This window comes from Rhinolophus sinicus, linkage group LG01, assembly GCF_036562045.2.
Source record: "Rhinolophus sinicus isolate RSC01 linkage group LG01, ASM3656204v1, whole genome shotgun sequence".
Lineage (NCBI taxonomy): Eukaryota > Metazoa > Chordata > Mammalia > Chiroptera > Rhinolophidae > Rhinolophus > Rhinolophus sinicus.
In genome coordinates, this window is record NC_133751.1 from 195942094 (window position 1) to 196086272 (window position 144179).

Sequence of the window (144179 nt, forward strand, 5' to 3'; positions counted from 1 at the left end):
TTTACCACCTGCTGTTGCCATCATGTGTGCACTGTGGTGGGATGGTTGAGGGTGGGAACTGTACTGAAGCTAAGGCAAGAAGGATGATACGTTACTGAAGCCAGTGGGAACGTGACCGAAAATAGAGTTGCTTACCACAGCAAAATCCCACTTCCGGAAATCCAAGCTATGGAAATAAAAGTGCCAATATGGAAGGATATATAAATTTATACAAGAGGCTTACCCCCAATATATTTACTAACAGTAAAAAAATCCATCCATCAGGAAATGGTGTAATGAATTACGATAGATCCACCCTCTGCGGTATTACGTAGCAAGATGCTCATTATATAAACTGATTCATGAAAAAATATAGCACAGGATAATGTGCTAAAAATGAAACAAAACAAAAACCAGTATATGCAAATATGGTTATAGATAAACATAAGGAGTAAGTGAAAGGATACTGTTAATATTGCGAGACTAGAGGGAGATGTGTAGACTCTTAAATTTGTATTGACATGCCTCTCTCTGGTTTGGTTATAAGAAGCATAGAATCAATCATGATATTGAATGAATCAATTATATATAATATATAGTATTAGACTATGAATGTGAGCAAAGATTCCATTTGGGGAGAATTGAGATGCTGGTCCTGTAAGAAAGGGTGATACATATATATAATCTAAAAAAGAATTATCCAGGAGAAAAACTTAAGTTTTGCCCCCTATCTTTTCTTTTTTCAATTCTTTGTTCTACAATCTAATATTTTGAACCAACCTTCAGTCCTCTGAAGATGACAAAGAAGAATGGGAGGAGAGTCTCCAAGTAGGTAAAGAAAACTAAAGTTGCAGAATAACGGGAGGATGAATGGTTTAAGACGTACCTGACTACCTGCGAGGGGCCACAGGTAACGGGTGCTTGAGGTGTTAAGAAATAGCAAGGAGGCCAAGGTGGTTAGGGCTGAGTAAGCAGGGAGATTAGGACAAAGGAGGTTATAAAAGGACCCAGGGGCCAGATTATAAAAGGTAGGGTTTTCAAAAATTCTTACTGCAATTAAAAGTAAGAAAAACACTTTTACACCATAAGCCAGCCTACATACGTGTACTTACACCCAAACCACACACATATCACAAACCACAGTTTGAAAAATACTGATTGAATGTTATTCTATGTGTGAGAAAAAGTCATTAGAAGCACAGGTGTTACAAGATTTGACCTACATTTTAAAGAGTCACCTTGGCTGCTGTATGGAAAACAGACTTGGGGGTGGGGTAGCAAGAATGGCAGCAAAGATTCCATTTGGGGAGCATTGAGGTGCTGGTCTAGGTAAGAGAGGGTGGTGGCTACACTGGAATCTTAGCAGTAGGAGTAATGGTAGATTGGATTTGAATATGTTTTTATGCAAATCTACTACAAAGCACTGATAATTTGGATGTGCCGCATGAGAAAAAAAAGAAGAGTTAAAAATGACTCCTAATTTGGGGTTATGATCAACTGGCTTAATGGTGATGCCATTTACTTAACTGAGGAGCAATATGATAAAATCAGAACACGACAGAGGGAATAAAGCTTTTTACTTAGGATACATCAAGTTTGAGTTGCGTTCTAGACGTCCATTTGGAAAAGTTGAGTGGCTCCTTTTGAAGTTGAAATGGTTATATGGCTTGCTTTGGCTAATAAAATATAAGAAATGAAGTGTATTATTCTAGTGGAAATAAATTTGGGTGATATCACTGTCTAGATGGCTAGCAGCATGACTAAATGGAAAGTTTTGAGGGCATGATTTTTCCAACTGTGAATCTTGACCATGAAGTAAATGTAGGGGTCTTGATCAGAATTTTTTAATGACATGAAATAAAACAAAATTAACAGAATAGGATAGGATAAAATAGGATAGCACCAAATAGGATAGGACAGGACAGGACAGGACAGGACAGGACAGGACAGGACACGATAGGATAGGATAGGGTAGGGTAGGATAGGATCGATCAAAGGATACCACATGTTCACTTAGCAAGAACTACACTTGGCAAAAAAACTTCAGCCCATGATGAAGTGTAAGAGAGACACTTAGTAAGGAAGATGCAATGAATGCAGGTATTGGCAAACAATATTTGATCTTTAGCTAACCTGCATCTCATTTACCTTCGCAGTAGGCAATGGTTTACCATAACAGGATAGTTCATTTTGTCCATATTGTCAGTTAGGACATTGGAAATGAAAGTAGGTCGATAGAGAAAATCCCCAGCTCACAACCTAATGCTAGACCTTCCCCCACTGACCCTTTTCTGCCTTGTTCTCTTTCTTTATAGCAGTTTATCACTCATCGGAAAGCATAATAGTAACAGGACTGAAGGGCCCAGTCATGAGCACTTCTTCCATGGTTATTTTTGCATGTGCACAAGGATCTTGATGATGGTATCAGTTTTTTTCTTTTCTTTTCTTTCTTTTTTTATTTTTATTTTTTTGCATTTATATCCAAACCTCTGTTAATACAATGACAATAGAAAAAAGAATCTCCATGGTGCCCACACATTTGAACGCTTACTGTTACCTACTATTAAATAAGATTCAATATGAACAAGCCCTTAAATTCAAGTTCAATGACTTGAAACACTCACCCAGCAAATATTTACTGAACAGACATTACGTTGCAGGAAAATGATCTTTTTTACTTCTTGTCACAACCCTGTGAGGGGTGAGTGACTATTTCTATTTTACAGCTAAGAAAACCAAGATTCATGAGGTTTAATGAGTTGCCTATTCAGATAATCAGTGGGATTTGGGATTGCAAACCAGGTCTTTGCGAAGCCAAGCCACGTTGGGTCTTGTTACACTATATCCCAGCAGCTTCATCCAAGTGCACTGTCAGTATTGTTTTCAAAGGAAGAGATTGTAAGCACCTTACTTCTCAGGCAAAAAGGGAGTGGTTAGGTAAATCACAGTACATCTGACAATGACTACTAATGCAGGAGAACTACATGATATATAGGAAGGTTTTCAACATATACGTGTTGTGTAGAAATAAAACAATCCAACAACCAAGAAAAAAAAGACAGAATAGTGTTGTTTGAACATTCGTATTTGAATACCAAACAAGAGATATATACATATATCCATATACCCACCACACATGTCTATGTATCTTGAGCACAATATACCAGAGCCTATTAATAGTGGCTGGTTCTTTAGAGAAGGACTGGTTGTCTAGGGTAAGAAATTAAATTACTTTTCATTGTCGACCAAGTATTCTATTAAACTATGTTGTCAACATGAGTCCTATTGTTAGAATAATGCCAGATCTTGGCACACAGTGGGGATGCATTTCCGCCATCCTTTCTGAGATTAAATCATCTGGCTTGCTTTGGTCAATAAAACGTGAGCAGATACAAAATGTGCCATGTTTGAGCAGAAGTTTTAAGAGCCAAGGCCCAACTCACTCTTCTATCCCAGCCACCCTGAAAGCACGTGCAGAGATAAAACCTCCAACAGCCAGAGTGACCATGAGCAGAGCTCTCCTGCCAACCCACATTGCACATGTCGAGAGAGCAAGAAACAGACTTTCATTATCTTAAGCCACGAAGAGCTAAGGTTGTTTGTTTCGGCAGCATCACTCAGCCTTTCCTGGCTAATAACAACATAAAAAAGAAATGCCACTGTATAGAGAAACAGAAACCTACCAATCACATTCAAACTACTCAGTATTTTTAAATGTTAAGAGGAAAATGTGTTTTAAAATAATACATTGGTTCATTCATTCATTAAGCAAATATTTACTGAGCAATAAATATGTCTCAGGCAGTTACAGCCACAGGGGAAGTTCCAATAAATAAGGCAGACAAAATCCCCACTTATCACAATTCACACAAACAAATAAATAAGCGAGAAGAGATCAGGTAATAATGTGGGCTCTGATGAAAATAAAGCCACATGATGTCCTGGGAGGGACCAGGTGACTAGTTTGGGACATCAGAGAGGCCTCTGGGAAGAAATCATTTCAGCTGATGGTTGCAATTACGATGCTAGTTCTAAAACCAGAAAGACGTTTCTTTAAACTTCTCCAGAGTCTCCAAATATTCTCGAGTAGGCCTATATTTCATTTTACATCAGAATAACACCATAAAGTAAATACATAACAGCAGATAAAGTGATGGGGAAAATAGAGTCCTCAGTTAGAAAACCTAGGAGGTCCAGCTTTCACCCAGAAAGTGAGGGGCCATATTCAGTTACACCTGCAGATGGAACCGATAGAATCCTAAGTGGATACAGAAGCGAACGTTGGCACCTCTCTAAATGGAGGAGGCCACCAATTGAAAATGTATCCCATAAAACATCAATCAAGATAGCAGTAAAAGGGGTGAAATGTGTACACACATAAAAACAATTGAAAACATTTGCCTAATTATACAGACAAAGATATCAAGACCAGTGCTGAAAGGGGACGAAAACTTAGGAGACGCAGAATGTCTGCTCTAATGGAACCCAATCCAGAGCTGGTAACATGGCCTCAGGGACAAATGCCATCAATTACAAAAGCATTAAAGAGTTAATAAAGCCTGTGAAGTGTTTCCAAAGAAAGGAGGATCTGAAAGAAGGAAGCCACAATTCCACTTTTATCAGCAATTACTCTTTCATAGTTTTGTATCAAGCTAACTTTATTAAATCATTCTGCAAAGGTCAAGTGGGATGTGTCTTTCCTGGACTATTTTCCTATTTCATTACACAGACTGAGTAACTGGATAATATACACTGTATTTCCAAAGACTGGAAGACATTTACGCCCAAGTGCTGATTTCCTGTGGTGTGATATTAGTCACTTAGACAATGGGGTCTTATATGATGTTGTGTGTGGGTAGGAACTCAGCCAATTCCTTTTTTGATGCCTGAAAATCTTCCAGCTGTCAGAAACAGTTTAACTACTTATCATTTGAAAAACCAACTAGTTCCAAGTCATCTCTACAGCCATAGGGCATAATAGCCTCAGTTTTCATAATTAACACTTTTGCTTAAATGAAATAAATTATTCAAAAGGTATAAAAGCCATTTAGCGGCTAGGTAATAATTTATGAGGTACCAAGTTTCTTGTAGTCAAGATGTCTTCTTTTCCCCAATATTGGGGCAATGCTTGAAACTCTGAAAGGCTGAACAATACAAAAGAGGACCCCAATATTTAAAATTTGTATAGCAATATTGTTATGATCATTTTGGAAGTGACGACAAAACAACAGTGCATTATATTTATATATTATCTCTTACGCAAACATTTTAAAACTTTTCACAAATATGATCTCATTTTTCTTTCAGCACCTTTAACAAGTAGGCACTGTCTGGTGTCATTATCACCAATGCAGAGGTAAAGAAAACCAAAATATTATCAGCAGTTGTGTTTGTGGGGTTGTGGCTCTTCAGATGAATTTTTTTTCTTCTTTCTATACATTTCTGTGTTTTCTAATTTTTCTTTAATGGACCTCTATTATTTTTACAATGAAAACAAAATTTTTAACATTTTGAAGTAAATACCAGCAGATATTGCTACCCCCATAATAAATTAATGTCCTTTCTCTGTTTGTTTGTTTGTTTGTTTGTTTGTTTGTTTGTTTTTTCCACCAACCCAAAGGCCTCTATGACACACACTCTTCCTCACTAAGAAGCAGAGTAACATGTTCTTTATCTATACCCAGTAGGGAAAGCAAGAGAATTAACATTTGTTGAAAGTTCACTATATGTGCTAGAACTATGCTAGGACACTTAAAATTAACCTAGCTAATCTCACCATCTGAATGAGGTAAGTGTTAATTAATTTTGAAAATGGCAGCTCTGAGAAGCTATGGCCTCAAGGGCATAAGTAGGCTAATAATAGGAGAACCAATAGGAGGATGCAAACCCACATCTGACTGATTCCACAGCCAGTACTCTCAACAGAGTGATACGTTCAGGTTGCGTCTTCTCATCTATCCTCCCAGCATTTCCAGTCCTCCATAGAGGGTGGGAATTAGATAGCATCTGTCATCTGCTTGAAAGCCTTCAGTCACTTGCCACTGCATACAGAATCGAAGCTCCTTACTGTGGCCCACAGGTGGGCCCGGCACGATCCAGCCAGGCCAGGCTCATCTTCCACCACACTCCTCTTCCACATACTGGACTGGAGGACCTAATTTCAGTACCTCAAAGAAGCAAAGCTTTTTCTCAAATCTGGATCATCACATATGCTGTTCCCTTTACTTAGAAAGCACCTCTATTCACTTCCCAAGGCTCATTTCCTCTCATTCCCTTCCAGGCCTTCCCTGATAACTCAGTCTAAGTACTTAGGTCCCATGATTCTTTCTTTGTATCTTATTCATTTCCTTTCCAACACTCAGCACAACTTCCAATTATGTGTTCGTTTCTTTACTCATTTATATCTAACCTCCTACCTGAACTTCTGCAGGGACAAAGTCTGTTCAACAAAACATTGAAGACACTAAAACAATTCCTGGCTGGCAGAAAATTCTGAAAAAGTATTTACCAAATAAATGAATTAAAAAGTTAGATCTCAGGCTTTAATGACTCTCAGTTCCCATTCTAATTGTTAATATAATTTGTAGCATTTATTCAAAAGGTCATTTGGCCTGCCTGGGTCCTGCTGTGCTATCAGTTAACACCGGCCTCCCTCTCATCTTCAAGAGTATGTCAATGGCATTATAGGGACACAATTCTTCTTTCCCTCCCCACCCCTGCCCTGGATTCCACGGAGTCCATCTGACCCAGCTACATGGCTGCCGTGCAACTGAACAAAGCTGGATCTCTTTCAGCAAAGAAGACAGAGGGGAATGACCATCTAGGTAGTCAAACACTAGATGACTTCCTGCCCCGGCCATGAGGTAAAAGCCCACAGACATGTGCCTGAAAAAAATCTACTCACACTTTCCCTCCTGCATGTACAGGTTTCCATAAAACTTAGAAAAGCTTCTTTTCAAGAGATTTCTAATATCCCAAATAAACACTTCCACAGTGCTCTCACACCATTGTTAGGAATCAGATTTCCAGTGAAACATTTCTTCCATGTATAAACTCTGGGGGTGGGGAATTGGAGACCACTGTCTCAGACTGGTCCTTACTGCACTTTCTTCGGGTCTTAGAAATATACCTATTTTTATGACAAAAGTTGCTATGATAAATAAGCTACCGCCATTAAAGAGTCTCTAGAGCAGAGGTCAGCTTATTATTTTCTTGTTTGTAACTTCTGTCCCATTATTTTTGGAACTCAGAGTGGTAAGAGAGAGTCATTTAAAAACTGTGACCATATATGGCAAAAAAAAAGAAACTATGAATACATCTTCTCAATATATTCTATTCACATAAAAGAGCTATTCGGTGACTTCTCCATTCATGGTCATTAAAAACAATCCCTCCATGTCTGTCAACTATAATTAAAAATAAATTTTAAAAAATAATCCCACCATTATTTTAGTAACTTGGATAGTTTAACGTGCAAGTTTAAAAGCCCAGAAACACGTTTGATAATCTGTACGTTGTGATTAATGTGACTAATAATATTAATAGCCAACTTTTATTGATTGTTCACCATTGGCCAAGCATATTGCAAGCTCACATTTAACCCTCAACAGAGTTCAATAAAGAAACCATCACCATTTTTCTTTACAGAATTTTAAATTAGTTTAGAAATATTAGATAACTTATCCAAAATCACACAGCTAGTACAAATTTTTAAATTTCTGACCCAGAATTTAAGACCTAGGTCTGCAGTCCCTAAAGACTATAGCACTTCTCTCCAACTTAGGCATGGACTTTACCCTTAATGCTTTAGGACAACAGCTAAGGCCTGACTTTTCTAAAGGGTTGGGTATAACAGAAAGCGACTGCAAAACAGAAAACTTAAACCTTGGTACACTCTGTAGGCCCTCTCAGATCCCTCTCCACCCTTATCCACCCTGCTCGTTCTGTAGGGAACTGCTGTATGGACCTAAATGCTTGGCTCCTGTGCCCACTGGATTCTGAGTGGGTTCAGACAATGGGATCCCCAGCAGGAGTTAGGAGAGAGGAGGAAAGTGAGGCCAGGACAGTTTTCCCTACCCTAGCTTCCCTCGCAATTACCTCTGGTTTCTCTGTCCCTTCATCAGAGGCCACTCTCTGAGCCAACTACTCTCTCTTCTGCCAGTTTCTAGTAATCTCTCCCTCCCCACTTCTTAGCAGCTCTACTACTCTCCTGGGATTTGTGCATAATCCCTTGGGATTCCCCTATACACTTCCAATTTTGTAAAGAATCTCTTTATTAAAAAAAAACCTTCTCTGTATTTCCAAATTCAAGTGTGGCATCTGTTTCTTGTTGACCCTGACTGACATGACCGATGATCACCTGACTGCGCAGCACCCTCAGACCCAAACGTTCCCACGGGGCCCTCCACCTGCCCCTGTACTTCTGGGAGCCGTTTAGTTCTCTTCAGCAGTCCTCTATTCTTCCAAGCCCAGAAAGAAGAAATTGGTTTCCTATAAGTAAATATAACATGCAAACATAAAACTCCACCTACAAATGTAGCCTTTGACATCCATCTGCAAAGCTCCTTAGTTCTTCATTGTCTGTAGTACAGCTATGTGTTCTTTCCTCTCCAACCCGGAGTAGGATATTTGCTTTCCCTTTACATAATCAAGAGACCCACTAGAGTGTGTTTGGGGAAGGAGAGTGGTACAGTTTTCCCCCAAAAAAAAATTAAACTTGGAGCTTAAAAAACAAAAAGAAAAGAAGGCAGTTCTTCCCATTTTTGGTCATCAAGGCTAAACAAAAAAGCTTTGGGGCCCATCCTCAGAAAAGCACCCAATTACACACATTTGGATAATTAGCAAGAATGATCATCCCAATCAGCTTGTAACAAAGGGCCCTGAAGCTTCCAGACCTTCAACGAAGAGCTCTCCATTGATGAAAATGCAGCTGGACCACTAAGTGCTGGCATTGCATCCTTACCAAGCTTTTGATGGGACAGCTTAGCAAGATGATAATCATGGCAGATATATGTTCCTTCTCCATTGAATTTCCTATTAGGTCCCTGAGATTGAAAGTCTCTCAATCTATTTTTAATGAAGCAAGAATTGTCCCATGTTGCTTAATCTCAGATCCCCTAACCCTATAAACTGGAGATTCCAGTAGCCATGGACCTCTCTTACTGGATAATTTGGGAGTCCCAGCCTCTGTCTGAACACCTTGGCTTCTTTTGTCTGGCAACCACACAGCTGGCATCATATAAAAATGGAGCTGAGAAATGGGCTAGCCCCAAACCTCACTGTGGCAGTTGAGAACTGGGAGGGATAGCTTGGCTGCAGAGGTTCCCCCTGGAGGAGCGAGGGACCCCAACCACACACGAGTCCCTCCAGCCTGGAGTACTGGTGCCAGGAAATGGAGCCCCCACAATATCTGCCTGTGAAAAACAGTGGAGATTCCAACCATCCAGGTGGGATGGAAGGCTGCGGGAAACCCAGATGTCCTCTTAAACGACCCACGCACAGATTCACTCACTTCCACACACTCACCTCGGGCTCCAGGGGAGTGATTTGGGGGGTGTCAGAGGCACTGGAAGAACAGTCACCATTTTTCCTCTGTGGGGTCCTTCCTCCATGCAGCCAGCAAGAGCCACCATTTTTAATGTGTTGAGCCCGCCCCACAGGCCAAATCTGAATCTGATTGGTCTGCTGACTCACTGGGACCCCACCCCATCCAACTTCCCCAACACTGGAGGCATTTAATCTGTGAGCAGCCAGAGCCAAACAAATTGCTCTTGTTCTTGGAAAACTATCAGAGTCCATGGGCCCCAGGTGGGAGGCAACTGGCCTCCGTGTGCTCTGAGACTTTTGCTGAGTAGCTCCAGGGTCTGCACCGGCACCAAACCAGAGTCTACATTAACCTGGTGACCACAACTCTTCCTACTCTACTGACTCCCTGAGACCCAGCCTCACCCAACTCACATACCACACAAGGTTTTATCAGTAGCTGAACTTAAGGGAGCTGGAAGGTGGCAGCAGGCCTCTGTGTCCTGGAATTTTGCCTAGCTACCCCAGGCCCTGTACTGGTGGCGGACATCCTCAGTTTGCAGCATAGCCTCTCCCACCTGCTTCCAGAGTTAGCACAGGCAGTGAACAACTGCAGATCACTTTACTGTTCCTACCAGGTAGTCCCCAGCTGGTCACAGGGAGTGGGTGACCGGGGCCTGCACCAAAGCCCCTCCCAAGAGGTCCCAGAACCAACATACTTGGAGGTTGGCTCAGACCACAGCAGAGCACTGCCCAATTAGCCCTGTAAGCAGCACACAGAAAGGGTGGTCCTAAGAGGCACCAGAGCCCACTGGGGTGAATCCCACTCAGTGGGGTAATCTCCCCACACAGCAGCCTATAAGCTGTGGATGTGGCCAAACCCCACAGCCAATCAGCCTGAGGGTCAATCCCACCTACTGACATGTCAATAGCAATCAAAGCTCAACTATAACAGGAGGGCACACACAACCTACGCAAGAGGCACTCCTGGAGCACCTGGAGCAGGTGACCAGGGAGACAGTGTCAGAGCCCCACAGGGCACCTACTACATAAGGCCACCCGGCCTTGACAGGGACACATAGCAGATCTACCTCATACATAGAAACAAACACAGGGAGGCAGCCAAAATGAGGAAACAAAGAAATATGTCCTAAATGAAAGAACAGGAGAAAACTCCAGAAAAATAACTAAATGAAATGGAGGCAAGCAACCTACCAGATACAGAATTCAAGACAATGGTTGTAAGGTTGCTCAAGGAACTTAGTGAGAACTTCAACAAAGAGATGGCAAGCACGGACAAGGACATAAAAACCATAAAAAAGAACCAGTCAGAAGTGAAAAATTATAATAACTGAAGTGAAGACTGCACTAGAAAGAATCACCAGCAAACTAGATGAGCAGAGGATCAAATCAGCGATTTGGAAGACAAGGTAGCAGAAAACCCAATCGGAACAGCAAAAAGAAAAAAGAATCCAAAAAAATGAGTATAGTTTAAGACACCTCTGGGATAACATCAAGCATAACAATAGTCCCATCATAGGGACACCAGCAGGAGAAGAGAGAAAACAAGGGATTGAGATCCTATTTGAATAATTAATGACCGAAAATGTTCTTAACCTGGCAAAGGAAATAGACATACAAGTCCAGGAAGCACAAAGAATCGCAGACAAGATGAACCCAAACAGGCCCACACCAAGACACATTGTAATTAAAATGCCAAAAGTTAAAGACAAAGACAGAATCTTAAAAGCAGCAAGAAAAAGGCAACTAGGAACGTATAAGGGAGCCCCCAGAAGATTGTCAGCTGTTTCCCAACAGAAGCTTTGCAGGCCAGTAGGGAATGGCACAAAATATTCAATGTGGTAAAAAGCAAGGATCTACAATCAAGGCTACTCTACAGAGCAAGGCCATCATTTAAAATCAAAAGACAGATAAAGACAAGAAAAAGCTAAAGGAGTTCATCACCACCAAACCAATATTATAAGGAATGTTAGAGGGACTTCTTCAAGATGGAAAAATAAAAACATAAAAATTATGAATAATAAAATGGCAATAACTATATATGTATCAATAATTACTTTTAATGTAAGTAAATTAAATGCTCTACTCAGAAGACATAGGGGGACTGAATGGATGAGAAAATAAAACCCTTACATATGCTGCCTATAAGAGACTCACTTCAGATTGAAAGACACACACAGATGGAAAGCAAAGGAATGGAAAAAGATATTTCATGAAAATGGAAAGGAAAAAGAAGGAAAAAAAAGCTGGGGTGGCAATACTTATGCCAGACAAATAGACTTTAAAACAAAGGCTATAACAAGAGGCAAAGAAGGACCTAGTAATCCCACTATGGGGTATTTATTTGAAGAAACCAAATACTACTTCGAAGGGACATATGCATCTATATGTTCATTGCAGCATTGTTTACGATGGCCATGATGTAGAGGAATCCTGGGTGTGTGTTGATGGAAGATTGGATAAAGAGGATGTGATACATATGTACAATGAAATATTGCTTGGAAGAAAATGGGTTCTTGCCATCTTTGGCAGCATGGATGGACCTGGAAGATACTGTGCTGAGTGAAATATGTCAGACAGAGAAAGACAGATGCAATGTGATTTTGCTTATATGTGAAATCTGAAGAACAAAATAAATAAATGAAACAGAAATAAACTCATAGATACTGAGAACATTTTGATGGTTGCCAGACGGAGGGAGGTTGGGGATGAGTGAAAAGGGGAAGGGATTAAGACGTACAAGTTGGTGGTTACACAGTAGACATGGGGACATAGGGTGTAGCATAAGGAATACAGCCAATAATATTGTAATAACTATGTATGGGGTCAGATGGGTACTAGATTTGTTGGGATAATAGATGGGAGGGGATGGGAGCACAGTGAAAAAGATGAAAGGATTAGGAAGTACAACCTGGTAGTTACAAAATAATCATGGGGATGTAAAGTCAAGCATAGGGAATATAGTCAATAATATGGTAATAACTATGTATAGTGCCAGGTGGGTACTAGACTAATCAGGAGGAATCATTTCTTAAATTATATAAATGTCTAACCACTATGCTGTACACCTGAAATTAATATAAAATAATATTGAATGTCAAATATAATTGATAAATTGAAATGGGGGGGAAGGTGAAGGGGAATAAGAGGTCCAAATTGCCAGGTATAAAACAAACAAGTCATGGGGATGTAATGTACAACATAGGGAATATAGTCCATAATATTGTGATAACGTGGTACAGTGTCAGATGTTCGCTGGACTTGTCATGGTGATCACTTCTTTAGGGATATAAATGTTGAAGAACTGTGGTGTACACCTGAAACTAATATAATATTGTATGTTAGCTCTATTTTAATAAAAATCTTTTTTTTAAATGGAGCTGACATGCACTTTGCCACTGCATCTGCCCAGTAACTTACTGTTTATCCCTAGAGATTCAGCTCCAGGGTCACTTTTTCTGAGAAGTGTTCCAATGCTGGGTGGAAGTGTACCCTCTCTTCCTGGGTTCCGGTCCTCACTTTTCCTTGCATGTTACTTGATGTTCCCACTCTTTGTTTACTGTTCCAGCTCATTCAGAGAGAAGCGTCTTCCTCACCATCATCACCTGCTGCCCAACATACAGCAGGAACTCGATAAGTATCAAGAACACGAATTAGTTAGGAAATAACGCTGCCTGTTGCCCTCACTCTACAAGTAGTGAAAAGAGCTGATATTTGTCGAGATGATTTTCAGACTCAGGAGCTCTACAAATGCTCAGCTTCGTGGAGCGGGGGGAGCCAGATGAGCAGGATCAAAAGGCAGTTATGTTTTCAGTTCCCTGATTAAAAGTCTCCTGAATGCCGCAGGATTACAAGAGCTGGGGAACGAGATGTCAACACACCTCTTGGGGAAAAACCTCAGCACTACTGATTTTTGTGTGGTGGGGCTTTGTCGACCTCCAGCTGGGGAGACGGTGGGACCAGAGCTCAGTGCCGACCAAACCATAATTCCACTGCTCACCCTCACACAGTGTCACTGCTTCTCTCTATATCTCTCCCACTGGGTCAAGAGCAGGTGGTGGGGTTTGAGGGCAGATAAGGCTAAAGTGTCTCCACATTTCAAAGTGACTTCCCTCTCTCAGTTCTGCTGTGGTGAGTGACCCTACCCACTGCTTCAGGTCCCCGAAAACTCATCAGTCAGTTTTCTGGTCAAGTGTGGCCAAGGCTTCAATGCAGCCAAAGGCTTCTCTCCCTGAGATCTTGATACATGGACCCCGAATCCATCTCTATGGATTCTAAGTCCATCAGTGTGGATGGACACAAGTTTTACTGCTTTGTTTTTATTTTATAAGTCCTCAGATTATTATATAACCAGGGCTAAGAACCAGTGCTCTAAGCAATAAACCAACTGTCTATCTCCCTTTTCTGTTCTAATCTTCCCAGTGGTGAATCGGGGGGAAAAAAAAAAATCAAAAAGTTGTGCCGTCTGCATTGCTCAGAAACACCAGAAATGTGGCTTTCAAGTGACTTGTTAGGCCCCCAGCCTCCCACTCCTTCCCTAAAGCCTGGCACCAATCCAATCTCTAGACCATTTGCAAGCCTCTGGTCTTTACATGAGCAAAACAGCTGGTCCCTGTACTGCAGGGATTATTGCAATATCACCCTCGTTCCCCCAATTCACACACTCTTGAGGTTGAGCTCCTTCTTCAGAAGATCATGTGGGGACAGGGAGCATAAGAGAGTCACTCTTCATTCATTTGTTTATTTGTTCGTTCCTTCAACAAGCAGGTACTGAGTACCCATCATGGGTCAGCCATGGCGCTGGGCACTTAGGATCCAATGGTCTGCAATACTGAAGAGTGGATCTAGGAAACAAATAGAACTAGCTTACATCAGTGGATTTGGTAAGAAGCATAAGCCTACTTCCATTTCTTCCTTTTCTCATTTCTTCCTTTTCTCGTATAGATCATCTAACACTTAATTCCGGATCTGTGAGGGCTTGTCTATGGCTGAGGTGAGCCGTGTGGCTCTCTTGGCATAAATACTGCCCCTTGTCAAACTTGTTCTGCTCCTCAATGTTCGACATCAGCTCTCTTTATCCATAAGTGATGAAACATCAAAAATCATTTACTCAGAATGGTTGAGGCCTAAGTCTTCGTCTCCAAAATAGATTTCTTTCCTCTAGAGATCTTGGTTCTGGTTCCATGTGGTAATTAGGTAACGTGAGGATTAATTCTTCCGTGGCATCTCCACACACAGAGTATTAATTAATCTATCCTCCTCTCCCACTCAAGGCTCTTTCTAAACTCACACCATGAGCCAGTGACCTTGCTCACTACACTGGTTCTATATGCCAGCACTAATGAAGGTCCCTTCTAACATAGGATGTTCCCCAAATATCCAAGGGTATGTGAAAATACGTTTGTAAATTGGGCTGATTAAAAGCCTAAAACAATATGCTTGTTCCCATTACAGATGTGCAATATGGTATCTATTCCTAGGAAAATTGTTGTCAAGGAATGACTCAGCATCTGACATTAATACATCAATTATTGAATAAGTTCAAGTTTTTATTTTCAGTTTTTACTTTTAACTTTACAAATTAAAGTGTATAACTATGTGGACAAAGGGGAAGCCCTCCATACACAATCAAGTTGAAACTCAGTTGAATGCCAAGGACTCAAAGTCCTTAGGGCTGCTTGTCCCAGGGGATGAAAGTAAGGACTTGGACTGGGGAAGTCAGATCCCTATTCCCTCGGAAATGGATTAAATACAGAAAAGAGAAAAAAAAACCTACGGAGACTTTCAACATGAAAAATATGAGCAGAGGAACAGATCTCAAGAGACATGCAGAAATGAGAGAATGGCATAAAGAAGTATATTAAAAAGAGATATGAGCCATACATGGCAAGTTCTGAGATCAGGAGGGAAGGGAAAGTGATATGTAAGATCAGTTTCATGGTGTAATCCCACATCCTGGTAGCTTTTCTCTCATGTAATGGGAATCAATGCTTTTTTTTTTTTTTTTTAATGCCTATTTTCAAGTTGAGTTTGGCACGAATATAGATTGACATAACAAAGTGAGTATTGCAAGCACCATTTGGGAGGGTAAATAAAAATAGGTTCTGACACTAGGCTGAGCAGAAGTCAAGCCTGTTTCTGCTATGTCTGGCTCTGTGCGACCCTGGGCAAACTGATGAACAACTGCAGACCTCAGTCCACACATCTGTAAATTGGGGCTATAAACATCTGCCTTACAGGATTTTGTGAGTCTCAAACAAGATAACGAAAGTAAGTGTTCAGTAAGGATGACCTCTTCTTATAATATTTTTTGAATAGATAATTGTGAGAAAAAGGGCACTATATTTGACTGAATGGACAAGTGTGTGAGCTAAAGAGATCTAAGGCACTTAAAAGAATTTGGGAAATTTTACCTAGTGCACTTCAAGTCCTTGAGGTTTTGAAAAGATGAACTCACATGCTTTAGAACAGCGCTGCCCAACAGAAATGTCTGCGATAATGGGCATGTTCTCTGTCTATACTGCTCAATACAGTAGCTTTGGGCCTCGTGTGGCTGTTGCACACTCAGAATGTGGCTGGTACAACCGAGGAACTGACTTTTAAATTTTATTTATTTTTAATTACTTTTAATTTAAATGGCCATACATGGCTAGTTGCTACCAAACTGAACAGCAAGCACTCCTGTAGATCTTTGTGACTATAAGATTCTCTCTCACAAGTCTCGACTTGGACAAGCAGGAGAGTGTGAGTTGGAGCACATTGGCTCTGGAATCAGACTGCCAGGATTCAAATCCAAGCTCTGCCACTGAGTGATCTCACTTAAGCTCCTTGTGCCTCAGTTTCCTCATCTATAAAAGAGGGCTGTTAATGCCATCACCAGCTTTATATAAGATGTTGGGAGGGATAAGTTAAGACAAGTAAGAACCTCAGAGGGTATTGTAATTATTTCCCTGCTTAAGAAAAAAGTCCTCTTGCTTTATACTATGTATTTACTCCTCTGCCTTATCCACTAGGTTATAAGCACAGCTATAACCCAGTTCCAAGCACCAGGATTGGCATATTTAGACTCTCATTAAATAAATAAGTGTTTAAATAAGTGTTGAAGGAAGAGAAGGAGAGTAGAAGGGAGGGAGAAAGGAAGGACGACTGAATGAAATAGGTACTAATGTTTTTCATGAGTGAAGAGAGTTTCTAAAACAAAATACGAGGTGTGATCAAACAATGTGGTGAATGCGGCTGCCGAGTGCCATCCAATAGAAAGGCAGGGATCTTCAATACAGGAAGTGGCAAGTTGAACCTTAGTAACAGTGTGTGACAAGTTTCAACTTGTTCGGTGCAGTTAGTCAGGTGTGAGCTACGGTTGAGAGCAGGTGTGTCTTAAAGTGTGCTGTAAATCACCCTCCAGCATGACAACACTCTGTGCTGTCATCGTTTCTGGTATACTGTGATTGCTGTCAAATAAAAACATTACGGTGTGTCCTCATCCACCGTATTCACTGGATCTGACACCATGCAACTTCTGGCTCTTCCCCAAAGTCCAAATGATTCAGGACATCGAGGCAGCCAAGACCTCGCAACTAAAGAGGCTCACGAAAGAGGACTTACAGAACTGCTTCAGAAAGTGGTAAGAACGACGGGATAAATGTGTTCAAAGTGAGGGGGAGCATTTTGAGGGGGATTAATCACAATCCTGTTATAAAAAAATTACTGTTATAATTTTTTTTTATTTAAACAGTCACCGTATTGTTTGATCACACCTCATATGAGATCTTTCAATAAAAATTTCAGTGGTGAAAACCATTGCAGATGAAGATAGAGGTAAGTGTTCTGCAGGAACATATGCTCCCCTGTAACAGTGAAGGGATGTGATAACTCTGAGAGCACCAAGGAAAGAGAAAGCTGGACTTGAGGGTGTTTTCTGGATTCCACATCCACGGAAACACAAAATTAAATCCTTAAAACTGTTCAACTAAGCCTCTTCATGAGAATACAGCTGTGAGCTGTGGAACTTTGTTTGTCCATGTTACAGTCTAATCTAAAAGGCACCATTAGAAGTGAGGTATACATTTTGTTGGCTCCCCATTTCCAAGTTTTTATTAATATGACATTCACCAGTTCCCTCAAAAAAGCAATGTTGGGCAAGTTTTCATAACTGTTTATTCATTATAAATAGTAAATATTTACTGCACTTTTTACATGAAAGACATTTTTACAACACATTGTTGTTGGCTGAGGCTGCAATACAAAGATAGAACTCTTGACCCATCACCCTCTAAGACCAATGTATGAACTAAACTCGGTACTACGTCTAGTCTCACTAACTCACTATGTCATAGTTTGTAGCTCTAAAAGGAATGGATTTGTGCCTACCTCGTTCATGATTCCAAGGATAGAAAGAAATAAATAACACTGGCTTCCACCTTCTTATTCCTCTTAACATCTCAAAAAACAAATTTATTGACATTCTAAAATGTCACCACATAAATGTATGTAAACCTCAGTTCCTATAATCTTTTAATATTGGATATCATTGTATAATTTAAAAGTATGTGAGAGCCATGTGGCCATTTCTGTTCTTGCCCTGCCTTTCATAGAAAAGAGAAGAATGTAAACGTAGTCATCGTAAAAGCATTATTCTCAATCGTGGTCTCTAATCGAAAGGAGTGAGCCAGGTTGTTGACTGTCCAGCAAATAGCAAACATCACTGCATTCTACCACAATGAATCACGGGCTGCGAAAATAAAGCACCTGCAAAAATATAGTTCTGATTCTGTTTATATGGCCCTGGCCTTCGCCAAAGCCTCGGTGAGGTACACAGTATTGCACACTGATAAGCAGCTGTGGGAATGCACATCACTCTTCTCCCCCCCCACCCAGGTTGGCTTCCAAATGGAAATGAATTGGGAAAACATCATGCACCTCTCCCACAATGGGAAAAAAAAACAAGCTCTTCTTCCTCTTATCCCATATCCTGTTAGCAAGACGTGTCCTTCCGGGACATTTATTAACAACTAAATTACAAATGAGGATAAGATAACAAATAATTTATTTGGGAGGTCCTTTACATCTAGTCTAACTTCCTACAAACGGTGGCATTTATTTTCATATCAATTTCCAGTGTGTAAAAGTCAAGGATTCCTGCTTCATTAGGTGAGCAGTTTTAAAGTTGTAGAAGTGTCAGCATTGGACATCAATCATGTTACACCTTAGAGAATTCTCCAACTATATTTTAGAACATTCTGCTTGCCCAAACCAGTCCAGATAAATCACACACACACATGCACTCACACGCACACACACGCGCAGACACACGCACACACACACACACACACACACACACGGAATGTTTTAGCTCCTTGATCATCAGCACTAAAGAGTTGGGATATTTGATACATAGCCATGTTAACTCATTGCCTTAAAATGTTACATTTGTCTTTTATTGTTCCGGGTCTTCCTTTTCTCCACTGCTTTTGTCCAATGTGTTCAAAAGAATTTGAAACCAACTACTGGAGAAAGAAAATCAATCATTCTCCTTTGTCTCCTGTCAAGGCTGCCCCCCACAGGGGTGATTTTTTTTTTTCTGAGAATATTCTTCATGTCTCGGCTGTGAAGACCGAAAACAGGGCCAGGTTTATCTCCAAGTGGACAGTCCACTTATGCGATATCTGGCTTGAGATAATGAAAGGCACCTGTAAGGAAACACACACACAGCTTTTTAGGTCACGCTGGGACAATTCACAGCAAGGGGCAAAATCAGCTACAGGCTGACAATGTCATATTTAATACTGCGGTATCAAAGGATCCAGACTAATATTTTTATTCCTGAGACAAGTCTGACACAACTGTGTGTCCTTGGGATTACACTCCATATGCTCCTTGAACCGACCCCATTAAGAACATGTGTTTCTAATGCCAGGGGTTATTGCATTTTGGCCAACCCTTGTGTTTTATCTCGTGGCAATCAGGTTTCACATCTTCTCAATTAATAACCACAAGACGCTGTTGACATCAGTTAAGAAAATAATTACACAAGCGAGCCCTGGCTGGAACAATCCGCTGGCTTTAGCACAAAATTGACACTGGGATGTAAGGCCTGAATCGTACCAGTGCCTCCCCTTTCTCGAGGAAGAGTGGCAACTGTTCACCCTGGCAGGAGTCACACCCCCAAGAAAGTCCAAGGCTTACTTTGTCCGTACTGTCCGTATTGGTAGCCTGTGACAGGGTCCATGCTGTAGCCTGTGGTGCTGTAGGTGGGTGGACAATAGGACTGAGAGGTTGGCAGACTGTCCAAGCTCTTCATATGGTCTAGTCTCTGACTGCAGCTGGCCGACACCGTGGTGGTGGGCTCCAGGCCCCCCGTGAGAGGGGAGAGAGCATAATCGGTCTGGGGCTGGTGGGGTACCCCACCATGGTTGGTCAGGAGTCCCATTACCTAAAATAAACAGGCAGATTGGGAAGAAGTGAGAATGCAGAGAGGACCAGATCACAGCTGACAGAATACCTGGGAAAGGCCCAGTTTTATTTCTTTAGAAATCTACTGTTGAAGAGCTTTCCAGAAGATGGTGACCTCAATTCAAAGTGGCAAAGATATTACATCATACATCATGCCCAATGATAACATCTGACCGCAGTTTCAGAAAGAAGCAAGGGGAGGGAAAGGGGGGAGGAAGGGAAAAGAAAAGAAGGAAGACGGGAAAGAGATATTACACCCCGCTCCTTATGATAAAATCAGACTAGAATATCAAAGGGGAAAGGAAGGAGGGACAGAGACACGGGGACAGAGGGACAGAGCTAGGGAGAAATTAGATCTGTTCATATAGAAGACTGTCTAACCATATAGTATATCTGGAAGTTTCACATGTGATTTTAAACAGGCATTTGCATATATACATATATTTAAGTTAAATGAATCTAAATCAAATCCTTTTTGTGTATTTTGAGATCCCCATGTCTTTTTTCATAGTGTTCCCTCTCAAGAAACTTCCTCTCCCTATCTTGGCTGTCTCCTTCAGTGATTAGAAATAATTGCTCCCTCCCTGATGCTTCCTTCTACTTTGCTCACCCCTCCCACTGTGTAATTATTACCTTAGTCACCCACATTGAATTGTGACAGCTCTGAGGGGGTAACCTACTCAGCTTCATATCCCTGCACTTAGCAGAGAGCTTTGCACATATGAGGTACTGAATGAATGAATGAATGAATGAATGAATGAATGAATGACGAACAAACTATAAAGTAATTGCCTCCATTATCTATCCTTTCATTTCTTCTCTAAACTAACATTTCATATAAAGAAATGTTACATGGAAAGAAAAGCCTGAAATGCAAAAATGTTGTAAAAAGTCTGTTCAGTTTCGTCAATAACCCCAGAACAAGAGAACTTTCAAACAAAACAGAACTGTGATAACAGAACAACTTGCAGATTAGCACGGTGACATGTTTCACAATCACAAGCTCGCTGACCCTTACAACACCTTGTGACAGAAGTAAGTGGATAATTAATTTTGCAGCTGGAAACCTGTCACAGGAGAGAGAAAGTGATTTTTCTCAACTTCACACAATTCAGTGGCAGGGCTCAAAAACCAGTTGTGGAAATCTACTGCCAGGTGAAGGGTCTCCTTTGCTTTCAAAATATCACCTGTTTACAAAGTATGTACATGCAAGGGCCCGCAGTCACACAATATTGCCATAATAGTCCTGTTGTGTTTTAGGACGTTTGAAGCATATGGAGATTAAAGTGTACAAATAAGAGCGAGAGGAGCCAGCAGCAATGAAACCCGATGCCTGACTCAAGGCCCTGTGCTATCCTCCAAGGAAATTCAGGCCACACAAGCCTGGATCTAGGGGATCCAGCAAGGCAGGAGGGAGAGACAAGTCTTGCATCCCAGAAAGCATCCTAAATTAGATTCCAAAAACAATGAGACCACAATCCCCTTTGGGAAAGGTTTGCATAATCCTCATAGCTAAACAAAATCTTCTTGAAATACAGCTTTAAATGGATCCATCTTCAATTAGCCCCAAGAGATGGAGGAGGATGGGGGGAGAAGGAGAGAGAATCTGTTCACCACCTTCTGTGGAGAGAGAATCTGTTCACCACCACCTTTTCTTACTCCATTTTAATAACCTGCTGATTTCTCTCACCTTTCCCCAGAGGTCCTATTTTCCCTTTCATTTGAGTTACTACCGTGTTTCCCAGAAAATAAGACCTAACCAGAAAATAAGCCCTAGCGTGATTTTTCAGGAGGACATCCCCTGCACATAAACCCTAATGCGTCTTTTGGAGCAAAACTTAATATAAGACCTGGTCTTATTTTCGGGGAAACACGGTATGTGTGGAAGCACATGCGGAGATGGGCCACTGTGGGGAAAGCAATACAGTAACACCCAACTTTTAAAAGATATTCCTAGATTTTCTGGAGCTATGTGGTGAAATATCTTTTTTGAAATCTCTAAAAATTACTTATATTCTAAAAAAAATATCATATTGACAGAGCACTGTTATGTTTTATGGGAGATTGGGAGAAATGAAAATCACAAAATAAAAATCAATAGGACTCACAGCTCCATGAGGCTGGAAAGTCAGTGGAACGCTGGGACCCTCTTGGGGTCCTACCCAACACTGTTTATACTAAGTTAATCACTTCATTTTCTCATTTTAAAAACTTGAACACAACCTAGAATGCATTTATTTCCTGAATGTTCTTTCAACTACATTGGTTTGGTTTGAGAGGGTTTTTTTATTGGTGTTGCTTGGGTTTTGGGTTGTTTTGTTTTTTGTGTTTTTTTGCCTTTCTTTGAGCTTATAGAGATGATTTTATAGTAGTATACTTGGAAAATTCATAAACTTCAATTGATATACTAATTTATTAAATATTTTATTTCAAGCCAAAATTACTTGTGTCTATTAGCAGAAAAGAGTCTTCAAAGTAGAGGTTGCTAAGTGCCAAATACACTCCTTTTTAATCAGGGGTACCTCTTAGTATACTGGCCTAATGGACAAAAATGGATAGAAAAAATAAAAATATGAAAAATGTGACTTTTTAATGAAAGGGGGATAATGACACAGCGTACAAATATTTCACTGTAAATAAGCTGTGCTGTGTAAAAAAAAAACACTTAGAAAAAGCAATGTTGTAACTGTATCAATTCAGAGAAGAAAATTATCCAGCAGTACTAGATTAAAAAAAGAATTTTTTTAAAAAAAAGGAAATATATTTTAAATTAACAGTGTCCTTCATGAAGATATGTACTTGAAACCCAGTTAATGGTATATCACTTTAAGGGAGAAATGGAATACTCCATATGCAGTTAAAGTTGGGGAGTAAGAGCAGAATTTTATTCAAAACATGCATAGTCTTCCATGAACTATATGTACATTGCTGTGATAAACTTAATCCTCTGCCTTCATTTTTTGCTTGCATAACTTTGAAGGCAGCAATAACTGTCCATAGGGGGAAAAAAGCCATTAAGATCCTAAAAGAGAAGACATGAGTCCTTCCTATAAGCAAAATCCAGCTTATGATGGTCATGAAGCAACTTTTGAAGTTGCTGAATGTGAAGAAAACTGTAGGTCAGGATTTAACTCTAACACCTTGACTGTATCTAATGGAGGATAAAGATACCTGCCAGGGCCATATTCAGGGCAACAGAAAGATAGTTCCTCACAGATTCCAGGGCAAAATGTCTTTAAGACATCCAGGAGGATGACTCAATCCGGAGGGATGGATGCTGGGTGAATGGAATAAAGAGATTCTATTGGGTCTTCCTGTCAGTATTGCCACTGTCACACAGGAAGCTAGTGACAGCTTCTGCTTTAGCAATAGCTCTTAGCTCAGCAGCCCAATACTTGCAGTCGCCAATGTGAAGAAATTAAGACGACCAGAGACTAATTATCTTTGGTCCCTTTGACTTCCCTGATAGAGCCCAAAATGCAGACATTGTCCCACAAATTCTTATTTCCACTGTGATTGTCACATACTGTAATTGTGATTTGTTTCCTAAGAATTGTAGAAGGATGGGGAAAGAGGCATTAATATTATCTTATATTTGGTCTGAAATTGAAATTAATAAAAAAATTATAACTAATACAATGTATTTCAATATTTTGCACTCAGATTTGAGAAACATACATCTTTCTAATCACTTCTAATTTAAAAATTAAAAATGAAACCTCTGTTGGAAAAAAATAGTGAATACATAATTACAAAATACATTACTTTCCCCCAACATCATTTAAAACCTCAAATCTCTATGGAAGGGTCCCATTACACTTTTATGTATGTTTCTTTGAAAGCTATTTTGTGTTTCATATGGTTCAAGGGAAGCTATGGAAATTTCTTTTTGCTACACAAAGAAGTTGGTAAACGAACTTCTTGGAATTCCCCCAATATGGTTATGGAATGTCTTTCAGTCATATTTTCTCTTTAAGAATATCCTCAGGATTTCTTTTATACATGCTTTTCCTATAGCAATTTGTAATTCAGAGATAAAATAAAATCATTTGTTGCAAAACGTGTGGTGTTTTTTTTCCCTCAGAAACCATTAGCAAGCTATTTCTACTATAGGCTTGGCATTTTTGTCTGATTTTTTTTTTCTTTAAATTTGGGGTAGAGGAAAGCACAATTGCATGTCTTTCACAAACAATTTCAAAGGAAAAGAAATAAACTCAGGGTTACTCAGATCTGTCTACTGAACATTAACCACGTTCTTATTAAACGCCAGATAAATCCAGTAGATGCAATGACCAGGAAGCGAGTTGTCCTTCAATAAAAATCTGTTCTGTCCTATAGGGAAGGGACATGGGGGAAGAACTTAGTTTTTACTTTTAGTTGAGTACAACTCTTAAGTGTGGTACCTGAAAAATATCTATTAAGTATATTTCTAAATTTTTACCTCCAAAAACATTTCCTAGACACCATTTCTTAACTGTTTTATGGATTACTTTTAAAAACAAATGCAAAGCCTCAGAATTACGAGCTGACACTTCTCCAGCCATCCGCATTAGAGACATTTTCTGAAGATCTCTTTAAGCTCATTATCAAATTTCAGAATTCCAAATAGGTTGTTTATATCTTGATTGGAAGATTATATGGTTCAGGAAAAACTAACTCTTTACAATTGCTTCATGCCATATTTCTCTTGAATTAATTTTCCTATTGTAAGATTAAATATAAAAGATAAAAACTATGGCCCAAATTAAGATTTACATTTAAACAATGTGTCTGGAAAATATTTGTCTTGGCATAAGCATTAGCGTTTTGCCTTCATTTGAAAGTGCTCAGAGCTTATCAGAAATCTAAAATGATTTAGCAAATTATGAGGTACATCTAGATGCTTCTTTTTTCGTTAGTAGAAGTCCTGGTTCCTGTCTTTATTTTCTTTTTTGTTCTTAAGTAACCAGATGTTCTTCTGATTTAACATTTAATAACATACATTTAGTTGCTTTTTTAGAAAACCGCTGTGAATTACAGTTTTGTATAAAAGTTTTTGTTTTTAACTTTCTACTTTTCCATCCAAGTCCACTGACTATATATATTTTTTTTTAATTTGGATATCATTTATTTCCAGAACCAAAACAAAAATATTCAAATGTTTGTCCAAATGATTTTTGCCCATACAGATGGAGTCATCTAATGGTTAATTTTCAGTGACTATATCTTGGAGACTGAAAAGCCTAAGAGACTTTCCTGAACATGTTGTTTTCAGATTCAAATGCCTTAGGAATTATCCTGCAGTTGATTAGCATCTAAATAATTAGATTTTTTGGCCCTGTCTGTTTGAAAGCTGTAAGAGGGAAGTTGCCTGAAGGCAGAAGTTTCTCTTAAGGTAGGTATGGTGACCTTCTCACCCAGACCTAGAGAGTTATGGGAAGGGCATGGCTGACCTTTACCAAACCAGAGAGAAAAACAGTAGATTTAAATGTCCAGCTAAATACATCCTTATTGTTTATTTTAATCCTTAGCTAACATTTTACAAGTAGCTATGTTTAATGCATAATGAAACAGTACTAGTACCAGACATATGTGCATATATTTTCCAGTTTTATTTGTGAAGAGCACAGTAAATACTGTCTCTATTAAACTCTAAGTAACACATATACTTTAATCTCCAGCTCTGTGACAAATTACAGAATGACTTTTATTTTATCAATCCTTTAGAGTACCTATTTCTCAATACAGCTAAGCTGTTAAATTGATAGCAATGTTTTTTAGGGACTAATGACTAAAATATAAATCTAGGTAAAGCATTAACAGAAAATGGCTTGCAAGATGCATATATACATACCTTATATGTTATATATAGTGTATACGCATATACAGTATATACACATTTTAAGAAAGGAAAAAACTGTATTAAAATTGTAATGCTCAATATATACCAATAACAAAAGATGAATACAAGTCGTGTGTATACATTTTTGGCACCCCTGGTATATGCATATATACACATATGGGGGGGCAAAAAAATGTATACAAGTGGACACTTTGGTCAACGTTGCTCAAGCAGTAGTTCACCATAATCAGAAGTGTCTGGACACTGATGGTAACCACTTTGAGAACCTCTTGTAATTGCAGAAGTCAAATGTGACTTGTATTCATCTTTTGTTATTGGTATATATTGAGTATTACAATTTTAGTACAGTTTTCCTTTCTTAAAATGTGTAGACATTTTTTTGGCACCCTCTGTAGTTTACTTCTACTTAATGATGAACAATCATATTATGTCCACCTATTATCAATAAAATAATGCCCATTAAGAAAAAGCTTATTTCACCTAAATGAAAAAGTATGCCAGTTAATACATTTGGTATTTGACTGTTAGACCCACCAAGGGCCGTAATAAAATTCTCATATGTTTTAATTCATTTACGCATGCCTGCATTTAATATGCTTTGTGACCATGTCTACAATTAATATGATTTATGAGAAAAGAACATGTGCAATAATAAAGGGGTATAGCATATATATATTTTCTTCTATGAATGAAAAATATAACAAAACGGCTCAAGGAAAATTGTTGGCCGTTAGCATATTAAGATGGACTGACAGAGCCTTGAGTAAACTTGGGGGAGTTAATGATATCCTCTTATCTGACCCTGACACATTTGCAGCATGTAATTTACAGAAGCTCTGTCCAGGGAATCTTGACAAATGCTCCTAAGGATGTCAGGGCAATGCTCCATTCTAATGTAAAACAGATGTGGGTCAGATACCCTCATTCATCACTTAACACAGAGAGTCTCACACTAAACTCTTTCTAGGAGGAATGACATTACCTGCTGTTAACTCTTCTTAGTTCAGGAAATTTCTCACAACCACAGTAGCCCTCTAAAGGGTAAGCACTCAAACCTCTCATCGTTTCAAAAACCTGTCTGAAAACATGACTGTGGAAAATCCAACATATATCTTGGTTTAATTTCATGACTACTTCAGGACACGTTTACTGAATATTAATTGACCCTTTGGGACCTAGGATGCCAAATATAGAAAAGGAAAAGCTCTGTGCTTGGGCATCCCACACTACTTCAATGAGATGGCATTTAAAACTTATCTTTAATTGCCCATAAACTAAACCTGCATTCAAGGAAATGCAGGGGTGGTTCACCCTTGCACGCATTCATAAATGCAAACCTTGCTCAACCTTAACTGCCCAGCTCTGTCATAAAGTCACCAAAACACTCATAATAAACTAGAAATCCACACTGCCTTTTGGAAAGAAGGGACTCAGTTCTGCCCCTCCAATACATAGGGATATTGGGCTCCACTGAATTCCCATTCCACTAAAATTTCCCTTTCACCCAAAACTCTAACAACATGGAGGGCAGACATTCCAGCTCACTAAGAGGAAAACAGTTGCCTAACTCAACAAGGAAATTTCTTCTTTCTTCCAAACTATGTGTGAAGGAGGCAAATATGTTGGTGGCTGCCCAAACTCAATGTCATAACACTCCATCTACTAAACACCTGAAGATTTAGAAGAGAGCCTGCCTTTCCCTTCTCTTCATGTGAAGGAGGGTATGTCCTTAGGATAGGAAAAAAAAGCCAAGTGAACAGACCAAGTGATACTGATTTAATGAGTAGATGTCAAGGATGAACATACCCTTTAGGAAATGTTTTCTGTTCAGTTTCATGGGCTTTGTGTAAGGCAGAATAAGCATTCATTTAAGATGCATGGAAACTTGTAGCAACTCAACAAATATGGGAAAACATCTGAGCACACAGTCTTCTAAGAACCAGAAGCTATGACTCCACAAAGCTAAGGTCCTATCTATCTTAATTCCTTCCCTTATCCAATTCCAGGGGCACTGGACCAATCAAAATGTTGTGTTGCTTTTCTGCTTGAAAAAGTGCTTGTGTCTTTGATTAAATTGAGCAGTGGTTATGTCTCCTATTGCACAGGCAACTTTATGTGGGCTGGCACCATACAGGGAAGCCCCTTCCATAGGTCTTGGATCTACAGAAGTGAAATCTGCTCCTACAGATCTTGACAAAAGACAGTCCTCGTGATTTAGTGATTAAAAGAATGCTCCACAATCGGTTAACTCAAAATTACTTAGATTGCTCCTTCCTTCCTAAAACCTTTCTACCATACCTGTTGTTCTATCTACCTTTACCTTTTGCTGGTGACAGAGAAGCACAGATTCGTCAGATTGCCTGCCGCTGAGGTAAGCAGCATGCTTCCAATTTACCTAGTATCCAGTATCCCACAAGATGGATTGCATATTTCTCAAAACGTATGCATTTCGGTACTCTATTTCAATAAATCAAAACAAAAATAAGGAGAGGAAAACAATAAGACAATCCTCTTTCCTCCCCACACTTAGCCTCAGGGAATGAGGAGTCGTTGGTTCTTGTTTCCATTGTAGTGAATTTTCATGAGACTATGATCTGAATTATTGAAACAAAACCCAGTTTTGTACATTGCATTTCTGGGGACTCTCATACCCCAAGCACATTACAAATACTGCAGTCTGAATAGAAACCAACATGAGTCCTCAGTTCTTTAAAACGTCTAAGTGGAATACCTGAAAATACTTCAGTCCACCAATAGAGTGCCTTTTTTTTATATATATAATTTCTCAGTTTCCACATTTGCTTTCTTTGTCGGCAACAATCAAATTACTTTTTTGTCAGAGGTTTGCATGCTATCTCTAAGTAAACAAAAATGAAAGCCATGTTGCAATAGTATTATTACTTTGTCAAAAATATTTGTGTTTCTCAGCATAACTCTATGGGGCAATTCTTTTTTTAATATTTTCCAGTTTACCAAGAAGATGAAATAGAAACTGAGATAGTTTAGACAACTTGTCTGATGACACACAGTGATGGGGCTGATAAGTATTGGAATCTAGTACCTTTGACCTTGGGGCTCTTTCTAGAAATGGACGAGTTTTACCCACATTACAATCAATTCACTAAACAGGAATTCTCTTTCTTTCCTTTACTCCCTTATCTGCCTCATCTAAACATTATTAAGCAGTTTATAGCTTTGTCTTTAAAATTACTCTCTTTCCTGCTAACTTGTTATACTGAGGGTTGACAATATGTTGAAGTAGAAGATAACGTCAGATGTAAAATAGAAAGAAACATTGACTTGTAAAAAAAAAAAAAATCAAGGGAACTATTTTAGAAATGGAAGAATCATGAGTTGGGCCTCCACATGTGTTTTCTCTCATTCAGTACTTCCTAGGAAATGTTCCTCAAAATGTGGTAGTTTGATTACTCAACAAAAGGGTTCCATAGTTAAATTAGAAAACACTAAGTTGTAAAACACGTTTCCACACAAGCCTTGTCAGAGCCTTTAGTAGGCTAATGTGTACTGAGACTCTGAAAGACAAAGGGATATAGTTTGTTAACATTTACCAAATTGCTGATTCAGAATTCTTTTTCCCCAAACCACTCTTCCAAGGAGCCCACTTTGGGGAACAATATTTTATTATGAGGCACTGCTTGGTTTCTGGGTGTTCAAAGATGATTATGACCTAGCACCATTCCTCTACAAGCTCATAGTCAAAGGAGTGAATGGATACTTTATAATATATTACAGCGTGGTATGTGTTTTAACAAGGTATAAACACAGCAGTGTGACATCAGCAGAGGCTAACACAAGAAATTTTGCCTGGAAGAGTTATGGAAGGGTTGACATTGAACTAGAAATTTTCCCATCAAGTCATGAAGATCAGCTCTACAAAGGGCTTTTTAATCTCAGAACAGATGTAATAGTTTAATTCAATTTTTCAAGGCAAGCTGCACACAATGAGACAGCAGCATTTTGTGGGAAAAACAAAAGGTAATGATTTATTTGAATAATGCTTGTCTCTTTCATTAGTTCAAGGCTGAAGACTAGCTGTACCATCATCTCACAGCTAAGAAATATTCCCTTTAAGGTAGAAATACTACCCTGGGATTCTACAAAACGCACCGCCTCAAAGGGTTTCCCAATTTTCCATCTTGCCCATTGATCAACAGGGACAATGCAATCACTAATCTCTGAAATTCTAGTTACTAAACTCTAGCGAAATGTCAAGAGTAATTTTTAAATATTATACTGTACAGTGAAAAATATACACCTCTGATGAAACCCAGACTGTTTTGCAGAGGCAAATTCTTCAGGAAAAAAAAAATAGTACACAACTAATGACTGAATCCAGTTTTTTGTGTCTGCAGTACAAAGCATACATTCAGCCTCTAATTGAATAAATATGCAAGTATTCAGATTTCTGTAGATATTGCCATTTTGCAAATGCAGTAATAAATTAAAAGCTTTACATTGCATTCCAACCACATATAAAGGGTTGATTCAGACCATTGGCCTCACACTAGAATTCAGCGCAGCTTTACCCTATATTACAAACTACAAAGAAAAACTTTTCATTCTAGTAGCTTCGTTGTAGACCAAGTAATCACACTCCTTTTTTCCTCCGCAATGGCTAAAAGAATTCAAATGGGCCTAAAAATGCTGGGATTGTGGCATTTAATTTGTGCAATGTACAACAGAAAGTCACTGATGGAGTTTCTATTTAAACCAATTCAGCAGAAACCAAAAATTTTTAATTCAGCAAGAAAGGTTTCCTTGTGGCTCCTTTCAGTGATATGATGAGATTCAGTCACTGGCTGCTCTTCCCTCCCTTTCTTTAAAACGGAGATTTTGGCCTAGTGGCTGTTTCTCTCACAATTCTCCAAATTTGTAACTAAATTCAAGAGACTGTGGCTAGAGTTGACATAAACCAGGGCTCTCCTCCTATGCTTTAAGGGTAGCAACCACAGCCTTCGGAGAAAAACCAACGGCACCAAGTCAATTGCTGTCTGCATCGATTCAACAAATGAGTTAGCAGCAGTGTTTTTACCACAGAGAGAACATCTCAAAAACCTAATATGGCAGAATGGAAACATGCAAATGGCTAATGGTTATTCTGGTACAGCTGAAATGGGCTCATTTATGATCATAAACATCCTTGAGTCTTCATAAACATCTGAGGCTTCTGTAGCCATGGTTTTGAGCTCATGAACTACTTTAGAAATGAAACAGAAAGAGACTCAAGCTTTGGAGAAGCTGCCACTTTGGTACAGATTGTTTCTCTGTCCAAGCTTTGTTTGACACCCTACCAATCTCTTCCTTCAAAATCACTCCTTTTTCTTCCACAAATGAACTTCTGGGAAGTGTAAATGGAAGGAAGTAGTTCTCTTGGGAAACGGGCTAGTGGCAGGCCACCTGGTTGCCTGGTTTTGCACGAGGATAAAAGTAGGCTGTGGGCACAGGATCCACAACCCATGTGAAATGCACAGAACAACTGACCGGGCATCTGGATGTGTGCTTACAAATGTCCAGAAAATCAGCTGTCTTGAAACAGAAGCTGGACCTGCCACCAGGGAAAATTGTACTGCTTTTACATGTACCAAGAGCACAAGTGAAGGTCAAGGAACAATCACGCCACAGTGAAAAACACGGTCTCCTGATATGAAACAGAAAAGCATCCATCACAACCAGTCTTAATAATTGTACCTCATCCACAAAACAAGCTGATCTCTAGTAAGCCCTTACACCTACGATGGACCAAGAACCATCATCTGGCCTGGCAGTTAAGGAATTCAAGATAATTGTGAATACTGTGGTCCACAAAATGACAAGCTAAATCAAAAGCAGTCTTGAGTTTTGGGTACACATATTAACACTTAAATGTCCCTCCCTAATAAGTTTCAGGATTAACAAATGTTTGTCAAAAGAAACTGTGCTGAGCAATTGAAATCGAATTTGAACTGGAACCTCGACAGTCTAATACATATATGCATGAAATGGAGAAACTGCCTAATAAGCGTAGCTGACACCAAATATGCAATTTACATACATTACACACTAATAATCTCGATTTTAATATTATTCTTTAAAAGCAACTGGAGGGGTGGTGAAGTTAAAGGTTTTCTTTTGTGAAATGGGAATCAGAACAAAAGTTCATCCTGACATCGTTTGTCATTAACCACAATCTCGTTAATATAAAGATCTATCTGTTCTTTCTTGAGTTTACTTCTGGGACCGTGTCTCATGCCCACAAAGCTGTGATGATTCAACCAGACTTAAAAGATGAATGGTCGATAAACTTGATGAGATCTGCAGACCTAGTCTTTGTTCCTGAGTTGCTGAGTGGTGAGCAAACATTCAAGCATTTTCAAGCCAGGGACACAAATCTTTATGAGATTTTTTTTTTTCTTTCCTCAGTAGATTATCCATGAAATAGGACAGGTGTACTGGTTACTCAATTACATCTTACCAAGGACCCGGACAAACTTTGAAATGAGGCCTCTGAGCATAGCTCTCACCATGGGGATTTATTAATAACAGTTAAACATTCTCTAAAACAAAACTTTTTTTTGTAATTTAACCCTATTTTCTTATTTTGTCATTCGTTTCACTCGTAAAACAGAAACGAAAATCTGCCCATCTGCTCTAGACACAAAATGTGTTCGTAATAATCCAGATTTATACCAAATGTATTTTTAAGTATTGCTGAATTGAGAGAGTACTCAAAATTTATGGCCTCTGAGGCTGCAAAGAGGACTTCCTCTTTTTAAGGAGGGAAATCTTAAAACAAACGTAAGAAAGGCTCAGAAAGCTTCTTGGATATCAAATGGCTCCATAGGAAAAAAAAAAAATGTCAATGATATAAGAGTAAATGAATTAAAACCATATGGATCAAATTTTCCCTAAAATACAGTTTGAAAAATTAAGAAGGAAAAGTGCTTGGCAAAATGTGTTTTAGGTTTTACCAAACCCAAAACATTTGAAGAATCATTTGCAATGGTTGATGAACACTAAATGCAGCCAAGTTGGCCCATTTCTGTATACTACATCACAATAAAAAAAAAAGCTTCCTAGAAACCATGTAACCCACTGATACTGTATTTCACTCAAGAAATCATTAGAAGCTGTCACCAAAAAGTGCAGAGTTAGTAGAAGTAGGGTGGGGGTAGGCTGTGAAATGATAAGTTTGTTAATTTAACTGGCCTTGTGTGGGGGGTTTGATTGTGTGTGTGTTGGAGGTGGGGGACACAGTGAGGGTAGTGTTTCTCGCAAAGGAAAGTTAATTAGAAGAACATGTTAATCCATCTCATGTCTTGAGCATATGGTGGTATTTCCTTGGTATCCCATATTCCAAGTCAATATTCCTTTTTCTCTCCTGCACATGCAGGAAGGTGTTGGTAACATACCATCTGGGTTCGAAGGGGAAATACATGGTCTCTCTTCACTGTGTTCTTCTGTATTGTTCCACAACAAGGGTATACAACCTTTCGAAAGAAGGCTGCTATGGCAGGAGAAAACCCTCTATGGAGTGAGTTGAATGGTTTTCTTCTCAGAGGGTGTTTTGTCATTCATATATGAGTGTAAGCCCCATTCCCTAAAATGGTCATGTAGTTCAAACAAAATACAATTCAGAGACAACAGAAATTTTTGAGGTCATTAGCCTACCTCCCCACCTACTTATCACTTGAGAATCTTGCCTCAAGTTCCCTGACAGATCTAGTTTTTGAAGGAATAGGAAGCCAAACACGCCAATTTTGAAGACTTTCAACCATGCCTGTAGGAAAATCAGGTTGAATATGAGTGCCAGAGCTCACAAAAAGCTTTCTTGGACACTGTGCTTCTCCAACAAATGAAATGTGCAATTTCTATTTATAGAAGAATTAGTAATAACTGAAAAAGAGATAGATTCAGCTCTTAACTCTGCTGGTAACTCACTCTGTCATCTAGATGATTATGTTGCATTGGCCTCAGTTTTTCGGTAACTAAAATGGGAATGTTCCCCAGATATAGTCACTGATTCCTTCAGAACAAGATAAACTTGCCAATGATTCAGTAGTGCACAAAACCTGTCAGCACCTCGAGGAAAAATATGAATAGTTTCTAAAATTTTTGACAGTATTCTGAGATTTATAATGTCACAAATATATAGCAGTCCATTGCTACTCCAATCTGAGCAGCTGGACAGATGGGGACCTTCCTGAGTCATGCTCCATACCCATCCTTCGCAAAGCTGAGACCTTCCACGAGAGAAGGACTGAGGGCATCTAACACACACCATTTGGCTAATGGCTTTGATGCCAAGTTTTAAAAGAATCTTGGCTTGAGGGGGCAGACATGTCAGAAACCCCAAAAGAAAAGCAACTGAAGTCCACACATACAGAGGCACAATATGCCTATGATGGCGTCTATTAATTCCTTGACAAGAAACTAGAAAGCCCAGTGTACAATAGTTCACACACATTCTCACCCATCATTTTCAAGCTTGAATGGCAAATAATACACCCATCTCAATGACACTAGGAAAAAAGTGAAATAGAATGCACAAATATTTTGACCATGGCAAATAGCCTCCACTGAAGAGATCTACAGTGAATTCATCATAATGACTCAAAAAACTTTTGCTCCAATTCAATTTAAATTAATAGGCGGGAAAGGTCTATGATGAAAGGTGAAGATAGAAAAAAGGCAAGATGCAAAATTGCATGCACTACTACAGCAGTTATAGATATTTTTCAAAGGCCTAAGACCCAAAAAGAAGAGCTAGAAAACAACATTAATAGTGGTTGTCATGGGTAATTTTGTCCTACTCTAAAGACAGTTTTAAAAATATTTCCATTTTATACAATAAGCATATAGATTATTATGGGGGGTGTATTAGAAGATTAATAGAAAAAGTGTGTAAAGCAAAAAAATAAATAAAAAATACGTAGAGGGTATTAGCAAAAAGAATGTAAATTAACCCGAACCCAAAAGTTTAGAAAACCAGTTGCTACTAAATGATTTTAAAATATGACTAAAGCCCCCTGCCTCTATTTTTCAAGAAATCTGTTTCCTCATCATTCAACTGTGAACAGACTAGGATGGATGCGATGTAGAGCAGGAGCCAGGAATCCTAGGTTCTAATCCCAGTTCTCTTACTACGAGTCCTGTGCCTTCAGCAGGTCACAAGCTCTCTGAGCCTCGGGTGATTTGTCTGCATTTCAGATGTCCAGATACAGGCAGAGGAAGTGGAAGAGTAGGCGGAAAAGAAGAGGAGAATGGTCATCATAGGATTAGTTTCACTTTAACATTATATCGTCCAAGAATATATTAATAAGCACTTCCATGTAATAAGAATAAGACTGAAGGGTCACCACCCTTTCTTTACTCTCTGCTTTAGTTAACAGGTAAACAAGGCTGGTAGACGTGAGCTCCTTTCTTCATAATACTTCTAATAAAGCCAAACAATCGGAAGTAGGGTAACCCTGCCCCCTTTGCTTACAGTCCTGAGAAGTGATAAATCCCAAAAGCTACTGAAATCTGAGTTCTAATACCCAATTCTCTTATTCCCTTGTTGTAAGATGTTTATAAAGATACCTATTTCATTCACTGTCTTTCATTCTTCAACTTTGCCTGAGGAAGTAAGGGGGAGCTTCTATTTCTTGTCTCTTTTCTAACTCTTTGGGGATGCTACAAGAACTGAAACAACATGGATTCCCTACTGGTGGTTTGAGGCAGAAATGTATTGTAGAAATGCAAAATATCCTGGAAATTTGCAATGTTTTCAGTAAGGAGTTAACATAATATGTAAGGGCATTGTAAAGAAATACAGGAAAGGCTGCCTGTGGAATTTTCCATTGCTTGATATTGGAAGGATTCCTACCCTACTGCCAACTCTAGACTCATAGCCAGTCTTCTTGAAAAATCAAGAATTAACAGTGTCAAGATCAAGTGCTAATAATTCCACTTATGCAATGCTTATATAATACAATAAAATACATGTATATAAAATACAAGGTGATACACTTATAACACAAAAAATTAAGAGTTTCACTTTTAGAAAACAGATTTGTGCTATTATATTTATTATGATTGAACACTAAGAAACACTGAGGGAATCTGGGTCTCACCTTACAGAACTGGTGAGGGTTGAAGTTCACTATTATTAACACTTTCTACCAAATCACATTCCTAAGAAGCTTTTCTATGGCCCAAAACCACTTACGTTAAAAAAAAACTGAAGGGATAACTACTTCTGATGTTACTTCTAAACTGTGGAAGACACTTAATATGCTATAAATCTGGGCATTTTAAAGATGCAACTATTAATATAAGTCCATGATTTTCATGCAAAATCACATTCACAAGTACCAGCCCTTGGAAATTAAATGTATTAAAGTCCTATAGGAAGCATGTTTATTGTTTTCATGTTGTTATTTTTCGGCTGAGGTTTAAAGCCACCTCTTTTTTTTTTTAATCCCAGGATGTGCTACAGGAATCTGTGAAACTTAATTACATTTACTGTTACAAAAAAGGATTTATGAACTTTTGCCTTCAGGCAGAAATGTTTATTTCATTGCCTTTACTATTCATTCTTTTCAACTCCAATGGCTTTGAACTTTTCAGCTGCTCAGAGTTATCACTGTTGAGCAGAGCCCAGGAACTCCACTCCCAAGACGCAAACCACAAGTTGAAGAAAACGAAGAAGGCAAAGATATATGAGTCGTTATTTTGGCCACCCTTTGTGCCATTAAAATCTCATTTTCTGCCTATTAGAATGCCCTCTTGGTGCTTAGGCAGCGGTGATAGTCAGTGATTAGTGTGTAATTGACTATAATTGTCTTTTCACTTTTCATTTGTGTCATTCTGAGCTCCTCTCTGTTTTTCTAACCACCAAGAAGAAAAAGGGGGTTAAGAAAAGATAAAGCTGTTAAAACTCTCACTCTCAGCCCCGAAGAGATTCTCGATTGCAATTATAGATTGCAACCCCTTTGTGACATTTCTCCAAATTTAGCGGGCAGCTATCCTTGCCACCTGGGCTAAGAGCTCTCTAATAAAATCAAGCGATCTGTATTTAAACAACTGCTAATAATGTCAACCTCAGACAGATGCCACATGTAGGAAATTTAACCAACCCTCTGACATGCAATTATCAAGGCAATTTATTAATATGATCTCTCAAGAAAAGCTCATAGTCCAATGCAAATTAGAAAAACAATTACAACATTCAAATATCTCTATAGTCCCAAAGAGCAGTAATTCTCCTAATTCGTGCATTTATAAATCATTTATACTGTAGTCATCAGCTGGGTCTCTCCCCAAACAACTTGTTTGCATCCTCTTCAATTGTTTTATAAAAGCTGGTTTCTTATTAGTTGGTTTTGCTCACAATCCTATCAGCTGACCAAATACCTTTAAAAAAAAATGTGTGTGAGTTCCTTACCCAAAGGCTGGAACTAGGAGTGGAGATGACAAATGTCTTCACAACTGAGTATAAACATAAAATCTCTGTGATTACATTAAAAATCACTTGAATTTTAAGTCTAAGCTACAACTTTTAGTACAGCCTGTAGGAAGGTTGGAGAGAAAGGAAACTAGGAAACTGAAATCATGTGGCTTGTATAAAGAATACATTATGGTTTAAATTTGGCAATTCATTATACGACTGCCTCAGGGAATTGACTGTTTGGTTCTCGTATACAGCAAATCGTCTGTCTGGAAACACGGGACTGACCTGAGGTGAAAGGCCATTGCCAATGGTGGGGTTCATGGGGTTGGAGGGTCCGGACGGAGGCACAAAGCTGTCTGTATAGCTGGAAAATCCATGCCTGGTGCTGGGGAGACAGTAGGCAGAGCTGCTGTCCGGATTGGAAGGCAGAGTGCTTTGGTGTACAGTGCTTGGAGGGAGCGGCTGAGGTCTGTGGACGGTGCTGCTGGGGTCTGACACGGCTGCAAGGAAGAAGATGGTTAGTCAGAGAGGCCCTGTGCGGGTCAGCGGCATAAGTCCAGGGCCAAAGTTCACCGTCACCAAGCCATCAGCAGTGTCTGTAGGTCAGGCCAAATGCTAATTTCGGGCTTCATTTCTTCCCATGCAGGTATAGAACCACTTGTAACGAATAAAGGCACATCTCTGCACAATTCCAGGTCTGACAATTAAGTTTGCAAACTTGTTGCAACAATGTTGCTAACCATTTTTTGATATCAGAGGAATTATTCATTATGAATTTGTATCAACTGGACAAACAGTTAACCAAGTTTACTACTTGGAAGTGCTGAAAAGGCTGCGTGAAAAAGTTAGACAACCTGAACTTTTGGCCAACAATTCATGGCTCTTGCATCACGACAATGCACCAGCTCACATGGCACTGTCTGTGAGGGAGTTTTTAGCCAGTAAACAAATAACTGTTTTGGAACACCCTCCCTAATCACCTGATCTGGCCCCCAATGACTTCTTTCTTTACCCAAACATAAAGGAAATATTGAAAGGAAGACATTTTGATGACATTCAGGACATCAAGGGTAATACAACAGCTCTGATGGACATTCCAGAAAAAGAGTTCCAAAATTGCTTTGAAGGGTGGACTAGGTGCTGGCATCAGTGCATAGCTTCCCAAGGGGAGTACTTCCAAGGTGACCATAGGGATATTCAGCAATGAGGTATGTAGCACTTTTCCTAGGATGAGTTCACGAACTTAATCGTCAGACCTCGTACGTGCAAGTACATAATTTATTTATATATTAATAATATTTTCATGGCACACTCCCACAGAATGGGAATTCAGAAATCAGACTAACATGCCAACAAACCTATTTTGGTAGTGAGTATTATTAATCAACATAAGAATTAACCACTGTAAGAATTCCAAATCTCAAGTTTCTTTAGCAAATACACATTCGAGTCATGTAAGTATTAATACCACAGTATGGTTTTGAATGCCTGGAACGCTACCTTTCATAATCCAAAATAATTTTGTCTTATCGTTTATCCCATTCACCTCGATGTGTTAACAAATAGTGACTTAGTCAAAGCTTAGCTTCCCTCTATCACTACTGCAGTCAGTAACCATCACAGAACTTCAGTTAACTGCAGACTGGAATACAAATGTAGAGGTAAGATTTTAACCAAAGAAAAGCGAATTGCATATTCATTTAGAAAGGTTGTTTAGTTTCATTGTTTAGTTTTGTTTTCAAATACTGACATCGTATTATATCACAACACAGTTCATCTAGCGAGATTAAGATATGTCCCAGAACAAACTATGTTTCTGGAATGTGACTGTACTATGTTTCTGGTGAATTCAGGACAACCTAGTAGAATGTAATTAACATACAAACAGCAACAATGTCAGCATGACATAAAATAAGCAGCAGGAAAAGTGATGGGAAGTTACACTGTAACCCTGGACTCCCTTCCTCCATACCTTGTGGAATAGCGGTGGGCTGGTAAGAGGTCTCCGACAGCTGGTATGTTGGCAAGGTCGGCATGGCAGTGGGAGGGAATCCCCCCGGAATGAGATGGTTGAAGGCCATCAGTTGATTGGCCCCAGCTTGCTTCCTCCATCTTGCACGGCGGTTGCTAAACCAGACCTATGGATTTAATTTAAAATTTGAGGATTTCACTGATGAAATAATAGTACATTCTTAATGAATTTTTCATGCTAAAACAGATTAAAGACCGCTTACTGACAGGGCAAATAGAAGCAAGAGCTCTCCACCCTCTGTGTTGTATTGTCAGGGGAGAAAGGAGAGTTAAATGTCAGGGGTCACTGAGGGGCTTCAAGGGCTTTCCATGGTCTTGCAGAGGCCCCCACAAATCCAGTGATGGCCTTGGGCAGGGATGGCTGAACAGGAGATGGACAAGAAGAACTTCCTACTGTCACCATCAGCACCCTCCCACTTTCATGTATTCTAGGGAGGATCCATGAGCCTCTGACCTCCACAGGACATTGTCCCAATTTGACCTTGCCTATTACACTAACCCTTGTAGTTTATATTCCTATCAGTCTGTCTCGGTATTTCTATTGTCATTATGGGCATAGCTCCTGGACAGTCATATAAACTGACCAAGAGGATAAATGGAGATGTTTTATGTCCCTTTCAAAATGTGAGGCATTGTACTGATGTTAGTGGAAACACAGGCCAAAGAGGTTAAGTATTTCATTCAAAAAATGAAAGCATTTCCTCTAAGGAGATCCCTTAAATAATTAATTCTTTCTTTCATCAACAGCTTTATGCAGCTAGGCTAATCTGTGCCAGACACTATGATAACCAGGTTCATTCAGGAAAATCGGATGTAATATAAGAAAATGCCTTCAAGGAACGTAACGCCCAAGTGTTTTGTGGGAGTAGCTAGAGAAAAATAGCAGTGACTGGAGCAAGCAATGTAACTGAACGTCTAAAATATTGAGAAATTGTGATGTAAGGTGTTGAATGGGCCTCATGATCTTGCCCAGCTCTGATACCTACAGAATTTAAATGCAGAACTTTGAATGATTTTTCCAGAGTGTATATGTGATGGTGCCCCCTAAATGAGAGAGATGTCTACCAGTTAAAGATATGCCAATTCCTATATCAAAAGTTCATTGAAAACTTTATATGGGGAAAAGCTCTGTGCTTGGGGTCAGAGGGATAAAGGGGTGAATAAGATGATAGAATAAGATAAGATTCCTGCACTTGAGCAGCTTATAGTCTCATCCTCCTAGAATTCACAGAGTCTTCAAAGAATTCAAAATAATTGCTCACTAGAGGTAGAAGCTCCATTCTAGAAATGCAGAGAATCAGGAAAAGTTTAGAGTGGAGACAGAGTTTCAACTCATTTTAACAGACATGATTTCAACAGAAAGTCACTCCACATGGAGGTGATACATGCAGGAGACCAGTATGTCTAAGAAAAGATAAGACTTAATTTCCTCCTAGAACGAAGTTAACAATTATACCACTTATTTGCAATTTTTTACGTCATGAAATTTTTAAAAAGAATGCAGGGTGGAATTTCTCCCTTCTGGAGCAAGAAAGTCCAACTTAGCAAATATTTTGCCAAGGCCTCTGGTTAAATGTTTGCTATTCCCTCAAGCATTTGTCTGCAAAAGAGTTTGGTCTTCTCTAAGCACGTTGCAAGATACTGGTAAGGAAAGCTGTTTCAACGTCTTCAAAATACTAACATTGAATACCCCTTAAGTCTCCAACAGGAAAAGAAGGTAAGTCAATATTTTCCTATGTTGATACATAATTGAATTAGCGTTTTACTTAACTTAATGACTTGCCACCTGGGATAATAGAAGCATGAATGGCACTCAGTTTGAGGTCCACATCAATTGTGTTTTCTCACCGCAAATCTGAGTGTCTGTTACTATGACTCCCAGAGGCATGGGGTAAGAAAACCGTTTTTAGAGATGTGCTTCGAACAAGCTGTGTTAGCCAGAGGAGGCTGAGGATGAAAAATTAGAGCCATACTCATGCCTGAGTGTACTGTGCTATCCTACACACTGTGGTCAGATACTATAAAACTTTGAGATTAACAAGGCCACCTGGCTCAGGTGAAATGGTCCCCTACCTCTATCTAAACCAACCTTCATGCAGCGCATCTCCAGCGTTCTGTGCTAAGCTGGGAGAAGAGTGGAATTTCCAAAAGTTCTCATGTGACTTCATTCATTCAGACATACTGTTTTCAATTGGACCAGTGAGCTCTTTTAAGAAGAGCTCAGGAGCTTGCACTTCTGGCGTTATCAGAACCATGTTGTCAATCTCTCTATGCCACATTCCTTCCGTAACCTTCAGATAAGTAAACCAAGTCTGATTTATCCAGTGGGTGGCTATGCCTGTTCACTCCAATAATCTCAATTTACCTTTCATTCAAGTTCATTCTAATTCCTCTATAACCCAATTATTGAATCAAAAATGTCTTTCTTCAAATAATAAATGAGAAGAAGCATCATAATTTTCTACAAATAGCTTCAAATGATTGAATCCAAAAGACTAGGGGTATAAGGTTTCTGGGGGTTTGTTTATAGTTTTCCAAAACAATACAAAAAATATTGAAGACATTGAGTAAATCCAGCAAGAGTTGGATTTTAAAGTTCTTATATTTATAGTACAATAAAACATGAAGAGAAATAGTTGGGAAGCAAATCTTTACTGAAAAACAAAACTTCAACAGGAAGTTCAAGAGTTTGCCACAGGAAGGAATTTAAATGTTGTTTAAATTTAGGCTACCTAAGTCCAGAGGGCCAGTCCTCTGGGAGAACCAGGGCTTACTAAAGATGGATCTGCCTGTCTCTGGACATTTAACCAAATTTTTTATCATCTTGCCACCGCTAACCTGCATCTCCTAGAACCAGTTGATCTGCCACAAGAAACATTAAAGAAAAAACAGACTGAAGTTGCAAATTGGGAAGTGGTCTTTTCCTTCTTTATTCTTTGAAACACATAAAAGACATATCCTCTATTTTTAATAGACATAAAAGATTGACCTTAAAATAACCTTCATTTAAATACCCAAACTAGCCAAGCACAGTGATCTTGGGATACTGTTACCACCCCATCTTTAACTGAAAGACATTCCCTCGAAGTTTTTACTTCATTTGATGAACTGCAGCCTGGTTCATTTTCATCTGCCCCATGGATCTCTCCTTACTTGTAAATCCCCCTACAGAGCTCTTCTTCAAAGCTATATTCATGCCTTTTGGAAATGATCTTTAGATCCATTTCTGGAGTCATACAATATCCAATGATCTTTATGAGAAAAAAATTTAAATTGACAGAAAGACCCCCATAACATCATAACTAGGGGGAAAAGATATAGAATCACAAAAGAAAAATAAGGGTTTAATAAATTTTTCTCTCCATGAGTAAAAGAAGTAACCAATTTGTTCAGACTCTCAACAATATAAGATGGGATAAACTTAGTACTTTAAAAGATACAGTAATACTTTTTATTAATATGGGTGCAAACGCAGACCATGCAAAAGTTGAATCGCAGCTCCCCATTCCCCCCTTTGTACCTCTATGACCTTGAACAATATCTGTGGAACTCTTGTTTTCTAATCTGCTTAATGGAAGAAATAAAATAAAAAAACTATTTCATAAGACTGTTGTGACAACTAAATGAGACAGTGTAATCAAAGCCCTTAAAAGAATCCCAAAGAGATATTAAGTGTTCAATAAATGTTAGCTATTACGTAAAAATGTCACATTGCCACCTCTGTCTGAGAAACTCAAGAATTAAAGGCTGCTTTGTTTTCTTAGCTCTATGGTCTACAGCCAAAGCCTTTTGTGCCCATGAGCAAACAGGAAAATGCCCAAATAACACCTCAAATAATTGAAAGCCAGTTTGGCTTGAATGGAGACTTAGGTCAAATTTGCTTCCAAGTTTCATGGATTAGTGCTAATTGTCCCACGGTGTAAGCCTAATTTTGTCCATCCATAAATTACTGGTTCACATTTTTGGTGTGGTCCTCAAAGGCAATCTAACCTACATTATTCCAGATGGGTTATTTCAAATGCAATTTGGAAAATAAGGAAAGAATGTAACACTTAATCCTTAGAAAGAGAATTCAAAACAAGATTATAAAATGCTTGATTAAACACTAGATTTGGTGATGTCTAATGCTACAAAGCCAAATACAGTACTTTCCAAGCAGGTAAATTCAGGACAAGCTGCTAGTTCCCCTGGACCTTCTCATTCACTCCAGCCCCTGTCTTTTCAGACCACACTCTCCCAGCTCCCCTATTATTGCTGCCATCCAGCTTTGACCACTGTATGGTGAGAGGCTGGGGACAGGATGAGCAAAGTTGATGAGGAGAAATGCCATGCTCCCTCCCACAAGTGTCAGAGGACCACAGACACACATGACAGCATACTGAACTGCATCCCTGTACATTCCAAGAGCCAAGTCCTGCAATGAATTGCAGGATGACCATATTTTTGCTTCTTTATGGAGTTTAGGCTCAAAGATTCCATACCTATCTCAGCTTCTGAACTTTGAAGATCTGTTAGATGGCTTTCAGTCACCATTGGGTTTCCTTGAGAACCCCAAATTACTGATGCCAGCAGGGTCCTGAGTGACAGATCATGCATCTTAGTAGTTTTTAATTGGGAGACATAACAAGGGGAGGTGGTATTTGACAATATGATAAAAGCCAGAGGCCCTCTCCACAGTTAACACTGTACACACATATACACACATACACACACACACACACACACACACACACACACACACACATACACACAATCTCATTTTGTGTATAAATCTCAATTCTCCTAAAGTCATCCATGATTATCCTGGTCATCCACAGACTCAGACTGACTGAGATCATCTCATCTAACCCACACAAATTTAAAAAAGCAAAACAAAACAAACAAACAAAAAAACAAAAAAACCCGAAGCACAGCAGGATTACAGCAATTATAGCAGAATTAAGTGACTTGCTCAACAAAATGCTTTTGGCAAGATGAGACCAAAACCCACACCTTCTGACTCCTAGTTAAATTTTCTTTCTACAAGCAGAAATTCTGTTTCTATGTCCTGTCTTCCATTATCTTGGCGATGAAAGAGAATGATACTTGCCTGCTTCGTGGAGTTCTTAGATAAAATAGTTACTAAAACTTTCTCCTATCACAAATATTTGCAAGGCATTCCCCACAAAACCTGAATGCTTGCCATTATTTACGAAATAACAGCTACCTAGGAAGTAAACTGGGCAAATTAGTCTTTGGTGTACAACAATTCTTAGATTGTGTACTTAGATTTGGCTATGATAAACATAACAGCTACTGTCCAAACAAATTTTTCTGAAATACTGACAAAAGCCTAATTTATTATAGCTTTAGTCTTATCTCTATTCTGAAGAGTTTTGAAATACGTTTCCTCAGGAAAAAAGGAAAAATGGAATGGAATGTGTTTGGGGTGTTGTTTTCTTTTCTTTCTTTCTTTTTTTTTTTTTTTTTTTTTTTATTTGGTGTTTGGTTTTCCCAGGTGCCCCAAATTAAACTAACTCACACTTTCTGGCTATCACTCAAACTGAGTTGACTTTGCTACTGCTTTCCCAGATCCTTCTAAAAACTAAAGGATTTTGTTCTGGCATTTTAATCAGTGATTAACTACTCCCTTCTTTTTCCTGCTGGGTTAAGTAAAAGATCCATATGCTGGGTGTTGTAGGGAATTTGTTAGGCTGTACATCACAGCCATAGTGCAGGACATGATGTGTCTCAAGGGAACTAATGAAGCCATAAGGAATGTAAAAAGTCACCGGGTTAAAGCCACATTAGGACAGCTGTTAGGTTAATGAGGGCCCTGCTTTGGAGACGAGGTCACTGTATAGAAAAATATGAACCACTCTTTATTGGTTTGATCCCATGTCCTCTGGAAGTTAATGGGCCATTCTCATTCTCCTTTGACATTCATTGAGCCAGATGCAAATGCCAGGCACTGTACAAGCTGCACGGGCTTCAGCTTTATCCCATCCCCCATCCTCGTCTTCACCAAGGCAAGAATGAGACAGAGCAACACTGAACACTCTTTTCAGTGTTCCATCACTCTCTTTGTTTGATTTCTTTAAAATTGGTGTTTATTTTTGGACTCTGAGTTCAGAACTGATAGTTGACCTATCTTAAGGACACACCCAGTAGGTGAACTTGGCCAGTCAAGGAGAATAGGGACCAAATCCTGGACTATAGTGGGTACGCAATAAAGGTTTGCTGAAAGAGTAAAGTGATGAATGAACTTTACTTCACATTGAAACTAGGTAATCATAGAACTGTAATAAAAGCAAAATAGATTTTATATATATATATATATATATATATATATATATATATATATATATACCAGTTGTAACATTGTTATATATATAATATAATATGTATGCTATATATTATTATGTAATAATATAATATTTATGTATATACATGATCATGATGTGTGGTTAGAGGTGGTCATTTCTGGGAAGGAACTCTGTATCCCAATGTAACAGGCAGAGGGATTGAATAGCACCAACAGTAAACATGTACGCTATAAACCTCCATGTATCTTGGACCCTCTCTTCAGTCCCCCCTCCACCCACCTCCAGCTTATACAATCAGTTGCTTACATTCCACTTCTGAATACCGTTCACTGCCATCCTTTCCATTCCCACTGCCACAGACCTATTTCATGCCTACAGCCTCCACTGCTATTGCACCAAGTGTGTGTGTCCTAGCCTGAAACCCAAGCCTTCCACAGACGTCCTCAGCCTTGACTTCCAACCATAGTCCTTCCTGCCACCCACCACTGCTTATCCACCAATCCTATTGAACTATTCACTGTTCCCTCAACATGAGTGAAAACGAAAGATCACCTATATGTAACTGATGTGCTTCCAACTCTCTGTGCTTTTGTTCCTCTTGTTCCCTCTTACTACTGTACTCCCCCCACCCACCCTGTCCAATGAATATCTATTTAGCCTCAAAAGTCCATCTCAAATCTGCCTTCTCCATGAGCTTCTCTTGTTTACTCCAACAAGATCTCACCCTTTCCTCTTCTCAATTCCCACTGCCCTTGGTCTCTTTCTTATGGTACTTATCACATCTGCTTTGTTTTTAAATTATTTGCATGATTACTTTATTACCCATATTAGCTTGTAGCTCCTTGAGAGACTTGTCTTAACTAATCTCAGCATTCCTTGACATCCTCAGCACTATGATGATCCTATGGAAAACAAGATTAAATAAGACAATCTCTCTGACTCAGCTTCGAAACCTGGAAGAGGTTGTTTCTGTAAAATTCTATGATCGGAGAGGAAAATGGCTGCCTATGAGAAGTGTTGATCACTCTAGAGACCGTATCACTCTAGAGACTATATCAATGGACCAGTCCACTGCCGAGTTCTCCTCACTTTGACTATGAAAGTCAAGTATCTGGGAATAACACAACATTGCCAGATAAGGTAACTTAACTTCTGGGGCAGCAAGAAGTTCCAGGCTACACTAAGACATTTGTAATCTTTCAAACAGTGTTTTACTACCTGGACGGGGAAGTTCATCATTTCTGATGAAAACATTATTGTATCACTCACTAGAAACATATTATACCAAAGGTGCCTCTTCCTGAGGGTTCAGAGTACAGGTAAATCTTGAACAACACAGGTGTAAACTGCGTGGGTCCACTTACACGCAGATTTCTGTTTTTTCAGTAAATACCTGTGTTCATTGATCTGCATCATTTTATATAAGGCACTTGAGCATCCTTGGAGTTTCGTGTCCGCCAGGGTTCCTGGAACCAATCCCCCACAGACACCGAGGGACAGCTAAGTTTTCCTGGAGTCAAAAGTTAGATACGGATTTTTGACTGGGCAGGGGTCGGTGCCACTAACCCGCATGTTGTTCTAGGGTCAATTGTACTTCTAAAAATTCTAAAAAAAAGATAATTCAAATGGTTCTGAAATATTATGGTTACTTGAAATGCTTCTGAACAATAAAACCCTTCCAGGAAAAGATTTTTACCTTATATACCTTTGCACAGCTTCATATTTGAAAGGACATGGAGGACAAGTATATGGAATCCAATTACCTCTATCATTTACGAGTGATTTAACTTTGGGTGGTTACTTAAATAGCCTGATAAATAAATTGGAGATGATAATAGTACATACTACCCAGGATTTCAATGAGAAGTAAATGGGTTAATTCAAGCAAGGCACTTAGAACAGTGCCTGACACGGAGGAACCACTCAGATTTGGTTTATCATGATTTGTGCGCCACCCCCAAAGTCTATATAGTGCCCCACACACAATTAGGATTCTTGAAATGAGGAGTGACTACCATGAATTGACACACATCTGTGTGATATATCTGATATAATCATATTCTCCTAGTAATAATAACCAGATTGTAAAATAAGAATGCACATTTTCATAAGTACCTCCCAAATACCAAGAACACAATGAAAGCAAATTCAATAGATCACATTTCAAAATCTATACATATAAAATACTTGTATCAAACAACATGAGAGAAATGAAGCCAAACGTATACATCGTTATCAACCAATTTAATTGGATTTACCAACCTATTAATAAAAAAAATGATTTTCTGACTGGTTAGCAAAGTAAAATACTGCTGTATACAATCTAAAACAAAAGAGATGGCAGGGGTGGGGGGGACGGGGGGTTGAACCAGGCAAATGCAAATAAAAAGAAATAAGAGGTCATCACGTTGTTATTATGACAAGGCAAAATATAAAGAAAAGGCCTTAGAGACAAAAGAACTTTATAATGCTTACAGGCTATAATTCATAGATGTGCCGTTCCTACTGTATCTACTTTCCTGGTTTGAAATAGGCTTTAAACGAGAAGACGCTTTATGTTTTCCTGCCTGGATCGAAGCAGGACGTGGGTGTAGACATCAGTACCTGTACTCGGGCCTCCGTGAGCTTCGCCCTCTGTGCCAGCTCCTCCCTGGTATAAATATCAGGGTAGTGGGTTCTCTCAAAAGCGCGTTCCAGTTCTTCCAGCTGTTCTGCTGTGAAGGTGGTTCGGCTCCTGCGCTGTTTCCTTTTTAGTGGCAAGTCTGGTTCAGAGTCGATGTCAGAGCCTTCATCCGACTGGGGAGCAGAGGCTAAGAGCACAGGAGAAAACGAGTGATAAAATGTGAATCAGAAGCAAGTGTGACCAAGCCATAATGATTCAGACCCAAGTCTAAGGGGCATTTCCAAGGTCTTCCACGGACACCACGCCCCTCTTGGAGGTATTATATTATTAAATGGTATTTATTCTCTTCCCCTACCCTATCTGCAAGCCCCTCAGGGAAAAATAATCACTCTCTGCATCTGTCATTCTAGGCCTCTTATGAGTTCTTAAAAAATAGGGACAGGTCTTATTCCATTTTTAAGACTCTCATCCTTAGCATTTAATAGGTCATTTAATGCATGGCTAATGAATGAGTCATATTTCATTTGGTTCTTCATCAACTTTCACCAATGTTTACACCAAAAAAATCTGTTAACAAAAGGGGCTTTTTAAATAAATATTCCAAAATTGACTTAGCATCTAAAAAAATCAATCATAGTGAACTGTTACAGGATTCCTATAAATTTATGGAGTCTAATGCTCCTAGAAGAAAAATCTAGTTTAAATTTAGTATCTCCTTACCAGATTCTGGGAAATGCTTTAAGGAGAGTTTGGATACCTCTAATGCAAATCTCAAGAACAGACTCAAGAAGAAGCAGGGGTAGTCTGGTAAATTGCCCCTAAAAGGAAGTTCCGAATCTGGGGTCTGCTGACTGCATGGGCAGCTGCCCAGGACCACTGCCTAATTGGAGGAATTCGGCTCGAAATGAAAATACAGGTCCCTATGTTCAAAAATTTCAAGATAGCAACAGAGCATAAAGCTGAGCACAGGACCCTCGGGAGTGTGGGGCCCTGGGCAACGACATAGGTCTCTCCATAGAACCAGACCTGCTGTGGCCCCTCCCCACCAAAGCTTGCATTCACTGGTATTAATATGCATTGGGGAGGGAGACCTTCCAATCTGTGTGTAGGTTCCTAGGAAAGGAGGAAGAGCTGGGAAATTAGATAGGAATTCGAGTTCACGATACAGTATGGTGTCTCTGAGTTGTGAGGACCTGTTTGCTTATAGAGGATTCTGCAGTTTGAGAGTGCACTAGACACAGGGCTCTGGGCAGAAGAGCAGCCCTCCCCCGGAGGCCCTGCACACGGGGGCGGTGGCTGAGGGCCATCAGAAAGCTATCAGGCCACAGGCTGTAAGTATAACCAGGAACCCGAGCAGCCTTGCTCCTCACCACATCCAAACGTGCTCTGAAAACTCCCCAAATAACTGGGATCCTCTGGGAAAGGGGCTGAAATGTGCTCTCAGCAGATGGGGAAGGAAAGCCAGAAAATTGTAGACTATTAACGTCAAAGTCAAGGTCACTCATTGTAACCTCAGACTGGTTGGACCTGGGGAAATGCAGGTGGCACTAGAAGCAATATGAGAATGCAATATGAGAATCTCCTGTGTTACTATTCTCTTACATCTTCAGTTCAAACTTAACTCTGCCCTACAGAAATCTAAACTTTCATTCTACGTCAGTATGAATTATAAGCTGCCCAAAGAGATGCCCATCCAAAATACCCATAAATATAATTTTAAGTTTTCTAATATTTTCATACTCTACATTTTATTCACATCCAAACACTGTGAAATTTAAAGACGACTTAATATATATGACAAATTTTAAAAAATATTTGTGCATAAAAGCAAAAGGGAACTATAATGTACAATGCATCAACTGTATGTTGGCCATCATACTTGGTTTTTCAATTATGTTATCTAATTTAACATAAAATAATGTAGTTTAATATAAATTAATTATTTTAGGACATTTTAGTATTCCTTTAGGATATTTTCATATTAACTTAAAAAAAGAAAATAGTCCTTAAGTATGGGAATATCATAAAGAAGTATTAACATGCTAAGAAATATGTTATGCATTGCATTATAAACTTCAAAAACTCCCAGTGCAACTTATATGTTTATATGTGTGATAAATGTGAGCCAAATTCAAAGAGCAAGAGTTTGTGCCTCATGGTAGGGCAGTGGTTCTCAAACTTTCGGAGTGTCAGAATCACCTGGAAAACTTGTTAAAACACTGTCCATGCTTCCACAGTCTCTGATGTGTAGGTCTAGGGTATACTCTGAGACTTTGCATTTCTAACACAGTCCCAGGTGATTGATGACAATGTTACCGATCCTGGACAACATTTTGAGAACCACCTCTCTAGACTATTCCAGATTCACTACTGTTTACCCTCTCAGAATTCCCATGTATAGAAAATATTTCCTGCCACAATTTATCCAAAAAAAAAATTGCTTTCACTTCTATCTTTTTAAATCAAAAATAATACACACCACAAGAAACAACCTACTTATTTCCCTAAGAGGACAATAAATTTCCTTCCATGTTTTCCTTCCATGCTTTGGTTCTCTGTTGGGTTTTGGGTTTTCTTTCTAATGTGAAATCAGGCAAAAAACTCAACAGCATTGAAGGACTGACCAAAAGCTTCCTCTGCCTGTGAGAACCTTATATCGGTGGTTGCGCTTTCTCTTACTATGATCCCATTAGGATAATAGTATATGGAAATTTTCATGATGCCTTTGGGAGTCTCCGAGGTTATTAAATCCTCCCAAGTAAATATGATGTGCCATGCGCTGTCAGGTCAATTAATCAAAATCGTCTCTGGTTTCTGAAGAAAAAGGGCTGCGCAGAGTTACAAGTAACCAGCAAGAGCTAATTCTGAGAGTCAAGACCACTTTGTTTCACCTTGACAATCAACATCCCCCACCCTGCAAATATAAACTCTGGGAGCTAAAGGCTCTTCTCTGCCTTGCTCACTGTTAGAAGCCTGAGAACATAGTAGGTGCTCAATAAATACATTTTGAATAAATGAAAGTGCAGGTAAAATTTCGGTTTTGAACTAACATTGATTTTTTTGCCACCGTTTTATCTTCTTAAATGGAAATTCTGATTTAATGAGTCTCCCATCTATTTACATGAGCCTTTTTTTTTGGATGGGGGGGTGTGAATCCTCTAAAATTATTTGAAAATTCTTACGTATTTGCATTTTTCTGGAAAGCAATTATAATTGTTTTCAGAGGACATGACTTTAAAAAAAAATGATGAAGCACCAGCAACAGTTGGTGATTAAAGACTCATACTCTCTAAGAGTTCAATAGGATAGCCTTTACCATCAAAAATAAAATTTTCTTTAACAAGCTAACAAATCACTACTGTTATTTCTAGACTTTCATTCAAAAGCAATCCAAAGATTGCATCTAACTAGGAAAATTTCCACATAGCATCAATTCAAAAGACACTGAGGAAATGATTTTTCTGAGGGAAATTATCTGAACCAACTGATCATTTCTGGCAATAAGAAGTCATAATCTTCCAGGCTAGTTCTAACTTTTCCCCATCTGTAAATCCCAAAAGGATGTGGGCCTTTGAAATATGTTAAGTCAACAACCCAAGATTAATCTACCAGCTGAAAAATACTAGCTATTTCTAAAGATGGAAATACTACTATTTCTTATATCATTCAATGGGAATCAAATTCATTATTTACACAGATCATGATTCACAATGTCCTGAATTTGAATTATTCAGTTTTTACCAAAAAAAAATCTAAAACTTAAGACGGTTACCTACATGTGTAATAAATGGCCAGGACAAGGCAACTAGATTAAATGTAATCTCCTCAGTAATATAATCTCTTCAGATGATTTCTACTGTCCAGCCTTAATTTTAAGGAGACATTTTCAATTACATTTAAGTTGCTCGATCATAGTCTACACATATCTTCACAAAGTTTGCTTTATTATTCCTTAAATAAAGATAGCAACCCTCCAATTTCAAATTCCGGAATCACTCTCATAAGAAAATACGTATTAATACATAATACATGGTCTTTTAAGTGGAAATTTTACTGCTTTAAATTGCATAACAATTCTCAGATTCTATCCCAATCCATATTCTTATCAGACTTTGAAAGTTTTGACTCTATTACTAAAACCCCCTCATAATCCATTCTTGACTTACATAGGAGTTTAACTCAATGTCACCAATGAACCTGGAGCAAATCTTACCAAAAGGATGAGGATTTCTGTCCCTTGCCAGGTAACTACACAAAAACCCTGTGAAATAAATACTTATCTCATACAGAAAAAGGAAACTGAGACTCAGAGACTCAGAGAAGTTATTCAAGTCACACAATTAGGGAAACTTACGTATTTACTCAGGATTTAACCCTGGTCTATGAGACCGCTAAGAACATACTCTCTCTTTTGCAGCCTGGTATGTCCTAAATAGGTGTTGATTTCCTTTATATCACACACACACACACACACACACACACACACACACACACACACTGCTTTTGAAGAGGATACCAGAAACAAATCAAAACAGGAATTCCAATGTAAATCATTTAGCTGATTGTCACTGTTGCCCTCATTTGTCCCAAATTTTCAAAACCTTTCTAGAATCAAATGAAATTTTAAGAAATACAACAATTTCATCAGCACTTTATACTAAGTCAAACAACTTTTCTAATTGAATTCAATAAACATATATTGAACTCGTCATATAGACAAGGTATAATTATTAAACATAATAAAGCGCTAAGAAGAATCCATTTGCCAAGGTATTGAGTGGATTTAAGAAGTCAAAATAGTCAGTCTGGCCATTAGCAGTCTCCAATAAGAATCATCACAGACCCTTGATTCTAAGACCCAAGGTTAATCTAGAACATACTATTGTTCACAAGCCGTTGAACTAATCACTCATTTTATATCTTTATTAAGATCTAAGGTCTTCTTTTTTTGATATTAAAGACACCTTAGTGGGTGGCTGGTTGGCTCAGTTGGTTAGAGCTGGTTGGCTCAGTTGGCTCAGTTGGTGCTCATAACACCAAGGTTGCCAGTCCGATCCCCACATGGGCCAGTGAGCTGCGCCCTCTACAACTAGATTGAAAACAATGACTTGACTTGGAGCTGATGGGTCCTGGAAAAACACACTGTTCCCCAATATTCCCCAATAGAAAGAAAGAAAAAGGAAGGAAGGAAGGAAGGAAGGTTTTGTGTTGTTTTTTTTTAAAAGACACCTTAGGAAAGATATCAAGAGCTATAAAGAACCTCAAATTTTTTAAAATATTTTTTTAAATTAATGTAATTTATTTTTATAGCAGTTTTAGGTTAAAAATACTGAGCAGAAAGTGCGGAGCTTGCATATACCCGCCTTCCTCTCCCCTCACTTATTTTTCTCTTGTTATCAATACCTTGCATTAGTGTGGTACTTTTATTACCCTTGATAAACCACTGTTTATACATTATAAACTAAAGTCCATAGTTTACATTAGGATTCTCTCTTTTTTTGGACAGTTTCATGGGTTTTAACTAATTTATAATGATATGGATCCACCATTAGTATCATACAGATCAGTTTCACTGCCCTAAAAATACCCACCTATTCACTCCTCTTTCCCTGGTCACCAGGATGTATTTTTAAAATTTTATAGTAAACACTAAATCAATTTTTATTTAGGGTGTTTACATCCATATTTCAAATTATTTTTAGATAAAAGTACGGCAATAAATCACTTGAAATCTGTTGAATATTCACAAGTTATTCAGCAGAAATCCCAGAGTGATCACAGGGAAATGTCACCTCTCACCAGGTGCCTCAGTGTTTCCACTCTGCACTTGGTAAGCAAGTTCATTTCTTCTTTTTCTATCTTAGGCTAATTTTAGGTCTTAGGAACCACAGCTTTAGTTATCGCAATGGCTTCACATTAACCCCCAAGAATAACCTCAGGAAAATGAATATTGTCAGTGGGGGGGAAAAAAAGGATCAAGCGTAAGCAACAATCACACCCCCACAGGATTACAAATTTTTCCTTCGGAAACAAATCAAACTGGGAGGAGAAGGCAGGAGTATTACCACCAGCGGACCAACCATGAAGTTTAATTAAAGAAGGAATTACAGAATTAGAGAGTATGTCTTTGTCCGTTAACCCCTTGTGACCTCTCCTGTAGCCTCAGGAACTATTTCATCCTAGTTAACGCTATTATACATGCGATCTAACCTCAATTTTATAGAGACTTAGTCATGTGGAATTCTATAATTATTGGTTTCCAGACCAATATAATTCAGAGACGGGAGACAGGCAAAAAATGGAGAAACAAAATAATTCACAAGCATGAATTTGGCACACTACCTTCCTTCTCAGCAAGACCTTTCATTTAAATAATTAAAGAATCAAAACATGACAACCATTTAAACTTGATGTTTGCCCCAGATATAATACAATGTGCTTACAGACTGGGAGGAGGTGGGGGATCTCACTCTGCGAGAATTGGGGCTGAACTTCCTTAGTCATCTGTGCTTTAAGATGGCCTCAGACCAAATCAGATGATCTTTCCATCTGTACCAATCTTTCCAAGCTAGACCGGTCAGCATTTGTAGTCAAAGTTGTGTTTCACGGACTTCAAAAAAAAAAACAGAAGTTGTTCCTGAGAGGTCCATGAGGTCATTTCCTCCTGTGTCTCAATTTAAGAGTACTTCATAGGTATATCCCATAAGGTCTTTACCAGGTCAACTTGAAGTTTGATGCACCTACTTGGCTAATTGCAGAACGTCTCCTGTGTTTGTGAGTTTCTCCATTCCACATAAAGGGGACAATGGGACAACTAACTGTTTTCTGATCTGAAGTAGCCCTTTTACACTGAGAGAGATGTGAATGACCTCTCTCGTGTTTACTCGGGTGAAATCCAGGAGTGAAGCAAGACTGATATTCCCTCACAGACCCAGAGTAAATGACAAATGACATTTTCCCTTTGTGATCTTTGGGATTTTTGTTGACTTATTTGGGGGCTTTTGTTGGATCCCAAGAAATGGCCTGTGGCTGAGGCCTATTCTCCCGATTTCCACGCTCCATCTGTGGAATCCATCAACGGGGCATTTACCCTCATTCAGAGCTCTGACACCTGCCTGGCAGGGAGCAGCAGACACAAAGAAAGCCGGAGTAGATGAGAAAAGGGAGGTTGGTTTTTTGTGGGTTTTTTTGTTTTGTTTTTTTCTCCAGAGGAGGGAGGAGGAGGGGAGGCTGAAATGGATGCACAGTAGGGGTTAATCCAACCCAGTTGAGAAACTTCAGCACCTGGAAGCTTCTCTTCCACATTAATTCACAAGCTAAGAAGTACTTGGTGACATTGTTTTCCTGTTTTAAAATTGTATGTATGTCGAGAAAAGAAAAGAGATACACCTCCAAAAGGAACAAACCCGGGATTTACAACAAAATCCTAAGGTAGATCTAGAAAGTGTGTACAACCGAACAATCTATGAAGTAACAAATGAACAGAATTCCCTAACCCAGAACTAGGATCCGTGTAAGTTTTATTTTGTTAAGTTGGTAAGCTAGGAGAGATCGTTTATAAACGAAGCAGTGGTCTACTTGGGGGTGGAGGAGGGTCTTCTTTCGTTTTTATTACCTCTACACTTTCTCCTGCAAATATGCCAGCACAAGAATCTGTAGCAAATGCAAAAAAAAAGTTGGGACAATGTATGGCAAGGCTATTCTGGGCTTCCTGGAGGCGCAGAAAGGTGCTTTGAAGAACAGTAAATCTAATGAAGACCCTCCAGCCATTGACCCATTCTTACCCTGCCCAGCAGTCCCCATTTCAGGGCTGCCGAAATGTAACGCTATTCCCCTCCCCTCTGACCCAAGTCCTTCCCTCGGAAGCCGCCTTCTCACAGCACGGGGTCATTAGAAGGAAAATAAGCTCCTGCCAGGTTGGTGCTAATCAAAATAGCACAAATAAACCCTGACACTCAACAACTCCCCAAGTGCCTGCTGCCCTGGGAGGAGAGTACAGATTGGTTATGAATATGGCCGGCTGTAGAGGCAGTTCAGGAAGACCCGCCCCTGTGCTCCAACGTCCAGGAGTTATTTTTAAACACAACTTGGACCACTGGGTGTTTATTTAAGATAAGGGCTGACAAGCAGAGGCTGGCAGAACCGCCAAGCTGCCTCCAAGGCACTGAGTTGTGCAGCCCCAACAACCCTGCATCCTAAGGTTCCAAAAACTGAATTTCAGGTGCGAGCTGAATTTCTATCCACGTTACACTGAGAAACCTTTCTCTGGATGGAGTTCTCTCCCAACAGCCACCACTTTACTCTTAGTCGCTTAAAAAAGTAATGAAGGGGGGGGGGGAGGCTTATTTTTCTTTCATTCATGGTAGCCTTGCTAGGGATTATTTTTAGTAGCTGAGTTTAAGTAAAAACATGGTTATATCCTTTCTCTTCCCCTGACACAAGCAACATTTTGCTTAAGGGAGCCACAAAATTCCAACCAAACTGTGTTTCCACATGTCCTTCCAAAGGCGTAAAGTGAAGGAGGAATGCTAGTGGCTTAGGGACCCTGACACTGACCCAAATTAACCCAGTGGCTTCCTAAACCCTTTATTTTGAGACTTACGTGTGTAACAAGAATTCCATTGACAACATGAATCTCTCCCATGGAGTAAAGCTGAAGTCATGCTTCCTTACCCCAACCTTGCAAATAATTTCTATTTGCAAAGTTTTTTAAATGGCTTTTTTAAACTCCATGGTAACCGCCACCAGAGCATTTCAAAGAGAAAAACGAGAGGAAAGCCCCAAGAAAATGTGTTGCTATTCAATTAGGAAAACTGATTAGTTAACTAATTAATCAGCTAACAGCTTTCTAAGAATAGTCTCCCCTGATAAGAACTTTCCCCCTCAAGAGCTTAAAAGTCAGTCATAATTACAATTAAGAGGCAGTGCTCAATCCTTGTGACTTCTCCATGTCTCTAAAAGCAGTAAACCAGGCTCTGGTCCAGTGGGATTGGATTGCACGGGGCAAAGAAAGGTAATTTGCACGGTAAGGGGAACAGGAAAACAGTAGTTCTCGTGAAAGGAAAAGGGCCAAGTGACTTTTATTTACAATTGCCAAGAGAGAGGCTATTATTGACCATATGCGCCACAATTGCCCCTCTTATCACGGGCTGGCCATCATGTCCTTTGGGAGCTGTTAATGAACTGGGTAATTGAGCTGCTGACATGTGTTACCAAAACAAAACAATAGGAAGAAGAGACAAATGAACATTTTATTTGCCAATCAGAGTAGGTTCGGCTTTTCACAGAGCTGCAGCTAAGTAACTGACTGAATACATAAAACAGTGCATTGAAAGCAAGCAGATGCAGACACAATAATAGTTAACTGACAGCTTATGGCCCATCTGTGCTTAACATTTTGTTAAAGAAATTACTTGACTTGCTAAAGAGACAAATCATACAGCTGCCCCAAGTGCTGCATTATAAGAGATAAATCGTTAGCTAAACTGTTTCATTCTTAAAATGACAATGCTTATGAACAGTTACGTTGGGACATTTTGTTAGCACAGCTTGACACAGTTATTACTTACTAAAAATGTGACAACTCATAGATATTCCACGGAATTCAGTTAGGAAAAAAACCAAACCCCTGCAAACAATTTGAAAGAACAACAGGCATTTTTAATCTCCCATGATTAAATACGCATTTCTAAGATGTTATGTATGAAAAAAAAAAAAAAAAAAAAAAACCCTATGAAATAGAACAGAAAATCATGTTCCATGTAGTAATTACGTACCTTTCTTCCACTTATACTGTATTTATTCAGAACTGTAAAATATTAGAAATACTCGTATTCTGGGTTGGTTACCATTAATTTTCTCAATGCTATCAGAACAAAAAATAAGTAGTTTAAGCAATAATTGTGTCTGGCCACTTCACTTTCCCAAACACACTCACCTTCTTCTTTTGGAAAAATATATCTTTAATAGGGAAACGAAAACCATGTTGCAAAAGACTCACTTTATGAGGAGATTTAGCTTATGTTTTTGTTACTGCATCTGAATTAAAACCAGATTTTCTGGTGCATGTGTCGTTCATCCACTGCCATGTAGAACAACTTACCTCTGAAAAAATGTCCATGTAAACTGGCTAACCAGAGGCAGAGCAAGGATCTCTCAGAGCCCTTCTTGGGATGGTTCCTTCAAAAATTCTGGGCAAAATTAACTCAATAATAGTTAATAGTGATATAAGAAAAGCTACTCTTCACTGACTCAGTGATAGCTTACTATAGCCAACCCCTGCTGCCAGTGTCCTTAAGTACATTTTCTTTCATCTTTACCAAAACCCTCTTAGGAGGGGTATTGTCATCCCCATCTTAGAGATGAGAACAATTAAGATCTAGAGAGAAATGTACCTGCTCCATGAGAACTCAGAGAGACTACCCAGATATAAGATCATATATGTCTAATATAAGATTTTATTGACATTGTCATTTCAGGAGTAGGTTTGACATGAGTTGGAAGAAAGACCAAGGCAAATATTGTCACATTTATTTTCTTCCTGGTCTACAGTGCCAGGACTCAGATGTTACAGTCAACGCTGTAAATCAGCTGTAAAAACATGACCATAAAAGGTGAGTGACACTTTCAGTGATGGTTGGTGTTTGTGAAAATACGGTTACTAAGAAAGAATTCTGGCTATGACACCTAAACCTTAGCTATATGTACAGAGCTTTAAATAAGACACAAGGAGACTCATGACCCAATCAACAAAGAAAGAACCACCTTGACTTCAACTTGATTTTCTACGATCGAATATTTTTGCTATTGTGCGCATCCGTCATTTTAAAGTCAACAAATAAACCAAGGCTTAATATATAAAAGAGGTAACAAGTTACACAGGGAAGCTTCAAGGGGGTAGAAAACAAAAGGATGCTTTTGCCACACTTATTAAGACAAGACTACCCTAAAACACACAAAATCTAAACAGCTTTATCCACAACTAAACTTTGCCAGGGTTAGCATGCCAGGAAATGTTCGGAAAATAAAAGAAAGGCAGATTTAAGAAGAAAGTCAAAAACTACACTGCTTGTGTCAGAAGCTACATAAGGAGGTTAAGGAGCTAAATGACTCAGAGACCTGAATTATCAGAGCACAGCACTTACAAAATGGCAGCTCATTGGAAGAAAACTTAGTTCAGTCCCTTCATTTGTCAGCTAAAATCAGGAGAGAGCAAGTAGCGTTGCCTCAAATCACTCATCTTTTAGTAAAGTTTTTTAATACCTAAGATATGACTGATATTGTCCTTGGTGCCAGGATGCAAATATGAATAATATATGGAGCTTAAACTCAGAAAGTAAAGCTCAAATCACCTAACTCCCAAGTGTTCTTTCCACTAAAGTATTGGTATATACACAAGATAATCCAGCTATGCCCTGCAGCAACAGAAAGATTAACTAGCCTCTGGAGGCTGAAAAACCTAGATACATTATTTACTAAATAACAGAGCCATAGATCCCGTGAGCCTGTGATCTTTAATATAGAGATCAAATTAATACCTCACTGCTTTAACTGACACCTCCCATATGGCATTTCAAGATTGTTTCTTTGCTTTTTGTTTTCTATTGGGCTCCATGAGGAAGAAAAGCAGCAGCACAGGAAGCTTGTTTTGAAAATCCAAATCTTATCTGGGTCAATTACTGCTTGTTGGAAGATAGAAAGAAGTAATCACTGAACACAAATGAAAGAGGAAACTCTTTTCCTGGAGGCAACAGAGAAAGCTGAGCTTAATTCTCACTGGCAAAGGAATTAGTAGCAACATCAAGGTCATCATCAGAAATCACTCATGGAATACCTACTGTGCAAGAAGTACTTTGCTGGAGGCTAGGAGGAAAGGGATAATACAGAAGAAGAGAGTGTGATTTCTCCCTTTCCTCTTGCAAAGGTATGAGGGTCAGGTCTGGAAGATTGACTTTCAGATCAGTGCCACAGCCCACCGGAGGACCCCAGAAGGAATTGGCAAACCAGTTGAGATGACTAAGTAGATGATATGAATGATTTTTCACTGTCCTCAGGTAGGGACAGCTGCTTTTTGAAATTCTTCTTTCTTCTCTTTATGCCTAAGCAACAGTCAGCATTGCACTCAGAAGAGGTAGTACCAGAGGTTTGGGCAAATGAAGCTGTGTGTCATGGTGGGAAGACCTCCAGCTCTGGAAAAAGGCCAATCTCCTCCAGATACCCTCTTGGTCACTTCCTCTATGATTTGAGGCAAGATATCTAACCCTTTGAACCAGTTTTTTCAACAGTAAAATAGTAAAAACACCTGCTTCAAAGTCTGGTTTTAAGGAAAGGAGATGATTTGTAAAGCATAGAATAGTCCCTAACCCACAATGTAACCTTAGCAAAGGTAGCCCCTCTGCATCCCTTCATCTTCATATTACCCAAGCCCACTGGGCTGAAAGGAGTAGCGTGGGTTGGCGGGGGCAGAGGGGAATGTTCTCTATGTTTATTCTAAGAGCGAGGGAGAAAAATCATCACCAAAACTTTGAAGATATTTGTAGACATTCCCGAATTTATGAAATTCTCTTCTGAACACCCTGCCATAATCAGCCAGTATGTATGTATCCATTTAAAATGGATGTTCAGCTCTTGATCCATATCTAATTCCCTTAAAAATCTAAGTTACAGGCCAGGGTCCTCCGCTCCTCCTCGTCCTGGACATGTGTCTGTAATGTGAGATCAATGATTAAGGTAGCTATGAAAGTAAATAAAGTCTGTGCTCCCAAATACCCCAAGGCCTAAACAAGAAGGTTGAGCTTAACAAAATCAGGCAACAAGCCTAAAAGAAATTAAGTGTACTTGGCCTCCCCTTTATGCCAACATTCACTTCAGTTTCCATGAGGAAGAACTTTGAATATGTTTGCTTGGAGGCAAATTCTTCACTTCCTTTACGTATACTGACATGAATCTATACAGACAACATGAAGCATAGTTTTGAGAAATGCACTATCTGATCATTTTGTTTCATGTCAACAGCCAATGTGAATATGTGAGGCAGCCAAATCAAAAAAATATCAAGAATTTCTTCAGTAGCGGGTTTCTACATGAGTTACTGGACAATTGCCTTGCCTCTCCATGTTGCCTTTTCAGGAATCATCTGGCAGAACTGGAGGGAAATGAGTAAGAAAGTGCTATGTAGAAGAGAATAAGGGACAGAAGGGGAGAAGAGAGAAGACTAGAAGGTCAACCCTCTTTCCAAGAAAAGAGGAATAATGACGCAGCAAGTGATTTCAGAGTCAGTGGGTTGACCCCAAACACTCCTTTCTCCAAAAGACCCTGATGACAAGTCTTCTTGAGTTAGGAAAATCTGCTCAGAGGGCCTACAGTGGGGAGTGAGGGTCTGAAAACATGTCCTGATCCTTAGCAGATTTGAATAAGGTAAGCACCCTCCTGGATGCAGTTGGAAGACGGTCCTACTCATCCTCCCACCCACCCCAGCCAGTAATTTTAACTGGAAATCACTCCATCAAATCAGTCCCGACAAATGCCAACATTTAAAGACTGTTGCCAATTCAATTCAAACCCAAACCCTACTTTTCACCACCCAATTATAAGTTCATTCTTAAGAAGAGTTTCTTGGACAAAATGTATTTCTTATTTTTGTGGGTATGTTTGTTTTTATAGTGTAAAAGTACATTACATTATCAAATAAAATTTGATTTTTGTATGGTAAAAGTACATTAGATTATCAAATAAAATTTGGAAAGTGTCTGAAAACAATAATAGTCCCAGAATACAAAACAATCACTACTGATTTTAAATTAGAAAGTTAGATTAATGGATGGGTAAAAGGATGGATGAATGGATGGATGAATTGACTGATCGATAGATGTATCCATAGAGTGACCAAAGTCCTTTACTGTGTTTCCTTCCATTCTTTTGTTCTGGTATACTATTAAAAATGAGTTTTTTAAAACTCTTTGTGGATTAGCTACATATTTAAAAAGTAGACACAACTCCTTCCTCCAGTAAGTATTCAAATGAATTTATCTTTGTTGTTTTGGTAATAACAACAAAATTGTTTGGTTGCTAGTACTGTTACGTGAAAATTTAACATGAGTTCTGAAATCATATAGCATTACTCCTTCCAATGTGATAATATACACCTGTAGATACATTTGAATATGCAAATATAAACATTTGCACATCTCTAGATATGAGGACCAAGATAAATGACATATTTTCTCATTGCAGTCACATAACTCAGGTATATAATTTATTCAAAAAAGCATTGAAGCCACTCAAATATCTTTCTCTCTACTGTCACAATAAATAAGTCACAGTTTTAAGAAAGGTTTTCAAAGGTGTAAGGTATCCGAGGTAGTTGTTCTTACTGACTGCTCCTCCCCAGTCCCCATCCTCATTTCTAACCAGCCTGCAACTAAGTAAGAGGAGGTCTTTGAAGTGGTTTCTTCTTCCTGATAGAAGACGCCAGAGCGGGGGCAGTGTGTGAATGCCTGAGCGTAAGACTACGGGTAGAGAGAGATGACGGGCCAGAGAAGAAAACCAACGGAAGCACAGGAACACAATGTCCCAGGTAACTAACAACGTAAACTGCAGAGGAAAAAATTAGGAATATGTCACTCTTTAAAATCTTTTGTTCACTACTTGCTAGTGATGTTCATGGTTTGTGTTAAATGTGCTGCTTAGCATAGAATTTTAAAAGTTGGAAATCACTTTAAAGATCGTCAGACCACACTTTACCTTACAAGTAAAAAAATAAGAACTGAGCTTCAAATGGATCAAAGAATATCTCTGTCATCACCTAGCTTGTTAGTGGCTGAGTTAAATCTCAAATCTAGATCTTCAAACTCTAAATTCTGGTTCTTTCCTCTTTGTCACACCGTCAACACATTTGAATCTGTGGGTGACCTGACTTCCATTTCCCAGTTGCCTATGTTAGTCCTTCTCTCACTGACAGACCCACCGAATCCAAAAATTAGTGAAATGAGGTGAAACGAGTTGGACTCAAGATTGGGCCTAGAGGAAAAATAAATAAATGTTTAGCATTGCTATCATTCGACATACATCTAACCATTATATGATGCTGTTTTTGTTTCTGGGTTTTTTTAATTCTTTACCTTATTATATCTTTATAACAACACAGTGAGTTAGACATTTTTATTCTTGTTTTTAAAATGAAGTTGACACTCAAAGTATTTAAAAGAACTTGCCTACAGTCTCAGCAAGACAATTAGGTGTCAGAGTTAAGTAGGTAATCACCAGTTTTCACTCTAAAAATACATTAAAAAATGATTTCTAGATCATCTATTTCTTAATATAATTCACAAACTTCACTGAAGTAACACGTGTATTCAAATATTTATCACTAATGACCAATATTTATAACAAATAATAATTAATATATTCCTGACTAAATCAGCTTTGAAATGAAAAAAAAACAATTACTATGAGGTTGAACATGTACACAAAAACCTGCTAAGAGTTCACCATGTGGAATTTTAAGTTTTCACTGGACTGTTACAAATCTACTTCCCAGAATCCCATGTGCTTGCCAAAATGGACAAAGGATTTGTTGTCATAGCTTAAATCTGGTACCCTAACTCACTGTCTGTTTTACCTAGCATGCCTATCTGTCCATCTTTATACAATGTCATACATAGGTTTCAAAACCCAGTTCCACAAAACCTTCCCTGAACCTCCCAGTCACAAATACGCCTCCATTCTTTATACTACAAGAATACTGCATACTTTTCATACATTCTGCACCTTTCCCTCTTAATTGAACTAGTGACTAAACTTTTAGGTCAAGTCTTTTGCAACCACACTTACTTCTCTGATTGACTGCTTCCTTGAATTTGTGTAAATTTAGTTTTGTGTCCCAGTGATACTTTTTCACTTAAAGGGTCAAACAGTCAGAGGTCAGCAAAGCCACTAGTAAGTTCATACAGACAAATCTAACAAACGCAAACACCACCTTACTAAGAGCCAGTTTTGAGGAGACGTGGCCCTTTGCTTGCCAGTTGAATAGTTTTGCAAGCAAAAAATTAGAGGCCATTCTAAGAGAAATGACTTTGTGTGTCAAAGTTCAATGGGTATTTTGACTACTATGATGTTGAAGAATTCACAGAAAAAGAGAAATTGACTGATGGTGTCATGGTTTTACCACAAAGTCAGGAAAGAATAATTGAAAGGCACATGGAGACCATTCTACCTCAATTTTTCATAGGATTTCAGTTCATCTTGGAGGCATCCACAGGCAATAAAGAGACACTTTCTTGACTTCAAGAGTTACCAATGAGAGAAAATATGTGGAAGTGTTTAGTGAACTGTAACATTCACGTAACATAAGCATTTTCGTCATCATCATCTTCACCACATTGTCTTTATTCTAATAGGCAATGGAACACCAATTAAACAGAGTTAATTGGCTAATATGAAATTAAGAGGCATTATAATTACCCTTTCACTTTCTACAGAAAATAAAAATAGGAGTGTATGAGGTTCTTCTCTGATCAACTAAAGACATTTGCCCCTTTTTCTCAAACTTTCTGGTTTTCTTTGAACACAGGAGGACACCAACAGTATCATTCCTCTCTCAGCCGAGAAAAATCTTTCCTTTTCATGATTTCTTCTATAGTCTGAGGACTTAGGGAAGATCTATTCTCAACTTCCAGAATCCTACATATGTATCAACAAAGATGTTTTTCTTCTCCCCTTCCTGAAAAGTCTAAGTCCCAGCCTGAAAATACAGAACCGGAAGCAGATCATGCTTTGTGGGGCCTGAAGCTTTTAAACATCATGGGAGGGAGTTCTTCTTTACAAAAAAAAAAGAAGGAAGGAAGGAAAGAAAGAAAGAGAGAAAGAGGGAGGGAAGGAGGGAGGGAGGGAGGGAGGGAGGGAGGAAGGAAGGAAGGAAGGAAGGAAGGAAGGAAGGAAGGAAGGAAAGAAAGAAAAGAAAGAAAAGAAAAGAAAGAAAGAAAGAAAGAAAGAAAGAAAGAAAGAAAAGAGAAAAACAACCTAGCTTACTTTTGCATGTTTTTTAAAAATCGCATGACTATGTGACACAGTGTCGGGGCCCCTTGCGGGGATTCGGAAGGAGTCCGTGCCAATGAGAGCTCTGAAGTCAGCTTCATTGTGAAACCATTTCTGTTCAATAACCTCTGGTAAACCCGAGTCCCTAAGTGCAATGCTCAAGAAAAAGACACTCACTTCCTACATGCACCCTTTCGGCCATGCACACAATTAAACATCCCCAAACAACCACAATGACAGCCTATTCTACCCCCTCCCACAGATAGTAGAAACAGACAAGTCAACCAATACTCATGATTATAGAATCTTTCACGCGGGCATGGAGTTTGTTCCCCAATTCCACTGACATCTACCCTCAGAGGTAGCCACTTCCTCAGCCTGTGAGTAAAGCTCATCCTATAAAATGTAATAATGGAAACATACAGGTCATGGATAGTTCAGAGAACCTCATAATAAATATGGAAAGCCATTTTGCTTTGTTTTCTAACCTTCATGAATTATCTTAGGCACCTGGACCTATCCTACTAGGTAGGGATCTCATGAGTATGGTGATACCCTCCTAAAATCAATACCGTGAGTGTGGTTCCTTAATGTGCATGTTCCTTATATTCATTAGGCCTCAGAAGGAAGGCAACTGAAACAACTCTTGAAATTTTATTTTAAATATTATTTTTTTCTGCAATGATTATGTATTACTTTTGTAATAATAGAAACTGTTCCAGTATTGAGATGTACCCCCAAACAGCTTGGGACTTTTATGAGAATTTGCAAACAACCTTGAGTCAATTCAACATTGTAGCCAGCATGTGAAATCTTTTTTAATTTGTAACATCTTGCATAGAAAATATTTGCACCACAGAAACTTGGAACAAATTATTATAAAAAGGAGGACTTGCACCAGACTTAGACCAGATATAATATACTAGAAACTGGAGTGGAAGAAATGGGACAATTACAAAGTTACAAGAAAAAACAATGCTTTTGCTTAAGTTGGTTGGCTATTTCACACACAAGGGCATTAGAGTCTCTCTTACTAAAATAGTTCCTTGCATTTCTTCTTTACTTGCGTTTGAAGATACGGCTTTATTCTCATCTGAGATTTCTTAAATTCTGATATAGGACCTCACACAGTTTTCCCCCAAATGATTCCCTTGGGACTAAATTTCTTTACATTTCTTCATATTTTGAAATAGATCAAACACTAATTTTCCCTCATCTCAGCAGTTCTAACACATTATCATTTAAGGAAGTTTTAGTAAACATGAAATATTGAGCTGACTTTGCCAAGACTCCACAAAATTGAAAATGTACTTTTTTTTTTTTTCCAGTTTAAAGAGCCACCTATCCCATCACTTTAATCATCTTCTAGAAGTGTTCCACTTTGTGGGTACAGCCGATCTCAGGTGAATGAGAAAGACTGTCAACACCCCACCACATATTTTGTTGCATAGTCAGAAGTTACCAACAGAACTCTAATAATTGAATCACTACAAACATAGATGTGCTGCTAGGAAATAAAATATTATTTCCAAATTGAAGATATGAAGGTCTACACCAGTCAGTCAAACACGACACACTGCCTGCCTTTTCATGTCCTGTGATCTAAAATGATTTCCACATTTTTAAATGGTTGAAACAAATCAAAAGAAGAATAACATCAACACAGGAAAAGTAAATGGCATCTTAGTATCCATAAATAAAGTTTATTGGAACATAAAAGTTACGCCCATTCATTTACGTATTTTTTATGGCTATGCGCTACAAAGACAAGCTGAGTGGCTGTGACAGACACCAACGGTCCATAACCAAAATTTTTCACTACATAGCCCTTTACAGAAAAAAAAAATTTCCTTGTCTATACAAAAGCCAACATTTTATAGGTACTTTATATGCACCAGGTACCTTACCAATCATCCTTACTTGCTCTCATTTATCTAATCTTCAAACTAACATTATTATCCACTATTTTACAGATTTTAAAAACTGAGACACAGAGAGATTTACATGGAGATGAGGTGGGCTAGGCATATCTTTCTTTCTCATGTAGATACTTATGTTTATGAACTCTGTGCCACATTCCCTGTCACCACCAAAACCCGCTGCCATACTCATCACCCAAGGGCAGGCACAGCACACAACCCAAACTCTCATTTTCCCATAGCATGAGGGAAGTCCCGCTCTCTCTGCAGTGTGGATGGAGGGATGCTTCACCCTACTCCTGCTGCTGTCACTCCCCCATGTCCATGCATGCATGAAGCCAGCGTTGTGGGGATATTTTCCCATGAGGGCCCATGTGTCTGTGATGCTACTCAACTTCATAGAGCAGGTGCCAAGTGTAATTAATGGATTAATTACACCCAAGTACCAAACAACTGCTCAGTTCACAAGGAGATAGAGAACCAGGAAACTCTGAATTAAACAACTCCTTTTCAGGTGGTCTGAAGTCTTGCTGCTGGTGGTTATGTTAACTTAATGTTGACCTTACTTTGACTTCAGACCCTTGGATTGTCTTGGATCTCCATGCCATGAACTCAGTGACCTCTGACATGAACCACTGGCTAACCCTGCAGAAATGCTGGAATCACAGTTGTTGTTTAATTCCGCAGTCCTATGCCCTGATGCCCCATACACCATTCCCGTTTTTTAAATCTAAATGGCCACCACTAGGGCAGCAAATTCACCTCTTTGGTAAACAAGGAAACTAGCAACAGAACATAAGAGGGCACTGCTATTCTATTTCCAGGATTCTATTCTCAACCCAGACGTTCAGTTAGGCAAGTTGCCTAAACTGTATGGCTCTCAGATTCCCCATCTGTAGAGTAATAACAATCCACAGATGATTGTGAGGAACAATTTACAGGGGTATGCGTAGACTTTGGAAAATGTAAAGTAGAAATGTAAAATGAAAGGAAATTATAGTGTTGAAGTATAAAATGTATATCCTGATTTGAGCTTAGTATGCTAACTTTCTCAAACGCTAAAGACATTTTGGGGGTTGATTCAGGATCCAAAACTTCATGCTGTCTGTACATCTAAACCCTAAATGGTGCACCCCCAGAAATAGCAATAAAACAGGTGTCAAAGATAACAGGACACAACCTACATCATGCATATGTTTAGATATATATTTTCTTGCCTGGGGGGAAAAAAGAAATCAAAATTTTTAATAACTTCATCACAAAATTGTTCTCTAATTCCACATTTATTTATTCCCCAAATGCTATTTAGTGCCCACTCTATGTCTAGTTCTGTGCAAAGCAGTGCATGCAAGAAGGTGAACACAACAGAGCTCACAGTCTAGCAAATGTCAAATTAAAAAAAAAAAAAAAAAACACCTGACATCCAATCTCCAGGAAACACCAATCGCAAATGTTTTTGTTTTTTTAATGGAGAGTTTCACTTTATGTTAGATGGTGAACCAGATAATAGTTGGACTTCTAATCCCATTTTGTGTTCAGTGGATATGTCATTTGCCGGGATTGAAGGGGAGTAGCTGACACAGTCTTTTTTTTTTTTTTTAACCTTACATTTTTCAGTCTTTTCTCATCTTCCATTTAGACTGGTTCTGTTGTACTGAACTATTTTTGTCTGTTCTGACGTGCTTCCTCCTGCAGCAAGTATTGTCCAATGCTTCAGACATATAAGGTTACCCTGAAAGTCTGCAATTCAGGCCTCTTAAATAGCCAGAAAAACCTTTGGAAATCTGGATTTCCCAGTCTGTGAGTATTATTTTATCACACTGGCATCTCTGAGACCATCTCTGGGTCTACTCCTAAACTGATTTTCTGTCAATGCAATGATTAGTTAGGATGCAAGAGAGTTTTGTGGCTGGCTGAAATCACGCGATGATCGCTTAGAGATCTTATTTTCATATCACCCTGCAAGTATGTCAAACATCTTAACTAATATCAGCCTGCATTTATCATAGAATCTCATATACTTAAGGTTTACTATTCCACTTTCTATTTTCAACTCAGTCAGTGGGGCAAATTGCAATATTAATAGAAATAGAGATTCTGTTTTGTTCAATAGCCAGACTCATTTACAGATTTCACTAGAGAAAGAGGGAACGTATAGTCTTCAAAAACATGAGTCCTGGAATCTGATTTTAATACTGAGAATGAATGAGGTAGTCCCACTCTAGAGGTAGGTGGTAGAAAATGTCTGCCGCCCTAAATGCAGTCAAGGTGTCAAGGAGATGGGGAAGGGTATCAGGACTTCCTAGCAGGAGAGTCCCCTTTAGGTGATAACTGCTCAGCATTACTATTACACAGGGATGTCATCCACCAGCAACTACATCACAATCACCTGAGGTGTTTGTTTAAAATGATGATTTCTGAGCCCCACCCCAGATCTGCAAAATCAAAATCCCTTGACTTGATCCCAGAAATATTTTTTGAGCAAGCAACCCAGAAATTAATTGTAATAATACTAACACTTACCCGGCATTTACCATGTCAGTCAATGTTCTGAGCATTTTACAGGTATGAACTCAGGTTCTCTTATGTATGACTCTTGGGTTCTGTGAAGTTGGTGAACCACTGGTTAAATTTTTTTTTTTTTAAAGATTTTATCATTGGGTTAAATTTTGAAGTAAGATGCACATAGAATTGAATCCCGGATGTCACATTTCTAACAACCTGGCCATCTACAGGTTATTTAACCTCCCCCACCCTAGAGAACTCCTGTGTAAAACGAGTGACAATTCCTACTTTACACGGTGTTTGTGATGACGTAATTTCTGGCACACATAAAGCACCAAATGGACGCGCCCTAAAACATCCCCATGAAGTGACAAAATGCATGCTGTCTTACAGCGGGTGCTCAAGTGCATTTAGGAAAATGTCTACTCTTGAACAGTAAAGACACACCCAGCCGCATTCTTTACTCACAGGTGTGAGAACTGACTTTGAGAATGAGCAATCAAGTCTCTATAGCTTGTGCCAGGCCCTGTCCTTGGAAGCCTTGGAGCCCATTGCTTCTTTTCTTTCTCCTGGGATTGGGAGTGTGCCAGAACAAATCACATTCCACGGGGACAAACTGGCTGGCAGGCACACCCTTGTAAGCTGTTTTCAGAGTTTCCATGAAGGACTTTGCTCACAGAAAACCATTCTTCCCTCCGACCAGCCCCAAGGACTGTGCTCACTGTAGCCTGGAAGATTCCTTGATCCTAGCCGGACCTCCTCACATTCGCGAATGCCATCCCTCCCTCTCAGAGCCCCCTGCAGTCCTTCCTTGATCCCTGGGGCTCCCCCAGGGGCAGGCGCTTCCTGATCTGGCCCCCTCCCTCTCCACTCCCACGGAGACAATCCCCCAGGCACTGAGACCCCTAACCTCCTCCAGGCCTTCAGCCCAGGAGACTTGGAAATCGCTCTTTGATTTCTCTACTGCAAGGAATTCACTTTCTTTACTGGTAACCTAGAAGTTTCATTTTCTCATGAATACAGTGTAACAGTGATGTTTAAACCAATAATCATTTAAATTTCCTTTCCCTAAAAATCCGAAGGCAATGACGAAGGCAAGTATTTTTAATGTTGGCTTTCACTATACAACTCGTTTTAGGGAGAGTAACCTGACTCCATCTCAGAAAGCAGTTATTGGATTTGATGAACTGGGTCTCCATTTTGAAATGTTACACTGGCCTGACTGATCTCCTCTGGTACAGATGCAACCACCAAACACTAAACTTTGGCTCAACCTGCATTGAAATAGACCCTGTAGTTGTGAGACAGTTTTGTTTAATTAGGCAAATTGGAGATGGTAAATATAATGAATAATAGTTATAACATGCTGGTAAAATCTGGAAAATGTTCACAGAATGGGCACACAGAGGCACGCTATGCCACAGGCTTGTGTGTGAAGAAAAACTACCTAAACAGGGGGGAAACACTTCCACATAGATATACATTTTAAACTGTCTACACCTCATTTAAATGTCTCCAGGTGTCTTCGCTCAATAAGGACACGATAAATATTTGATGAATAAACATTTCAGTATTTTTAGACCTTTAGATCGTATCTAATTCTTCACGCTCTTTGTCCAACTACTGAAGTTTTCACATCTTAGTAATTAAAGATGTATTTTATTACCTTTGCTTTTAACTCATATAGCCAAACATAATTAATTAATGTTTAATAATACACTTTGATGTTTAATAATTACACTTTTATATTTTAACAATACATTTGTTTTTTAATAATACACTTTTATGTTTAAAGAATTAGTACCAGTCAGAACAAATCCTTTTTTGCCTCCCCAGTTACCAGAAAAATTAAAACCTCCTTAGCTTGAGAATTTTTAAAAAATAATTATTTGAGGTTTTATCATGCTAATTGGGGAGACTCCTGTTCTCAATGACTTCCACCGAGAAACTGCCTATTTTCCAGACATTGTTTCAAAACATCCTGTATTTTGTGTAGAAAAAGTAATCATATTAACTACTTGTCTCAATTCATCTTTCTGAATGCAGGTAAGAAGGCATGCAATGGTCACTGATTGAAATGTCCTCCCAGAATATTATCCTAAAAAAAAAAAAAAATGAAAAGTCATGAATACCCCAGAGCCCTGCACATCTGAGATCAGCTGGGAGTCCCGGCCTCCTGAGGCTCAGGGCTTGTGGCCTAGCAGGAAATGGGCCCTTTTGAGCTCACCAGGGCCCCGCTTGTTGGTCACCCCAGCGCTGCTGACCGAGTTCCCACACCACCCCTGCTGGGGGGCCATCCAGGCGGGGACAGAAGGAGCTTTGTAAAGGGACAGACAGAAAACCCTTCTGGGGATAAGGGAAGGAAAAAAAGAACCGCTTCAAGTAAGAGGAATATTCGGGACACCCTTCCATCCTAAAACTGACTTGACTTTCTGGAGTGCTCTCAAGCACACTCACTGGGGGTGCCGAAAATTTGTATACACGTGACTTGTATTCATCTTTTGTTATCGGTATATATTGAGTATTATAATTCTAATACAATTTTTTTCCTTTCTTAAAATATGTATACTTTTTTTTGGCACCCTCTGTATACTTGATGTTAAATCAAATTAGAACTCATTCATATCACATCATCCATGTTGTTTTGGAGGGAACTGTAGTGGTGGAAAGAACAGTATATTTGTCTGTCCCTTCCTACGACCTTTGAAAAGGTGTTCGTGTGTCTAAGCCTCAATTAGTTCATCTGCAAAGTGGGAATAATATTTGCCTCATAGCATTGTTGCAAGGATTAAATTACATAATGTATGTGAAGCTTTATTGTTATTATTTCTTCATATTAATTATATGAGAACATTTTCCTGATTCTATTATTAAATAATATTTAATAAACTTCATAAGGTAATTTTTTTACAACATGACTATCTTGCCTCAAATGTATTTAATACAAAGATTATATTCAGAGCCTAAATGACAAGCTCCCACCCCTTTTGCATTGACCTAGAGATAAACTTTGACCTGTTGTTTGATAATCACACTTTTTCTGAAGGTACCTTGTTCCTTTTAGGAACGACAGCTTGACCCCAGAATCTGGAAACGGACATGGGTCAATATACCTCCTCCCTCCTCCCTTGGCACGCCAGCAAGAACCTTTAACCTTTGGACTTGATTCCTAAACCTTGTATATTGTTTGCAATTAGAAAACATTTGGGACAGATGGAGGATTCTTGTTGGGATGGAGGGATTGTGATGGTAGCACTAAATCTTCTATTTAATTACACTTATTAATTTGAATTATACCAGAGATCCAAATCTCAAAAATAGAAGACTTAGTGCCACCATCACAATCCCTCCATCCCAACAATTTTTTTTTTTAATCTGAATTTTATTGGGTGCTGACTAAAGTGTGGATCTGAAATTCGGTTCTTAAAAAAAGAAAGTTTTCTTATTGGTAAGGCTGAGTTGTTTGTTCGTTTTTCTCCGACTTCTATTCTCTTGGGTCCAATATGGGATTGACTACATGGCACTGATTTAACACATGCTCTAAAAATCTCAAACCCTGAGGCCCACTGTGAAGTGAGGCGATGAACTGGCCTGGACAAGAAAGCTGGAATAAGGAACCTTGATTCTGCAGATTTGTACCTCTATGGCTTCCTTTTTAAAAAAATTAATCTTAACATTTTTTCTTAAACTAAATTTATTCTATATTTTACCTCCCCTACAGCAGCTGAGATCTACCTTCCAGGAGTAGTTTGTTGGAAGAAGAAAAACTTACTTTTCTTGCTTCTAAATGAAAACACACACACACACACACACACACACACACACACACACACACACGAGTTAGAAGCAACCAACACAACTTATCCAACAGAACATCATTGTTGGATAAGTGCGTTCACCACTTACTTCCTGATACATTCCGAGATGGAAATTCCTAATTCCTGGAATCATGTTACATTAACGGCAGGAATCACATTGCTTTTGCCTGTTTTACATCTTGATCAAAAGGTAAGACGAAAAGGTTGTACAAAGAAATAAGCACTTTGCAGGTAACAGATGATACATCACATACAAATACCAGGTGCAGCATTATACTAATCAACATCTATTAGAAACATAAAAATAAAAGGGGTTTATAACTACTGGTCCAAACAGAGGAACTACACTGGGAAATAACACTGACTATGTTTAGAGAAAGAATAATGCAAATGCCCATATCTTTTGATATCTATCAAAGCCAGAGCTGCTGCTACAGAATCCAGCATTTCTGTCTTCTTTTTGTTTTAATGGAAAATATTTTAAAATACCTAATAACTTTTGTCTTAGAATCAGAGCTTCAGTATTTTGAGTCATCCTTTCCCTTAGGAATTTATCATAAAAAGTAAAATGTCCTAACAGACTGGTCTCAGGAAAATGACTTATCTTTCTGGTTCTGCTACTTACTACCAGCTCAGTGGCCTTGGATCAGTCACTTAACTTCTCTGAGTCTCACTTTCTTCATGTCTGAGGTGGGGAAAGCAATGGCCTCTGCAGCCCATCACAACATTGAAGTTGTATTGCTAATAAACATGACATGTAAACGAACTACTCTAATCACCATTGCAGGACTGTGATCATTTTACTAAACCATATTTCTACTTGTTCTTTAACTAAGACATCAAATAACTACCTTTCACTTACATGTGGCTGCATTTCAACACCATAAAGTCTTGATTGAAGAACGAAAAAAGTATTTCTGGCAACACGAAATTTAAAAATAATGCTTTCCTGGGAACCATTGGAGCATCACCTAGAGCCACTTAGATTTCATACATATAATTAAAATGAGCTCAAGTAGCCACAAACACAAACGTGTGGCACCACACCCTTCAATGCAGTTCCATCTCAAGGCAAAATTCCTAAAATTACTTAACTGACAAACTTTAACCTTGGATAGTCATTTCAGCATACAGTTTTTAAGGACTGATCTGCAATACACAGATTTTAACCCAAAGTTTCCAAATTTACATCGAAAAACTGAATTATTCTAGCAGACATGATATGCACATAACAAGCCCCCAAGATGTCCAAATGACTGACCTCCCAGAAAACCCAAGAGTTTCACAGGTAATCTCTGCCCAATTTGAGATTCACTTGTTGAATCCTTGATTATATTTTAAGCTCATTTTCATAATGCTCACATTAACTTTGTAAGTGTTAAATGTTAATTCTATTCTAAATGTTAGAAAATTGGTATAAAAGAAAAAACACGCTAAGTACCTGGCATACATATTCACTTGTATAAAACATGTGGACATGGCATTCAAAATTCATTGAAACTTTGCAATGAAATTCTAGACCTGGAGGAAAACATACCAGGCAGTTTGTAACATCTTTCTAATTATCCCCTTCTGAGGGTGGATTTCTTTCGTCACTCGAAGCAGAAAAGGAAAGCCAAACTTCCTACCTTCTACCTCTCTACCTGAGTTTCTGATATTCTAGTTTTTAATTCATGGGCAAGAACACTGGCCTGGAAACCCTATAATATTGTACATTTGCAAATGCTTTGAAAGGACCCAAAGGCTTAAAACTATATAAATTAAATAAATGATACGAAAGCCAAGGGTAGGTTGATGTGTTCTTCATGAACATATATTAGACGTTTCATGTATGCCTTCCTTGTTCTCTGAAACTGAATTTGAGTGTTGCATGACAAATGCAGGAAGCAGGTTAAACGTGTGGAGACTCAAAGTTTATCGCTGGTATAGGCATGACTTTGTTTAACCTCTCTGACGTACAGCCAATCATTTCACCAAAATGGAGCACTTACGTAGAAGAAGAATTTGTAATAGAATGACATCCCCAACTTGGTCAATAATTTTATTAATTTTTTATGTAATAAAAATAGATTCATTTCATCTCTCTGATTTCCAAAACTCTTCTAAATCAAAACACCTTTCAGAAAACAAACTGTTCCCAGCATGAATTTTGTAGATATAAGCAAACTGATTCTTAAATGTATGTGAAAATGCACCAGAATAGCAGAAAACAATTTTGAAAAAGAAAATTGGAGGAATCACATTACTGGATTTCAAGAATTACTACAAAATTACAGTGATCGATACATTTGTGATACTGGCAAAGTAAAGGGACACATATCAGTGGAACAGAACAGAGTTACAGAAACAGACCCACACAAATATGGCCAGTTGATTTTGACAAAGGTACAAATGCAATTCAAAGGAGAAAGGACAGTCTTTTCAACAAATGGTGTTGGAACAACTGTACATCCAATTGCACAAAATAAATAAACAAACCTTGCCCTAAACACAAAGCCACATACAAAAATTAGCTGAAAATGGATCATAGTCCTAAATGTAAAATCTATGCTTTATAGGAGAAATAGCTCCATGATCAGGGGCTAGGCAAACATTTCTTAAACATGATACTAAAAGGCACAGCCATAAAATAAAAAGAATTGACCTATTGGACTTCATTGAAATCAAAATCTTTTGTTCTGCAAATGACACTGTTAGAAGAATGAAAAGACAAGCTAAAGACTGAGAGAAGATATTTGCAAACCACATATTTGACAAAGGAGTTGTATCCAGAACATGAAAAGGAACTCTCAAAATTCAACAGTAAGAACACAAAATAATTTTTAAATGAGCAAAAGAATTAAACAGAGACTTCACCCAAGAGGATATCTGGATGGTAAATAAACACATAAAAAGATGTTCAATATTGTTAGCCATTAGGGAAATGTGAATTAAATCATGATTAGATAGTCAGAATAGCTAAAATCTAGTCAGAATTTAGTCAGAATGGCTAAAATACAATACCATGGGCTGCCACCAGTGCAGAGCTACTGGAACCCTCATGCATTGCTGGTGGAATGCAGAATGGCACAGCCATTGTGGAAAACAGTTTGGCAGTTTCTTATAAAGTTAAACATACACTTAACATATAACCCAGCAATCCCACCCCCATTTCTAGAGAAATGAAAATTTGTGTTTGCACAAAACCTTTACTCAAATGTCTATACCAGCTCTATTCATGAGGAACAAAAACTGGAAATAACCTAAATGTCCCTTAACATGTGAATGGATAAACAAATAAAATAGAACTCCATTCAATAGAGCGCTTTACAGCAATAAAAAGGAACAGAATATTGACACATTCAATGACTTGGATGAGTCTCAAAATTAATATACTGAGTGAAAGAAGCCAGTCACAAAAAGTTACATAGCATGACTCAATTTATGGGATTCTTAGAAGAACAAAACTGCACTGATGGAGAACAGACCAGTGGCTGCCAGGAGCTAAGGGCTGGAGGAGGGTGTGATTTCAAAAAGATAGCACAAGGGAGTTTATTCGGGATGATGGAACCATACTGTATCTTGATTGTGAGGGTGGTTACATGAATTTATACATGTGTTGCAATTTCAAAACAGAACAACTACATGTAACATACATCTTCAGAGCAGCACTACTCATAACAGGCAAACGGTGGGAACAGCCCAAATGTTCAACAATCGACGACTGGATAAACAAATTGTAATATATGCAGACAGTGGAATACTACTCAGCCATAAAAAGTAATGAAGTACTGATGCATGCTACAGCATGAAGGAACCTCTAAAACATTATGCCAAGTGAAAAAAGCGAGACACAAAAAGTTACATATTGTATAAATCCATTTGTATGAAATAACCAGAATAATTAAATCATAGAGACAGAACCGAGATTGGTGGTTACTAGGGAATGGAGGAATGGGGAATGCTTGCTTAATGGGTCCAGGGTTTCCTTTTGTGGTGAAGAAAATGTTTTAAAACTAGAGAGAGCTGGTGGTTGTACTCCATTGTGAATGTACTAAATGCCACTGAATTGTTCATTTTAAGATGATTAATTCTATGTTATACGACCTTACCTCATTACCAAAAAAAGTCCAAAAACACCTGTTTTACTATATGATAAATTCATAGTCAATTTAAAGCCACAAAAAGAAGGAAAGTAGAAAAAGTTAATAAGAGTCTGTAACTCCATGCTCAGCTTACCTCCCTGAACAAAGCATAAAGGAAGAGTTCTCATCACAAAAAAGAAATATTATGTGGTGTGGTGCAGGCGTGTGTCAACTAATGTTATAGTGGTAATCATTTTGCTATTTATAAATTTATCAAATCAACACTTTGTATCAAATCAACACCTTCAACTTACACAACGTTAGATGTGAATTATATCTCAGTAAAACTGGGGGCAAAGTGACCTACCTAGCCTTTGAAAACGTAATTGTATTTGAGAGTATATTGCTTGTTCATTTTTAACAGAACAGAAGAGAGACAAAAAGGAGGGGGAGACTTATTTCGCCTTTAAGTCGAATTAATTCTGGTGACAGGCTCCCTTGTTGTCTTCAGCCGCCTGCCATTTCCTATACACACTACGTGTTTGACTGCTCAGTTCCTTTGCCCACGCTGTTCCTTCTGCATGGAATGCCTTTCCTTTTAGTCTTCCTTGTGCTGGTCCTAGTCCCAGGACCAGAACTCCTAGTCACCCTGCCAACATGCAGCTCTGAGATCTTCTCCAGGAAGCATTCCTGACCCGGGGATAGCCAGACGACCTTCCCCGGCAATGCCACAGCACCCTGGACTTTAAAAGCACTTCAACACATTAGAGCTGTGTGGTCTGCTCATGTGATCACGTTCCTCCCAGGCTATAGGGGGCATGTCTTGTTACTCATTATTCTCTCCAGTCACCGACATACAGTAGTCACTCGATAAGTGGTTTGTGCGGATGTTTGTATCTTTCTCATAACACAGTCTGAACTGGTTTCTGAACAAGCCCTAGTCTCCTTATTCATATAGGTTCTGTTATCCTTGCCTTCAAATGGATTCTGAGTCCCCAGGTTTTATGCTTTCCCAGTAGTTCTAAGTTAGCCTCCTGTGGTTTCCAGAGCAAGATTTTTCCTCTCTTTCAGGATATTGGGAATTAGAAATTTAGCAAGCCAGACTACAAACAATTCCAGAATAGGATGGTGGTTTGGACTTCTTTAGTACATGCACGTATGCCTAGAAACTGACAGAACAGCTAGAAGTCTCAGTTAGAGCCAGTGAATTAATCCAAATCTTAACTAACCAATCAGTTTAAAAGCACGCCCTGCCCAATACTGCTGGCAGTAGCCAGTAGCTGAACCCGGTTTGGGGGGGAGCCTCTTTTTAAAAGAACATAAATTTGCAAATATAAAATCCAGGTACAAAGTGAATATTTGTTTAGAATAAGGGGGAAATCACAATAAGTTACCAGGGCTCCCTTTTGTGTGTATCTCTTGAGGCGATTTACTAGGAATGCTCACATAGAAACACATCTTGATTGCATCCTGGTTTCCTCTCGCCACCTACAACCCTCTACAGCAGTCAGCAAACTCGCAGCACGCACAGTCTTTGCATGGGAGAGCCCTGATGTTTACGCTCTATTAGCTTCCTGGGAAACCCACCTTAGAGCCACACCCCACAGATAAGATCAACAAGGACAATACCTGATGCTTATTGAGGGGCCCTGGTGCTGCTGTATATTCTCTCATATCATTTTTATCACCATTTTATAAGGTAAACACTACTATTGGTCCCATTTTATAGACCAGCCAGCTGCAGAGGCGCTAGGCACACTCCCTGAAAACAGGTTCCCTCCTCAATAATTTCTTAACGCCTCTTGTCTTCCCAGAAGCCACGAGGCAGTTACACAGTGTGACAGTTAAGAGTGCCAGTTCTGGAATCAGGCAAACTTGGATTCCCAGCCCCACTCTGCCTTTGACGAGCTGTGTTACTCAGCCTCTCTAAACCTCTGCGTTCCTTAGCTATAAAATAGGAAGTACATTTCTATGGTTGCTTTGTCATCATCATCTGTCTGGTCCTTGAAGGGCTGACTGTCGATCCAAGGGTCAAGTCTGATTTGGGGGAACCACTAAAAGTGTGAGATCCCAAAGATCAGACAGATTCCAGGAGTTCCTTATGCACCGCTAGGCAGCAAGTTACGGAATGACAGAATTGGGTCCTTTGCATTGTAAACCTATGAAAGCATATGACATTGAACCTGTATGCAGTAGGAGCCACAGAGCTACACGTGGAATAACTGTAGATTCAGCCATTTCAATCCAAGTTCACCAAGGTATAGGCAGAGCAAAGGGTAAAGTTCATCTTGACTTGAGAACCAGTCTCACCTAGAGATGGCACATGATGCTCACTGATAGCTCAGGACAGGGGGCAACATTAAAATGGGAGACAAAAAGAAAAACAAGTTGTGCTTCTTCGCCACTATTCCCCAGGCTTCACTTCTTGAAATAAAATAATGTTGGGTTTCTGTGGGACAGAGAGGAAGGAAAAAGAGGCTAGAAGGGTAAAAGTTGGCGGAAATTTGCACACCCCCCAGAAAGAGCGGGGGCAGAGCCCAGTGAAAAGCAGAAGCTCCGTCTTTCCTCCCAAATTCGCGCTGATTTTGGTCTGAAAGGTATGGCGATATTCTCAGTGTTCTAAGATCCTGGACATTCCTTAAGATTTCCAGATACTATGATTTGTAGTCATCCTAAAAAAGGACATCAAAATGAGCTATGTATTTTTGGAACTAAACAAGAAAACTTTTCAAAATTACTGAAAAATGAAATGTCCTCTTTCTATAAATGGAAAAGTTTCATGGTCATTATTGGTGAAAATGTCCTAGTTTGTTCTATTTCTATTGCTTGCTCCCCCTCTCCCCTTTTTTTTAATGATTATTGTTTAATTACAATTTTTTTATTATTATTTGTGGTACCTTTCTCCCACGACATCTAAGGAAATTTACCAATTCACATAGTGGACTCCTGTTAGTTAATCAGCTACTGCTCTGTTGACTGTTTCTGGAGTAGAAATGCCTCGTAACCCCTCAAACATTTTTCTGACACAACATTAAACAGGACAGGAGAGAGAATTTATGGATAGGCTCTACTAAATAGTCAAAGTTACCAAAAATTAACCATATAATTTGTTTTCCAGGTTTTGTATACAATTTGCCCTGGGTGACCCCACAAATCAAGATTTTTTTTAAGAAGAGAAAGTTTTCAATGGACGATTGGTGTGTTAAAAGACAGAGCATTTGAGTACTTAGTTCAATAATGGATTTTTTACAAAGGCAGAGACTTTTATATTAATAGCTACATTCTGGAACAGTATGTCAAAAAGCTGCATAACAGATCCTTCAGATTTATTACTGCTCCTCCAAACAAAACCCATTATGCACAAATGCAACATCAAACAAAAAATCTGCAACAGCCCGTGTTGCAAATAATCTGAACAGAGTCCACAAAGGCCTCTTGAAATCCAGCCGCGTCCCTGCAATTCAGAGATGCGCTCCCACCTCTTTGCAGACATTTACATGGGTGCTTGGGGTTTTCCCCTCTCTTACCTAATTACCCCTGGGAGAGTCTGGAAGTCTTTTTTAAAATCTGCTCACACTTTCAAAAGAAGGACTTGGTTGATGTTGTTCTTTCGTTTTTTTTATAATGACCAATAAAAGTGGAATCCAAAGCTATCAGTTCTCGCCACAATAATGGAAACCCATCCAGCCTCCAATCAGCTCCCCAGTCCTCCCCCGCCCCTCTCACGCCTCTAGGTAACGTCTGCAACTCCCAGCTGTTACCAAGGAGTGCTTTTGGGCCACCTTCCCCCCAAGGGTGTGTCAACATCCAGGCTCTATGGGGACAGCGAGAAGCCAAGTGGCTGCCTTCACTCTGAATCTCCGCCTTTTCACGGGGGCAGAGGGGGCCACTGGCCAAAACCTTCATATTATTCCAGCACAGCTTTTGCAGGCTAATTTTTTTTCCCCCTAAAAAAGAACTTTCCTAGATGGGTAAACGTGTTTGTCTTTAAGGGTTGTTAAAAAACATCATGCATATTTCAGCCAGCTCCAGATGAAACGAGTTAAGTGATCCTCCAGCATGCTAATGTTTGAAAATGCCATATTTGTGCCATATTTGGCCCTTTAACTAGCAACTCAACTTCAATGCAGCCCCTGCCCCCCTCTGGCCCCCTCCCACCCTCCTCCTACTCCTTTATGTATATATGTTGCATAATTATGGAGCAGTGAGTATTTATCACCTTTTCTGGGCAGTAAGCAGAAAGAAATACAATACCATTACTTCCAGTTACTGCCTTTCCCAAGATAATTAGGTAACACGGGGAGGGAGCCTCAGGAGGCCTAACGCTGTTCAAGTTAAGTGATTGACATGCCTCTGTCTGGCTGCTCTATTAACTGTTTCATTTTGTTGCTATTTGCAGTTTGCTTGGCTAATACTCCGAACAAATACAGACTGTTTCTTTAGCCCCTTTTTTCTCTTTGACCTTCTCCTGCCCATTTTCTTTGACTCACTTCAAACTGCCTTGAAAAGGCCTGTTGAATACACACAGTCGTCAGAGGCCCAGGTTCATCCTCACCCTTGCCTCGAATGCCTCACTTCAAAGATGGGCCGCATTCTTTAATTGCCCTTTGAATTAATATCAAAGGGTCACAATGCGAGTGCCAAAAGAGAAAGGGGCTTTAATGAAGCAAAGAGCTGCCATTCATTTGCAGATAAGCACGTTTTTATGCCTGAATGGTCACCGAGGCTAAAGGCTTCGGGAAGGGGAGGCTGTCCTGTGAGGACTCTTCCCTAAGTAGTGATTAGTTCAAACAAACAAGGGTAAACAAATCAAAAAAAAAAAGGCTACAAACAGCAACAACATAAATAAGGCGAAGTTCATGAGCTGCACATCGCCCTAGGATACGTCCCTTTAAAAAAAAAAAAAGCTGCACTTAATTAGCAAATCCATTCACCATTTTAATCCCAGGTTTAAATATTGAAATTAAATATTGAAATTCCAAGGGCCGAGTTCAACAGCGTGGATGGAGATAAAGTAGTTGCAGTCTGAAATGTTATGCCATGGGCAACGCAAAGGGAAAATGGTATGACTTTAAAATGGAGGTGGGGGAATATGTAACTTTTCACCAAATAAAGTCCCCACACTCAAGACATAATTACTTTTCATATGAATATTTGTGCTTAAATTATCGATGCTTCACTGCCTCAGCACACAGAATTTAGTTTGAGCCTGAACTAGTAAACCACATCTATCTATCTATCTATTTATCTATCTATCTATCATCTATCTACCATCTATCTATCTATCTACCTATCCATCCATCCATCCACCCATCCATCCAGGTCGGCCATATTTTCCATTTGTCCCAGAGAAATCACCACTTACAGGGCACTGTCGTCACTGCCCCCTTGTAATACTGGAGCTGCAACCAGAGAATGAGTACATCAGCAGCAGCAGAGGTCAGCGTAAGGTAAAATACAGCTCAAATCCTAAATGATTACAGAGTGAAATAGTAAGCCATGCTTCCCCTCTTCCTCATCCTGCTTTTGGAGAGGTTGGTGATTAAGGAAGGATTTCAGTCCTGGTGAATTATCATCTTAGCAAAAGCTCAGACAGCACCGCTGATGCCCAGCTACAAAGTGGCCGGTTGGCCTCTGGTAGACATAACATTCAGACCATCGCCTGGACCGCCTGGACCTTTCTTCCATGGGTGTCTTGGTAAACAGAGCTTATGTTACTTACTCTCGATGATGTAACAAGGAAGGTCCTTGTTCAAACGTTTCAATCAGTCTCCAAGAGTGAGTTGCCAGTTTTGAATCTGTGCACATAAAATTGCTACTATGATTTTAAAAGAGAGAAAGAGTTCTCCCTTATCTTTGAAGAAATCAAAAGCATGTTCTCTTCACTGGCCTGATTTTCCATGAGCTTGTCCATCTGGTTCAGAGTTGCCAAAATAGAGTGAGAAAAGGGCAGCAAATAAATGTCAGAGAGTCAGCCTGTCTGCATAAATCTCCAGCTCCTTCCAGAGGAACTCCTTCCTGGCCTGCCGGGCCTTCCAATCTGGTGACATGAGCCAATAGGCATTGGAACAATGTGGAAATGAAAAGACTTATTTTGCCCCAATCCAAACCCTTAAAAGCAGTTTCTCCCATACGACTCTTCCACTAGATATGCTTGCTGCTTGCACTAAAGCGATGTCATCCTAGCAAGTAGGTCCCCTATGTCCTGGATACAGAATTATTTCAGTGTATTTTGGACTGACCACAGGAAAATCCATTTAATTCGTATTAATCTGGACTCTGAGAAAGCATTAAGGCAAATCGATAGGACACCAAATCTTATTCCAATGAGAACAAAAGCAACAAGCAGGCTATGAGTCAATAATATTTGTTCTGAACTTTGAATGTGTTCAGAGCCAGGAAGACATCACAGCAATTCTTAGAAGGAGTGAAACGACAGTATCGCCCCTACTCAGAATGTCAACTGACTTTCCCTGGATCACACAGCTAGTTAGAGAGTGAACTAGGGTGAAAAGCCAAGTCTTCAGCCCCAAAACCTTTCACAAAAACCGCAGTTTTACCTGGTGCAGAGCTAGATTTGGGCAGCCCAACATGCTGTGGTTTCTTTATCAAAATCACACGTGGAATAAACTTCAAGACACTGCAAACCCAGCTTAATGAGCCACAAGATAAGTGGCCCATATATTTCAATGCTTCCCCAGGAGCGACAGTCATATAGACACAGCCATTGATAAACTCCATTCAAACAGTAATAATCTGATGCTGGCGATAATGATTATATCTTGCATTTGTCTAAGGCTTCACACTTCTTAAACTGTTTTTCACACTCACTCTCTGATGGAATACTATGATTCTTTGAGATAAGAAAAAAATTTATTTTTTCACTTTAATTTCAAGTACCAAGGAATAAGGCAATGTAAGTCTCCAATGTGCCTTGATGTCAGGTGAAATTTTAAAATCTAAACAGCCTAGCCACTGAAGCTACCCATGTAATAGGTTTCTTATTTCCTATGTAACTCTCAATTAAACTAAGGGGCATTTGATACCCACGTAAAACGTATATTCCCAAGGGAAAAATCCTTCATGATAGCATTCTCTTTTCTAGCCAACGTCCTATTTGCAGCTTGAAAAAGGTGCTCTGAAATTCAGGTCCAGGTGAAAGACACCCTCTCTGAAGCTTCACCTGCAAGCTGCAAAACTGCAAAAGAAAAGGTGTCCAGCTTCACAAATAGCTGTCCCATGAAAGGGCTTTCCTAGACTTAAATGAAAAGCTTGTCTAGATGCCAGCTGGATCTCTCTCCAAAGTGAAGGTTTTCACTTTTTCTGTGTCACCAAGTCATAACCACAAAGCTGCTGGCGTTGCATGCAACCCTCCTACCAGACAACGTGGACCTGGGATCTGGTGAGTATCTAGTTCAGGAAACACTGCATGGTAGCCTCCGCTGTTTACCCCAGTTAGGAATCAGAAGCACACTTGAAAGAAACTCTCACCTTCAATGAAGAAAAAGCAGGGCAGGCTGTCCTGAAATTTGTAGACTTACAAAAGTTTGTTAGCTGACTTTGTAAAAAGGGAAGCCAGTCTCTTCCGAGCTTGCTGCCACTTCTCCCAAGAACCAGCCCAGAGTAAGTGTTACGTCAACTAAAGAGGCTTAAAGGGTAAGAAAATGTGATCTAAACAAACCTCTAGGAGCAGACATCCTGCTGTAGGCTTCAGTGGGAAACATTTGTTATGAAGTAATAAGAATTTGCATAATTTGGGGGAAGACTTTGTTTTCAAAGTAATTCTCTTTTTCACCTGCTTAGGTCTTTGCCGAGTATGGCTTTGGTTAAGTTTTGTTGATGGAGGCTCATGTTTAACCAACTGTTTTTAATTTACAAATTAAACTTGTCAGAAGTAGAAATCCTTCCCTTGGAACTCTTCCAATATGTCAAGAATTAATTCTAATGAAAACGGCATTGCCTAAATGCAGGATGGCCAGTCACTTATTTTATTTACACAAAGTCCTTCTCAGTTTCTTTGATAAAAGCAGCTAAATCTTTTTCCTCTTTCATGTTTTGTCAGCACTTGATTCCTTTTGTCCCTTGGCTATTTGCCTAGCTGTGGACAATAAGGCAGGAAGAATAGAAGCAGATTGTTGGAATGGTCCTCAATAAACCGAATTATGACATGTTGACTGCCCTCACCATGACACAGTCAAGGGACCCAGGCTTATTCAATTACCCTTGCCAGGTTTCTCTTTCAGACCTCAAGTTATCCTGACTGTTTGTATTTCTGAACAGTATTCATGTTCATTGTGAAAGAAAATCCCCCGGACTTTGAGGGGTTTTTAAGTTGATGCTGTTATTGTAGCTAATTTTTATTAACTGAATGATAACATGATAAAGAAATAGACTTTTGTTATGTAATAAGAACAAATCAGGGTGTGCTTAGAGTTACACCTTTTTTTCCTTTCTATTCCAGCCAGCCTGGCAGGCCGTGCAACCTGAATTAATAAACAAAATAATTTCTTCAACCTGCATGTCCCTGAAAACACTAAGTCTAGCTCCACGGACAGGACTGTCGCTGCTTTGCTGTGATTCTTCTTAACTTTAAAAATAATAACCATCACATGATTTGGGGTGGGGTCGTTTTGTGTGCGTGTGTTTTAACCACACATAGGGTTTTCTTCCCTATTAATACCAGAAAACATAAGTTTGTTGGTACCTTTATGCCAACAGCTATTTCTTCAGCTGCTTGAGACAGACAGGATGAACAGTATTTAATTAAAACTCTGGCTGCTGGTTGGAGGAAGCCGTTCCTCCTTGAACAGATTGCTCAGAGATCACGCCAGTGGTTGCCGCAAAGCCAGTGTATAAAAGCTGTGTGTCAAGTGAACAAAAGAGTGGAAAAATGAAGGAATGCCAAAAATCAGCTCCTGATCCATCCTAGCTTTTAAGTCAACTAGGTCTGATAGAATTAATATTCAGTTGTATTTAAAGCTGCACAAAGCTTAGTGGGGACAATTGCTTTGTAAGTTGCAGCATCTCTGGGTAATTTTTTCCTTTTCTTTTTTCCTGTCGTGAAACTCATTGTTTTCGTTGGGTAATTTGACAATTCCTGCGACCACAATGGAATAAAAAATACAATATTTCATAGTAGGTGCTATAATTTCTTAAATTTGTTCCTCAACTCATTTCCTTCATTAGACATTCTCACCATTTGAAGAAAAGAAAATCTAAATTATAATCTGCTCTGCACGTGAATTTGGAGTTTGGCGTTTACTTGGTTTCTAGGGACATTACCTTTTTAATCCTAATGTGAGAAATAAACTTCACAAAGAACTTGTGAAATAAAATATGCAGACTTCTTAGCGTTTGAAGAATGTTTCGAATAAGGATATTCTAGCATGTGTTCTGCTCTACTGGTGCCTCTCCTTGCAAATAACAACAGTTTCATTTTTCCATATTTTAAAAGGATGTGTTTAATTTCAAATATCCAAAATGAATTGTACAACAAAGTCTTTAAACATTATTAATATAAATAATGTCAGTGGAATGTATATTTACCTCATGTTACAGAATGTCATGTCACTCTGCAGTTTAGTTTTAGCATTTGGTGATTTCATTTTCTTTTATACATATAAACTTGTATTCACATTGACTGTTAAAATCTTTCTGAACAATTGTAAATAGTCATAGTAGTATTCTACCTATAAATTTTTAAAAAATAAATAAAAACACCTCATTCATTAGCAGCATGGAAAATAGTAAATGTCTCGCCTTTAGAAAGTTCAAGTGTTCTTCCAAAGTGTTCAAATTACTTTAATCAGCAAATGTAACCTCCTGTATAAAGGCAGTTAAAAAATAAGTCTTCCTTTGCTACTTTATAATAAATAGAAATGTTATTAAAATATCCAAAATGTCTCAATACTTTAACCTGAAGCATATGTATTTTTGCATTCCCTAAAATGTTTTAATGTTTTTATATAGTTAAACAGAATAACAACTCTTCTTCGAATCTCAACTGGCACTTCCCTAAGAAAACATGAAAAAAAAAAAAAGTAGAAGAAATCAAATACTCAGATCCAGTACTGCTCACCACCCCAAACTTGGCAAAGTATTATAAATGCCTGCTGTTTTAAAAGTCACACAATAATCTTGCTATTCATACTATATTAGATAAATGCGTGCCATAACTTTCACAAATTCAACTTCTTCTAACCTGTTAGAACCCAATTCACGTGGCAGTATAAGTCAAAGTTTTGTTTTTGAGAGTCAATAATTTGAATTGTTTTGATTTGTATGGAGTTACTCAACAAAAATGTGAATGTTGACCAAAAGTAGCTAAGATCAGATTTCTTCTTTACCTATAGGTCAAATAGTGACTCTTATCAAATAAAAATTTTAATTTGCGATTCAGAGTTCAAAATTGTAACACATTTGATCTGACTACAGGAAAATCACTAAGAAAAATAGAAACAAACTCTTTCATATGGTAAACAGTAGTACTTATTATTCAGAACGTCTAAAGGGGTATAGTTCCTCTTCCTGAGGTTTTCACTTTATAACGTTCAGCTTCTATTTTAAAAGATTAGTAGATAATATTTGTAGCATTATTTGTTTAAGATAAAGAAAACTACAACAAAACTTGAGCCACGGATATCAGATTCAGAAGAAAAACTGTTCATGCAAATATTAGTGTGGATATTTTATACGCTCTAAAAGTCCTCAAACAAAAAATGAATTTTCACAGTGCTTTCCACATTGTTTATTTTATCATTTGGTCTTTGCAATAAAGGATTGCAGAATTGGAATGAATCATTTTCTATTTCCAGAGTATATATATACCTAAGAAGTCAATATGCAATAGATGTTGACTTGAAATAATTTTCCTCTACAAAAATAAGAGTAAAATAGTGAAGGGAAAAAATAGTAGAATCTACTCTTGATGGGCTATGACATCTTGCTTGAGTTGTTTTCAGTGTAACAGAAAATGCTTCTTATATTTTTCCAAGTTTCTAAAATGCTTCATAGCAAAGTCTTTACAAAAACAAAAGGTTTTGAACTTGAAATTATCTCCTGTTTAATCTTTACAAGTTTTCTCACAAGATGTTTTTCATGGAAACATTTAATTGATTCCAATACTATTTTTTTTTGTAAGTATATATGCATGTATTTTAACTCAGAGGCAAAAAATTTTTTTTCGTTTGTGCAATTCAGTTTCTGACAACTGCTAGCGAGGGAGCTAATTTAAGAGATGACAGCAGAATCGCATAAAGTGAAGGTATCATTGTCTGAGTCTCTCTCTCCTCAAGCCCAGATTTGGTCAGCTATCTATCAGAAGTCGCGCGTGTCCCTCTGTGGGCTCAGGGGAAACAGTCTAGGCACAGATGATTTGAAAGAGAGAATGCTATAGTCTTGCTTAAGCAACTCTAACTTTGGGGGAAGCTCTCCAAACAATACCCTCAGGCCTTTCCAGCCTCATCTGGAAGTCACAGCTATGACAGGAGATGCAATAAAGGATGCATTTCCCACCCTTGATGGGGAAGAGCCTGTGAGTCTACCTGTTCAACGGCACAACAAACTTCTGTTCCCACCCTCACTGTTCCAGCAGCAAGGCATCCTTCCCCTCAGAGACAGGACTGATAGGAGTTGCTCACTTAAGTAATCGAGGGACCACAGCTCTATCCTGATTCCCTGGCTGCCTGAAGGTCCCACTGTATCCTCACACAGCTGCCTGGCGCTTCTAAGAGTTGGCTGGGAGCAGGACGTGGCCATAGCTGCCATACCTGCCCAAGCTGTGAGGGACTGTAACCTTCACCTTGCCAATGCTTCCATTTCTCAGAGGAAGAGAGAATGAGGTCCAGTGAGGGGAAGGAAAGAGTAATAGTTTCAGAAACCTACAAGAAACATCTAAAAATTGCCTCATGCAACCTTTACAGCTGAGGGAACCAAGGCCCAAAATATATTAATGGCTTTACCCACCTGCCCGTATCCAGTGAGTGGATGGATGCTCCTTTGCTTCTTGTGAGGAGTCAATCCAAAATCCCTCTCCACAGGAGGTCCCTGCGAGGACCAAGGCTGCTGTGTGGTGTGAGGGCCACAGGGGTAAATTCTCAGCAGCTCTGGGCTGCCAGACCCAGACTTTGGCTCCATAGTAAACAAAATACTAAGGCATAAGAAATGAGGAAGCATCCTGGAAACACTAAAGTCCAAGATACAAGTAGAGGGTAACTGCGGATTATTATTATTATTATTGTTATTATTATTATTTTGCTCTCACACACAGCTGTGCCAAGGCCACACTCCATGCACCCCTGCCTTTCCCACCCTAAACTGAACAATTCATTCTTCGATGCTAAGCTGACAAGGGTAGATGCAGTTTTTTGGGACCTGAAGCTTTTATAATTTAGGGGACCCCTCTTGAGAAATAAATACCAACATACCTTAATTTTGCAACATGTACAAACACCTAATGACATGAGGACATTATTAGGGCCCCTTCCAGAGCCTGGAAGGGCCCACGCAGGTGAGGCGCCCTGGAGCTGAAGGTTCATTCGCTCTCCAGTAAACCCACTTCTGACAAAGGCTCCTCTGTCATCCTCCACTTGACAGGGCCTGGAGGAGAAGTAGGCTGTTTCTAGATGTATCCGCCACCATTACCTAATACTTATAAATCACCGATCAAGTCTAAGTGCCAACGCTGGGGATTCAGCAGCGATCATTTTAATTATCCACACACACCACAGGCTGGTGTGAGCCCCATCTATCCCACGCAGGTGGAATAAATCACAGCTGTTTCACTGGGACCCTCGTGGCTTCCATCCTCCCAAGCAATGTGTTTCTGTGGCTCTCCAGGATCCCAGCACTGAAAGTCTAGAAGACTCTGGCCTTCCAGAAACTCTCCCAGCCAGTGGATCAATTATGGATGCCCCTAGTCTTCTTGTGGAGGGCAGTCTCATTTCTTCTGACCTCTGACCACTGTCCAAGTGCCACTGGAAGTGTGAGAGTTCAGATCAAGCATCTGCTCCTTGGGGAGCATTGTGAGCTCTGAGGCAAGATGGGCCCCACAGTGATAGGCCAAAACAGACCCTTTATGCCCTTCTGGCCCTGCTCTTGGCTGGAAAGCCCAAAGGACACAAGCCCAGGCCCTTCTTTGGCACACAGGAAGTGTGCAAAACCCACCTGTGGTGCAGGCTGCTCTCCGCCCCACCTGGCCTTGCCGCCTTCTGGGTAGCTCAGCATGGTATCGTGTACTGGCAGGCCATGCTCACCAGCAAGGAGCTCCTTCCTTGCAGAACTAGTCCTGCCCATTCACAGTGAAGATAGGATCTGCTGGAGTGTGATTTGAGGAGCATCAGAAACTATCCCCACCAAAAACCCTTCCTGCATGGATACTGGAATTCTGCCATTAGGGATTCATTCTTCCATGCTAAGCTGTCAGCTCCCAGGGTCCTTTTGGAGGTACCGGGTTGAGTCTCGATGTGGAGCTCAGTGGAAGCATATGTTATATGTGTGTGTGGAGTTGGGGTGCACAAGGGGAGGGTAAGCCAGATGGAAATGGGACAGGGTGGGGGGGACAGGAAAAGGAGAGGGAACATTTGAGACTGGCCTCTGTTTTTTGTTGTTGTTGTTTGTTTGTTTTTTATGCTAAGGTCAGCCCATAGAGGACTTCGTGAATGGTAAGTGGGGGAAAACATTTTCAAAGAGTTTGGGGGAGGACGCTTGGGAGTAGGGAGATTTTCAAATATCCCTATAAAAAAACCCAAACTTGTTCTGGTAATATCATTTCCTATAAACTACAGTCTGAGGGACTGTTCTTTCTATTTTTCCTAAAGATTTTCTAAAAGTATTTTCCAAGTACCAAAAATTTGACTGTGAATGATAATCATTGTCTTTCCTAGTGAATTTAATTTTGATTTTCCATTTGAAAAAAAATAATAATAATAAAGGATTCATTTCAGGGGGAAATCATTAGTTTAAATTAGTAACATTAAATTATAGTAATTCAATAAAATGATGAAAGTTAGCCAGCAAACAAAGATTCAGACCAAATTTATTCCTCTGTCATTTGTATTTTGTAATAAGGAAATTGTTCCCCTCCTTATCTGCCCAAGGGACCCCATCAGGAAGAAAAGCCTGTGCAGTGAGTGGCTTAGTTTCTATTTGCCTACAAAGGACAACATAACACAAGGGTGCGACTCATAATGAATGCTGGCTTTGACCTGCAGAAGAATCTATATGTCCCCACACTCTACTGGCCACTTGTTGAGCCTCTGATGAAAACAAGATGTGATCTTCCCACCTACCAAGTGGCTTTTTGCTCAGGAATGCCCTGAGAATACCAGCTGACACCTTCCACAGGCAAAAACAAGACACAGAAGTCAAGTTCACTGAGAAAAGCCCAGAAGCTGAAGCCAACATAGGCCAGGCCTTGAGTGTCCACTCTGGCCTTCTACCTGGAGCCGATTCCCTGAATAAGGGGGAACTCACTGATACCCCAGCATACCCCTGGCCCTCCATTCTTAGGCCTCGCTCTTTGCAGTTTCTGACCTGATGCTAAGTCCCTGGTCTTCCATTTGCCTTCTTCTTTCAGACAAAAATTCAGCAAGTATTCAGAGCTTGGCAGAGCCAGTGACCACAGGCAGACATTGGCTTCCAGTAAGAAACTATAGAAGTTGCCTTCTACTGCCCTCTGATGAATGTGTGTCGTGCACACACACGAGTCCCGGATGTGCCCTGTCTGCACAAAAGCCAAGCAAATCTACCACCTGGAAAGTTTCCACACTGGATGGCTTCCCAAATCATACTCCGCTCTGGCAAATTGCTGGTCTGCCGGAGGCACTGTGAGAAGAACACCCCCCCCCCCCATTTCTTTGCTAGACTTCCGGAAGTAGACTCCCAGCTCCCTTCAAAAATGGTCTGAGAGGATATTAGAAGTTCCATATTTTTCCAAAATATAACCAACAATTCCAGACTCTGAGATCCCATTCACTTGGGAATCATGAAATGGAAAGTTGAAGCATTTTCCCCAGATGAACTCATGGGTTCCTCTTTATTTTAAAAAGTTGCAAATCTGCAATTCAGAAGAGAGGGGCATCCCTCCCACTGACACCCTGCTGGCTGACACAGAGCCAGCCCCCTGAAGAATGCCTCCACTTGCTACTTCCCTGTACCTATGTGGATGACAACAACGTGAAGATGTGTTGTGAATCTCAAGTGTGGTTACTCTGCCGATGCAGGCCTGAAAACCACTTATTTTCTAGGGTCCAAATTTCTGTTGGGAACATCACAGCCACCTAACGAAAAAATCAAAAAACATTTTTCTCATTGGGATTAACGCTCCCTACACCCTCCTTTCTATGTGGAGAGCTGCATACTTCTGCAGGTAGTAATCAGATGTCACAAATTATGGGCCTCATTCAATCCAAATTATGCACAGAGCTGGGAGACAGAAGGAAAAAACTGCTTTTAATTCCTCTCAGCTCTTCGCAGATGCTCTTAACGGCAGGCCTGTTTACATCCACAAACTGACTCCCTTAGATTTCCATAAGCAAGTCAGAGGGGAGGCAGGAAGAGAACCCAGAGCACCCAGCTAGCTGCCTTCTAAGTGCAAACGAAAGTTCTAGCATTGAACTATCTTCCTGTCTCATACCCAGTAGATCAGGGCTACATGCTCTGGGGCCAGCGGCAAGAACAATCAAGAAAGAAGACTTGTTTTTGTTTTTCTGTTATTTTTTAAACCGAATCAAAATTTTGACTTTCAAAAATAAATCCGTAGACCCTACCTCGTTCTCCGATTTCTGAAAGGCCCGTTCCTAACAAGAAATGACTTGAAACATTTACTTTCTAATTATTTATTGGCGTTTGCATCTCCAAGTTTTCTCAGGAGGGTTTGGAGAGAGTTGTTTTTCTCTGTAGTTGGAGCATAGTTCTTTCTGGCTCCTTTCACAGACTTGGACTTCCAGCTTAGTAAGCCAGGTACATGGCAGCATGAAAAGCTGAATTCCCAAGTATTGGACTTAAGAAAAAATAGGCTGATATGAGGGAGGCAAGGTATGTGCAAAAACATAAAAAGTCTTTTGTGCACAGAAAGAAACAGATACATATGCCCTAAAAGTTCATAAAATTCAAAATTAGCCTTTATCAAACTTATGAAACCCCTAGACCATCAGGCCAGCACTTTTCAAAAATTATTAATACAAGGCCAGGTTTTAGTATTCATAATCTACCCTCTCACTAGTTGAAACCTAATTTGGTGACTCAGGAAGACAATTTCTCTTTTGTAGCTAAATAATCAGAACATGTTGCCTCTAAAGTGTTATAAAACTATAATTTTCTCAGCACGGAAAGAAAACTAAGTAAGAATGCTTAACATAAAATATGCTAATTTTGATGGCAGTGAAAGCCAAGTTAACAGTAGACAAGGAAAAAAGAATAAAAAGAGGAACAAATAAGTCAAAAAAAAGCTCTTCTTGGATTTAGAGAAATGTTCTATTTGGAGAAATAACTGAATATTAAAGGAATTTGCAGAATGTAACCACTGTTAGCAGAACAACTTCTGAAGCAGAAATTTCAAAACGTATGCTTCTCTAGACCTATAGTGGCCGAGAAAAGTGTCTCTTTTCTTGAGCGAAAGTGGCCACTCCACGGTTCCTAAGTATTCCTCCACCATTTGTTGTCAGCACAGAACCCAAATGCCACCAAAGCTATCAAAAGTACAAATGCCATTCCTTTTGTCCCTACCACAGAGGAATTATTTTACAAATAAACTCACACATGTGCCAAATGGTGTTGTGAGAGTGGAAACAATCTGATGTTGTTAAATCATCACTTGCCAATATGATGGAATACTATGCAGCTCTACAAACAGGCTGAGCCAACCATCAGACCCTGGTGTGGGGTCATTGCGGAGATATATTCTAAAGTGGAAGAAAAAAGAAAAAAAATACGCAAAGCACAGAATAGCTTCCATGGTAGGCTACCATCTCTGCAAACAGGGAGGAGAGAATATTTTTAAAAGAAAGAAAGAAATGTAATTGCTTGTTTATGCACATATACTCTAGAAAGATAGCCAAGATACTGAGACATGGGTGAGAGGACAAGTTGTCACTGTACATCTCATTCTATCTTCTGAATTCTGTACAGAGTGAAAGTTTTACCCAGTCGAAAATAAATACGATGATTTTAAAATAAAACCTGACAGAGCATGTATTTCACTTGAGTGTTTGGAGCCCCAAGAATACAACCCTCAGAATAAAGAATGCTTCCCTTTTGAGGCTGAGAGTTGTCCTCCATCATCCAAGAGTCCCCTTGCATCTAAAAGCCTTCAGGGGGCCAGCAGAGACCAGAAGGAAGGCCCCATGACTGGCCAGTGAATTTTTATCAGTTCACTGGGGGCCTGCCGGCCAAGGAGCCCCGGCTGCCTGCTGAGACGCCTAAGCCACAACAGCTGCATAAACTGGCTGTGCCCCAGCCTGACCTATTTCGGAGACAGGTCAGGCCAGTGCATGTGGGGATAAGAAAACAGCCTTCTTCTCTCCAGTGGCTATACTGGCAAGCTGCTCCAGCAGGAGAAACGGGGCAGGAGCACTCCAGCCTCCCCAAAGCCTCACGAGCCCGGCTGCTTTCTTTCACCCTCTCATCGCACCCCAGTAAGACAGAAATCCCAAGCTTTTGAGATTGGCTAGAGAGAAATCCAATAGAAAGATCACTGAAATGTATCCTCCAGCTTAACAAATTGGAAAGTTTCCTTAATATTTCTGAACTCAAATTTTAAAGGAGAGGGATTAAGAAGAATCATGCACCAAGAAAGAATGCACAGTCTCATCTGCGGAGTTATAAGGATGTTTAAGAACAATGAAGTAGGCTGAAGAAGGGACATAAGGAGAAATCATACCCCCAAATGCCACAAAACCAATTATTGTGGCAGGATTTCAGGAGTAAGAATGTATGTAGGAGACCTGTTTTCAAAAACAACTTGTTCGTCAAAGTCATTGAGCAAAAAGAACTTCTACGAAAGACAGACAAAGAAAAGTTTGATTTGGAGGTGGCTTACAGAGCCATGCTAATCTAAAGGAGAAAAGGAATCTTTATAGAACTAGGAGAAAAAGTAAGCAATATCTCAGTGAATGGATTTAGAATTTTGTTGTTTTTCATCTCTATTAAATCAATAAGATCTGTTACTTAAATAGTTGCTTATAAACTCAATTTTTTTGATTCAGTAAAAGTGGACTTTGGTGTGTGTGTGTGTGTGTGTGTGTGTGTGTGTGTGTTGGTCTTCATTGTTGCTCCTAAGCCCTGAATTAAGCTTTTATCTGCCCTTGGGCAGAGCCCATCTGCTAGTAGGCTGGTCAGTTTCTGCATATTCAGAGGTTATTTTTCCCCAAGATTTTGAGTTTTCCTGTGATAGGTGTTATTTGCACATAACTTGCATCTTCTCACTTTATTCTCATGTCACCCTGGGAAGTTGGTGTGATGTGCCCGCACTTTACCAATGTTGAAACTGAACTGCAAAGGGTCACACCTGAATTTTGCTATGTCTCAATTTTAGACCAAAATTAATGATGCAAGAACAGATCACTTTTACCTTGGTACTCTGCTCTCGTAACACAAAGACATGGAAAAGGATTTGGGGATGTGTTGAAGTCAGAGAAGACAGGAAACACTCAATTGATTTAAGGAACCTCAATCAGGAAACTGGCCAAGTGGGGATTCAGAAAGAAGAAACCTGTTGCTTTTCATATAATAAAATGAATTGGACCAATTAATTTTCTTTAGTTCAGGTTAAACTCAACCATGGTAATTGAGACACACACACACACACACACACACCCTTTGGCCATTATCATTAACCATGATAATGTATTTGAATATTGGGAGAATTTTAAAATGTGTTTGAAGATAGACTCGATGAGTCTTTAATTATTTAAAAATAAAATGGTTGTTGTAAAAGATAGACCTTATAAAGGAAACAAGAAGATATTGATAACCCCATACAATGCCCAAGTGCCTGCTGACTGGCTAAGTTATGCCTTATCCTAGGGTTTGCCAAAAATAATAATAATAATAATAAAATAAGATCAGAGGGCTAGAGTGGCTTTATTTGTAACAAATCCATGTACCTATAAAAAATCACAAGCCTACAAATGTAGGCTTTCTGTTCAAAATGCAAATTTGCATGTGATTATATAAGCATTTACTATGAAAGTACACAAAAACTAAACCAATTCCATGTTGCAATATAAATTGCACAGCAATTGGCTTTCCTTTTTTAACTAGTCTACCCTAACTTACTTACCATTTTCATCTAACGATATTATTTCTGCAGTTGTTTCCAAAAATATGCCTACCATCCAATTATAAAACTTTTGAACATATTCATTTAAGCCATGATAAAGTCTCAATATTTCAAGCCTCAATATGATCCTGGAAATTTTTTAAGTGCTGAATATCAGTACCATTTCCTCTTCCTTAATCCTATATTAATCAGCCAAGAAGATCTCTCATCCTTTTCACAAAGCATTTTGATCAGCTACTTTAAAATGAAATCCATTGGAATTAGATCCAGGATGAATGGGAAATTGGCTCCTAGCATTGGGAGTTGATGTTAATGTACTATTGTAGTTGCAGTAAATCTAGCCAAATAAAAGTACGTTAGAGTCAAGAAATCACTGGATGGGTTTAATGTGGTAAATATACAGCTAGTTTGCTGTTATGTCATGAGTTCTAATTTGTTATATTGGGGAAAATTCATTTCCCAATAACTGCACTAAGAAGGACATAAAAACTGAGGCTGCTTTGATCAAGTTGTTTTACCCCAAAGAGAAGGGGTTCTTCGTTATTGTTGTTTACTTAAAATCCTGTAGCAAAAATTTAAATGTTGCAAACTTTGCTATGTGCAGTGTGCAAGGTAGAAGTCTTTCTCAAGATTTTCCTTTCTAAGAGAAATGTGCATCCAATCAAATTCTAAATTTCACACCACGGTTCTTTATTAAAATACAATTTCTTTTTTATAGAGAAGTGGCCACTTCGATAGCAGAAATTATCTGTTAGTCTTCTTAGTTTTCATCAGGAAGGAAGGAAAACAGACATTGAAGGTAAGAATCAAAAAAAGCCTATTATTCCTCAAGTGTCTTCAACAAACACTTCCCATGGATTTCATTATCTCTTGTTGACAATGGTGAAGGTTCTAACTCATCTCTTTTGAATAGATATTTTATCATGTTAATGGTCATTTTGAAAACTGGGCATGTAATTTCCAATCACAAACTGGAAATTATGTGTTTTCTGTTCATTTGGGAGCATAATCCCAACACAGATAATATGAAGGGAAGCTTTCTTAGAGGAGAGATGTCCTGATTCCAGCAAAAGTTCAACACTGTTGGAGCTCAGTGTTTGACCTAACACTGCAAGGGAGAGCTGAAAGCTGAGCTGTGCCACTCTCCACCAGAGACTGGCATAAATGAAGCAGGGATATCTTTCCCAACAGAGCAGAAGATGGTCCTCAATTCCCACTTTGGTATGCATCTTCCAAGAGAATGCCAACTTCTAAAATTCCCTTTCACTTTCTCGGATCACAATTCCCCAGCTAAAGGAAGCCAGTTCTTTTTTTTTTTTTTTTTTTTAACAATGATGTCAAAGTTTTGTTTATTTTTTCCATCCTTATTGAGACATAATTGACATAAGCCAGTTCTTATACCTTGGTATTGAGATCAGGCCCAACTTGGTGCTCAACTCTGCTGTCTCCCTGGCAGCATATGCACACATAGCCTGAGACTCAAGGGAGAAAAGTCACTTTAACTGCGTAGGTATATGAAATATACATGTACATGTGGGGTATGCAACACGGAACTCTCTAATGCTTCATCTGGACCCAGGATAAGGTAACCATAACGGATCTGAGCTGACTCCCATTTCCAGCTTAATCAATTTTAGGCAGTTGTTCTACACTGCAATGATTGGGACTATATCAAAGAACCTTTGAGCATGGGTAGATTATTAATTAATTGGGAGATAATAATAGAAAATATGGCTAAGGATTCTGACTCTGTATGTCAAGATCCATCTTGTTCAAAAATAAACAAGAAAGACTAGAAACTAAAATGAAATAAAAATAAAGCCTTATGAACAACTATTTAGTACTAAAATGAGCATAATCAGAGAAGGGGCTTCAGGAAATCCCCCCACACAGGCAGATCCATGACGCACAGCTGAATATCCAAAGCCTGAATCTGGCATAAATTTCATAACCTCACTTAGAGTGGCTCATTGGAATTTGCAAATTAAGCGCAGAGATGGTATTTCCAAAAAAGCCCTTGCAGGAATTTTAGCTTTCATAGCAAAAAAAAAAAAAAAAAAAAAAAAACTATCCAAATACATTGAATTTTTAACACACACACACCCCCCAAAAAAGAGTCTACTAGTTCATCCAAAAATCAACAGCAAATAAAAGTCATAAAATCACTCAGGGAAATATTTTTCCTAGCATTCAACAGCAGTGGTTGAGATCAATTAAGAGGCAATGCCGTTACCTCAAATTCTGATGACTCTAGAAAGTGTAATCCATAGAACCAATAAACCTTTATTTTGTGCAAATGTGTATAGTTTACTGCCAGCATAATTCATAGTGACCAACTTATAAATGAACTCTAATGATGCACAAACTATGCACATAAACACATATCTACTCTTTCATTATAGGGAGCTTAAAAATATACGAGATCCATCTAGACATCTATAAACTATGGAAACAAATGTAGAGAAATGTAGTCAATATAACTCCCACTTTCCTGTGTATTTAATTATTCCCTACCTAGTTTTACATAAAAATCTGGCATCTTTCCTTTACATCATTGCAGCTTGGAAGGCAACTTCAGTGAAACTTCCATATTTAGAAATTTAGCGACATGCAGTTAGTAGTTTTCATGCCTCCTTCCACCCCCCCAAAATGAGAATCTATATGATGATAAATTCACCATCTTAGCCTAAGTTCTAAACAAGAAATCACTGTAGGATAATTAAAAACACCCCATGAATTTCTTTTCTACAAACCCACGACATGTAACTGCTTTCGGTTCCTATTTCTTAAAGAGAATTTGGTCAATCCTCCTTAGAGGTTTCAGAGGAAAAGGAGGATTTTCCAAGACAGATAAGTTGAAATGATCCCTCTTTGATCTCAGTGGTTAAGAATCTCTCACAATAGAAGATGGCCACTGAGGGGCCACGATCCCGGCCTTTTAATGTGTAACAATGGTATCAACAAACAGCTACTTAATCAATATTTGGCCAGAGCTGCTGAAAACCTTCCTTTTCAGATTTTAATTCCTAGTTGTAAAACAACCCCAGAGCAGCCAATGAGATAAGGCATTAAACTGACTGCTTAATTGCCTTTTCGTGTCTTGTTAGTTCTATATCTACATTCTTAATGGTTCTTTAATCTTTATTTACCCGCATAAATAAGTTACCAGTGGCAGAACCTCCCGGAAAAGAACCTCCTCTGCCCCAGCCCTGGCCAAATTCTCTCTCTTCCATCCTTTGTGCGTTTGTTGCTGCTGCAGCTTTTTATTCTCATTGACTGTTAAGTTATGTACAACTTAAACACTTAACTTCATGGTTAGGAAGAATTTTTTTTTTTCTCCTCAAAAATATATGAATTCGTGGATGTTAAAACAGGGCTCAGCGGCGATGCTCCTATCCACCTGATTGATTTCCGCATATTGCTCTCCCCTGAACCCAGGCGCACTTGCAGGTTCCGCCTCATCGCCCGGGTGGGTTTTATTACGCAGCCCTGGGGACTCTTAAATGACCCTTCAGTAATTATTACGCACTTGAAGCCCTTCGTCCTCGTTCCGGTGCTATCAACAATCAAATCAAGACCCAAAATAAACATACGATTTCAAGCATTAATTAGAAAATCTGCATGTTTTCAATAAGGCTAGAAAGTAAACATACAGCAGTCAACCCAACAAAGCAAACAAGCGAAAAAGAAAAACCTACATCGGAACTCGGGTGCTTCCCTCTCAATCGTTCCAACGGGAAAAATCGCTACCGCTACGTTCTTGAAAAGAACGCAGCGTGGTGTTCTAATTTAGTTCAAATTCTGATGTTTCCAACACATTTTTAAACATACTGTTGAGCGCTGCAAGGACTTCGAAATATATGAAATGTACTTTGAAGACTTGGACGACATTGGGGTCAAATTCGTGATTCTGACAAATGGGCTTGGAGAGTGGGCTGTCCACTTTAATAAAGGTTCCGATGCCACAAACCTCAGATCTTATTATACCCCATGATTTTAATCTGTGGGAAAGTTCGTCCCCCACCCCCTTGCCTCGCGCCAAAATGTCCTTCCCAGCTAACTCCGGGGAAAGAAACGGCCTTCGTTCGGTTCCCCTCGATTGCAGTGGCACGCCAGTTAATGATAAAGTACTCTTTTCACGATTCCACTGAAAATGAAGTACTTCAAGGACCTTTAAAACTTTTGTGCGTTGTCATTCGCCTTATCTATGCCCTGCTGGAAAGCTGACGTCGTTCTCGTTAATTTTAGCAAAGCTCTCAAGTTTACAAACAGAACCGGGACCCGAGCACAACTTTTGGCACTTTGACTTTCTCAAATTAAAAACAAAACAAAACAAAACAAAACCGGCACTGCTTTTCATAAATGTCAAAAAGGAAGGGATTGATATGAAAAGAATATAAGCGCCAATGGACCGCCTATGCTTGGGATCTCCTAACTCAACCTTTGAAATTGTTGCAAACCTCCCACGCTCACTCGTGATTTTAAAAAGAGGGAAAGTCCTGTGAAAGTGTATCTCCAGCCACAATCAAAACATCAATTTGGCGATCTGGCCTCTCTCCCCCTGCACCCTCGAGCCTCCACTTCAAAGTCGTTGCAACAAGTCAGTAATTGTAACGTTGCATCTAAATATTTAAGCGAGAGCCTTGCAGTCGCGTGCCCATGTACAGTCCTCATCTGTCCTCTAATTCCATTACGGCACAAAGCAAAAATGTTTCCCAAAACTCACAAACAGGAAAAGCGTCACCCTGCTGGAGGAGGAGGAGGAAAAGAAGGAGAAGAAGAAGAAGGAGCAGTTTCTATTGATTAGTCACTGCTTTTGTGTTAAGGGCTTTCTTTAAAATAAGGGGGGGAAATAGGGGGAGGTTGCAGAAATTTCACTAATGTGAGCCTCAGGCAAGGGAGAAAAAAAAGAGGAGGGGGGGCGGGCTGTGTCTAGATGAAAGTGAGAAGGACATAAAGGAGGCAATTGAGTCGGCTGCAGCCCGGCGAGCTAAGCTGCGAGCGGGCCGGAGCGCAGGGGAGGGGGCGGTGCGGCGCTTTGGCGCAGGGCGCAGAAGTGGGGGCCGGCCCATTGTGGCGGCGCCCGAGGGCCTGCTCGGCCGCGCCGGGGGAGGAACAGAGGCACCCATTGAGTGGCCGCCGCGCAGGCCGTGCCCACAGCCCCCGGTGCCGCGACCGGGGCTTGGCTCCTCCGGCTGCGCCTGCTCAGATCTCGGTGAGGGCCAAGGACTGGGCGATGGGGGGGTTGGGTGTTCCCTAGCCGCCCTACTCGCTCCTAGACGCAGAGAAGTTGGGAGGATGGACCAAGCACCGGCGCAAGGGTCTGAGCGCACCCGGCCCGCACGCTGCGCCGCTCTTGGATTGGTCGTGGGACAGGGAATAGTTGGTAAGATGAAAGGAGCCATCTAGAAGAAAGAGCCCCTGGAGAGAAGACTGAGAGCGGTTCTGACCTTTCAGGGTGCTTCTCACCCTATGCCCTACTGTCTGACAAGCAGAAAGATGCCCCTGGAAAGCCAGTGTCAGCACCACCCGCCAGGCCCACAAGGAAGCTGGAACCTCCAGAGAAAGCTTGCCACCCTCGTCAGGGCACCCAAAGACCCTCCTCGGCCAGGGCGCTCAGAGCCCTTTACTAACAACATTCATTGTATTTCACAAGCGGGGTGACTTGTGACTTTTGATGCCCTAACAACAGGGAATTTTTTGAAGTTTCTAAACTTCCCTTCTAACTCCACTTCACTCTCCTTTCTCTGGGCCCCTCTTGCCCTCCAGGGCTCATCTGGAAAGGGAGCTAGAGGCGCTGGAGAGACTGACGCTGCATCATCCTTGACAACCCCAAATTAAATTAGGCTTCAGCCTCCGAGGTGTGTGTGTGTGTGTGTGTGTGTGTGTGTGTGTGTGTGTGTGTGTGTGTTCAACGGTACAGCTCCCGCTGGGGAGAATACTCTGGTTTTTAAAATGGTAGCAATTGCCCTTGAATGGCAGCCGTTCCAGCTAGACGGCCCAAAAGACTAGAAACATTTTGTAGGTGAAATGGCCACTTTTTCCACGCTGGAGAGTCCATAAAACTTCCTGGCGCAGCAGCTATCGGGGCTCATTGAATAATTCATCCCTCATTGCAAGCCCATAATGTCTATTCGTGGCCCTTTGTGGAGCTGTTTTCTCTTCTTTTCTCCTTGAATTATAAAAAGGTTGCCTTCCTTTGTTCACATCAAGCTGCTCCGAGCTGGAGCTTTGTCTGGACCAAGCTAAAGTGTGAGTTTCAATGGACTCTCCAGGCTTTGTCTCCCAAGTTCATCTCCAAGTGTAGATTGTGTAGAGAAGGCCTTCTTTGTAAAAGCTGGAAAAGTTGTACAAATGTTTGACCAGCTCATTTGGGGCGTTTTGTCTCCTGGGCCTTGGTTGCCTGTGCTGCCATAGAGCCTTGGATCTACTGCGCCGGTGCCTCTGGCAACATGTAGCAAAGCCACGTCACCCCCGACCCTTCGCTAGCATCTCCGACGCTCTGGTTTCCTGGCTCCGCTACCCACGGGGCCCGTTGGATTGCGTGTTGGCTGATTTCTTGCCTTCCTCCCTCCCCAGCACCTCTACGCTATATCTAGGCCTGGAATAAAAGCCAGGGTGTCTTCTCAGAGACTAGGGCAATAATGCACCCCTCTAAAAGGAGGGGCTTAGACCTGAGACCATGTGAGGCCACGACTTTAAAGGGAAGGAAGCAACCTGCCATGGTTTTTGGTGTTTTTCTTTTTTTCCTTGATTGCGTGTGTGTGTGTGTGTGTGTGTGTGTGTGTGTGTGTGTGTGTGTGCCAGAGCATCTAGGTTTCTGTTTACCCCTGAAATCAGCCGTTTGGATTTGTAACATCCAAATCTGTGTCTCTTCGAGGTTTGAACAGATTTTTGTGTTAGTTCATAAAGCTGCTGTTCCAGAAAGCCATCAGTCCCGGCAGGGGTTGGACAATGAAGGTAAATGAAGGGACCACCTTCACAACCACAGTCTCACCGTGGACGCCACCGGCTGAGGGCGCAGACCTAGCTGGTCACAGTGTGTGACTGCTCCGAGCAACTCAAAACTCAACTCAGCTCAACAAAATCGGGGTCCCGAGGAGGGAACACGAGGCACGGGCAGGGGCACCCAGCAACTCTAGACCCTTTGTGCATTTGAAAAGGTGCAACCATCTCCAAAGCAAAAACTGCTAAGGTGCAAAACTGCTGAGACTCCCTCTCTGTAGTCCTCCCTTCCGGTTTCACTAGATGAGATTGACTTCCCTTTGGAGTCAATACCTTTACAGTCTAAAGGTGACGCTACAGCACGTAAAAGGGGAGCAGCCTGCACTTATGATTCTACGAAGGAGAGATTTGCTCCTGAGGCAGACAGGTCGTAGCTAAGCAGGAGCGGGTGGTCCAAACCCCTGGGCATAGAGAGTTTCACCACTGCGGGCGCAAGACCCAAATCCCCTCGGGCCCAAGACCCAAATCCCCTCACACAAATCAAACTCCATCATATCAGAAAACCAATTTAAAACAAAAAACCAGCCAACTTACACATATATATTCATAAGGCAGCTGATATGGTGCAAGTTTGGGGGCCCACTGCTTTAAAAAGTTCTCGCTGGCTCTCTCTTGCTCGCTCCCGCCCTCCCTCCTCTGAAGTGGGAAACTCTGGAGATCCGGGACTGTCCTGAGGACGCAAAAGTTCCTTCAACCTCCAGAGACTCACGGACTGTCCCCAGACCCCCACCCCCACCCCCAATCGCTCAGAGAAGCCCAGTCCCGTGTGCGTGAGGGCTAGAGGGTGGCCCTGTACCTAAAGTGCAACCCGAAGTTCTAGACTCCGGGGAGGGAGGCTGAAGGTGATGCAGAAGAAAGATTTACAAAACAGAGCACGTTAACAGAACAGAGTTTTTTGTTTTCATTGCAAATGCGTCTCTGGTCTCTCACTTGGAGGCTCTTACCCGGGAGCAGTGAGTATGAGCCAGAAGGACCTTGACACGAGCAGGGGCCGGGCGGCCCTCGGGCCCCCAGCGTCAGAGCCCGGCTGTCCGCCTAGGCGCAGGCCCTCAGCGCGCCGCCGCTTACCTCGCTCGCTCAGGATGCCGTCGATGCTATGTTTCGCCTTCTTCTCACTCTCCTCTGCCTCCTTCCTCTCCAGGTCGACCTCCTCCTCTTCGCCTTTCCCGAATTTACTCCTCAAGATGCGGCTGATGGAACTCACTGGGGGGGGGGGGGGGCGGGAGGAGGAAGGGAGAGCAGAAGACTGAGACCGGCAGGGCTGGGAAGGAGGGAGCCCCCCACCCGCAGCCGGTGCCCTAGAGCGGGTGTCCCGCAAAGCCCGCTTCTGCCTCCTCCTGTTTCCTGGGGCCCCTTAGGCCTTTTGCCGCCCCCTCAGCCTCCCACTCAAACATTTTACCCCCTAATCAGCATCTAGTAACAGGGGAAGGGGAGCCTGGGAAGCTCGCATCTCCAAGTTAAGGCTGGGAACTGCCGTCTCTGTCCCTCTTTTTCAGCAGGAAGCGTTTCCCTTCTGGACTCTTACAGCAGGGCTCTGTGTCTCCAATCTGAGAGAATTCTCCCTCCAGCCCACCCTGCACCCCCCCCCCAACACACACACACACACACACACACACACACACACACACACACACACCTGAAGGCATTGGGCCCTGCAATTCGAGTTAAGGGAGGAGGCACCACAGCGGACTGTCCCCAGGAATTCAGCTATGTTTTTCTTTTTGGAGGCTATAAAGGGTTTAAATTTCAACTGCAGAATCGTTTCCTATTGTAAAAATCAAAAGAAAATGCACTCTCCCCCATTTATTTTTTCCAGATTCCAGTGTGGTAAACAAATCCATGCTCTGAAATATCTCGTTCTCGCAGGGGGAAAAGGGAGGTTCCTTTTAATTAAAAACAAACTCCCGCGCACCCTGCGCTCGCCCCTCTTCTCCCTCCGCCTCCCCCGGCTGCTGGGGGCGCCGGACCGTCCCTGGAACCCTGGGGGACACTGCCGGCCGTTGCGAAGCCTCCCCTCCATTGCGAACACTGCAAAGCCTCAGCGGCCACGGCCCCGTCTCCCTTCGGTTGGGGTTACCAAAACATTTGTTTCTCTTTAAAAAGGGACATCAATATTAATAAACGCTTGGCCTCCGCCTCGCGTTTCCTGCTCTGCTTCCTCAACAGAAATCCTCTTTGGGGACCTCTCTGCGGCGGTCTCTCAACCCCAGGCCTAACAGCTCGTAGCTCCCTCCCTCCGTAAAACGCCAACAATGCCTGGTTCGTGCATATTTCTGGTGGGGGCCTGGAACGATTACTGGGATGATTACATCTCAGATGACCCGCCCGGTAACAGCGAGAGACCGCCAGCCGCTCCTCAGAAAGACGTTAATGAGCCTGGTACCTGAGGGCACTGTGTTTCGATCACAGACTGCGTCTTTGAGTAACTTGTCTCGAATTTCCCAGCTGAACATGCCCGGGTTCTCTCTTTTGTATTCCTCAATTTTCTTCTCCACGTCAGGCGTTGTTACCTGCTTTAAGAGAACAGGCAGGCAGGTGTTGGTACCCAGTCCTCTGAGTCACATGTGGTGGCCCCACTGCCTCCCAGCGAGGCCCGAGGACCCTTCCTGCACCCCCTGGGAAGGTCTCCCTTGTTAGTGAAATGACCCCAACTCTCGGAGGCAGTTTACTTTCAGGTCAGGGCATACAAGAAAGCACCCCACTCTAGAGCAGCCTCGGGACCCCCCTCTCCCAGGTAAGCTGGGACAATCGGGACAAATGAAGAAGAGTATAACATTTGGGGAGAAAGGGATGCATTTCCTGATCCCTGGAAATAAAGAAAGGCAACTCCTGACACAGAATCAACAGAAAAATGAACCTTAAAAAAAAAAAAAAGTGCTTGAAAGAAAAGCAGAACAATCAAGTTAGATCTGCAACTTGTGCCTCTCCAGAGGAGCACAAGATTTTAACTAAAGTGAAGAGCAAAATGAAATGCAAAAGGTAAAGATCTGCGTTTCTAGATGTTAGTTAGAGAGGATAACAACTATGGATAATTTGAGAGACTGGCTCTTAATTTTTTTTCCAGTTATGAGTTTCCAGAGAGTCTTAGGCTGCAAAGGGCATTGTGGTGGGAGAGGAGAGGAGAGGAGAGGAGAGTGTTTGGAAACCTAAAGTTTACCAGAACTCTCCTTTTGATTTTGCCCTATGGCAACTAGAAAACTATATTGCATTTTCCCCACATCCAGAAGAAAAGGCAGACCTGATGCAATCCCCTCCCACTCAGCCCTAGCCTGAGTGACTCTCTTTCCTTTTTTAAGGGGAACCAAAATAATTTGATGATAGCACCAAACTACTTTTTAAAAGCGAGTCATCAGCTCTTTACACAGAAAGCAAATCATCCAGCTTTTGACTCCTTGAAGACAATTTGGATTGGAGGAGATTGGGGACCGGAGTTGGGAGAGAAAACATTAAAAAAACAAAAGTGGCTCCTTAGATTTGTTTTGGAAAGGGCACTGCAGTCGGTGGGCACTGGGGAGATACTTGGGGAAGAAACCATCAACAGGTGGGCGCATACAGCTTGGTGTTTCCCTATTTAAATAATTTGAGGAGGAATTACAGGATTTGGGGTATTAAAAAAAAATGCTCTATCTCCTTGCAAAAGGCCTGCAGTATTCCCTTAGCGTTTATTAAGGAGCCTTGGCTCAGCCAGCAACCAAGTTCCCTCACACCCACCACACACACACACACACACACACACACACACACACACACACACACACACAATTTTCCAGACTTGAAAAATAACTCTTTGGAAAGCCCCAGATGGCAGTTCACTGCCACCCCCCACCCCCACCCCACCCGACCCTCACCCCCTGCCCGTTCTCTCCTAAACCTGGAGACTGCAGGCCCAAAAGCCTCCAGAACCTTGCTCACCTTGGGCTTGCTGCCACCGATGGCACCCGGACGGATGGAACCCGTCTCCTGGTACCTGCACAAGATCTTAGAAACGCAGCCGTGGGACACGCGCAACTGGCGGGAGATGACGCAGGGCCGGATCCCGTGGTGAGCCATCTCTACGATCTTGTGTCGGATGTGGTTGGGTAGCGGCCTGCCGTTGATAAATACACCGCCGAGCTGGTTGACGCGGCCCTGGCCGAGGGGAGTGGACACTGGGGGCAGAAGATGAAAAGAGAGGCAAACGCAAAGTTATTTCCGGCGAATTAAGAGTAGCAACCCGAAAGATGAGCCCACCTAACTTGCACTCTTCTGGCCAATGCGCATGTTACAACCTCAGCGCTGAAACTACTGGACAACAAACCCTTTTCAGTTACATTTATTTAAATTATTAAGCAATTCGGGGGCACGAAATCTTGCGTGAAGAGAACAGCTAGGGTAAAATAACTTGCCCCAGAAAAGCTGCCTTCCCTTTAGGCCCAGGAAAGGTGGCAACTCTGGGGAACCGGGGGACCCTGGGGCTGGCACCAAGTGTATCTTGCTCAAGAAACAGCCTCCTGGCAGAAGGAAGTTCAGCCGGGCTCTGGCCTTCTGAAACTCTGCTCACACCAAACGCTGTACAATTGGGGCTGCTCCCTTTCTAAGGGACTTGGAATTGCTGATAGCCTTTGGGGTTTCCGGCTAAGAGGACAGCAGACAAGGATCAAAGAGGGTCCCAAAAGGAGGCCGCAGGTGGCAGCGCGTGTCACCTGTTACACCTTGGGACCTAGACGACAGCCAGGTCTGTTTGCAGGGCTCCTCGCCCCCATTCATGCTCTGGCTATTACATTCTCTTCTGCACCAAGGTCGAAGGGCAGGAGCCCCCGGATGAGCATCCCTGCTGGGACGTCCCAACCTCTCAAACTGTCTAGAAAGCTTTGGGCTTACAAAACTTCCTGCGTTCCCGGGATTCCCCAAACCCTCAAGCTAACAGAAAGGCAGTTTCCAAAACGGGTTATAGAAACTTCAAGATGCCAATTAAGATGAATGAAATTCTAAATAATTAATCAATGAATATTAAAAACCGCAAGCACGAAGCCGAACGGCGCCTGCCACCACAACTTTGCCCCAGCAAGAAAATTCTTTCGGAAGTAACAAGAGTTTAGCAAATATGGACTTAAGCCGAGACAATTTTGAGAAGCCTTTGGGCAGACAAAATGCGCAGGAGTTGCTTTCTGGTGCTCATAAGCTGGTTGATCCCTTCCCCACTACGGCTTTTCCAAAACAACAGGGGAAAGAGGACCTGCCCGGAGCAGGCCTGGCCGCCTAGCTATGCAAGCGCTTGCGGAGAGAACCGGCCCTTCTTTTGCAGAGAGAAAATCGGGTAAGATATCACCCCGACTATTCCCTCCTGGGGTGGGGGTGTTCAGGGAATGGGGTCCCTTGGGGCGCCAAAAAAGCCTGCGGAGACTTAGGATAGGCTGGAGCAGCCCCGGCCCAGACCCGGCTCCTTACGCTGCTGAGGCCCTTACCTTCCAGAGGAAACCCGCTGCGCGGGTAATTCTGTCCTGGGCCGGGCCGCATCATCCTGGGCACAGCTCCGGCCAGCGTGGTCATCCTGGGGGCAGCTTCTCTTGGAAATTATATCCAGGTAAAGGCGAGATAGAAAAGCGAGCGTGGCGCTGGTGACCCTCGGAAACTTCTCCGAGCGTGGAGAGCCCCTCCCCAAAAAGGCTGGAGAGAGAGGGAGGGCCGCGGGAAGGGGGACTGCTCTCTCCTAGTCCAGGGAGAGGCTCAAGGTGGAACCAGGAAAAGGGGCAGGCTGGGAGGCCTCTGAGTCCGGGATCTCGAGCCGAGGGCAAAAAAGTTTGGTAGGAGTCTGGGCTAGTGGCCCCGCTGCTGGGGGCGCTGGGCAGGGGGCTCAGAGCACCGCGACGAGCCAGGGAAGGGGGGTAGGGGCGGGAGCGCGGACGGCCGGAGTCTCCTCCCGTGGTGACACCGAGTGAGGGGATCCGGGCTCGCGAGCATTTATTAGTTCTTTCACCCAAAGCTTGGTCAGGAGCCCTGAGCTGCGATTGGCCGACGGGGAGACAGTCCCGGGTGGCGGAGACACGCGCTGATTGGGCGACAGCGGCCACTTTCTCTTCCCAACCTCCGCGATGCCGAGGCCTCAGCCGGCCCCAGAGGGACCGGCGATGAGACCCTTCCCTAGGAGAGAAAGGTAGACCCGTGGAAAGTGGGAGAGAGAGCCGAGGGAGATGACAGCTGCTGAGAGTAGGGAGGGGTCCCTGTCTCTCTGTCTCTGTTACTTTATGTGTGTCTCTCCTTGGCTTTCTCTCTCTCTCTCTCTCTCTCTCTCTCTCTCTCTCCCTCTCTCCGTCCCTCCCTCCCTCTCTCCGTCCCTCCCTCCCTCCCTCCCTCTTTCCCTCCTTCCCTCCCTCTCTCTTATTTTTCTTGGCTTACTGCCACTGGAGGGGGCGCAATTCCAATAAGAAGGCATTGGGAGTCCCCAGACATGTTTAGCCTTCCTTCCTCTAGTCAATGCCCCTTGGCCTAGGCTTGTTAAAGGGGTCTTCCCAGTGGGGTTCCTCCCAGGAGGAGTCCAGGCTGTGCTGATAAGTTCTTTTGTCTTCTCTGTCTGGGGGCAGAGGTAGTGTGAAGCCCAGGCAGACTGGGGAGGCCCCAGGACTAGCTAGTTGACGGCTTAGGAGGGGACCGGGAAAGAAAACCGTCTCCTCTTCTTGAATGAAAAAACCTCTCTGGAAAGCCCCAGCTCTAAATCTCGATGTATAGATCCCAATGCGTCGGCAGAGATGCGACTACGTGTTAAGGTTTTGCCCGGCTGCAGCGTTTGTTCTCAGGAATTTATTATGGTATTCAGACTAAACTGCTGGAAAAATAAAAGGAGCGAAGTCTTGGCTAGGAACTGAAGTGTCCCCAGCAGGATATGACGCCAGGAGTGTTGTAAAGACTGTCTGTCCTTAGAGAAGGTACCATTGTGCATAGCCTTTTATTTATAACTTGGTAAGTGCCAGCGAACTCGCCTCCTTTACACCCCCGAGTGCCAGCCCCGCGCTCTGCACTGCGCTTTATTCGCTAGAGTCTATTCAGGGACTGTCACTCTGTGGCTGCGAGGTATTCAGGGCCTTAATCAATCAAAAGGATGAGAATCAGGCAGGTTTTTCCCTTTGAAATAAAGGAAACAATGACTTCTGGGCTTCAAGTTCCCCCTTTTCCCTTTTACGATTTTTGAATTTTTCCTGCGCTGGAGTTCTCCACCCCTCTCTCTCAGTCCCCCCTTCCTCCGACTCCTTTGACAGTTTTTACGTGAACTCGGGTTCCCAACCCCCTAATTAAGGCAAGATCAGAAGGCTAGATGGGGGGAGTATAGCTGTTCAACAGTCTGCAGTGCAAGTTGGCCCTTTAAAAATCCACTCACACGTGGGGAAAAGCAGGCAGTTTTTGGCTGGGCCCAACCTCAAAAGGCTTGGTTGACCTGGGAGCAGCCAAGATAGGCCTCTAAAGACATCCGAAAGAGTCTGGACATCCCCTCACCCACCCAAGGGGGGGAGTGCCCCATGTGCATTCATAGTACGAAGTTGAGACGCTGCTTAGAATGAAGCCCTGTTCAACTTGGTTTTACATAAAATGATTCAATTTGTGAAAGGGAAAAGTTTCTCATTTCCTTTTTGCACACTTGGAAGCCACCAAAGTCTGTGTCCTTGTTTCCTACACCCCTCCTCAGGGAGTGCATCTCGGGAGCTGGACTTTTTCCAAGTTTTCTGTCTCCAAAAGGTTGAGTGGAGCAGACAGAGCACTTCGAAGGTCAGCGGTAATTGTTGGGGGAGGGAGGTACCGAAAGTGTATTTCAAGAGGGCAAATGCAAATTCAACTCGAGGCTAAAAGGAACCCAGGTCCGGCGGTGAGCGGCTAAAGCACGTCCGGGGCTGAGTCTCACTTGATTTTGAGTCGAAGTCTCATCTTCTAGCCCTCCCGGCGCTGACCCGCGCTCTCCTGCCCAGCGTTCTCTCTCTGGAGAGCCAGCGGATACGTGAAGGGACGCGCTTGCCGCAGACTCTTTCTCCCGGATTGCGCGTCCTCACGGAAGCGGTAGAACCAGAAAATCTTTGAAGAGGTCCTGCGGGTCGAAGTGGATCTCGAGTGTCTGCGGGTGCTGGTCTAGTACGCGCATCCACAAACTGACCACCACTTTCTATTTAAAAAAAAAAAAAAAAAGTGCAAATAGAGGCCACAAGGGTGTGTGTGTGGATTGGGGTCTGCAGTTCTGGAGTCTATCCTTTCCGGTTTTTCTGGTGTCCGGAGCGCTGCGAGCGTCATTAAGGCCCTTTTCCACCACCCACCCCACCCCCACCCCCAGGCCCAAAGTGGGATAGCAGGGCACCCGGAAGGGTGGGCCGTACGGGTTCCAGACCACTTCCAACGACCTCGGGAGTCTCAATTCCCTGAGGTTAGTGTCCTGGAAGTCCGACCCAGGAGGGCCAGGCCAGCGATGTTGACTGAGGCTCCCCGGCGGCCGGTGGCGTCCACTCACAGTCATGCCAGACCAGGCCCAGAGCCAGCCTGGGTTCAGCCATTCACAACAGGTCGCAGGAGGGCAGGGTATTTCCCGGTTTTCCAGATCGGTTTCGAAGAACGCACCCCCAGTTCGACATTCCAGCCACTCCTTCCCTACCTCCGAAGCTTGCGCCTCCCCTCCATCTTTTCGAAGTCTCTCTCCAGAAGCCACTGGAACCCCCGAACTCCTACTCCGCGGAGCTGGAAGGGAGTCTCCACGGAGGCGCCTTCCCCTGCCAGGAGTCCCGGTGCCAAATCTGGCCGCGATACAGGCGCTAATTGGCAAAAGAGTGACCCGGTAGTGGGGCTTGGATGGCAAGCGCCCACCCCTGCAGCCCCGGTTTGGGAGGCAGGATTTCCCCAAGCAGACAAATTACCCAGAAAGTAATCTGGAGAGTCTCTACAACAGTTCTGTGAACAAACCCTGCTGTCCACCCGCTATCTGTACACACGCAAAATAAAACTGAAGCTTCGAGGACAACAGTAGGATACTTTGATTTTTTTTTTTTTTAAGGGAAAATAATTTGCCGCTGCCTCCTCTACCCCCAGTTTCAGAGACACTGCAGGTGAACACAGCGCCTGCCTGTGCAAACCTGGAGGGAATCATGTCTCCTTTACTTGAAGATTCTCCCTCGGGGTGGGTTTGCATGCCTGGATCTACAGTCCAATCGCGGGGGAGTGGCTTCAGCTAGGTCTGCGTGAAATTCTTCAGGGCACAGCTCCCGCAATTGTGGGTTCCGGGCGCAAGCGTTTGGTGGCCCATGGACTTCTCAAGGCTCTGAGAGATGACCTCATTTGTAGCCGGACACAGACCTTAAGAGGAAATTATGATCTATGTAAAATAATATCCCTGACCTGGGGGGCGGGGTACGGCATCTGCCACCCAGGCCTTTCTTTTGCCCCCACCTGGAAGGCCAGGTTCCGCTCGAGTGGCGCAGATGCGCCTGGCCGCTAGCGGGGTCCCAGGCATGACTCTCAGGTTGCAGTCAGAAGTTTGAGCAAACGCCACGAAACCCTCAGGTCCGCAGAAACGCTTTCCCCGCATTCACCCGGAGGAAATCAACACGCTAGGTCCTTGACCACGCGCTTCTCGGCTGGCTGCGATATATCCGATTGGTGAACGCTGGGGTTAAACCCACCGCCCACCGCAGCCTGGCTTAGCGACCGTCGTTAGGCCCCCCGCAGTTATTTGTCAAAAGCTTTGGCGCCGCCGTTCTCCCCATTGGAAAATCAGTCGGAATGAGGTCGGATTTAGGGACTGGATGGGGATCTGAGCGCCGCACTGAAATGTGGTGTGGGGCCAGCTGCAGTGGTTTTGCCCCTCTGGTGCCCCTGCCGCTGGGGGAGCCGGCCGAGAACGTGTGAGTGGGTTCTCAATAAAGAACATATGGTTTGTGGGAAGAAAAGAAAGACGAAGGAAAAAGAGAAAAGGGAAAAGAAGGAGGGAAAGGAGCGAGATGGAAAATAAATTTTGTTGAAAGGCTGGGAGGGAGGGAGAGAATGAATCTAAGGGAAGCTTATCACCTATAGACGTTCATTTGGTTCTGCAAAAAATAGTTTTATGTAAATACGGAAGACAAAATGCCAGAGCCCGATTCTCCAGGGCAAAAAAAAAAAAGCGACTCATAAAAAACTAGAATAAGTCCTCTCTAATCTTCAAAAAATGTTCTGCCCAACTTGGTAAGACTCCACAGGGGGATTTCAAGTTTAGAAGAGAAATTCAGCAACTGCTCTGCTGGTGGGTATCTGCGTGTGAGACTGAGGGGTGCGTGTATGGGGGGGTAAGAATTGAGGGGTCTGGGTGAGGGAGAAACCGGCTAGTGGTGGGGAAGCCTGGGCCGTGGCGGGAAAAGGAAAAACGGAGGCCGGGTGGAGGAAGACAGTAGGAGTGGGAGCCGAGCTAGGGAACACGGATAGGGGTGCTGGGGAAACGGGGAAGGTCTCTTGGGTTTCAGGGACGTCTGGAGCAAAAGGAAGGCAAATGACCACTCCAGGAACTCCTGCCTTCTGGGGGTTTGGGGCTGCGTCTGGACACAAAAAGCCGGGACCATGGATTCAGCTCCTGAGACTCCGGGGATAGGGGCGAGGGAGGAGAGGAATGGACGGAGGTGGGGGAGAAGCTAACAGGACTTTTGCCTGGATGAGGACAGGTTTCTCTCTGGCTCCACCCGACCCCAGTGTCTGAGCCAGCGCGGTGAACAGCCACGGTTTCTGGGCCTGAATCCCTCCAAGTCCCGCGGGATATTGCTCTCCACAGTGTGTTTCAGAGGGAGGGATGGGAGGCGGGTGACAGAAGGAGCAAGAAGAGAGATCTGGGAGAAGAGTGTTCAAACCCAGGGTCTCTAGCTGAGCCTGGATGCACGCTCAGTGGGGTCCCTGTATCCTAAGGCAGCAGAGCCTTGAGTGAGCCCAGGACCCCGCGCTCCCAGGTTTTAAAGGCTCACGGGAACCGAGACGACGCAGCCCACCCCGCGGAGCAAACGCAACAGGTGGAGGAGGCCGGGTCTTCGCCTGGAGCGATTTGCACAGAGCGGGAGGAGCGCTGGTGGGGGACCTCGGGAGGCTGGTTTAGGAAGAGTGTTGGCACACTCAAGCCTCTGGGCCTCCCCACCTGGTCGGGGCGGCCCCTGGGAGCTCACAGACAAGATGAGGGGCCCGTCTGCCATAGAATACGTCATCTCCTGACCCCACCACCCTTTCTCAGGGGAAAAAGGAGTTGGGGGCGGGGAGGAGGAGAAAAGAATGGACAGAAGTTGCCTTTTCTGGAGATGAGCCTACCACTTGGGCTTTTGGGTGAAAAGTGAGAGAATAATTTTGATTTATAAGTTTGGAGGTGGGAGAACCCTGAGGGAAAACTCTGAAAAGATGAAACCTGACCATCTCCAACGCCAAGAAATGATCGAAAAAAGCTGGCCAATCGGGGTAGTCGAGCTGAAGGGAGCACCTCACAGAAGTGCAGACCAGAGGCTAACCGGCTGCCTGGAGCCCTGTCCCAGAGAGCTGTCCCGGGGTCTTTAGGTGGCCCTGCACACAAGTCACCCTGGCGGCGTTGCTTCGTTCCCCCGGAAAACCCCTCAAAGGCATCTCAGTCCCCAGACCCCCAACACCCAGCCTGGGCCGAGAGTTAAAACAAGTAGCCCCAAGAGGAACGAGCTTCAGAGCGCCGTTTCTCTTCTTTTCATTTCTAAACGAAACCGAATACTATGTGGCTGTAAAAATATATATCACTGGCCCAGAGTCTGAAAGATTAACATTTGGATATGTAGGAAATGTAATCTGCATGGCTAATTGATTCCCAGCGTATCAGTTTAAAGGATAAAGATCGATATCTACATGATGGATATTGTATTAATAGGGGCATAAATAAAGGCCGAAAAGTCGTTACCGAAACCTTTGAAGCCCTTTCCCGACTCTGGGGCTCTCCACGCGGCCACTCGGCCTCCCCCGCCTCCCCGCCCCCAGCCCCTGCTGGGTGGGAAGCACTCTTTTCCCCCACGGGAGGGGGGTGGCGGGGGAAGTCTCCAGCTAAAGAAAGAGTGTTTTACTGCCGCAATGCTTAAGAGAGAGACGGCACTTTTTTCCTGGGCTGCAGCAGGTGGACAGTTGGGTGGGAGAGAGGGTGATATTTTAGCAAAATGCACCACTCAGATACTTAGAAACACAGAAGACCCACACAAGGACGTAAACAGGCAGGTTTACACACGTTCGCCCTTGCTCAGACACCTTGAAACCCACACTCAACACACACATAGCCACGCAGACCCACAACCATTTATCCGCAGACGCATTCACACGCAGGGGAAGGTTGCCCCTCCCTGAGGGCAAAGACGGGAGCCCGAGCGGAGCCCCGGACGGGTGATCAGGGCTCCAGGAGCTCCTCTCTGGTTGGGATAAGAGGGAGGTAGGGAAGCGCTGCGGGAAGCTTGCGGTGGGGGGGGGGGAGACAGGCCCACTCAGAGTTAGGGTAGTTACAGAAGGAGATGGAGTGGGGTTGAATCTCAGGGAGCAGTTCCAGGAAACAGCGAGATGTGTGTGTGTGTGTGTGTGTGTGTGTGTGTGTGTGTGTGTGTGACAGCGAGATGTGTGTGTCTGTGTCGGAGCGGGCGGGGGCGGGATAGAGGGGGTGACATTTCTATGCGAAACCAACGCTGCTCAGCTCAGTGGTGGTCAATTAGTGCTGGGTCCCAGCGCCGCCTCCACCTCGAAACCCGGACCTTGGAGGGAATTTTCCAAATGCAAATAAATCACCCTTCCCGCCCTTCTGTCCACTAATTAAGAGAGACGTTTTGACAAAACGGGAGTGATCTTTATGAATTACGCAGCCATAAGTGCGCCATTCGCATCAATCACGCCCAAAGCGAAAGTACGGGGGAGGGGGGTGTGTGCCTAATCCCTTCCACGTCCACACTTGGAGAGGAGCCGGAAGCTGACGTTTCCACCCCCCTCCCGCCATGTCCACCTTTCTGGGCTCGGGTTACTGTTGCCACCAAAGGAAATACGGCTCTTGGGCCCCCCCCCCCCTCCAGGAGGCCTTTCCCGAGCTCAGAGCCTGCTGCGCGCAGGCCCAACTGCTCCCAGAGCCCACACAGGACCGGAGATGTCCCCCATTCAAGTACATCCTGCATTTGGGCACTCATCACTTGTATATACACTGGAATTCATACAAACTCATACGCACACACCCCGCGGCCTGTTTTCCTCTGCCCTCCCTCCTCAGGCGCCCCGCCAGGCCCACGCACAACCCCAGCTTCCTCTTCCACCCTCGGATGCTCCAAGGAAGAAACGGACAAAAATAGATCTACGAAGCCCAAATCCAGACTGAGCAGCGCGCCTGGGGCGACTCAGTTTACCCCTGGGGCGAGGTGACAGGTGGGGGGAGCACAAAACCCAGTCCAGTCGCACTGAGGATGCCTGAAGGTGGGATCGCCTTAGGAGCCGATCGGGCGACCAACTCCCAGGCACCGCTGACGGTGCAAGGGGAAACTTGCATTGCACAGGTGGGGTGGGAGTGGTGGGGTAGGGACGTTCCAATTCTTGGCGGAGAAACACGGGAAAACTTGAAGGAGCCAGATCACCTGTGGGACATATGGCTGGAGAGGAAGTCGCCAAATTCAGGATCCTTCCAGGCAGGGACGCTGGACTCATTCTGGATAGTGGCTGGGGCGGAGTGTCTTGCGTGACCATCCTCCCAGCTTGGCGGGACTGGTCTCTTGCCCTGTGTCCCTCTCACCCCAACCCGTCCAACGCCTTCCTAGCAGGTCCTGTACTCTTTGCGCCTTGAGCCTCGATCATCCGGGCTTAGATTCTTCCACTCAAGCCCCTTGAAGGGCTTTTGCCTGGTTAAAACAAACAAACAAAAAACGGTGGGAGAGATTCAGGACACAAACCTAACAGGGCAATGATTTCGAGGCCACAGTGGATAAGCCATCTTCGTGGCTCTCAGCGCTGGGACAGCGAGAATCCGACCCGGAGGGACACTAGTTGCCCCTTTTGGTTTTGCAGCCCATTTATAAATTCTGTGTCAAGTCTGGCATCGGAGGTCCGCCCTTCAGCCAATTCCGCCCTAAAGGACTGGCCTGCCCGCCCTTACATCCTTGGGCGCTGTTGGCCGGCGGACCTTTCGGAGCCTCCCCCCACCCCCACCCGCAGCCCCATGCAAAGTCACACTGCGCAATCTGAGTTCTCTCCTGAGCACGGTTGCCTGGACCTGTCAAGCCCTGGCGCACTGACCTGCGGAGAAGACCGACCTGTTGCGCTGCTTTGGGCTGCGCTGACAGAGCCAAGAGGTGTGGGAGGCAGTGGCCAGCTAGCACCAACGTCTCAGCTTTAGCAGAGCTTGGAGCATTGCCCTCTTTTCTGCTGCTTCCTTCGTGCTTGCTCTGGGCACACTCCAGGGTCCAGCTTTCTCCCATTCAATCATTCATTACTCTCTCCTCTCGCATTAAATACTCAGGTTCCTTGCTCCCTGGTTACCTCCAGGGACTGAGATACCTGCATATCTGGCCCTCAAAGCCTTTGCCTTGGGGCAGTTTTGATCATTTTATTCTACCCTCTCCTCCTCCACCGAATAATAGGCTGGGTTTGCCTTCCAGATGTGTCCCCAGAGCCAACCACAGTACTACACACATGGCCAGTCATTTATTCCACACACACTTATGGAGCTTCTACTAAGTGCTATTCCAAGTGCTGGGGCTACACTAGTGATGGAAACAGACCAAAGGTTTCCTTCTGGCAGAGCTGATGCTGCAGAAAATAACCACAAAGAATATACATGCAACCTGTCAGGAGATCGGTTGTAGGATGAGGCTCAGCCCTGGGAAGGCTAGATGTACTTGGTGGGAGGAAGAATTGGGAGAAGGCAGCTATGGAACTGGGTGGGGTGGGGGTGGCGTGTTGCTATTTCAGCCCAGGAGAAGTCTGGGCAAGCTCAGCCAGGTAGCTTACAGAAGACAAGGGAAGGCAGGAAGGAGTATTTGGTGAAGGAAAAAAAAAAGGTGGGGGTTGACGGGAGAAAGTGAAGGAACTGTATTGTTGTTCAGCAACACTTTAGTGGGTAACGACTGTGCGCTGCTGCCCATTCTGAATTCCGGCAAATTGGGGCAGGGTCTGAGCAGCCTAACCTGCAGATGTGTCCATCTGTAAAGAGGCAGCTCTTGGGTCTCCACATCCCTTGGATGTGTCCTGCTGTCCTTTTTCTGAAGATGCTTCCTTCAGACTACAGAAAGGGTAATGGGGGACTGAATCTGACAGAACTGCTGGAGGCTTCCTGGAGGCAATCCCTTTCTCCTCCTCTGGGAGTAAGGCAGATGTCACTCTTGGAGGTCAGGGGGTTGGGACTTCCTTGTCTCCTCTCTTCCTGTGTTGATGGCTCAAAAATCCAGCGTGGGCTTGGGGGCCTTCATCTTGGGGGGGGGCTCTCCCATTGTCCTCAAATTGCATATTTATTTAAGAGAAAATGAAGGCCCAGCTTCTTGGTGTCTAGGCCTCCCACTCACCTGGACTTGTCAGTCCCATTGCCCCAAAAAGAGCAAATTCCTTCCAGGCAGGGGGAATGCTGGGTGAGCTAGAAGTGCCCTGCTCCACACTGTGGGGGCGGGGGTGCGTGTCTCTCCTGAGTGATTCTCTGCAGCTGCCACCACCTCCAGGGGAAGGGAAGAGGAAGGACTTTTCCAGAGGAGCCTAAGATCCTAGAGAAGCAGTCATCTTTGCCCAGCTGGTGGTCTTGTCAGATAAATGGAAAAGAAACCAGCAGGGCCTTCCAAGAAAGAATGACTTCACAAGGCCTCACAAATTATTAGTAATATAAAGGCTTTGAAAACATCTTTCCCTGTGGCGATCTGAGACCAAGGGACCCAACAGATGAAGTGGAGGCAACCAGACATCCCTGCAGTGGGGGCCTGCAAAGAGGGCACGGCTGTCTGAGGACAGTATGCAGGACTCGCTCAGCCAAAGGGAGCAGTTCTTACTTGTTACAAAAACTACTGATAAAACAACACTTTACAAAAAGACTTTGGAGCTACTTAGCAGAGGAAAAAAAACAGAAACTGGGTGGCTGTAGCAGAGGTAAGAAGGCTCCCGTGGAAGTGGAAGGGGAGTCCCCACAGTATCTCCACATCTAAGTTCTCTACCTCCAAAGCAGGTTCTTAGACAGCCCAGGCTGCCCTGTCACAGCGTCATATGAGGGGGTCATATGAGTCACCCCTGAAATCAAACCAAGCATCTCTTGTCCCTCAGAACAGGTCACATTTCCAAAGGAGGGACAGGGGCTTATATACTCCTGCTCTGATTGGTGGGGAAGCCCCAGTTTCAGAAATGAAAACTGTGTGGTTTCACTGGGGGGATGATGACCCAGGCAGGCAGCAGCCAGACTCTGAGGCATTCAGGAACAGAGTGGCAGGTCACCCTGGGAGAGAGAAATCAAAGAAGCTTTCTGAGCTTGAAAAGGAAGGAAGTATTATAATAATGGAAGGGTTTAAACAGAAAAAAAAATAAAAAGAGAGAGGGTGGGGGGAGAGAGGGAGAGAGAGAGAGAGAGAGAGAGAGAGAGAGAGGATGGTCAGATAATGAAGAAACACTATGACTAAAATATTTCTGATAAAATGAATCCTAACTGATGTCAGTCAAGGGGGGCTCATACTAGACAAAAATGAATGACTGTTTCTGATTTGAAGGACATATTTGCACTGAGAAGTTTTCTGAATCCCCATTTCATCGTTCTAGAATATGTGGGCATGGAGGAGATACTTGTATATTAGGGGATAATAGGACCGAGGGGGTTGAGACGAAGAAAAGGACATTAGGAAGGAAAATACAATAGTATGTGCCAGGTATGTCACACACACCTTACTTAGTATTGACATAAGAATATTGCCATTTGGTTTGCTTCCAATGTTTTCAAATTCATTTATGTTGAAAAGGTGAAATAGAAGTTGGGTTTTGCCAGCTTATACATTGCAGAAGTACAAGGTGATGGGAGAAAGGGTGAATATGAATCAACTCAACACTTGGAACAAACCCTTTTAAAGTAGCAGTTATGGAATGTGGGGTGGGGGTGAGGGTCTCAGGGAAAGAGATGCCCGATCCTCTGTCTACTACCACAGGCTGCTAAGCCATCCCTCCCTCTACCTGTTCCAGCCTCTCTCCCAGGAACCAGACTACACTTTCCAGGAGAGTTCTCTGAGGATATGTCCAGTGTCCTGGGTTGGCAGCATGAGAGCTCAGAGGGCCTGGTGGTCCTTGGGCCAGCTACTTGGGTTCCCCATTGTGAATAGGCGAGGATATCTTGGGAGAACTGGGGAAACTGGTTATGTGGTGACAACAGTACTTAATGATGCTGGCATATTACCATTATAGAATTATGTAATAGTAATATATTATACAATTACATATTACTGTACTTTATAGTTACTATAGTATTACAATAGTATATTACTATTATATACTGTGTTATATACTATACTATATATTATTAGTAGTAATTGCATATATTTATTGAGCGCTTTGTAGGTGCTGGCATTGTTCTCAGCACCTTACATTGATTAATTTACTTCTCAAAAACAGCCAGATTATATCTATTAGGTTGGTGCAAAAGTAATTGTGGTTTAACAGGTTAAAAAAATTGCAAAAACCCCAAATTACTTTTGTACCAACCTAATAGTTAATATGAGAATAAGGGGGCACAGGGAAGTTAATTAACTTGCCCTAGTCTTACAGCTGGGGAAGCTGCAGAGCTAGGATTTAAACCTCGGACAAAGTTAAGCTGCCAGTCCTGTTGAGTTGGAAAGCCCTAGTTTCTACCATTCAGAGCTGCCTAAATACCTTACCTCTCTTTGGTTGTCTTGTTCTGATTGTCAATACATTTCAACACAAATTACCTTTAATGCTTCTGGAATCTGTTTAATCTCTATTGAAAAAAAATTTGGAATTTTATTCCACCTCAGTCTCCTCTTAAAACACATCCAATGTTATTATCCCACTTTAAAACTTTTGCTTATTTTAAACAACCCTTTTCCTTACTCTCGGGGAGAATTTATTAGCCTATATTTCCCTGCCTAGAAGAAACTGAGACGCGTGAGCGTCTGGCATCCGCCTCTAGTTCGGGCGGGACACGTGGCAGAAAGCTGATGGATGTTCGCAGGAAGAACCCACGGCTTTCAGTCTGCCTGTGGGGCAGCGCTAGAGTATTTGGAACGTGTTCTGTGGCGGCTTCCTGAGGTCCTTCTAGGCGCCTAGCCGGGTGACCAACCTCGCGCCCCCCAACCGCCCTGCTGTGGTGGAAGGTCTGGGGTACGACGCAGGCGGGCCCCTGCCGGGCGACTGCAAGGAATTTACAAACGGATGCCCCAAGACTCCCAAAGTGTCCCATCTTGTCCACGTCGCTCTGACCCGCCTCTGACCATGGCAGGGTTTGTCAGGACACACTGTATGCTTGAAAGCCGTGGGGGAAAGGGGCACACGGGGCGGGGACGGGTTCTCGGAACCCCTGGGGGCTGGGATTAGCCGAGGACCCAGCTGGTGGCGACAGCACCGGAGAAATGAGGGAAGAAACCAACGCGACTCCGCACCCTGATGCTCAGGCTGCTGCAGCCACCTCACTCCACGTCTCTTTTCTTCTCAACTAGGCATTTGGGGCTTCTCTGCTGCTTTTCAGAAAAGATGTGAACGCGTAGCTTTGGGCTGTGCGCTGGAAGGGGCCCGTGGGCAACCAGGGATGGTAAATACACCACCATCGGATCATACACAACACACACTTCACATCCTGAAATGGGGTGCGGGGAATCACAAAATTCGGAGAGCTAGGGCTGAAGGCCAGCTTCCGTACAAACACAAAGCAAACAAAAGCTAAGCGGTGATGTTGGGTACCTGGGTTGACAAGATCCGGTGCCAGCTGGTGCCTCCACGCCCCTCTGCGCGACACGTGAGCTTGTGACAGAGTCCTTTGCCTTCAATTTCTTCTCCCCCCGCTCCTGCCCTTCCGGCTCGTTTCGGCTGCGACGAGGACACGGTGGGGACTAGCCTGTCATCCCGGGAGGCCTCCTCCGGTCCTGTGGCACAGCCCCAATCCGTGGACCCGGTACCGCTCCCGGGAACCTGTCTCGGTGGCTGCCCCGGGTGGTCCTTACGTCTGAGGAGGGTCAGCAGTCAACGCCCCGTTCGACCCCATTTTCCCCCTGACGGTCTTTAGGTTCAGCTTGGAGCTACTAAGAGCGTCCTCTTCCAAAAGGAGAGACATCCAGGTCATTCCCCCTCCCCCCACCTCGCCTCCACCGATAGCGGACAGCTGGATCTCAGCGCAAATCCATCTACACCTGGATCTAGAGCGAGGAGTTAATTTGCACGCGGAAGGGCTATTCAGAAGCGTCTTTGAACAAATTTAATAGCTCTCCTAGTGAATATTTTAAAACACGACTCTGCGTGCTAGATATTCTCGCTTGTCCACACCTGTTGGCAACCAGGAGATTCTCCTTCAGCTGTCACTGGAGAGATTTTGTTAATTTAACCTTGAGACTTTCCGGATTATCCACATATTGCACCCTCAAATTTCCACATTGTCACTGAATTTTGATGACTCACAGGGACTTGGAAATCACCTATTTCTAAGGGGCAAGAGGAGCGCGCAGAAAAGCCTGCAATGCCGGGAGGCGCAGCAGTCACCTCACTCACCGTAGGAAAAGGTCACAGCTCTCCAAACTTGGATACAAATATTTACTTAACTTTGTTGGCAATACAAAGTCAACAAGAGTGTGTGTGTGTGTGTATGTGTGTGAGAGACAGAGAGAATGAGAGAGAGAGAGAGAGAGAGAGAGAGAGAGAGAGAGAGAGAGAGAGAGAATGTGTCAGAGACCAGAACAACGATTAAATAGTTATCCAAATTATGGCCACTTCCAAAGTGCAAGCATTGGTCCATGATCTCCCAATATCTAAGAAACTTGGCCGCGTTTAGTTCATTAAAGTGAGATGAGGGAGAGCGTTGCATTTTAATAAATACACTGTGAAATATAATGGCTTTCAAATCTTGTTGCACAGTAGAATCACCTGGGGCACCTTTAAAAAATACTGATGCGTCTCTGCTCTCCTCCCCACTCCCCTCACCAGACCAATTAAATATTAGTCTCTGGGGGCTGGAGGCGTGCTTCCACAGTTTTTTTAAAAAGCTTTCCAGATAACTCTAATTTGCGGCATCCGTTGAGAACTTCCGCTAAGGCCCTCATGAGGAAATAATTTTGCTGTGTCTAAATGTAATAAGAAATGGGCTTTAGGGATAAATGGTTGGCCTTGCAAAGCTTGGTTCCAAATTTTCTTTCCAAGCAATAACTGTCTACTTTTTGTTTCTCATTTGGAGATACTGCTTCTCCAAAACTACAAATCAGGTACAAGTGCTCTCTACCAGTCAAGTTTGACTACAGCATATTTTTAAAAGCACACACGGTAGACTATAAATCATAGAAATGCATTACTTCTATATGATGGAGAGTATTCATTGTTGTGGTGGTAAGAGATAGATGCATTCATCATATAGTACCATAATTCTTGAAATAATAGCTGTTAAACAAGTGTTCTGTGCTTGTAATGATTAGACACTTTCTCTTCTGTTTCTTTTGTGATGCGTTTTTGTAATATTAGGAGCTAGGAGAACTTTTTTGCATATTGTCTCTACCCTCTTCCCACTTCAACATATCCCCACTTCCATCCCACGGAGATGTGGTATTTCTAAGCCAAAGGTAATTCCATTTTACATGCAAAGACATTTTTTTTCCTAAAGGAAGTGTGTGCATTCTCTTTGCGCTACTAGGAATATTCTTGGAAACTGGACATCGAACAGTCTTACTTCCCCAAATGTATTTTATCATCAGGGATAATTATAAATCTATACATACTTCTTTCTGGCATATTTTAGTTTTGGTGAGAGAATAAGAACCTCAAGTTTTTCATAGAGACAATGCTGATGGTATGTATTACAAAGCTTTTTGGACAATCAAAAGACATCAAGCAAAACAGAAATGAAATTTTTCTCACTTTCTTCATTCACATATTAATATCTCTTACCACCAACTTCCAACTAAGATCTGGCTGCAGTCATTTCTAACTCTCATTTCATCAATAGTTACTGTAGTAAATATTAGAGATTCCTCAAACTCTACATATACACTCTAACATATACAATAAAAACATATTTCAAAGGAAGAAATGTAAATGCATACTTGGTAAGGATGCAGTTCATTGACCATGTCATGAATTTAATCATCTTTGTTTCATAGCAGAAATTTAAAATACAAATGTTAGCTAATGGGAAATAAATGATTAAAGAGGATATGAGTGGGATCATAGAATAATGGGGGATTATTCATTTATCAGTTATCAAGACTGTAAGTTTAGCAAGTCTATGGAGGATAATTTATTTAAAATGGCAAAGGTGGAAGTATTAACAAAACAGGGAGTAATAAATAATGAGAAATTTAATAGACCTTGTTCTCAATGCTGTGGGAAATTTCACTGCAATGTAAGCTTGTTCTAATTACACAGAAGATGCTAGCTTTGGAGAGGATGGTGCAGACATATTCACATAGGCAGGAAGCTGAAAGGAGTCATACTCTGAAATCTCACCATGCAAAAATGATGCGAAATGGAGGCCAAATGTCCTTTAGTCTCTCCAATGGTCCCTGTCACTGAATATAATGCAGTGAGAGTTTCACCATGATAGTACTGACTTTTCTCAAAACTCAAAGGGCTTTTCAGGTATATTTCTTCACCATTCACAAATCCTTATGAGGTAGGGAAAAGCAACTATTTACCTGAGTAATCCAGGATCTCAGGAGCTACTGAGCAGGGTAGTGTGAGTGAAGGGAGCCAAGTTGCTTAACAGTCAGTCCACGGTTTCCCATTCAGCCAAGTCAACAGAATATTTATGGGCCACTTACTACATATGTGCTGAAAACTGGCTAAGACTTTGTGGATGGAGTGGGTGAGAAGACAACGTTCCTGTTTTTGTTTCTACATTTTGGTTGCAGGAGACTGAGATAAAGCATGTAACAAATAAATAACTGTAGACAGTAATAACTATTAGGAAGAAAATAAAACTTCAATAGATACCCATTTGGGATAGAATGGTCGGAGCAAACGTCTCTGGGGAGGTGATATTAGACCTTTGGAGACCTGAATGAAAACAGGGCCATAGATCCATATCAGGCTTTAGTTTCCAAAGCATTTCACCCATAGAATCTCTTGTGTGTAGAAATCCTTCCACCCACCCCACAAGGTAAGCAGAACTGATACTTTTTTATTTTTATTAAATTTAGTGGGGTGACATTGGTTAGTAAAATGATACTGGTTTCAGGACTGACACTTTTTTTCCCTCATTTTATAGATGAGGAGCTTGAAGCTCCAAGAGGCTAAATGACTGGCCAAGATCTTTCCAAATAAGGAGAGAGCCAGCATTTAGACTCACACTTCCTGGGTGTAGTTACTGATCTTTAGACCCCCCAAACTCAATGTTCTTTCTGGATGTGACACTGTTCACCAAATCATATTGCATTCAGAGGCCAAGTAGTTAATCCGTCACCCACAGATGAGTTTTTTTTTCCACTTGAAATTTAGGCTCTACAAGCATGACACTAACTCTAGCCTTCAGCCCCAGGACCTGGGCAGAATCTGGGCCATCGGGACTATGACTTCTTGAGCAGGTGTTTCAGGCTGAGCAGGTCTGGCTTTTTGCAGTGTCTTTACTAGTAGTTCACACTCATGAGCTGGAGATGTGTCCAGAATTGAAACAAGTTCTTCCAAGAAGATGAGAATTTCCATGGGGAGGGGGAAAAGCACCCCACTGTCACCAGAAGCCCTCCAGACAACTCATTGGTCTTTTCAACAATTGCTTCCCAAGCACCTGCTTTGTGTAAGGTACTGGCATGGACTTTCCTCATGATGCAGGTAGAACTGATTAAATCTCATCTGCAGAATAGGGGGGCACCAGAATACCAGAAAAACTAGAGACCAGACAAATGCTTCCCATCACCCCATCCTGCCACTTAATTACTGAAAAAGAAGTCAGTAATGAGCAACAAAACAAAGTCAATCAAGGGCAGAAAAATCTCTCCATGTCTGGGTGCTGGGCTACTAATTGTATCTGTTTGATTTTAAAGTATTCTAACAAATCGTTCACTGCAAGAAATTTAATGCGCAACCCATGAAAGTAGCAAAATGTGGCTTGTATTGTGACTGCGATGATTCAAAGATGTCTTTCTCATTTATGAGGAATAATTTAGTGTATATCATTGATGTATCATCCTCTGGGGAACATAAATAAACTCTATAAGAAGCAAGCTGGTCCCCAAGTAACTTCAGACAGACTTCCAGGTTTCCAATTTAAGGGAATGAAATAACAAATGTGTGTGCACACATGTACTTGTATACATGGTTACATCCACAAAGCCAAGTTCTGAATACACACACACACACACACACACACACTCACACACACACACATACACATGTAGATGCACTTGTACAACTAAACAGTTGTGAATGCAAACAGAATCTCAGCATTGGAGGTAAAAAAAAAAAGATAAAAAAACGAATATAGAAGTAACATAAGTTGCCTGCTGGAGGTATAAACTAAAACCAATCTCTGAAATGTGATTCTTAATATTAGGAACCTGAAAACATGTTTCAGAAACTGAGAACAAAATCTGACAACAGAGTTTAGTGGCTATTACAGTAGTGGATAGGTAAGCCACTTCTCTCTCCAGAATACAACAGATCTCACTGGGCTTTCAGCCTTGTTACACCCTAGAAATAATTCCGGGAAATACCCATGCTAGCAACGTACGTTCCCATGTGAGAGTTAGGTCTCTCTCAGCCCCATTCAAAATGTGAAATTAAGATTGGGATGGGGATGTGTATTTCAGGAAGAGAAGTATTGCAGAAATAACTTGGAGCAATTTCCTCGTGAAATAAATTTCATGAAAGTTGGTCATAAGTTTTCTATAAATGCTTCTTGTTTTTATTAAGACAATGCAGACATAAAGCACATCATATCTCAACCATACCACTTATACCAATCAACGGCCAATAAATGACTGCACTCTATGATAGATACAAATGCTCCATTCAAGTTCAGTTACTAGAATAGTATCAGTATATCATGCAGACAGCTTGCATAAATACATGAGGAATCAGAACATACCCTCAGTAGCTTCTGTAATGTTTAGGCATGAAAACGGTCTTATTCCCAATTTCAAAAGATGGAATAAAGAATGTTTTCATATAAAACACATTTGGAACAGTTGGGTTTTTTTATTCTTTAAAAAGGCAACTAATCAACCTGCAATACACACTTGCAATTCATCTTTTAAGTTACAAAATCAGGTAGCCGTGTAATATTTTTCATCTAATGTGACTGGAGGTGAACATTTCGGTGATTTCCAATATCAAAGAGCTAAATTAAAAATAATATTTTTTCTGATAAGTGTAATAATATTTGTAATCAAAGGAAGAAAAAATGGTCAGTTTAGTCTTTGGGCACTATTTTCTATTTTATCAGATAATTGAAAGTCATTGGTTATGTCACAGTACAAAAATCTTGAATCAATCACCAACACTCGTTTATTTGAGGCTAATTTCGAAATGTGTTTGGACTGGAGGTATGGAAGAAATGTTACTGCGTATCAAACACTGTTTCTGGAAATTTTAATGCACAACATTTCCAGATTTATATATTCTTAAATAAATTATTTAAAAAATGAAATTAAGAAAAAAAGGCGAGGGAAGCCTACAGTTTATATTCTGCGTGAATAGCTTTTAGTATCTTCCAGGTGGGGGCAACAGTAAGTCAGTTTTGAGAAGAGAAGGGAGAACCGGCTCTTGCAGCTCCCTGAGTCCAGTTACAGAGGAGAAAATGACTTCCTAGTAGTAACGCCGTGAATAAAACAACCATGAGTTCCCAGGAGCCCAGTTTCCAGGACTTTGGGGGGCTCCGAGGGGCTGTGGGTAGCAAGGTCCACGGTGCAGTTCGCCCAGCTACCTCTCCGCTTTGCCCACCACCGCAGTGCGCACGCGCGCTGCGCACCTGCCTGATAGCGCACAGCTGCGGGCGGTTGGTTGGTCTCGCCGCCGGGTTCCCGCCCGCGCTGTGCCCCGGGGGAGTGAACACTACTCTCAGCGCTCCAGCTCATTCACTTTCCAGGACCGCCGGGAAGCAGGGAAACCTTTCTCCCGTTTCCATCTCACTCATTCTTCCTCTGGACAATTCAAGTCCATTCACAACTGCTGCAGACGTGTGCGGCGCGCCCATATACCCTTAAAGTCAAGATATCCAGAAAACATGCGTTCAGCCTGGGCGGCGGGGGTCCCACTCCCCTTTCCGCCTCTCTTTGCAAACCCTCGGACTCCGGGAGGGACCGCTGAGCTCTCTGGCGAGGATGAGGGTGATGCAGGAAGCAGAGGTTGATCTTGCACAGCGGGGGAGATGAACGCCCCTCCCAGCATCCCCGCCTCCTCAATTTCCCAGCGTGGAGAAGGCGAGGCGTGGAAAGGCCGAGAGGCGCCAAACCCAGGCCCCGCAGCGGCGGGGAGCCTGGGGGGGCCGCAGGGAGACCGCGGAGAAGCTCGAGCTCGCGGAGCCAGAAGCCCCGTCCTCTAGAGCCTCCCGGAGCTGGAGGTGCGGGTGGGAGGTCCAGCGTGCGGCCAGCTACCTGTCGCTCCTCCGCGCGCCGCTCGCCGCCGCCGCCCGAGCCCTCCGGCCGCCCCCGCCGCCGCCGCCCCCGGTTGAGCCGGCGGCCGCGCCGTCGGGCCGGTACTTGAGCCAGCAGATAATCCAAGTGATGACGACCGAGAAGAGCGCCAAAATGCTGGCCACCGACAGGCAGATGGGCCCCACGGGCGACGGCGACCCAGCCGCCGGGGCCGCGCCAGGGGGCGCCCCGCCGCCCGGAGGTCCCCCGCCGCCTCCACCGCTGTAGTGGTTGACAAAGATGAGGCCGGTGAAGAGCAGCACCACCATGGAGAGGAAGGAGAAGACCACGCACACGCAGCCGGCGGTGAGCGCCGCGCGCTTGCAGTTCTGGCAGCTCTCGTAGGCGGCCGGGGCGCGCAGGCTGGCGCCGGCGCGTGGCCCCGGGGCTGCCTCCTCCGCGGGCAGCGGCGGGGCTGGGGCTGGAGCGGGCAGCGGGGCAGCGGCCGGCGTGGGGCGGCGCGCGGGCAGCGGCGGGAGGAGGTCTTGGGGCAGCGGGTCGTGCGCGGCTCGCAGGGCCAGCGGGAAGGCCTCGGCGAGTTTGGTGTTGTTGGGCAGGCCGTGCACGCGGCTGTCGGGCAGCGGCGTGCGGTGGCGGCACACCGGGCACGCGATGGCGCCGGGAGGGCCGTGCCAGGGCGGCGGGCGCGGCGAGCGCTCAGGCGCGGCGGGGGCGGCGGCGCGGAGCTGGAGCTGGCTCAGGCACTCCTGGCAAAAGGTGTGCAAGCACGCCAGCAGCTTGGGCGCGCGCCGGTCCGCGTCGAAGTAGTTGTAGCAGATTTTGCACTCGTAGTCCTCCAGCGGAGGGAGGCCAGGGACCATCACCGCTGCGCCTGGGGCTCCCGGGTTTCCGTGGTCCCGGGCTCCTGCTGCAGCGTCCCGGGATCCTGTCGAACTCCGGGGACTGCTGGTTGGGCTCCGCTCGCCGCCTCCACTGCCGCTGTCGCTCGCGGGCGCTGCCATGGCATGATGCGCCCCTCATCGGGGGCAAGGTGAGGTGCCTTCCTCCCCCTCCGCCGCCGCGTCGGCTTCAGGCGGGGAGGAGGCGCTTCGGCCTCCCCCCTTCTGGCTGCTGTTGCCCGGCGGGGGAGGCACCGCCAGCTGGGCCAGGCGGGGGCGCAGCGGCGACCGCCTTCCTCCAACTCCCCCAAGATGCAGGTGCCTAGGGCCCTCCCAGTCCCTGCCTCCTCTCTGCCGTCCCCCGGGAGCCTCTCTATGCAGCTCTAACGGCCGCTTTGGGTATCGGTTTTTGTTGGAATTGGGAGTTGAGGGCGGGTGTGGGGTGGGGCTGTGCTGGAACGGGATTTGGGGTGCGGCTGCTGAAGGATGTGGCGCCTGTGCAGCACACCTTCCCCCCCCACACACACACACACGGGGAGGCAGTGGGAAACCTGGTCCTGCTTCTCCCTTCCTCCCTCTTGTGCGCCTCCTCTCTCTTTATCTTTGGTAATCCCCGTTTATCCTCCTGGGTCTGGGGCTGAGTCCCTGGCGAAGCCTCCTCTCCCCGCACCAGCCAGAGCTCACCGGTGATGTAATGCGGGACCCGCTCCGGGAGGGGAAACAGCTGCCTCCGTGGCGGCGTCAGCGGCGGTTCCTGTCCCTTAAAGTAATGATCTCATTTCTCCGTCCGAGGGCGAGAGCCAGCCATCACCAAGCCATTTACACTTTCCGCTTGTATTAGCAAAACCCAGGCAGCCCTGCAGCCTTCTTCTCAGGGTGGAAGCTGAAGGCTGGCATTTTCCTTTCACCACTGGGAGGAAATTTCGGGGCTGAGCAGTACCTTTCTTCCTCCAGAAGTATTGCTTCCTGAGATTTAAGGAGACACCGAGACAGATTCAGCCAGGTCGTTTTCTTTTTGAGGACCCAGGTACATGGGAGATAGCAATAGTCTCAGGTCATCTTTTGTGTACATTCCCTCCATTGACCATCTAAAGAGAGGATATTTTAGTTTTAGGGTTGAGTGTCCTGAGTTCACTTGCTGGGTCTGCTCCTCACCCTCTGTGTAACATTAGATGTGCAACTTAGCTGCTCTGGGCCTCGGTTTCCCAAACTGTAAAATGGGAAAGAGTAGTTACCGTGTAAGTCCGTTATGAGGACTGAACAAGTTGTGCACATAACACATACAGAAGAGTCCTGACTCCTGTTAATGCTCATTACTATTTATGTCAGGGGTTTCTATTCCTGATCTCAATAATCCTCAAAAGCACCATGTCAGAGAGGCCCAGAGGGGTCGTGTAACTAGCCCAAGGTGACACAGCCAGCAGTGACAGAGTGGTCCAACTGTTCCATCATTTCAAAGATAGAGATACAGGTAGCATCTCAGTTAGAGACACCAGGAGGAGGCCTGACCTATGAATCTAACGCGCATTATTCATCTGTCAGCTATAATGAGCCCTGTATAAAATATGAGGCCAAAGTGAAATCTCACTGGCAATATTGGAAGAATAGATATATAGGCAGATAAAGCCACTCAGAAGCAAGTAGCAAATGAGTCAATCAAACAGTTGACATTTTAAAAATAGGAACTGGCTTGGTTCAATTCGACATTTATTCAGGTCTTATTCTGGACGGCATTACTGCTGTGTGATAAGATACCCGGCTTCTAGAAATCAAGCATTTAAAAGAGGATATTAAATATGTAAGTGTGCAAAATGCAGAGGCAGCATGAGGCAGGTTTGTGGTCCAGGGACAAGGTCTGGTGGGAATAGGGAGGAGAGAGAAGTTATTTCTGCTGGGGGAAGTTTCTGCAGACTCATGGCCAGTGAATTGGGGATTTAAGAAGATACAGAGAGAAAGACATTCAAGGCAGCAGTAGGAAAAAGCAGGTGTGTTGAGGGCATGGCAAGTGGCCTGCTTCAGAAAGAGCATGCGGTGTGTAAGATGCTGTGCCGGGATGCCATGCTAGCAGGGCTGCTGTGCTTAATTCTGTAGACGGCTGGCTGTTCCACCTCTGTGCTGGCATGTGTGCCCGTGGTGGACTGAGCTTCCGAGTGGTGGGTTGGCTGGAGTTGGAATCAAGAGGGAGACATATCAATTAAGAGGTTGCTTTAGGAGCTTTAGGAGCTAGCAACCTCTAGCTAGCTAGATAAAACTTTTAAAAGAATTAATGTGCTCCTTTAGGGCCACAAGTTCTCTTCCCTCGTGGAGCGGCAGTGTGGGCTACTGTTAAGAACAGACGCTCTGCTGCGGGACAGCCTGTGCCACTTACTAGCCATGCAATCCTGGACAAGGTGTTTAATCTCTCCATGCCTCCGTTTTCTCTTTTCTAAAATTGGATTCATATCTACCTCAGAAGGTTGTTGTGCAGTTAAAGTGAGTTAGCATATATTAAGCTTCAAACAGTGCCTGGTACATGGTAAGTGTCTTAAAAATGTAAAAAAAAAGAAGAAAGTAAGCTACCCAAACAGGCCCAAATTGCTTATTCTAGGGAAATTAGTTCTTTATTGCTAAATAAAAATAATTCAGAACAAAAACCTATCTTGACCAGGGGATTAAAGTTAACAAATAGTGACACGTCAAATAGTGAATGCATTCACCCTTGATATGATGTATTCAGAATGGCACTCTTGGTGATATTCCTCTCCAAAACTCATAACCCCCGTCTTATCATGGCAAAAACATTCAACAAATTTTAATAGAGGGACATTGTACAAAATACCTGACCAGTACCCCTCAAAACTGTCAAAGTCATCAAAAACAGGAAAGTCTGAGAAACTGCCATGGCCAGGAGGACCCTAAAGAGACAGGACGACTAAATGTGATGTGATACCCTGGATAGGATACTAGAATAACAACAACAAAAGGGCATTAGGTAAAAACTAAGGAAATCTGAAGAAAGCGTGGACTTTTGTGAATAGTCATGTATCAATATTGGTTCACTAGCTATGAAAATGTGGCATATAGGAATGTAAGATGTTTGTAACAGGAAAATGGGTGTGGAGTTTATGGGAACTGTGCTATCTGCAATTTTTCTGTAAATCTAAAATAAAACGTTTATTTTTAAAAATGTGGTCAATTTATGGAGAATTGCAATCACAAAACCACTAAAATTCCTTGGGATTAAGATATATCTGATCACTCTGTATCACTTCAAATAAGATCCATTAAGTAGCTTTGAAAAACCTTTTAAGGAAACATTTGACTTAGTATTTACTGCATTAGGGGATCTTACTCCTTATTACAATGTGCAGACAATAGTAATTTTTCAATATGTGTAGAAATAGTGCAACTACCTTAAAGAAAGTTCAGAAAAGAATTTTAAAATCACCCTGTAACCCAATGCTTCAGCATAGCTATTACCATAATTGATTTATTCTTATAGGCATATTTTTTATATAGTTGTTAAAATAATATGCGTACCTTGCTTCACTTTAATTTGAATTATTCATTCAAATTACTATTTATGGTGATGGCTATGTGCCAGTGTTTTTTGAGGTTGGTGATAGAAACCAGACCGTGAACCTAACAGACAAAATTCTTGCCGTCATGGAGCTTGTATTCTAGTATATGTGTATGTGTGTGTGTGAGATAGACAACAGATAAGTGAATATATAATATGATAGGAGGTGAAGAGGACTATGGGTAGACCATTTAAAGGATTTTTGATTTTTAGTTAGAGCGAGATGAGAAGCCATCAAAGTGTTTTGAGCAGAATCTGATTTAAGTTCCAAAAGAATTACTGTAGCTATTATGTGAAGAATAGCTTAGAGGGGACAAGTTTAGAAGCAGGTAACCTGGGTAGGTGGCTCCGGTTAACAAACCAGAGAGAGAAGCTGCCTGGGCTTGGATGAGACTTCTTGGAGATTTACTGGTGTGCGAAGCGAGGGGGAGACATCAATTGCCAAGGCTTTTTTCCTGAATCCAAAAACCCCAGCGTACACTTTTTTTTTTTGTTACTCAATAGCAATCATTAATAAATACATAATAAGCATTTTTCCATGATATTATTTTTTTTAATTTTTATTGGGGAGCAGTGTGTTTATCCAGGACCCATCAGCTCCAAGTAGTTGTGCTTCAATCTAGTTGTGGAGGGCGCAGCTCACTGGCACATGTGGGAATTGAACCGGCAACCCTGTTGTTCAGAGCTCGTGCTGTAACCAACAGCCATCCAGCCGCCCAATATCAGTAATTTTTATAACCAGGACATTCTTCATTGCGTTGCATAAATATCACATCAGTGACACTTTCCCTGACCACCCATTCTAAAATTGCAACCTCCTCCCCACTTCCAGTCCCTCTTACCCCGCTGTGTTTTATTCTATAGCTGCATTATTGGTGGGGCCTGGTGCAAATGGAAAATGTGGAGTCCTTGTTAAAAAATTACTAAGAATTTCAAGAGAGTTTCTGGGAGAGCATTAAAGCAAGTGTGAGGCCCTTCTGAGTATAGGGCCCTGTCGAAAGCCCCTGAAGCCAGCCTTGCATGCACATGCCATATGTTTAATTAACTTGTTCGTTTCCTATCTGTCCCTCCTCATATTCATGTAAGTCTATGGACAGTAGGGATTTTTGAGTTTTGTTCCCTGCCAGATCCCCTAGAATAGTACTTAACATATATTAGACACTCAATAATTTTTTTTTAAAAGATTTTATTGGGGAAGGGGAACAGGACTATATTGGGGAACAGTGTGTATTTCCAGGACTTTTTCCAAGTCAAGTTGTTGTCCTTTCAATCTTAGTTGTGGAGGGCACAGCTCAGCTACAGGTCAAGTTGCTGTTAGTTGCAGGGGGGAAAGCCCACCATCCCTTGCGGGAGTCAAACCTGCAACCTTATGGTTGAGAGGACGCGCTCCAACCAACTGAGCCATCCGGGAGCTCAGTGGCAGCTCAGTTCAAGGTGCCCTGTTCAATCTTATTTACAGGGGGTGCAGCCAACAATCCCTTGCGGGAGTCGAGGAATCAAACCGGCAACCTTGTGGTTGAGAGCCCACTGGCGCATGTGGGAATCGAATCGGCAGCCTTTGACGTTAGGGGCACGGAGCTCTAACAGCCTGAGCCACCGGGCCGGCCCCTCAATAATTTTTGAATAAATTATTTTGAATGACTGATTAACATTTTATCCATTTATTCTACCATCATTCTCTTAAGCATTCTCCCATCAATGGATATTTGGGTAGAATATTTTGCTGCTATAGATCATGTGGCAATTAAAATTATCATATCATCTTTCCTATATTTTGGATTAGGTCTCTAAGATTGGTTCTCAGAAGTGGAATTTTTGTAGGCTGTTGTCCTCAAGAACTGTAATCTGCAAAATATTATTGCCTGGATGTCTTTACATCCTATTAAGCATTTATTATCCTTTGACAATTTGAGTTTTTACTTAGGAACACATTTTACCATCCAAGAAAATGCTTTTATTCTGTTAACATTCGTGTTTATGAAGGAATCATTTTTTAAAATAATTTTTTTTCTCTTCAAGAATTTCGTGTGAAGTATTGAAACCGATTCTTTTCCTATTGCTTGTTTTAATTTTGTTTCAGTGAGATATCAGGAAGGAAAGAATAATTCGGTCAATTTTATAATGAACTCATCCCAGTTCCTTATATGTTTTCTTGGACTTTGGGTGTTTCTACACCCTGTTACTACTTAGTGTTTCGCTGCTCTAACTGTAGTTTATACAAGAAACTACATGCTTTCTGTGCTCCCCAGGGACTCTTGGGAGTTGCTTTGGAAAATTTTCAGCTCTCTGTAAGTGTAATCACTAGAGGTGCCCACCAAAAGAAAAAAGCCAGAGGGGCCAGTGGCTGGTAATCCTTTGTATTTGCCATTACTTATGTGAACCTGTGGCGTGTTTAATGGCCCAGAGCTTCCACCAGCTGGCAGATTGATTGGTATTATGGTTGTTTTTTGGGTCAGCTGGCTGTTGCCAAGGCCTATCTAGTGTCTACATCCCAAAGCTAAACAGAATCGAGTCTCAACAAGAGGGGGGTTAGGTAAGAGTGTCACAAACTCTTATGTCTTAAAATGTTTTTTTTTTTTTAATAAGAAAGTTGAAAAATGGCATTTCTGCTCTTAAATTCACAGATCTTCACAGCAGAATTTTGCAATTCCTTTGTTTTTCTACCCATTTTACGATGAAGGTGCTCTCATAGAGCATGAAGGCCCAAATTGCTTATCCAGGGCCACGTGATAAATTTGGGTAAAATCAAAAGCTGTATTCCTTTTGAGGGCTCTAGTGGGAAATCCATTTCCTTGCCTTTTCCAGCTTCTAGAGGCTGCCTGCATTCCCGGTCTTGTGGCCACATCATTCCAAGCTCATCTCCTCTCATTGACTCTGACCCTACTGTTTCCCTCTTCTAAGGACCCTGTGATTACATTGGGCCCACTAGATAATCCAAGATACTCTTCCCATCTCAAGATCTATAACTTAATCATATCTGCAAAGTCCTTTTTGCAGGTGTATGAAGTAAGGTATTCATAGGTTCTTGGGATTAGGAGGTAGACATCTTTCGGGGCCATTACTCTCTTGAGCACATAAGCTCTGCAGCCCCAACAAGGCTGCTCACAGTTGGTGACTGGCACCTGGGTTACAACTGCCCCACTTAGCTGCAAAAGGGCTGAGAGAATCAGTATCTCCCAATCCTTTATGGCCCACCAATGGGCTGCAGTATACCAGCTAGAAAACATTATCATAAAATGTATAATCATGTAAAAACAGATTTCTTGCCAGCCCCTGCATTTTTTTTCCTGAGAACTTTCTGCTGCATCCAGTCTCCTTTGCTGCCTGGAGTACTGAGGAAATACCCCCAGGAGCAGGCTTCAAGCAAACATTAATGGGAGTGTGTGCATACCCCAGCTCCCTCACCCCTCCAGCGGAGGAATTCTGAGGTGTGTGCTTTCTCTCTGCTCTCAGTTTCCCCAGCAGAATTTAGCTCCAGACACTAACAGGGATAGCTCGCTCGACAGGGCACCCTTTCTTGACTTTCTTCCCTTCCTTGTTTCCCATTCCTATTCCCCTACTGGTGTTTCCTTGGGATCACCTGTTATCTCAGGGTCTGCTTCTGGGGGAACACAAGTTAAAATCTGGGGAAATGCTTTGAAAGGAAAGGGGGGCAGGAAAAGAATGTTCAGACACATTTACAAAAGCTTTTCTTGTTGAACCTGTCTTGAAGTAAAAACTGAGGGGAAGGTAATAGTAACCCATAGATCTATCTCAGGGGATTCCAGGGCATGAAGGTTTGTATCTCCCTTTCAGTGTGTGTCCTGGCTGATGAAGCAAAAAAGGGTTAATAAAAGTGAGGCTGAAGGGGGACTGCCCAGGTCTACATCCCCTCCCCAGGAACCGCCCAGGCTCATCCCCTAGAAATAAATCAAGATGTCCAAGCCCTCCTAAAAAGAGGAGCTAAGACCCAACTGGTATTAACTGGTTCCTCACACGTGTACAAACTGCTGAAACCTGTTCATTAGTTGAACTCTAGCCTCATTATAATACGTGCAGAAAGAAATGAATTTTATAATCACCCTGTAACCCAATGCTTCAGCATAGCTATTACCATAATTGATTTATTCTTATAGGCATATTTTTATATAGTTGTTAAAATAATATGCGTACCTTGCTTCACTTTAATTTGAATTATTCATTCAAATTACTATTTATGGTGATGGCTATGTGCCAGTGTTTTTTGAGGTTGGTGATAGAAACCAGACCGTGAACCTAACAGACAAAATTCTTGCCGTCATGGAGCTTGTATTCTAGTATATGTGTATGTGTGTGTGAGATAGACAACAGATAAGTGAATATATAATATGATAGGAGGTGAAGAGGACTATGGGTAGACCATTTAAAGGATTTTTGATTTTTAGTTAGAGCGAGATGAGAAGCCATCAAAGTGTTTTGAGCAGAATCTGATTTAAGTTCCAAAAGAATTACTGTAGCTATTATGTGAAGAATAGCTTAGAGGGGACAAGTTTAGAAGCAGGTGACCTGGGTAGGTGGCTCCGGTTAACAAACCAGAGAGAGAAGCTGCCTGGGCTTGGATGAGACTTCTTGGAGATTTACTGGTGTGCGAAGCGAGGGGGAGACATCAATTGCCAAGGCTTTTTTCCTGAATCCAAAAACCCCAGCGTACACTTTTTTTTTTTGTTACTCAATAGCAATCATTAATAAATACATAATAAGCATTTTTCCATGATATTATTTTTTTTAATTTTTATTGGGGAGCAGTGTGTTTATCCAGGACCCATCAGCTCCAAGTAGTTGTGCTTCAATCTAGTTGTGGAGGGCGCAGCTCACTGGCACATGTGGGAATCGAACCGGCAACCCTGTTGTTCAGAGCTCGTGCTGTAACCAACAGCCATCCAGCCGCCCAATATCAGTAATTTTTATAACCAGGACAATCTTCATTGCATTGCATAAATATCACATCAGTGACACTTTCCCTGACCACCCATTCTAAAATTGCAACCTCCTCCCCACTTCCAGTCCCTCTTACCCCGCTGTGTTTTATTCTATAGCTGCATTATTGGTGGGGCCTGGTGCAAATGGAAAATGTGGAGTCCTTGTTAAAAAATTACTAAGAATTTCAAGAGAGTTTCTGGGAGAGCATTAAAGCAAGTGTGAGGCCCTTCTGAGTATAGGGCCCTGTCGAAAGCCCCTGAAGCCAGCCTTGCATGCACATGCCATATGTTTAATTAACTTGTTCGTTTCCTATCTGTCCCTCCTCATATTCATGTAAGTCTATGGACAGTAGGGATTTTTGAGTTTTGTTCCCTGCCAGATCCCCTAGAATAGTACTTAACATATATTAGACACTCAATAATTTTTTTTTAAAAGATTTTATTGGGGAAGGGGAACAGGACTATATTGGGGAACAGTGTGTATTTCCAGGACTTTTTCCAAGTCAAGTTGTTGTCCTTTCAATCTTAGTTGTGGAGGGCACAGCTCAGCTACAGGTCAAGTTGCTGTTAGTTGCAGGGGGGAAAGCCCACCATCCCTGGCGGGAGTCAAACCTGCAACCTTATGGTTGAGAGGCTCCAACCAACTGAGCCATCCGGGAGCTCAGTGGCAGCTCAGTTCAAGGTGCCCTGTTCAATCTTATTTACAGGGGTGCAGCCAACAATCCCTTGGGAGTCGAGGAATCAAACCGGCAACCTTGTGGTTGAGAGCCCACTGGCGCATGTGGGAATCGAATCGGCAGCCTTTGACGTTAGGGGCACGGAGCTCTAACAGCCTGAGCCACCGGGCCGGCCCCTCAATAATTTTTGAATAAATTATTTTGAATGACTGATTAACATTTTATCCATTTATTCTACCATCATTCTCTTAAGCATTCTCCCATCAATGGATATTTGGGTAGAATATTTTGCTGCTATAGATCATGTGGCAATTAAAATTATCATATCATCTTTCCTATATTTTGGATTAGGTCTCTAAGATTGGTTCTCAGAAGTGGAATTTTTGTAGGCTGTTGTCCTCAAGAACTGTAATCTGCAAAATATTAGTTGAACTCTAGCCTCATTATAATACGTGCAGAAAGAAATGAATTATATAGCCAACATATGTCAATCAAATGACCTCAGTTTATACATCACATCTCCTGCTATAAGGAAATTTCCTACCCTTTCCTATAGAAGAAAGAGCTAACCTAGAGCGAGGTGCAGGGGTCTGCCCCGGCAACTTCTATGCTGGTATCTTTCTTCTTGAATAAACGTTCCTTAATCTCTTAAGTTTTTGAGGCTGTGAATTCCTTCACCTTTTGTGAATGTACAGGAGCTAATTTCAAGGACACAACATGGGAAGATACCAAACTCCAAAGACCTAAAGTATGGAGTGACAATGGTGATCGGGCAGAAACACGTGGCCAGAATTGGACACAGCTGGTTCCACTACCTAGTGTGTTATCTCCGATGCTCTAAAGCCCCCAGGAGTGTATACAAAACTTCCCAGCCCTGAGTGGGGAACAGACTGTCCGAGACTGTCCAGAGGACGGTCATGGTTGAGAGAGGGAGGAGGTGGATGGACCTGAGAGCCGAAGCCATGGCAGCACATTAGGTGCACAAGGGACCAATGTGGGACGAGGTTCACCTGAGCAGAGGCCAGCAAGGACCCCCTCATCGCTCCATCCCACCTCCCACCTCTGCCTTCTTTAAACTCAGATGCCATTCAGAGTGAAAGGAAGCAAAAGAGGAAGAAGGTCACAATCCTGAGCTGACTGAGCAGTCCTCTCTCCCAACCCCCAACAAAAAAGGTAGTTTTTACACTGGAAGAGAAGTGACTGAATTGTTAGCGAAATTAAGTTTGTTCTTTTGCTGTTATTCCAGAACAATGGGTGTGGAGCTTGTAAATTGGGAGCATAAAACATGCACCTGCCTTTAGAGAAGGTATTTTCACTTCCCATTGTTTAACTGTGGTCCACCATTCATGTGGCACCATGGAAATAGCCCTGAGGGACAATAGGTTAATTGGATAATGCAAAGTAACATAAATATGTTAAATGAAAACCAACATGCTTTTTAGTCTTCGCACTGCACACACATCATGCCCCCCTGAGCTGCTATGGTCTTATGGTTCCAAGGAAGCAGGAGGACAAGTACTACCTTGGAAAAGCAAAGGACCTATGAAGAGCACAGGTAAAGCTATCCCCGTCTGGAAGGGGTCCAGGGAGAAGGGAGACAGGAGAGTAAGGAGTCAGACAGCAATGGGAGAGTGTGTATACCCCAGCTCCCTCACCCCTCCAGCGGAGGTATTTTAAGGACGAATAATATTCCATTATATGTATAGACCACATTGTATGTCTGTTGATGGACGTCTTGGCTATTGTGAATAATGCTGCTATGAACATGGGTGTGCAAAGACCTCTTTAAAACCCTGCTTTCAATGTTTTTGGATATATACCAAGAAGTGGGGTTGCTAGATCATATGGTAGTTCCATTTTTTACTTTTTGAAGAAAGAATCTGTTCTATAGGGGTTGCATCGTTTTATAATCCCGCCAACATTGGGCAAGAGTTCCAGTTTCTCCACATCTTCACCAACACTTGTTATTTTCTGTTTTGTTTTTGTCTTTGTTTTTTGATTGTAGCCATCCTAATGGGAGTGAGGTGAAATCTAATTGTAGCTTGATTTACATTTCTCTGTTGATTAGTGATGTGGAGCATCTTTTCATATGCTTGCTAACCACTTGTATATCATCTTTGGAGAAATGTCTACTCAAGTCCTTTGACTATTTTTTAATTGGGTCATTTGATTTTTGTTGTTGAGCCATAGGAGTTCTTTACGTACTCTGGACATTAATCCCTTTTCAGATATATGACTCGCAAATATTTTCTCCCATCTATAGTTTGCCTTTTCACTTAGTTGGTTGTGTCCTTTGATACATGAAGGTTTTTTAAGTTTGTTGTAGTCCCATGTGCCTATGTTGCTTTGGTTGCCTGTGCCTTTAGTGTCATATCCAAGAGATCATTGCCAAGTCCAATGTCATGAAGATTTCCCCTTCATTTACTTCTAGGAATTTTAGATCTTATGTTTAGGGCTTTAATTTATTTTGATTTAATTTTTATACATGTTGCAGGACAAGGATCCAACTTTATTCTCTTATATGTTTATTCTCTTATGTGACCAGTTTCCCCAGCACCATTTGTTGAACAGACTGTCCTTTCCCCATTTTCCCCATTGAGTGGTTTTGGCGTCCTTGTTGAAGGTCATTTGACCATATATGTGAGGGTTTATTTGATTGGTTTATTTGTCTAAATTTAAGGCAGTACCACACTGTTTTGATTACTGTATCTTTGTAATATGTTTTGAAACCAGGAAGTGTGAGTCCTCCAACTTTGTTCTTCTTTTCCAAAATTGTTTTGGCTATTCAGGGTCCCTTAAGATTCCATATGAGGTTTTTTATTTGTTTGTTTGTTTGTTTTTATTGGGGAATATTGGGGAACAGTGTGTTTCTCCAGTGCCCATCAGCTCCAAGTCATTTTCCTTCAATCTAGTTGTGGAGGGCGTAGCTCAACTCCAAGTCCAGTTGCCGTTTTCAATCTTTAGTTGCAGGGGCCGCAGCCCACCATCCCGTGTGAGAATTGAACCAGCAACCTTGTTGTTGAGAGTTCACACTCTAACCAACTGAGCCATCGGGCCACCCCTCTATATAAGATTTAGGATGAATTTTTCTATTTCTTCAAAAATTTGCCATTGGGATTTTGATAGGGTTTTCATTGACAGTCACTGTTCTTTAATAAATGCAGTGAAGAATCTAAAAAAAAAAGGACAAACAAAAAAACCAGTAGTAAAAGCCACTGAGGCAACAGAGAGAAACTTGATATCTAGAAGTTTGTATCATTTTTCTCAACCTCTTTGTAAAATAAAACTATCACAGCAGAAAATTATACAAGTAAATACATTTGTCTTAGTTTGTCTTTTTTTTTTATTATCTATACAAATAGTTTAAATGTTCCCTAGTAGAAAGGAGAGAACCAATTGTTTTCTTTGAGCATAGTGGTCTTAATAATAACAGTTATTATCACAGTATCATATAATTTGTTTAATATATATATATATATATATATATATATATATATATATAAATCATTTTATATATAAAGCATTTGCATTCCGTTTTCTAATTTTATTTTAGTTCAAAGCAGCATTTCTCAAAGTTATGATCCCTGGAACATTAGTTCCTCAAAAGAAGGTTTTGTAATCAAATAATTTGGAAAACATCGCAAACTACATTCTACACTCTGCATTTGGAGTTTCATTAGTATTAAAAGCTCCAAGAAGTCTTGCCACAAATATGTAAAGAAAGCGTTGTATAATGTTGTATAAAGTTCAATGTTGTATAAACCAGCATTCACCAGACTTTTACAGCCACATTTTTTTAAGTAAACCTATTCATGTCCCTTTTTTTCAGTAAACATATTTTTCAGTAAACCTATTTTTAAAATAAACCTATTAATTTTTTAGCAAACAGATATAAGGTATGACTAAAGGCACTTGGAGCAGAGAATTTAAATGAACAAGTTTTAATGCAGCATGATAAATACTGAGATTGTTCAAAGTGGTGCAGGAAATAGGATGCATAGGGCAAGGGAGCATATCTGTCAACATAGGAATTGATTTCTCCCATAATGCCTATTAAGAGCTAACGCTGGGAGTGAGATTCGGCTTGCATGGAGACCTGCGTGTGTTTGTAATAAAGAAACTGGACAATTTCCTCCATGTGCTATTTGCATCATCTACACGAAACTGATTTGCAGCAATGTCCTTGCTGAAAAGAAACAAATGGATTCTGAGGATATACTGAGCCAAGCCAGACTGGTTCTGTTAGGTGAGATCTGCTTAATTGCCTCTTCACACAAGGATGATTTTGTAGTATTTCCAACAGAGGGAAATAAGAGCTAAATCACCTTTCATCAGCATGGCTCATCAGAACTGGTTGTTTATATATTTTTCTCCCTGGCCATGATATATTTATTCTCCTTCCTAATTTCTTTTAAAGAATGTGCTTCCAAAATACTGTAGGAGTTCAAAAACCTTTAAATGATGTATTATTTATCTGTCTGGCCACAAAGATTCCTTCAGAGTCATTACTGACTCATTCCTACAGGTCATTAAATCCATCAATGGTGCATGCGCTGACTTAATAATAAGCAGATTTGGTTTAGAGGAGACCAAGGCAGCTGTAAAGGGCAGACTCATGATGTTTG

The 144179-nt window shown here is 41.8% G+C and overlaps 2 protein-coding genes across 4 annotated transcripts; both read right to left on the minus strand.

The window, feature by feature from the left end:
• Positions 1 to 17660: 17660 nt before the first annotated feature.
• On the minus strand, positions 17661 to 109731 carry PAX3 (paired box 3). 3 transcript variants are annotated; one of them, XM_074313974.1, is made up of 10 exons: positions 109275 to 109731; positions 107743 to 107978; positions 106214 to 106343; positions 104899 to 105033; positions 48188 to 48393; positions 39220 to 39385; positions 37533 to 37747; positions 19708 to 19954; positions 19181 to 19211; positions 17661 to 19025 (listed from the first exon to the last, which is right to left on the minus strand). In XM_074313974.1, exons 1-10 carry the CDS (start codon positions 109357 to 109359, stop codon positions 18959 to 18961), a joined length of 1518 nt encoding a protein of 505 aa, XP_074170075.1. In that variant the 5' UTR covers positions 109360 to 109731; the 3' UTR covers positions 17661 to 18958. The 3 variants fall into 3 exon arrangements, with proteins under 3 accessions (XP_074170075.1, XP_074170067.1, XP_074170062.1); XM_074313966.1 differs by having other exon boundaries at positions 17661 to 19211; positions 106214 to 106340; XM_074313961.1 differs by having other exon boundaries at positions 17661 to 19211.
• Positions 109732 to 129365: 19634 nt separating this feature from the next.
• Positions 129366 to 131383, minus strand: RNF228 (ring finger protein 228). Its single transcript, XM_074313981.1, has one exon. The coding sequence runs from the start codon at positions 130502 to 130504 to the stop codon at positions 129500 to 129502; it is 1005 nt and encodes a 334-aa protein (XP_074170082.1). The 5' UTR covers positions 130505 to 131383; the 3' UTR covers positions 129366 to 129499.
• Positions 131384 to 144179: the final 12796 nt, after the last annotated feature.

Bases quoted from the DNA above. Each gene is read 5' to 3' on its own strand.
- PAX3 (XM_074313974.1), bottom strand. From the start codon at position 109,359: ATGACCACGCTGGCCGGAGCTGTGCCCAGGATGATGCGGCCCGGCCCA. The intron at 107,979-109,274 runs GTAAGGGCCTCA...TTCTGCCCCCAG, and splicing joins CAGCGGGTTTCCTCTGGAAG to TGTCCACTCCCCTCGGCCAG. The intron at 19,955-37,532 runs GTCAGTCCCGTG...TGTTTATTTTAG, and splicing joins GCAATGGCCTTTCACCTCAG to GTAATGGGACTCCTGACCAA.
- RNF228 (XM_074313981.1), bottom strand. From the start codon at position 130,504: ATGGCAGCGCCCGCGAGCGACAGCGGCAGTGGAGGCGGCGAGCGGAGC.